A 136,223-nucleotide genomic window follows, 5' to 3' on the forward strand; every position below is an offset into this window, starting at 1 on the left:
TGTTGGCTCTCTCTGACATTCCTTATAATAGCTGGATTATAACAACGTGCTCCAAAACAAAACAAGCACCTACTTTCCCCAGTGGTTAGAGTTCTGATTTGTGATTCTAAATTTATTCTTTATTTCCTTAAAAAAAAAAGGGCGGGGGGCAGCAAAATAACAAACAGCAGCCTTGCTAAGAAGCTTTCTTCTGCCTCGTTCTCAGGCTGAAATGCTGGGAACTGTGAGAGTATTTGCTCCCGTTCTCTCTGGGTTTCATGGCCTTGTTCCCCCATTACTATTCCTTTCTATATCTGGTGGGTATATTTCATTGGCTCTTAGAGAGCACCAGAGAATGCCTTTGTAGAACAACCAACAAAGGTAGAAGGATGAAATCCTGGTAAAAACAACTGTGGGGGAATTTAGTGTCACAGACACGATGAACTAGGGATCATCATGTACTTACACCTTTCAGATTCAACAGAAGGGATGACCTCAGGGGACCCCCTTGCTTCCTTCTTCAAAGAGAAGCAGAACAACTGTTTCTCCTGAAGTCACTGATGCCATGAAGCAAATAGGTAACTGTATTTGGGAGGACATCTGATGTTCCACTCAGCAACCTGAGCTGCAGGTGCCTGCTGTGCATGCACAGGTGGTGAATTTGGGTTCTCACACACCAAAAGCATGACACTGGGAGGTAATGGGGGTAACTGCTATTGCAGCTGCACAGGTTGTATTCCAGAGGTACGCCACCAGCCCATACTCATTGCAAACACTGCATACATTTGTGCATTTTGCATTTGTCTAATCCCTGTGTGCTCAACCCTTGTAACTCCTGCTCAGTATTCACAATTCCATGGCTGCCAGGTTGTACTGAGAACCAAAGCTCCTGGGAAATCCTGCAGCTTTCCAAGCCATAAAGATCATTTTTGAATTGGAGGCGATGAAACTCATACTGCTTCAGCCACAGTTGGCATACGTTCCCAAGCCGAGAGAGGCAGTGTGGCTCGGCAGGGATCACCAGAGCACTCTGCAAACCAGCCACAGGAGGTCCTAGCGGGCTGAACGCCTGCAGAAATGTGCACTTTGGAAGAGGAATATGCATTGTTTCCACGCGAGTTTTATACCAGTACAGCTCAAAAGAAAAAGCACAAACCACCTGCACATGCCTCTGCGCATGGACATGTTTTGAAATTAGACTAGGAGTTTGTTGAACACATTTAGGAATGGGAAGCAGCTACTCCTCCCATACGGTTTATTGAGGATCTGTTTCAAAGCACGAGTAGCAGTGAGGCCCGTTATTCTTTCCAACATGCAAAAGGCACAAGAAAGTCATAAACGTGATTCTGTGCAAAGTGTCTCTAAGAAAACACACAGCGAGGAAATGACAGAAAAGAGCCCCCAGTGGAAGAGAAGGCCAAAGTGTCTTCAGAAAAGTCCTGAAAGTTCGGAAAACGGTTGTACTTTTTCAGAGTCCAGGTATGCTCAGGCGGTGAGAGATGCAAATCCATGAAAGAAAACTCAAGACCGAGCCAAAAGGCTAAAACAATAATTCCCTTTGTGTGCCAAAATTCAGGGTGGAAGTCAAAACAATTTATCTCAGGAGGAAAGCGTGACAGTTAAAGACAGACGTGAAATTCTTTTCTAAAAAAAAAGCCCACCAAAACCAGACGTAGAAAGTGGATAGATGCTAAGAGTAGCTTAATAAAAATATTCTTTTTAACGAAAATAATTTAAAAAATGGGAAATTGAAGAATGCAAATCCACCTTGACCGTGACCAGCTACTGCACCCTGCTCCCAGGAAAGCCTCCGAGCATGACAGAATGGCTTCTAGAAGAAGAAAGTCCCCACTAGTTACACTTGTGAGATGTGGCTGGTGAACACTTTGGAAACAGACGTCGAGGACCGATTGTCCGAGTCCTGTGGTGTTCCCATCTCTCCCAGTGGAGCTGGCCTGCACCAGTGGCACTTCCCAGTGGGCACGGGGAGCCAGTGACCCCCTGAGCCTCTCGCTGGCGTTGAATACTTAACCCTAAAAAAGGCATTTACAAGTTGATGCTTTTGTCGTTGTTGTTGTCTTATTTCCTTGCAGTATACTTTTCTACTTCTAGACTATGGAATGTTACATTAAACAATATAATTAGTCATACCTTGCTTCAAATTTCATTACAGTTACTGAGGCTTCATCATAATTTCACACAGCACAGAGACACCAAACTAAACACCAAGCAGCCAGCATTAGATGTATTTTTTCTTTAAGTACCAATAAGCAAAATATCCCATTCCCCCCAGCGATCCCATCAGGAAGGAGGCTCCAAAGAAGGAAGGAGGTTTCCGCTTGACCAGCCGGAAGGCGTTGGGTACGACCGCTGAGAGCAGCGTGGTGTGTATGTCTCCCAAGACTTTCCTGAAGGCAAAGCGTTTCTGTATCCTGTCGAAGAAGGACTGTAGGTTAGGTCTGCTGCCGTCTTCCCAGTATTTCTTAGAGAGTCCTAGAAACTTGAGGCGATGCAGGGTAGCTCCTAATAAGACATCGGCCAAAGTGAAGACGCAGCCGCAGAGCCAAAGCTCACACTTCTGCCCTGGAGAAAGAAGTGACAGAGGTAGGATGAGAATAGGTCTTTGGGTGGGCACTTAGAGGCTTGCTCAAAAGCTCCATGGAAGGAATAGGATTTGGATTAGACTCCCAGTGCTTTTTCTCAGCTCTCTGATGTCCCAAAAGACCAAACCCTATCTATCAGGCTGATCATTTTTATATATATATATATATATGATCATTTACATATTTTATATATATATTTATCATTTATAACCTGCATGAAGATACAAATCACTCTGTGAAATGGCTTTTTGTGGTGCAGCGAGCACTTCTGCTGTGTTAGTGCTCAGGGAGCGTTTGTCCTTGGCTGCCGCTGGGCGTTGGGAGCTGTTTGAGAGGTGGCATGGTAACACGTCCTATTTTAGGGATGTGAGAAATCCTCGGGAATCAAAACCGTTTGCTGGCCCAGCCTAGCTGCTCTCCCTGTGTGCTGTCTCAGAGGTCCTGCCTCTGTCCCCCTTCAGCTCTGGGCCCCTGCTCAGGGCCACCAAAATTTGTGCAGAGAGCTGGACTTTGTGGGGAGGCAGAGCTGGGTGTGAGGGAAGATGCCACAGTGCTGATGGCCCCCAATAACAGTGACCCTGATAACCTCACCTGGGATATGTCCAGGAATAAAACAGGCTGAAAGAAGCTGGCTGGGGTCAGGGTAGTGTTAAACGCACCCCTGGTGACCTTTTGGTACTAACGAGCAGGGCAGGGCTAAGGGAAATAATGGAGGTGCAGGTGAGGAAGAAAGCACAAGGGGTACAAAACCTGGGCTCCCCCTCTATCTCTGCTGGGGCAGTGTGCTGGATATTCCTGCTTGTTGCACCTTGCAGGCAACTGCTGGAGCCAGCAAATCTGGGAGGCCGAAGAAAAACGTGGTAGGCAGCAAGAAGCCTGGCCCCTGCCCTCCCCAAGCTGGAGAGGGACAATGTCCTCCCTTGCTGGATCAACATGCAAAGGGAACCCCAAAATTTTGGGGTGCACAGAGGAGGGGAGGCTGGGAGCTGCCTGTGCTGGCACTGGGGAGAGGCGTCTGTGCTCTGCTCCCGCATTAAAACTCCTGGTTTGCCCCAAATCCTTAGTTTTGTGGCTCTGCCTTACAGGTGGGGTGAAAAGCCTGCGTGATGCCCTTTTGAAATCGGGGGGAGGTGGGAGAGGCCCCCACTGCACCTTGTACAGGCCCTGCTGCAGCTGGGCTGCCAGAGGGGTCAGGTCAGGGGAATTACTGGTAATTAGCAGGCCTCGTTTGTACCCGCCTGGCAGCCGGCCTAGTCCTGCCAGAGGCACAGCCCGAGCGGACAGATTGCCTGTGCCTAATTAGTCAGTAAATATTTTCAGTGGCTAATAAAGTGTGGGGGTGCTGCAGCTGGAGACTGCTGGGCCCCAAGGATGCCGTGAGGGGAGGGGCGGGTGCTGGCCTGCCTTGTTCCTCGGCACCCCTGTGTTGTGCTGGGAGGTTTGGGGGCAAAAGCGGCTTTTCAAGAGCAGCCCCCGCGCTTCTGGCACCTCCGAGGGCAGGTAATGAGGTGAATTCAGCTGGCCTCTCCTCTGGGATCTGCTAACGAGGGGGTTTGTTGGATGCAATTAGGTCAACGCACAGTGCTGCTGTGGGCTTCCAGCAGGTCCTCAGCCCCAGGGCTTTTTGGGGTCTCGAGGGCCCCTTGGTGCCGCCCTGTGTGATGCATGGCTCCCAAGTGGAGGTAGCTGTGGGGTCACCCCCTTGTTAGCATGTCTGGGCTGTGCTCCATCCCTGGCACCTCTGGGTGTCCTGGGGATGGGGTCAGGAGCCCTGCTCAAGTGGGATGTGGAGGTGGCAGCAGGACAAGTGATGCCCAGCTGTCTGGGCTCTGGGGGGGCTCTCAGTGGCTCTCAGCAGTGCTATTTGATGATGGGGGCTGGCTAGAACAGCTCCGTCTCTCCTTCTGCTCTCTTATGTGGGCTCTGTGCCTCTCACACTTCTCAAGGGCCCCCAGGTTTCCCTGCCCTCATGCAGTGGGTCAGAAGTGGCAGTCCTGGGACCTGGCCACTTGGTCCCTGCATGTGCCATGGGTGCTCACCAGCACCCAGGGGCCGAGGACTACGTCCCTGCTCCTGGGCTTTCAGCAACCTGTGCTCCTCATGGCACAAGAGCTGGGACTGGTCTGGTCTTCCCAGAGCTGGGCAACCAGCGCTGGGTCACAGCAGGGCCTGCACTCCTGGGGATAGAGGGAGCCGGGAGGGCGAGAGGACTTGTTGGTGACACGTGTCTATGTGGTGACACACAGTGGCACAGGTGCCAAAATCGTCCTGTGCTGCCAGAGGTAATGGAGGGCAGAGCAGAGGGGCAGAGGACCAGTAGGATTAGTGGCTGGTTGGTGGGTCACTGGTGGCCCTTTGTTGGGGATGTGCCATCATGCTGCAGTGACCTTTGATCTCCTGCAAAGTGGGTGTGAGGACAGAGGAGCTGCCTGTCCCCTGCAGTAAGCAAGGTGTGCGGGCTCCCAGAGCAGCCTCTGCCTGATCCATACAACCTCCACGGAGCTCAATGTGGTCTTTCACTGGGCGTGAAGCCATCAGCCCTTCCCAAAATCATGCCTGGGCTGAAAACCGCCCCATGCAGGCAGCCCTACCTTGGTACTCCAGCTTCCTCTTCTCCAGCTCCGCCTCAATCTGGTCCAGCACCATTCCCAGCTCACTGAGGATTTTCTTCAAGTAGTTCACATTGTCGTGCTCCAGGATCTTGGCCTGGGTGGAGAGTGGAGGTGAGGGTGGGAGTTGGATGGCCGGGTGGCCATATGTCCCTAAAGCCATTCCCCACCACCTCTGAGTGGCTTACCATGAGCTTCTTCTGCTTGGAGAGGTACGGCTCCGTCAGTGGCGGCTCCTCCTCATGGTCCAGCTTCATCAGCTCCGTGCTGGCGTTAGCCAAATGTCCTGGAGGGAGACACGAAGAGGGGCTGCGGGGGTGTTTCCTCCCCGCTGAGAGGTGCTGGCTGTGTTTGGTGGGGTAGGGACAAGCTGGGGCAGACAGAAGCTGAGGCCTTTGGAGGTTTCCCTGGTGAGCTGCAGCCTCATAGATTTTTACAGCAAGAAAGTACTGTGTTTGGTGAGCTCAGCAGGCTGAAGGTGCAGTTTTGGAGATACGCTGTCCTGCAGGTGAGCCTGGGAGGCAGCTGAGCTCCCTTCAAAGAGCTTGATTAAGGGGGATTTGCAAGCACAGTTCAGCTGTTTTGTTTGAAGAAGAGACTTTTTGATGCATTAAATGGCTTTGAAGTGCTGTTCCTCTGCTAAAAAGGAAAAAGAAAGGACCAGCACGAAAGCTCCCTCTGGGGCTGCGTTCCCTGGCGCTGCTGGGAGCAGGGCGGCTCATCCCCTTTGCTGAGAGTGTTGCATGGGGCGAAACCAGGCAGAAAACAGGTGCCTGCCCCAAAGGGCTGGCAGAGAGGCATCCAAAAACTGGGGAGAGGGGTCAGGTTTAGGCAACACAGCTGATGTTTGGTTCAGCCTGGCTCAGTCTGCTAGCCCTTTCCTAACAGCAAAGCTCTGTGCCAGATGGAGCAAAATTCAGACCTCAGGTCCTAGGCTGCTGCTGGGATCTGGGCAGCAGGGATCAGGGCTGGTTTGTTGCAAGAGCTGGCGATTGCCTAACGCCAGCAGACGTGTTCACACCAGCCTGAAACCACGCAGACTTTGCCTGTTGCAAGATCTCCTTGCACAGAGCAGCCTCTTCTCCTCTGCAATGCACAGGCAGAGGGATTTGGTAGGAAAAGACACAGGGGAAGGGAGAAGGTAGTAAAACTGCACTAATGGGGGGTTCCCAGTTCTTCTGCTCTGCACCTTCTGCCATTGCCAGCCCAAGGTATGCCCCTGCCCAGAGCGGAGGCCCTGGGGAGCCAAGGTGGCTGTTTTACTGTTGTTGGTAGCCTTGGAGGTCAGACCTGTGCTGTCACTGCAGGTGTCCCTGCCCCAGCAGAGGGGTCCCTGGGCTCAGCTCTGTGCATCCCCCAGCCCAAATACAAAGCTGCTATCCTGAGCCATGCCTCACCCCACTGCCACAACGGAGCAGGAGAGGGACTGAAAGGAGGGCATGGAGCTGTGCCTGGGCTGGGAGCAGAACAGCGGCTGCGCTGCCTGATTTACAGCCCCCTGGCTTACATCAGGTGTGTCTGCCACCTTTGCAAGTCATCCCGGAGCTGCTGGGATGATTTCCCAAGGGAAGACTCTCAGCATTTCACCACCAGGGTGAATTTGCATCCTGGCAGCATTGCCTGCTCCTGCCCTGCGCCTCCGCTGCCCACCCAGCAAGGCCCAGCCCTGCTCTCCCCAGTGCACCTGCTCTGCTCGGGAGAGCCTGGCCCTCGGTTCTCCTCCTGGGGACACATTTCCAGGCCCTTCCCCAGCATGGTGGGGCTGCCAAGCCATCCCCTGGGGCCATCAAGGGCAGCACCACAGGGAAGCAGGGCACCCCCAGCACCAGGGCACCTGAACTGCCCAGCCATCGCACAGCCCCTCCTCTGCGATGGTTTGGGGAAAACGCCACCAGCCAGGAGCTGTGGAAGGCGAGAGATTTTGAAACATCTTGGCAGGCCCCGGGCAGCATGGTGAGTCAGGCGGGTGGTGTGAAGCAGTGCAGCAGCACGCTCTGGGGAGGGGACCGGGCTCTGCGTGATGCCTTTATCCAAGGCATGAGTGTGGGTCCCTCCTGTGGGAGGTAAAACGTGACTTTGTTGTGGGAACTGCCTGGGGCTGGAGCCTGCTGGAGGGGGGAGATGTGGGGCAGGTCGGTGCCATCCAGACAAAGTCACTTTCTGGAGAGGGACTCTCCAGGAGCGAGCCCAGCTGCTGAGTTATATTGAGCATCATCAATGTTTCATGAGTGCTTGGAGGCTGCGTGCTGGCTGGTGCCAATTCATCCACCCTCTGCAATTCAACCTCACTCTGCTCCCCCACCTGCACCCTTGGAGTCACTGGAGGGAAGAGGGGGAGCGGGAAGGGAGCACCCCAAAAAGAGCTGCATGAGGATGCACTGAGCGTGGTGACGGCACTGCTGGGGAGGGAGGCAGCCAGGCACCCAGTGCCTTGGGAGAACCCTTGGAGTAGGGGTGATGGGGGGCACCCCAGGGCCAGGAAGCCTCCCCAGGGCACCTGCAGCTCCCGGGCAGCTCTGCTTTGCCATTTTCCCTGCCTTGCCTGAAGGAAGGGCCGCGGTGCCGTCCCACCGGCCCCCTGCCCCAGAGGCGACTTACTGCGGATCTCAGCGGTCGCGTACTTTGGGATCATGGAGTCGGTGGTGAGCTCGGGGTGCAGGATGCAGCCGTGCGTGTAGGCGTCCATGGGCAGCGAGTCCAGCAGCTCCCAGTACTGCAGCACCCGCGAGTGCAGCGGGGTGCCGGGCTCAGGGATCAGCTGGGGGACGTTGTCTGAAAGGGGCAAAGGAAAGCTGTCAGCAGTGCGGGGCTCGAGGGGGTTAGCCCCTGCTGGAGCCCAGTTTGCAGTCCTCTGGTTTCACAGCCAAGCAGGGGAACGAAACATTTCCCTTCTGCAGAAAGGAGCCCAGACCTGCAGACTCTACACCAGTGCAATGAGATACCTCATTTTTTTGAGTCTCCTTGAAAATCCCATTCAATATAGGTAATGAGGGTGACAGAGCAAGGAGCCGAGCACCTCTCCCCTCAACTCTCATCCAGTGCTGAAACCACGGGAGCATCCTTCGTCCCAGCAGCATCCTCGGCCCGTTGTGCTTTCCTCACTCTCACTGCATGGTGGTTTGCGTCCTGCTCCTTTATTTCATTTACAGCTCAAAATGCGCAACAGATGACACCGGGAGGAGGGAACCATTCCTGTCGTCTCCTCCAAGAATATCAGGCCCGTTTCTTTATGGGATTGTAAAAGTTTATGGCTTTTGATGATAGTTAATAAGCCCCCAGATTTACTGCTGGGGCTCAGCAAGCCAGGCTGTCCGTGTGTTCCTTGCTGGCCTCTGGGGCTGAGCAAAGGGTGCAGCAGCAGATGGACTTTTGCAGATGTGGCTGATGCTGCTCCCTAATTAGGGACCCAAAATAATGATTCTGGCACTGCTGGTGGTGGGAGCAAGGCAGGGCAGAGGCCGGCCCAGCAGGGACAGACAGCAGAAGCTTGGGCAGCTCGGGTATTGCAAACCTTCTGGCACCTCTGACCGGGGGACTGGGTGGGGGGTTGGATGCAGACCCCACAACACACAGCAAGGGGAGGTGACAGCAAGAGCAGAGGCACCCGATGTCCCCCCAGCTCCCTTCGAAGCAATTACACACTGCTGCCTGTGCTCCAGGTCTCCAACTTTGGAGTTTCCACAGGAGGAAAGCTCCCGGCTGAATGGAATGGTGACGCCCAACCTGCAGCCTGCGTGCTCCCTCCTCGTGGTGCATGGTCAGCACCCAATGGGCTGGTACCAGGGCTGGAAACCAGTGTGCCCAGTGCCACAGCCCCGTCCAGCAGCTGGAGGGAGTGACCACGAGGAAACAGGAGCTGCTGGCTGCCAGCCCATGTCCTTCACCATCCTGCTGGGGGGACGGCATTTGTTCAGCCTCTGCACGCTGCAGCTGATCTGGGTGGTGCAGGTGCTGTGGTCAGCAGCTGATGGCCCATACAAGGGTGGCCCAAAGAAAGGAAAAATATTGCTTATCGTGCTGGCATATAATGGTAGCTCAGCATAACTAGCAGAAAAAGATTCCAGTCCTGGAAACAAGCTCTGTGACTGCTCCTTCTAATAGAGGCATTCCCAAGCCCTGCGTGTTGCTGCAGGGTGGGCGATGCCTCCTCGGACCACCGCAGTGCCACCCTGGTGGTGCTTTTTGTCATTAATTTTGGTGGGCCACGGCTCCAGAGCAGGTGGTGCAGAAGGGGGTGATGGCCCTGGGCCATCCTTCCTCTCCCCAGGTGCTCCCCTCATCACGTTTCTCAGTGGAAAGTTAAGAAAATGCACCTGGCTGGAAGAGCTCGAGGGCAGGAGTCTCCCCAGAGCAGCGGGGAGGGAACACCGCGTTCCTCCACAGCTCAAGTGACAGTGGAAAGATTTTGTTGCCAGCTCCTGAAGAAAAATACTTGCTGTGTTTTGGAGGACGAAGGAAGAGGCAGGAGCAGTCTCCCTGGTACCTGTGCTGGCTCCTGGCTGCTGCTGCAAGGGGATATTGCTGCCTGTCACCCCAAAAAAGAGCACAACATCCCCTGGCAGGACCACAAATCCCCACCGTGCTCAGAGCTGTTCCCTGCCTTGGTGTTAGCTGATGTCCCTCCCCTGCTGGGGCAGTGTGCTGCCAGCAGATGCCTCGTCACCTGCTCCTCGCAGCACCCGGGTGACGGCACCGAGTGGTGCGGGGACTGCGGCCCCACGGGGCGGTGAACCTCGGGGCCCCCAGGGTGTGGGGCTGCCCCCTCCTGGGAGCCGCTGCTGGCGAGGGCTCCCCCATGGGATTTGGGGTGTCCGTCCATCTGTCCCCATGGCGGGGAAGCGCCATTCCTCTGCTGAGCAGCACGGTGAGGCCGGGAGAGGACAGCAGCTGAGGCTGGCAAGGCGCCCTTGCTGGGGGAGCTATTTTGAGATGGTTTTGATGTCTCTGTCGCAAGGGTGATGGATGCTGGGGCGAGCGTCGTGATGCTGCAGCCAAAGCTCCCTGCTTGGCTTTGAAGTCCCCCGGCTGAGTGTCCCAGCTGGGCAGCTGCAGAGTTGGGAGAATGAAGGCAAAGAGGCTCGAGGTGCTGCTTGCCATACAGCACTGCTCAGCATCCTGGGGTCAGCCGGGCACTGCAGCCCTGCCCTGGGGGGACGCAAGGTTCCCCTTCCCAGTCCCCTCCTCTGGATCCGTGTCGCATCGCCCCACAGTCTCCAGCACCGCTCCCTTTGTTTGACCTCGCTAGGGCCATTTTCCCCACACCCTGCGAGGCCCCAAGGACATTTTTCATGGGAAAACGTGAAAGCGTTGGGAGGGCTGCTCGGTCACTGCTCCTTTTGGGGACAGCTGAAACTTTGCAGGGAGAGACGGCTGCATCCAGCCAACAGCATCTCACTCAGCCCTAAATCTCCACTGCGATGCAGCTCGGCCACGCGGCTCTGCCCCCCCCTTACCTCCCGTGAAGTTCTTCTCCATGTAGTCGATGATCTGGTTGTAGTCGCTGATGATGTTGTCCCTGTGGATGATGACGGGCACCTCCTCCCCCAGGTTGAGCCGCATGAACCAGGGCTCCTTGTGCTCCAGCAGGGGCATGCTGACGTCCCGCTCCTCGCAGGGCAGCCCCTTCTCCGCGATGACCAGCCGCACCTGCAGCGGGGGACGGGGGGGAACGGGCCCAAGCTGGCCCCAAAAGTGCTGCGAGGCCATGGGGCACGCATCGCCCCTGGCACAGCACCGTGCACAACTCGCTCCCCCTGCAAGGAGCCAAGGTGAGGGTTTTCCTTGCTGGCAATGGATGGAAATATCACGAGGGAGACCCGTGCCCACCCAGAATCATGCAGAATTTGTCACTTCTGTGTGGTTGGTGGCCTGTGTGACACAGAGATGAATTTAGGGATGGAGTCCTGGGGCCCTCAGCAGCAGGTGGAGGCAGGCAGAGGTGGCAGCTCCCCAGCTGGGGGGGATCTATGATGGGGCTGTGGGTCCCAGCTGGGCAGGGCACCCTCACACACCCAGAGAGGAAGAAGAGGAAGAGGAGGCGGCTGCAGCAATGCTACGCCTTGTGCCCAGGGGATGCTTCAGCCTGGCTGGAGGAAACCCGGGTGGAAATTCAGGTATGCCCTGCTCTTGGGGTCAGGCTCTGGCTTTGCTGGGCACGTTTTGGAAAAAGGCTGTGTTTTGGGGAGTCTTTCAGGCAGCTGGTGTACTCCAGAAAGCCCTGGGAGCAAGGAGAGCCCTGCCTGTGTTTTCTCCTCCTCCCTGCTGGAGCCCTGCCCTGCCTCTTGTGTGTTTCCTCGGGGCATAGCTCACCCCCTGCACCCCTTTGTGCCTCCTGTACCACGGCACTTGGTCTCCCTGGTGTCTGCTCCTCTCCTTTCCTGCCAGGCTGCCTCTGGGGCAGCCCTGGCCCCTTGTGCAGACAGGAGCCCAGTTGGGGGAGGGAGCTGGGGACGGGGCTGGGGGGCTGGGTGTAGGAATCGGGTCCCTGCTGGGCCCTGGGGTGCTGTGCACAGCTCAGCATCCTCCTCGGAGAGACTGGCTGCTCTTTCCTGTGCTTGGGGTGTTATTGAATGTGCACTCAGGATCCCATTTCAAGCTTCTGGATTATAAAAAACCTGACCATTGTGAACCAAGTATGTCAGGCAGGCCAAAACACCCCGCAGGGATGTCAGAGAGCCATGTTTCTCAGAACTGCTGAATGAAGGCAAATCACTTGTTTTCCTCCAAGCAGCAGCAGCAGCTAAAAATATGTCTTAACAAATAAAAGCATTTCTATGAGCACTTCAAAGTTCCTGGGGAATTAGCCATTAATTATTTATGGGGCTGACAAATTAATATTTTTTTTCCTTTTAAGTCAGGCAAGGAAAAGCCTGCTTCCCTCAATAGGAAATTGCTCCCAGCGTTTTCTTCCCACCCGAGGGACAAACCCTGGCTGGGGCCACCCCAGCTGCCCCCATGGGCTCCCGCTGTTGCCCCGTTCCCTTTTGCCATCGGGACCTGAGAGCGGGTCCAGCAGGGACCAGGAAGGGGCAGCCTGGGGTGCTGGGGTTCCTGAGGGTGCCTGTGACCCAAGGAGGGGTCCCAGCTGCTAGAGGCTGTGTCAGCAACAACCAAAAAATAAACAAAAGCCCCCCCGTTGCCTGCTGCAGCCCGGAGAGCGTCCCCTTCCTGGTGCAGATCCAGATCAGCACGGTGGGGCCGAGCGTGTGCGGCTGCCCTGCTGCATCGGGCGCCTACGGGCCCGTGGTGCACACGAGCAGATGGGGACATCCCTGCCGTGGGGCTCCCCAGGGCCCCATGGGTGCCCCCCAAGTAGCTCACTGCCCTTCTGGTGTCAATGGCAGGGGAATGACAGAGGGGCCGGCAGGAGGTCAGGTTTGATACGCCGCTGCTGCGCCGCAAAATGAGCGTTTACCACCACCCAGAAATGGGGTTTCTGGCTGTATTCCCCCCCCCCCCCCCCCGCGGTGCCTTGCACAGGACTGGGATTTCCAGGCTGCTGCAGCAGTGCCAGGGCAAAATGTTCCCGGCACGGGGCCGTGTCCCAGGGTCGCTCCCTGCTCCGGGAGGCGCGGGGGTCCCGCGGCCCCCAGCTGCAGGGTGGTCCCGGGCTCAGCCTTTGTCTGCACGCCCCGCCACACGAGAGAGGGTCGGGAGCGAACACAAAGCAGAGGCGTCTCCTGCTGCAAAGCCTGGTCTCAGAGCCACAGCAGGATTTGGCTGAGCCCCCCCCTCCCACATCCCTTCCCCAGGGAGATGCTGTTGAAACGCAGAAATGCGGGTACAAAAGAGCTGACCCGGCACACGCCGCTCCCCTTGCCAGCCTGGGGAAAGAGCTGCTGGCTCTTCCCCGAGCCCCCTCCTCCCGAGGCAAGGGTGAGCCCTGGATGCTGGAGGTGATTCTTCCCGAGAAGCCGGCCGAGCGCTTTACCTTTTGGGAGCTGAAGGACTGGGTCCAGTGGTACAAAACCAGCCTGTCCTGGGCTTTGAGAGCGGGATCTGTCGGATCCTGATTTTCCTCCCCATCCTTGCCTTTCCCCGCGTCGTTTTCCAGAGCCGAGATGGGCCACCAGCTGCAGTTGGTGGGAGTGACATTATTGGGAGTCGCCATGACAGCCTGCGAGCGGAGGGGGACGATGGAGGAGCCGCGCTAGCCCAGCATCACATGGGCTCCCGCCAGCAGCATCACTCCCAGGGCAGCTCCAGCTCCCTGCGCCCCGGCGGGCACGGCGTGGGCACGGCGTTGGCGCGGGTGGACGCGCAGCCCCACGGCTCCTGGCCGCGCTCCCTGGGGAGCGGGCACGCTCGCAGCATCGCCGCGATGGGCGAGGTGGCGCCGGGGGCTCCCGCTGCACGCCTGCTGGCTCAGCAATCCGGGGCAGCTCCGAGCCTCGATGTTTCCCAGCAGGGGTTAAAGGGTTTTCGCTGTCGTAGGTAGGGCTGATGGGTGATAAATGGCTTCAGCTGCGGATGCCGGCTTTAAAATGTCCAGCGGGCGTCTTGCCTGCTTTACAGCCTTGAATGGAAAGCAGCAGCAATGGTTCTTTATGGATATTCAGTGCTTTTTGGAGAGCACGAGTCTATTCCTGGCTAACGGGTGTTGTTAGGGGCTATTTCACAGTTAGCACGGTGGGACAAAGCTGTATGGCAGCGGGGTTTGTGCACTTGGGAAGCTGAGGGGTCCCTGTGGCTGTTGCCCTCTGTGCGCTGCAGGCGTCCCAGCAGGGATTTGCACAGAAGCATCCCAGCAGAGATTTGCACGCCCTTGTGTGGCCAGCTGGCACGTTCCTGCACACGCCAGCCTGGCAGCCTGGTGGTTTGGTGGCACTTGGCCTCGTCACGCTCCTTCTCCATCTGGCTGGAGGCAATTCCCCGCGGGTGGGACTGGCTGCCAGAGAGAGGAGCAGTTCTGGGGGATACCGGCTCTCCCCTTGGTGTCCGGACGTCCTGCTCCCAGGTGATGGGTGCCAGGGCTGCAAAACCTTGTTGGTGGCCTTTGCTGCTGCCAACCGAGCAACTTGGTGGCTGGAGAAGGAGCCGGCCCCAGCGCCGAGCTGCGTGGTGCTGCCTGTACTCGGCTGGCCCTGCTGCTGGCCCTCCGCGGGCAGGCAGCATCCTCTGGGGATCTTGTCACAGGGAAGGGGCATCTCTGGCTGTAGAAAAGGGAAGGAACAGCTTGGGGAACCAGAACAGTGTCCTCCTGCGGGTCGGTGTCTGGCAAGCTCCATCTAGTGGCACGTTTGGTGCCGAAGCTGCTGCGCAGCTGGGAATGGAGCAATGAGCACCCGCTGCATCCCTCGTGTCCTGCGGGTCTGCGGCCCCTCTGAGTGCGTTCATTTACCCAGCGCCTTGCTGGCCAGAGCAAAATCCCAAATCCTTGCTTGCCAAACCGAGCAAAAGGGCGGGATCGGTGCGGGCGCCTTTAGCGGGGCCTGACCTTGCCTGACCTTGCCATCGTCCTGGCCCCAGCTCCACGCGGAGCTGCAGAACTCAGCCACAATCTTTTTTTTTTTTTTTTTTTTTTTCTGGGTGTCCTGATTCAGCGTCTGCTGATGTAAAGCTCAGCCAGGGCTCGGTTTGGCTTCTGTAAGGTGAGAAATAAATGTCATCGATCCCAGGTGCCCTTCTGCATCACGCTTCAGCTGAACTGGCCCTGAAATTAGATAGGCAAGTCGCTTGTAAAATGCTGTGGGTGGAGGGGGGATGCTGAAAAAACACATCCTGGTGCTGCTGATGTAGGAGGGATGGCGTTAGGGCGAGAGGGACAATATTTGTGGGCTCCAGCTGGCATCAGGTTCCTCCAGACAAGCTCTCCTGGCCTTCGGGCAGCCCTCTGGGAGCAGGCAGACCGCAGTGAAGGATTGCCTTGATTGCCTCTGGTTTTATCGACGTTACGCTGCTGTGGGTAGAGGAATGGCAAGGAATGGGGTGTCAGAGGGGACTGAAAACCTGCAGGGGAGAAAAGGAAGGGGAAGAGAGCCCACAGGCTGCCCCCTGTCCAGTCCCATCAGCAGGTGGGTCTGAGGGCTGCAGCGCTGCTCAGGGAAGCGGTGCTGTGCAGACATTCCCAGACCAGGTGCTGTTTGCTAAAAAAAGCCTGAGTTTCCAGTGAGAGTTTGCAGGCTGCAGGCCTCACTGGATGTTTAAGCACTCTCACAAATAGCAGTTCGGGCAGGATATGCCACCACTGAGCTTTTGCCTCTTTCCCCCCCCCCCCCCCCAGCTACTAGTTATCCTGCCTTGTGAGGAACTCCATGGAAACATGCCCAGAGAACCTTTTCTCTCACCCAGTCTTGTGGCAATTTGAATTCACCTCTCGCCTCCCTAAACCCCTGGATGTATCTTGGACTTGCTGAACTTCCTATTTCCTTCCTTGCCCAGGCACATCAGGCCTTTGAAAGAGGGGACGGAAACAAAACATGAAAAGAAAATTAGCACTTTCAAAGTGGAAATATCCTTTGAAAAACAGCAGCAACAAATTAAGTACCTACACATCCCTGTTCCTCCTTCCTAACTCAGAGGTAGGTAAGGGAGATAAGGAAAACAAAACTTAGAAATCAGTTACCTTGAGAGTACCAGCCAATATTGCTTGCTAAGTAACTGTATGAAGTGGCAAAGCTTAAGAGCAAAGTAAGCTTTAATGGTATTCTCACATAAATTTACTTGGATTTCTTAAGAACTTTTCACCTGAATTTAACAGAAGCATAGCGCAGAATTTCGGGATGACCAGAATAAAATCAGAAAGCAATCACCTGGAACGTCTGTGACTTCTCTAGCACAGAATGCAAGGCCAACAATCTGTTACCTATTTGTATACAACTACTTGCAGTTCCTTGGCTTGCTGATCACTGATCTTGAAACATGTAAGTAAAACTTGCACTATTTTACTCGAATGCAGCTGTTTAGCACGTGCTTGCCTCTGACACTGAAAGCAGACTTTTGGTTATTTCTAAAAACAAAGCAAAACCAACCCATTATCCTGGGGGAAAATGAGTGTAAATCAAATTATTCAGGCTTTAATTTGTTGGGTTTTGACAAACATTTATTAATGCAAGTCTCAGCAACAATTTTCTTTTTATTTCAGTATTTTCAACCAGATGGAATGTTATAGCTCTACACCACAAAGCCTGTATGATACACAATCCTTGCTTATCCCAGCTCCAAACTGCTTTGTGTATCAAACATGCACAAACTGTGTATAGATGGCTCCACAATCTCCACATCTGAGACAGCATGGCCCAAGAAACTGTTAGCCTGCTTTGCTCTCCCTTAAATCATTCCATCTGTAAAGCACAAATAACAAAATATATCTTTGCTTCTAAGAGCTTCACTTATCTGCAGAAAAATAGAACTGCTTAAGAGTGAGCTAGTTAGATTACAAAAGGGTCCAAGCACACACCCACGCACTCCAGACCTCCCCCCAAATCTGAGAGGAGGAAGCACTCCCAATTGATCCAACTAAAAAGGAGCCAGGCAGTGTTCGAGGAAAGGTGATGCATCCTATCCAAAACACTGAATGCCTTCTCATTCTTCTTCCTAGAGCAGGATGAGGAGGACAGAGCTGTAGCCATGAAACATTTCGCTACGTATTGGGACACGTTAAGAATGAACTTTCCAAACACTGCAAAATTTGAGAACAAAACCTAAAAGGTTCTTTTCCAAAGACACAGTGAGAACAGAGTACAGAGCTTGAATATCCACAGCACAAACCAAAAAACAAATGGAGTTTGTTTGATCTACAGTGCTTTTGTTAAGGTATTTAGAGACCTTAGTGCATTCTTTTTAGAACTAAGCTCAGAAACTATATTCCATTTTTTATTTTATTAGAAAACTAAACTGTATGATGCAAAGAAACATTTGATCAAACACACAACAGCAAAAACATGGCACTGACAAGGCTATTAGCCCAACCATTGCTCCGAACTCTGAATCATGGTTCTCTATTGCTTTCAGTCAAGTGTACATCATTTCTGCCATGTGGGACATCTTCTTAGGAATATATAAGTAGTATTCCATGTAGCCTGAAAGATCTTCAATAGTCACATCATCCACAAAGGCTCGAGCTTGCTCAGAACACGACCTGGGAGAACCCGATGAGGCCGCTCCACACGGGGACCTGTTCTGACGCGAGCGGGCGCGTGCTCCCAGGACTGCCTTCTCGCACTCAGACAGGACGCTCCGTAACCCAGAGAAAGAGTACACCTCCATGGAGCGCCACTGCCTGCACTGGCACTTCTTGTCCGTACAAGGGCACTGCTTGCCATTGCTAAGCATGGATAAGGACTGGAAATCTGAGGTTTGGCTTGAGTGCAAGCTAGTCTCGAAGGACGAGGAGAGACCGAGGCAACTCTCCCTCGACTTCCCCAAAGGCTCTTGAGTGGTGGAAGCTTCCAGAGGTTCAGTTCTGGCTCTTCTGTCATCACTGGCCTCAAAGTGAGAATCATGCCTGTCCTTTGTACCGTGTTCTGCTGGAACAAAAACGTCTGGAGTGACGTTACTCTTTGACACGTCTGACTGGGTTTTGTGTTTCAGCTGGCCGCTGGCTTTCACGTTGCAGTATGTAAACTTGGGGGGATGCAGGACAGGGGACTTGGAACGTCTGCGACGTGGAACTCTCGCCGATCCTCTCGAAGGCTTTCTCACACACCTGTGGGGTTGTAACGGGTCAACAGGTATGTAACGACAGAATCTACACCACTGCTCAAAAATGTGGCTAACTGTATATATCTAAATAAATGCGTGTGTACATAATGGTGTGTGGTTTTTTGGTTTTTTTTTTGCTTTTTAGAAAAATCGGATGACTGGTGGCATACAATCTCTGACAGGAACACTGGAGAAGCCTGAGTGAACTGGAGCTCCCCCAAAGGAGAGATCCATAACAACCTCCCTGTTTTAAAGGTACCTCCCCCAAAATCTTTTGTTGAAGGTGCTTGTCATCCCAAACTGAACTGGAATGCAGAACCTGGTATCGGTTAGAGCTGCTGGCAGAATTACACTGAATATCCAGGTACTTCAAAACAGAAATAAAAGAACCCCAAAACGGGTGAGAGAAAGGTGCAAACATTAAAGACTTGAAGAGAAGGATCTCTGAGGAGATTAGTGGAAAAGAAAGGTTTAGGTACCTTCTCTCTAACAAGAGGCATTTTTTTTTTATTTTTTTTAAGTATTTGATAAAAGCCTCTAAAAAAATCATATCAAACAGTTATGGTAAATATTTGCAATAGAAAGGAAAGGAAAGATATGTTCAGCCACATAATTAACAACAACTTTCAGTAGAAACAGTACACAAGATTTAAATGTCTCGATAGACGTATGGTGCAGCTAACGGGATGTTTTACCCATGCCATGCTTCCTTGGAGCAAACAGACTGTTGTTTGGCTCCATCCACTGCTGTTCTTATCGGTGTCCTGAGAATCGTCCCGTCGCCCACAGACAGAGCTGCAATACATCTAAGTAAAGAGGAAAATGCCACATTACAATGGTGCCTCAACATATGGCTTCAAAGATCTGGATGCAGCCTCATAGGTTTAGATGCTTAGCGAGGACAATTCAGTTTGCAGCCCTGACTTCCTCTGTAGTCGGTGGTTAGAAGCAGGATCTTACGGAGATCTGCCCAACCACCCCTTTTCTGTTGACCACAGTTAAGTGCCTAAAAATAGGTGGGATGTGAGGAAACATGGCCAAAATGCCCAGAGGCTGATGTCATGCCCTATTAGCAACAAGATGACACATTAAAGGAATGTAAACTCATGTTCCAATTATTTTTGTCTGACAATAGTTGTTAAAGATAGACTCCTACTCATCTAAAATGCAAAGTCAGGAACCCACAGCAGCAAGCTGAGGAATAGTCAGAGAAGTGGATGAGGTACAGCAACAAACAAGGAGAGAGTACCAATTTGTTTCTCATTAAAACTTCCAGATAAACGTATAATGGGAAAAAAATAAATACTTCTGGCCCTGGAAGTCCAGGCAACAAACATACCTTACCTCGTGTGCCTTACCACAGTGCTCTGTGCCTAGTTCAGTATGGAAGTGCAAGCAATTACAGAGATGCTTAACAAAATATCAACATATGGATTTGACAGCCAGATATGTGATTTAGAACACAGGACAGAAAATCCTAAGTACGGTGTCTGAAATTCTATCAGGAGAGCCAAGCACCCTGCCCAAAGTTCATCTTAACAGACTAGTCAGTAGATATTAGCTGTTCAAAACAAGATCTATTTGGGACTGAAGAGAGGTCATCGGGCATCAACCAGAATTCCACACTGGCAACACATTAAGAGCAGTATGGTTAGTAAGCACTGCTCCTTGCTTCTCTCAGATCTATAGAACAGGTATTTTTTTTCCACATTTAACAGAAGACATCCTCAAATATAGAAAAGGAGTAGCAAATGAAAATGTATTTTTATTGAGCAGGGGAGGTCATGAGTTCAGAGTATTGATGGCTATGGAGATGAGCTCATAAGCCAACGTTAGTGATCAGTACAAAAGCTTTCCCTTATGCCGGCGAATTCCCAAAAGGCTTCAAGTGAACTATCTCACAATGTATTAGCCTACATCATTTTATTATCTCCTGCTGCAAAGGAACTTATACTACATATCTATGTATTTGGTGCATTATCAAATGTTTGGGGTATAAAAATGTCCACAGACATTTTACTCTGTTATCTTCTGAAATAAGAAATTATCAGTGCCCGCATTTAGCCCACATGCTAACTGCCAGTGAGGCCCGGCTCTAGAGCAGCACAAAGTTTGGGTACTCTTCTTCAGAGGCTCTCCAGGCAAATGCTTGTGTGCTGCAGTAAACGATGATGAGCCTGAAGGCCCCGGCATTTCGATAGAAGGATGAACAAGTCCCGTGTCTCACAGGGTGACTAAAGCTACCACAGCAGGTAGAGTGGGTCTGGGCGAGTCGCGTCACGGTTTCACGCTGTCACTGTGCAACTTCAGTGGGATACCGAGCCAAAACTAGCACCAGAGCGCTGCTCTGCTGAGCGGGCAGTGATAACGACCGCGTTGCGTTTCACGCAATGAAGTTCCCTCCCCCCGGAGCCTTCTCCCAGCCCAGGCAGCCTCCCACCGGCAGCCTGCCCCGTCGGGCCCCCTCCCGGTCCCGCTCACTCACCCCGCCGCGTCCACCCGCAGCTTTTTGAAGGCCAGCTGCAGGCTCTCCTCCTCCTCCTCCTTGGCTGCCATGGGGGGGCCGGGCCATGCGCCGGGAGCTGCAACACACAACGGGGGGGGGGGGGGGGGGGGGCTCTGTGAGGCGGCACCGAGCTCCAACGGGCTCCCCCCGGGGGCTGCGCCTCAGGAACCCCCCGGGGGGGGGTTAAAGCTCCCCCGGTGCCGCCGCCGCCCGCTCCCAGCCGCCCCCCGGGGCCTACCCCGTCCCGTGGGGCCCCGCCCCGCTCCGTGAGGCGGCCCCGGCCCCGGTCCCGGCCCCGGTCCGGCCGCTCCGCCCAGGCCGCGCTCCGTGAGGCGCCCCCCGCCCCCCCCCCTCCCGCCTCGCTGCCGGGGCGGTGCCGGGCCCGGAGCACAACAGGAACTGGCGTCAGCGGCGCGGGGCGCAGCGCGCATGCGCCCTTCGGGGCTTTTTTTTTTTTTTTTTTTTTTTTTTTTTTACTCCCTCCCCCCTCCCCTCCCCTCCCGTTCCCTTCCGGCCGCGGGTTCGCGTCCCGCCACCGCCGCCGCCGCCTCCCGGGCCGGGCCCCGCCGCAGCGCTGCCGGGTGGAGCTGGGACAGGCGGGCAGGTACGGGCCGGGGGGCACCGAGCTGGCCGCAGGAGCTGGGGAGGGGACGGGGGAGGGCTGGAGGATAAACAGGAGGGGTGGGGGGAATAGCAGGGCTGTGGGGGCAGCGGGAGGGCTGGGGGCAGCCTGGCGCTGTGTCCCGCGGATCCGCCAGCCGGGAGCTGCCGGCGGTGGCTCCTCGCTGGGTGAGGGCCCGCAGGGAGCTGGGGTCTGAGGGAGGAGGCTGGAGCTGGGCGCGCAGCTCCGGAGGGTTCCGTGGGGCGGGGGGAAGCCTCGCTGGGGTACGGCCCCCGTGCGGTGTGTGCCCGGCTCTGGGGGACGTCCGAAGCGCTGCCCTGCTGGGGGGAGCGCCTGTGCTGGCTGCTTCCCCTGGGGTTTGCTCCGCCGTGAGCCGCGGGCAGTGCGTGCCGCTCCGTGCCGGGACCCGTCCCCAAGGCACGGCCGAACGGGGCCGCGTCCGGCCGAGCAGCGCCACGAGAGCCGCCCCCCCCCCCCCGCTCACTGGGGCCGGGAGCAGGGGTCACCGCCCCACACCTCCACAAGCAGCTGAGCCTCTGAGGGGCGGGTGGCTCCTTTTCTTTACCCAGACTTCTTCTTTTCCATGCTACAGAAAGCGCAGAGCGTTTCCTGGTGTTCAGACAGAACTTCTCGTTTTCCAGTCTGTGCCCTTAGCGTCTGGCCCTGTCCCCAGGCACCACCGAAAAGAGCCTGGCTCTGACTTCCTTGTGCCCTCCCCCCGGGTATATTTAGACATTACGATCCCCCCGAGCCTTCTCCGGGCTGATCAGCCCTAGTTCCCCCCCTTTTATCACAGGAGAGGTGCCCCAGTCCCTTACCCATCTTTTTGGCCCTACCCTTCCCAGTAGCTCCACATCTCTTCAGTACCGGGGAGCCCAGAACTGGACCCAGCGATCCAGGCACAGCCTCACTGGTGCTGAGCAGAGGGGAAGAATCACTTCCCTTGACCTGCTGGCAATGTTTTGCCTGAAGGAGCCCAGCATACCATCAGCATTCTTTGCAAGCAGGGCACATTGCTGGTCTGTGTTCCCCATTCAGCCCATTCCTCCAGCCTGTCAAGGTCTGTCTGGGTGGCAGCACTATACCCTCAGTGCATCCACATCTCCTGCCCATGCTGTATCATCAGCAAACTTGCTGGGGCTACTCTTTGTGCTGTCATCCGGATCTTTGATGAAGGTGTTAGGCAAAAGTGGCCCCACTATTGACTGCTGGGGTACACCGCTCGTTACTGGCTTCCAGCTTGACTTTGTGCCACTGTTCCCCATCCTCTGTGCCCAACTGTGCAGCTCATCCGGCCTGTGCTTCATCAGCTTCTCTGTCAGGATCTTGTGGGGATCTTGTTGGAATCTTGTGTTTGAATACCTTACTGAAGTCAAAGTAAACATCCACTGTTCTCCCCTTGTCTGCCAAGCCAGTCGTGTCATCATAGAAGGTTATCAAGTTGGTCAAGCGTGACTTCCCCTTGTAAATTTTTGAAGAAAAAAAACCACACTGATGATCTGCTCACAACCCACGCAGCCAGGCTACCACCAAATGGCCCCCTTTTTCCAGAAGCACTCAAGTCAATCCATTGGACTTCTGTCCTGTTAAAAAGCAGTTTTGCAGAGACCTCAGTAGCAAAATACCTCTGTTTAAGGGCTTTGATGTGTGATGAGACTACACAGGTGAAAATTATGTTCTTTTCAAAACGTATAAAGTCAAGCAGGTTAACTGGCCAGGCAAACTTCAACAAATGCTGAGCTTGTGGTGTAGAAATGAGACTTTTTTTTTTCTGAAATTGGGATAGTCTTGATTGCCAAGATGTGTAGAAAATTTCTTTTGGGTGGGTGGTATAAGCAAAGTTGAGGATTCTGGTTGTTCAGATTCTTTCACAGTCTTGACCAGTTTTTGTTGTGAGTTTACTGCTTCTGGTTTATTTAATCCAAATTTGTATGTCTGTATATTGCCTTGCAAACTGAAAACAAAATCATGACAACCCTGGAAATGTTTTTATTGGTACTTTTTTTAAAACAAACAAACAAACAACAACAACAAAAAAAAACTTGTAAAACTGAGGAGTACAGCATGCAAAAATCATCACTTCTGAGTCCTGTTTTACTTTTTCTTTCCAACAGTCCAGTGTGTGTGAGCAAAAACAGATGCAGCTTAACTCACTTTGACTATTTTGGTATAATGTGAATGTAATTAACTTTTTTATTCAACCTGCTTAAATTTGGACAACTTATATTTAATTTTAATGTGTTTTAAAAGCAGTGTGTTCTTTGTCCTTTGGTCCTCCATGGTAGCAGTAACTAGTCGATCACAGAGCACATCAGGAGGCTGTGAGTCTGATGTGACTCACTGCAGTGTTTCATCCAATTGTAATGTAAGAGGAGAATTTCAACCAAACACCTGGGATCTAGAAATAAGAAAAAAATGTTTAGCTTAACACTTTATCTTGGCTTAAGAAAGGTCTGTTGTTTTTTTTTGTTGTTGTTTGTTTTTTTTTGTTTGTTTGTTTTTTGTTTTTTAATATATATGTAACATCAACTCCCGTAGTTGTATAAAGTTGGCTGTTTCTAATGTTTTTTCTTCTCACCTTTCACCTTTTCTGGAGTTATCCTGGTAGCAGCTCTCAGACAAATGGAAGAGTCTGTCTAAACTTCATGCAAGATGCTCTTGCCACCAGATTTTACTTTAAATTGCTAACTCATCAATGCATTTGTATGAGGGACTGTTGCATAGTTGGGTATCATAGAGTTTGTTCTGAATCAACTTTCAGAAACATTCTGTTAGAATGACCTCAGCTTTGTGCAGTTTGCTGTTTGGAGCTTACTTTCATGTATTGTGATGCTGCTGGGCAACTAATGTTTTTAATGAGGTATCAGTTCTTAGTTTGGTATGTCTCTTTTCTGCTTTTAGCAGTATATGGTGACTCTGTCAGCATCTGACCGTCCCAATAATGAAAACAGAAGCTAAGGATGGAGAAGAGGAAAGCCTGCAGACAGCGTTCAAAAAGCTAAGAGTTGACGCAGCTGGGTAAGTAACAACACAGGGAGGTACAGAGTTAACATATTACAAACGGACTGGAAGGGAACACCCTCTGTGCTCAATCTGAAGGAAGGAGGTAATTCCAAAAGGTTAGGCACTGAAAGCCTTCATTCAAGTTAAATGGAAATAAATTCACTAGCTGTAGACTGCACTTCGCAAGGAATTGTGATTCGTTCGATCACTATTAGGTCCCAACAGGATTGAAACAAACCTAATAATAAGGAGCAACTGACAGCACATATGAAATGAATTTTGGCATGAATCTGGCTGCCAGAGGTCATATCCATAGCACTGGAGCTGTACTCGAAGTTAGCTTACTGCCATGGCTTTAAAGGCCTGTCATGAGAATAAACTCCAGTCTTTTCCCAGGAGAGAAATATTCTTTCCATATCAGTAAAGGAGGGCACTAGCTGCAATGCATGATTCCCACTCAAACTATTTTCATTGATGTTACTTACAAATTTTCTGTTTATAACCAAAACGCTAAATGGGAAGGAATGCTTTTTGTGTAGTCTTGTTTCATGGGAGATCTCAGATGTGGCACTTAACCCTGACTGTCCCAGGAAGAAGAACACAAGCAGAATGTGTCTTCTCTGTTAGAGACAATCATTTTTTTATCTAAAATATACAGATGGCTTCTGTATAATGCTTTTTTTTTTCCTGCTGACAAATGGGTGTGATTACATATTTATTAATATATAATATTAATAGATATATATTAATACTGTATATTAATAGAGTACTGAATTTCAGTAAGCTATTGGCAGTGACGCAGTTATGCTGGTGACGGAAACAAAAGTGTAAGTAAGGCAGTATGCAAGTATCAAGTTGGTAATTGGAATTACTTTAGAAGCTAAATGGCAAGTAGAGGGACTTCTAAAATTATCTTTCATTTAAGTAATTAAGCTCATTAGGAATCTATCACCACCCAAGTGCCTCTCGATACTTCGGTATCCTCAGTCCCCCCCCCCAAGTCAGGCATACTTTAGTTATGGTAGTTTTTACTGTCGACCTTCAATTTACTACTGTGTTGATGTTTGTTAAATGGAAAATAGCAGGTGCTTGACTGATAGGATAGTCTCTTAAATGTCAGTTAATGCCATCCTACAACAGCGTGCAAAGACTTATTTTCACTTTTCAGGGGATCAGCCCTGCTTAAAAAAAACAATTGAAGAAAAAGAATTTGGAAAATAATTTCCTTGTCCATTCCAGCTTAATATGTAAAAGCACAACATGGCAAAATGATTCCTGGTATTCTTATAGCTCATTGAAAATGGTGGTTTGGAATGGTTTTATAGCACCAGGAAAACTAGTAAAATTTTTTTTAAATGATCCCTAGCTTGAATAGAAGTTGAAAATCTGTCACGATTCTGTTGCTGAAGTGATTGAACTTGCAGTAGTATGAAGAGCTTTAGTTTACATCGTCCTAGACAAAGACATGAGTGTTCTTCAGATAAACAAAGTCTATTTATGTCCAAAGAACATTTATTTTTAGGAAAGAATAGCTTATTTGTCTATGGAAAAAGAGGCACATTTCTTCAGTAGTGTTTTTCCCCCTCTCTGATATTTAGCTATTTTGTGTGCTTCATCACCGAGGTGAGGAGTTTGGATTTGCAATCTGTTTGGTTTGCTGTATGACGCCACCTTCAGCGAAAGCTTGTTATACAAACTTTTGGCATAGGAATGCGTCAGACTTGGGTCATCTTTGTGGGCAGGTTTTTTAAGACGTCATAAATAATTTGGAGTAGTCTCTTCTGGAAAAGAAGTTTCATAAGCTTTTTCATATTTATAATATGAACCAATCTAGGCTGTTATGTTTTCATTCTCTTTTTCACAGATCTACTGCTTCTCTTCCTGTTGGTGAGGGGACAAGTCCAAGAGCAGTAGTTAGAACAGCAGCAGATGAAAACAAGCCTAAGAATGTGTGTACTTCCAAGGAAACCTGGCATGGGTAAGAGAAGCTAAGGATTGTCACTTCAAATGTGATTGCATTGGAAGTGAAATTTAAATAGCCAGGTTTTCCAGTAACTGGGCCCCTAAAGAAGGGACCCACATTTATTTCATTAAAAACACTATTTAAAAATATTCTGCACTACTTTTTTTTGTCATATGTGACTACTGTTCTTATGCACAATTATATGAAGTGCAAGGAAACGCTGTTCAGCTTTGGGTACATAAACATTATAGATGTTTCTTAATATAAATGTGAAGTGCTGTTTTTCAGGCAATCTTTTGCAGTAACCATTCAACATTGCAGGTGTCGGTATGCCTTGGGAACTAGATTAAAGAATTTGTTTCTTGAATGCCTGTGCAGAACTTGACACATCTACTGAAACAAAACTATCCTCTTGAGTCATTGGTTTTGTGCTGTCATCTTGTGCTTTGTCCTTCTCTTGGAGGTTATTTGTCTCCCATGCTTTACTCATTATGTAATCCTTAAGACAAGCACTTCAGGTTTTATTCCCAGGTGTTTCTTTCATATTTTATAGTGGTGCTTGACTAGAACAATGTCAAACTCCAAGACAGTGGAATACCCTGAGCAAATACTCTGATGTTAAAGCTCTTGCATGCAACACTAGGCATCTTGCCTGACGTTACCTATAATCCAACTAGCCTTTTAGTGAAACTTCACCCACTTTTATCTTTCCATGGTAGGCCTGTGAAGAAGCCTTCAAGAGGAGTTGTGAGAACCCAGCGTCGCAGGCGTTCCAAATCCCCAATTCTTCATACTCCAAAGTTTGTCCATTGCAGCACAAAATCACATTCCACGTGCAGCCAAGTAGTGCACAAGAGCCAGATTGATGCCCCAGATGATGGCACAGGGTTTGGGATGCCAATCCCAAAGGAAGCTTGTGCACATGAACGATGCTGTATTGCTCCAGATGTTGGTCAGAAGGGAGATAATGTTGATTCTTCAGGAGCTTCTGTTTTGCGGTCTACATCAGAGAACAAACAGGAAAACTCTCCCACTGCCATGTCTCTAGAATCCAAAGCAGGCCCAGAGACTACGCAGCTCTCTGACTTTCAATCTGTGTCCAAGCTGAACAAGAGTAAGCCATGTGCCTGTGCAGATAAAGCCTGTCAGTGTAAACGATGGCAAGATATGGAAGTGTACAAATTCTCTGGCTTGCAGAACGCTTTCCCATTGACACCTGATAGAAAAACAGTTGCTGAGGATCACTCTCAACCTTTGCCATCAAGAACTCCATCAAGTTCTCCACGCTCTTGCTCTGAGCAAGCCAGGGCCTTTGTGGATGATGTGACTATTGAAGATCTTTCGGGATACATGGAGTATTACTTGTATATTCCAAAGAAAATGTCTCACATGGCAGAAATGATGTACACCTGACAATGAGGAGCACTAAAAACAAGCGTGTGGGTGGTTTTAATGTGACCTCAGTCACATTCCTGTGAGATGCGATCCAATCATTGCTCACTGTGCTTGCAATAAAAAACTTTTCTTTGCATCCTAGGTAAAGTTCATTATTGCAGCTGTACAAACACTTCAGCTTAAGCATTATAGTTTATACTTGGAATAGCTATTGAAGTAAACAGTGAGTGTGTTTAAAGAGTATCTGCCTATACTTGAGAGATCTACTGTGGGAAATTCTACCTCGTTTTCAAAATCCTCCTGTTTCAGTTTGTTGGAAGGGAAGTGTATCTAGGTCTCCTGGTAGTCAGAGCTCTTATGAGAGAAACTTGGTGTAATTCAGCTTCTTTGAATCGACTTTGGCCTCAGTTTGAAATGCTTAGGCTTGCATTTTTGGACAATTGTGCCTCTGATTTTATTTCATAAAGCATGATCATTTCCCATCTTCTGCTTGGTACAAATCCTACTCCAGGCAAATTCAGGAGAGAATCTGCTTTTCCTGGGTGGAGATACTGTTATTCCTTTGTGCCTGAAGAGAGGCTTTATTATGGTCACCTAAACAGTCACCCTCTTTCACCTGTCGTTGTTCAGTTAGTCAGGTGAAAGTAGGTTAACAGAGGAAAGATTTGCTTGCTAGCTTCAGAATAAAATACTTCTCAAATAAGTATTACTATTCCCAAATGTTTGCCAGTAGCAGCCACATCACCATTGCATGTAACGTGGTAGGTGCCATGGTGATGTGAAGACCTTTTTTCAATATATGTTATTTTAACATTTCTTTGATAATCACCACAGACCTGTACTTGCTGGGTTTAGGATTAAAATGCCAGGTGCTCGATACCACTTTATAGAAAGTGGATTGAAATCCAGGAGGTAGTGTGAAAAATACAGAAAGAGGTGAACTGGTGCAGACTGGGATGGGAAGCGAGTGCTGCAGGGCCACTAGAGGTCACCCCATCCCGAGTCGGGGCTGGCTGGGTGCGGCTGACTCCTTGCCTCGCCAGCCTTCAAAGCAGAGCGTTAATTTTTTTATGCCAAAAAGAAGAAATCAGAGGAGCTCTGTGTGGTGCCTGATTACACACCAGATTTTAGTGTTTCCTAAAGTTTGATTGCATGGCTGATTCAGTGCTCAGCGCAGGCTCTCTAAATGCCAGCATGTGCATAAATTATTAATATTTAAACAGCGGTCTATCAGTTCACAACTGTGCTACGTAATTAGGAAGAGTTCCTAAGTAAATAATTACGTGGTCCTGAACTTGGCATCCTCCTAGGACAGTTACAACATACTTGGGCTGGCAAATCCTGGAACACTGCAGAACAGCGGGCTGCGGGCAGCTGCGAGTGCTGTCTTAACACTTTCAGCCCTGTTACTACGTGCTGCTTGGCTCTGCCCAGGAGCCACAAACCAAAAAACCTCCGGCTTTGCTTGGAGAAAACATCAATTTCCAGCCCTGCGTGGTGCAGAGCAAACCTTGAAAGCATGACTAAGTAGTCTGAAAGTTTTTTTTTGTTTTTTTTTTTTTTTAATTTCTGACATGAAATTTTACATAAAATTGTCAGAAATTTTAAGATCTGATGTTAAAATGGAAAAGGGGTGTCTGGTTCTGTCAAGGGGTGCTTCTGAGTTGTGTCAGTCCCTTATCCAAGGAGCCCATTCCCTCGTTTGGGTGGCTGAGTAATTTTTGAGGCTTTTTGTAATCTCCTTCACGGCGGCGGCCCTCACCTGTGCCCGCACAGGAAGGTGCACAGCTATTCTGTCATGTAGGTGACATTTACACACATTTAGCTCGTCCTGCAGACACATAGGCTTTCTTTAGCACCTCTCCGGCTGCTCGGGAGGCTGTCCAAGGTGCACCGCTGTTACCTGAGCGTTGGAGCTTTGCCCCAAAGGGGGGCTCAGGGCTCCGCGTCTCGCCCCCCAGCTCCTGGGCCGGGGGAGGCTGGGGATGGAGCCAGCCCCGAGGGGCGCTCCCTGCCTCCGGGAGGGGGCCGGGCAGCAGCTCGCCCCTTCCCAGGCGCTATTTTCGGCTATTTCACTTTCCCAGCCTCTCCTCTGCTGGCTGCCCGCCCGGAGGTGGGGGGGGGGGGGGTGGAGGCCTCTCCCTCCTCCTCCTCCTTCATAAAAGGGCCCCGAGGAGGGGGCCGGCCCGCGGGGTTATTTTTGGGAGCAGCTCCCGGCCTCCGATGGCCTTGTTAGGGCAGCGCTGACCTCCCTCCGGGCGGGGAAAGGCTTGGGGCGGGGGCTTGGGACCCCCCTCCTTTTTTTTTTTTTTTTTTCTTTTCCTTTACCCCCCCCCCCCCATCTTTTTTTTCCTCGCCGGCCTCCCACGGCCAGGCGAGGCCCGGCAGCAGAGGCCGGAGCCTCCCAGCATGGGGCAGCCTCGCCCCCGGCTCCTGCCCCTGCCCGGCTGAGGGGGGGGCGCTGGGGGGCTCCCCCCTAGCCAGGAGCCGGTGCCATGAGCGGAGGCAGGTTCGATTTCGATGATGGAGGCGCCTACTGCGGAGGCTGGGAAGGGGGCAAAGCCCACGGGCACGGCATCTGCACCGGCCCCAAGGGTCAGGGCGAGTACTCGGGCTCCTGGAACTACGGCTTCGAGGTGGTGGGCATCTACACGTGGCCCAGCGGCAACACCTACGAGGGGTACTGGTCCCAAGGCAAGAGGCACGGCTTGGGGATTGAGACCAAAGGGCGGTGGGTTTACAGGGGCGAGTGGACCCACGGCTTTAAGGGACGGTACGGCACGAGGCAGAGCATGAGCAGTGGAGCCAAGTATGAAGGTACCTGGAATAACGGCTTGCAGGACGGCTACGGCACCGAGACGTACGCTGATGGAGGTAAGGGCGACGGCGGGTACCAGCGCGATGTCCGCCCCGCGGTGGCAGCGGTGACCTCCTCCTGCCCCATGAGCGAGGTCTGGGTGGGCACGGCACCCTCTTACCCGTCCCACGGGAGCTGGTTAATAGCATCGGACGGTGCAGGCTGCAGATCCTGGCTCTCCGGTGGTCAATTCTTCCAGCTGGTGGCTGAACCCGAGTTAAATGCCTCGCTGCTTCGTGCCCGCAGCCAGCCCGTCGCTTTCTGGTCAGGCAACACTTTGTCGGTGTTTTCATGCTGGATATGAGCCACCCCCAGCATCGTAGCGTGCTTTGCTTAGGTATTAAATGCTGCTCGCGTGCCTTCAACTGGATGCCTGAACATCTGCTTTGGTGAAATGTTTGTGCTCAAGTTATCAAAGCTGTTTAAAATACGTAGCCACGTGTCTTTCCCTAAAATAAACCCCTTTGGTTACTCTGAAGCTCGCAGTCCCCTCGGTAGTGCACAAATGGCACCGAGCAGCCGGATATTTGCTGTACTCTGTGACTGCTTAGTCTAATCGTGTTTTTGCCTTAGTGGCAACTTTGGGGTTAGAACCATTACAAGAATCTCTGTGCAAGTAATTCTGTAGCTCCTCAGCGCTGTAATGTTCCAGGCTTCCATATTTAGGATAGCTAAATAGAGAGGGTGATTTGAAAGAAACACGCTTCAAAATATGTATCAGAATTACATCTATATTTATCCAGGACGTGCAAAGGAGTCAGTTTGTAAGGAAAAATAACAGTAATGGTATAAATATTCAGACTGGAGAGCATCGGATTTATAGACATTAGAAAAACAGACTCATTCAAGGTAGCAGCCCTCAGGGTTGTGCTTTCATATATTTCTCAGCAAGTTGCCTAGGCTCATGGCTAACTTTTTTTGGGAATGCAGTCTTGAAGTTGACTCGCTTTGTTTGTGCCCTTAGGCTTTAGGTATAGACGCAGACCAGAAGTGGCTCATCCCTCCGGCTCCCTAGGTCTTGGCCTCTATCTGCTGTGGGCCTCGGAGCTGTTAATGAGCCGGGCCTTGGAGCTGTTAATGAGCCAGGCCCCGCCGCCTGCACTGCGATGCCGAGGCCTAAAGCATGCTCTCTTCGTCCTTGCAGAGCACTCTTCTAAAAGCCTAACGAGTTGCTGTGAGGTGTGTAGGTTACAAGTGAGGTGTGTCTGCGTGATTTGTAACGGGCAGAGATCAAATAACTGTGAGCAGCATGTGAAAGACCTTCGCTCGGCAGCTGTGTGACTTTAATTCTGGAGATCTCAAAGTACCACAGATTCAAAGCCCATTCCTCACTGCTTACTAAAATACAGCTTTTTTCTGAGGGTGTAGGGCTGGTGCCTTTCGGGATCATGCTTTGTGGAGGATATTGGTGAGGGAGCACGGGGAGGGCTGCGGCAAAGGTGGTGGTGCCAGCATTGGGCCTATGGCACGGGGACAGGTGAATCTTGCTGCTCCTGCGATATCTCCTCGCCTGCACGCAGCCACCGCCTGCACCATCCCGTTGTGGCCATGCCACTAATTGGGCTTGTTAATATTTGAGTTTGGGGTTGCCTAGGTAAAACTTCAGGGCACTCTGTGGGTGGATGGGGTGAGATTGGCGACCCCCTAGAAGGCAGTGGCGCCAGGAACAGGGCCCTGGGCACAGGTGGTGCCGGCCAGCTTGTTGGGAGCCGTGGGTCGTCACAGGGCTTGTGTGAACTTCAGGTAGATGGAGCCCCTTCTGGGCCTGTAAAATGCACTTACACTTGAAATATACATAAAAATACACGTATCAAGGTTGAACTTTAAGAGACACTTGCAGGGTTGTCTGTGCTTTGTGTCTCGTGGCTGGCTGAGGCTGGTTGCTAAATAAAGCCCAAACCTAGGAAGAAGCTTTTTGAAATCCCGTATGGATTTCTGGTGCCTGTTAAGGGGTGAGCTCCCGATATAACTGAGCTCAGGCACTGCCTGGGTTGCTCCCGGTCCTCTCCTCTACCAAAGGCCCGTTATGAAAGCTGTGGGAGGCTGAGAGCTTGCAGAGCTTCCTTCTGTAATGCTGACTGCAATTGGCCATGAGGCTCAGAGCTCCTGGTGTGGATGAGCAGAGTAATGCTCCGAAATGTTTCTGTGGGTGTCCGAGCTCAGTCGTGTGTGCTTCTGTCACCAAGAAGGAGCCTGGAGCCCTTTTACAGGGGCAAGATGTGACAGCTGAAGTGAATGGTGATTTGGGCTGTGCAAGGCACGGCGTGAAGGAACTCATTGTTTTGCCACGTAAATTCAGAGCAAAAACCTTGGTTTCTGCTTCTGAGTTTTGTCACCACTGTAAGAAGTCCTTGCTTTTTGGATACGTGTTTATGGTGGAGTGCTCGATCCTGTCAAATCTTGCTGTAGAGAAAAGTGCCACTGCTGTTGCAGGATCTTATTGCTAGCATATGGCCTGGGCTCAAAGCTGTGCTTTGCTCTACAAATCGCTGTTTATATATGCCTAGAGAGAGGAAAACCCTCGCTTGCAATCAAAGCAACCTAAACCCAACTGATTTTTGATGCCACGGTTTGCTCTCTAGGCAGCTAAGAGAAAACAGCAGTGCACATTAACCGTGCAGAGACAATTAGACCAGAGCTCACAAGACCGCAAGACCACAAGGGGAAGGAAGCAGAGAAGAGGGCTCCAGTGGGACCTACAAAGCGGGGTGGCCTGGGGCTGAGCACCCTGGGGTGGTAGCACCTCTCACAGACCCATGGGTCTGTGGGCACCTGCACAAAATGTTGAATTATCTCCATGTGACTGAGCCCGATAAAGCAGCTCATCAAAGGTCACGTAACGTCAGAGACGGAGCAGGGACTCAAATCCCTGTTTTCAGGTCCAGCACCCAGACTCCCTCCAGCCCAGGCTGCCTCCCTAGCAAAGCTGTTGCGTGGCTGACTGTGACCCGTGAATTAACGCTGTGTGTTTTGTGTTTATTTTCCCTCTCTGTTTCTTTCTCCCTTTCTCTTCCGAGAGAAGCCATTAGGTAATGCTGTAACAGCCTTCCCGTGGTGGCGTTGGCACCCAAGAGAAGCACTAGGTTTTCACTGGCGTGTCTCGCACGTGGCGCTGTGCGATGCTTTGATGTGCCTGGCCTTCTGCACCAAGTTCTTCTGACACATCTGTCATCGCAGTGTCTGGGTAGAAGCAGGTGCTCGGAAGGCAGTGAAGCTATTGGAGTTGTTGGCATTATTTACCTGGCTGTTTGTATAATTTACATTCATCACTCATTATCCTAGCACCTAGGTGCTGGGCAGGGGAGCTGTGATGCTGCTGGCAGCAGGCTCTCACACCCAGGGCCCCATCCTGCTGATGCACAGGGAACAGAAGTGTTCAGAGGTAAAGTCTGGGGACAACATTTCCATCAGCACCACGGTTTGATCCTTCCCATGCTATGAACACAGACAGGCCCCACCCTGCTTGCTCAGGGACAGACGGAGGTGAGGAATCTTCTACCTGGGCATCACAGAGAAACTGGCACGTTTTGCCATTCCAATAAGAAAAAAAGCAGGCAATAAGGTGTTGGGAGTCCTGTGCCTGTTCTGCTTTCTGCTTTCTTTCAGATACTTACAGGTATTGCATCCCCACCCCATGGGCTTCCTCTTGCAGCCCGGTGCCTGCCTTGCTCTCCAGAGCTAACACGTGCTGATGAATCAGACAGGTGGCCGTGTGTCCCCCATCCCGTGTCATGCTGTTGCCAGACTGCTTCAATAGCCCCAGTGTAATTCCGGCTCAGATGTGTGCAGCTCTGCTCTGAGACCAGCCCCATGGGGTTTGTACAGCCCCAGCCCTCTGTTGGACTCCCTGCATGGGTATGTGTAGGTTAACTGGGTCTGGCACTGCTCAGACCTTAAGATTTCGAAGCAGTCTGCTCTCAGGGTGCTTTATGGTGTAAGAAAAAAAAAAGTGGGGGGGATTTTTAATTTTTTTTGGTGCAGGAAGTGGAGCGTGGCACCGTGACAGCTCCTCCGGCAGCCTCATGGCTGTGCTGACAGATGCCCCACAGAGGTAGGAAAATAGGCTCTCTCTTCCCACTGAGGGGAAACTGAGTCATGAAAACGTGAAATCAGCTGGGCCAGGCTGCCTGTGACTCTGTGGTAGCTCTGATGGAGCACGGTGGTGCCTCCTGCCTGCCAGGCTCATCCTGCCCACGGTACCCATGCAGGGTGGACGAGGAGGTGACGGCGTGTCCCGGAGCATTGAGCTGCTCCCAGCATCTCCTGGCTGTGCTCCAGGCTGGTGGCTGGGCATGAAGCCTCTGTCGGGCTCCGTGCATCACAGCGTGACACGGCCGCACCAGTGAGCCCTCTGCTCGAGCTCCTTGAGCTCTAGCACCCGCTTGCCCACGTTTGCTTTGTAGGTTTGTCACAGTGTCGGTGCTCTCAGTTCTGCCAGGTGGCATTGGCAGGTTTGGTCACACCATGAGCTGCCAGGGCCTCGTTTCTTGTCCCACATGGGACACCCCCTGCGTGGGCATGTGGCCAGGGATTCACGCAGGTGCCTGTGAGAAGCAGGCTTCCAGCTCTCTGCTACCCAAAGACCTGCCGTGCCCTGTGGCTCTTCCCGTCCCACCTGGCCAGGAGGTGCCCGCGGCACTGCTGGAGGGAGGTCGGGGACTTGCTGGAGGACAGGGGCTGCCCTGAGCTGAGCCTCCAGGAGAGGCTGAGCCCCAACGAGACTTCTCCAGAATTCCTTTCCCAGGTGGTTAATTCGACGGCGCTATCAGATGCAGCCTGCAATGTGCAAGGTTGGCCTGTCCTGCGGGGAGGGCTCCGGTGTCACCCCTATCGAGTGTCAGCCCTGCGCCGGCGGTGGGGCACCCTGGTCCTGAGCTCTGCGTGGGGAAGGGGTGGGGAGGGAAACGGGGCAGCGAGCGGTGCTTTCGTGCTTGGAAGGCTTGTCAGCACTGCACGGAGCAAGGGTTGGGAGCGTGGCAGGGTGAGGAGCACGCCCGGATGCCTGCACTGGGGGGGGTGAAGCAGAACTCGGGTGATGATCCCAGCTCCCAGCTCGTGCCTCCCTGATTTTTCCTAACAGACTTAAACTCTGCTAGGAAACCAAGCAAAGGCACCCGGCTCTGGAAAACCGTCCCCGTGGCTGGCTGGTGCGGATGCTCTGCGCTGCCCGGCCCCTCCCTCCCGTTCCCAGGGTAGCTGCGGTGCCGAGATGCCGCGTGCCCGGGGCAGGGAGCGCTGGCGGGGGGTGGCTGCTCGGGGGCAGCAGCTGCTGCCCGCCCGGGCACTTCTTGCCTTTCCTGGCCCCGGCGCTGTAAGTTAACACCCCGCAGGCGGGTCTGGAGAGGATTTCAACGAAACCTGAAGCCTGGGAGTAGAGATTATGCTGCAGAAGTGGCCTGGGAGAGCGTAAAATATGCACTCCCACCATCGCCAAAGAAGGAGCTGCGTTTGCTCTCCGGGGACTAGGGTCATCCCTGGTCTCAGTAACAGCATCTGAATGTGGAAATGAATGTCTGGAAGCCGGGTGCCCCCCTCCTTGCTGGGCCAGCCGAGCCTGGGTCCCCGCTCAGCTGCACCCCATAGGGTCACCCCCCCCGGGGCAGCACGGGCTGGCTCCCCAAACCTCAGTGCCTTTTTTATCTGCTGAACAAAACCCAGGTGTTCTCAGACCCGTGCCCACCAAAATGCCCCCTGCACGGCTGGCTGCTCGCAGGGAGCCGTGCCCAGCAGCGTAAAGAGCAGGGCGCCTTTCCAGGGAGCTGTGTGCCCCCCCCAGCACAAGGCAGCCCCGTCCAGATGCCGCAGCAGGGCTGATCGATGGGAGCGGAGCTGAATGCTGCTTTTGTTTGGGGTGGTTTTGCCGGTTTCTGAGGCAACTGTAGCTCGAGGAGAGCGAGACGGGGAGGGCAGCGGGCCGGGAGGCGTCCCACGCTGTCCCGTCCCGTCCCGTCCCCGCCACCCCATGGGGCTCGCTGGGGACACGCTGGCTCTCGCAGCCCTCCTGGCAGGGGGGTAGCGCTGGCATCTCGGTGCCCCCAGCAGCCCTGCTCCTGCTGGGAGCCCTTCTTGGAAAGGGGGATTTGATGGGGCTAATTGAAGTCTCTTGGCGTCCTGGTGGGGAAAATCAGAGCTGTTGTCTCCAAGTTGCTGTTCCAGCACCTGCGGAGGTGCAGACCTGGAAAGGGCCAGGCTAGTGGAGGAACAATGTGCTTTTCCCAGTCCTTTGGGGTCCCATACTGGAGTGTAGCCCTGGTCCTGCTGAGCACTGTTCTCCCCGTGTCCCCCTGTCGTATGGCACAGTGTGTGCAATCCTGAGCTGGGGCTGGAGAAGGGGCAGAGCTGGAGGAGCCTCAGAGACCTGCTCCTCTCCTCCCTGTTTTACCCATTTCTTGCTTTGTGGCGTGAGCCTTGGTCCTGGGACCACAGGCAAGCTGTGTCAGGGCCAAGCAGACGCTGCTGCAGGTACCTGGCAGCCCGTGCTATGGGCACGTGCCCGTCTCGGGGGTCTAGAGCTGGTCCTGGCAGGCTGCGAGTGACAAACAGCAGAAGGGGCTGGAAGGGACTGTCACCGAGCCAAGAAGAGCCGTGCCACCACCGCTCACGTATACGTGGGGCTGCTGCCACCCCTCGGCACAGCCCAAACTCCAGCCCCGTGGGGCTGCCTCCTGCCCCCTGTGCTGATGCCAACCCAGACTCCACGTCCACCGGGCGGCTTTGGGTTTGCACCAGCACCTTTCTGGCCTGTGCCCTCTGTCCTTGCTCCCTCAGGGCAGCGGCTTTCACAGTGGATTTCGGGTGGATTTGGGGGTCCTGTCTCCGAGGGAGGGTGCGTGTGCCCTGCAGCCCTTTGCTGGCACACGCAGGCGGGACGGAGAATGCCGCCGCTTCACCGCCTCCCTCTTCTCTCCCACAGGAACCTACCAGGGCCAGTTCACCAACGGCATGCGGCACGGCTACGGCGTGCGGCAGAGCGTGCCCTACGGCATGGCGTCGGTGGTGCGCTCCCCGCTGCGCACCTCCCTGTCCTCCCTGCGCAGCGAGCACAGCAACGGCACCCTGCCACAGCAGGACTCCCCCGCCGCCCACCCCGAGAGCCTGCCTGTCTCACCCACCATCACCCGCGGGGGCTTCGCCCTCAGCCTCTACGCGGACGCCGAGGCCGGCAAGCCGAAGAAGGGGGGGCTCTTCCGCAGGGGCTCCCTGCTGGGGAAGCTGAAGAAGTCCGAGTCCAAGTCGTCGCTGGCCAGCCAGAAGAGCCGCGTCAGCTTCCTCAAGAGCGAGAGCGGGATCAGCTCGGCCGCCAGCGACGCCACCTCCACCGTCAGCCTGGGCGAGGGCGCCGAAGGCGAGGAGTACCCCCCCTTCGAGTCCGACATCGACGCCACCACCACGGAGACCTACATGGGCGAGTGGAAGAACGACAAGCGCTCGGGCTTTGGTGTCAGCGAGCGCTCCAGCGGGCTCAAGTACGAGGGCGAGTGGCTGGACAACCTGCGGCATGGCTACGGCTGCACCACGCTGCCCGACGGCAAGAAGGAGGAGGGCAAGTACCGCCACAACGTCCTCGTCAAGGGCATGAAGAAGCGTGTCATCCCCCTCAAGAGCGCCAAGATCCGGCAGAAGGTGGACAGGAGCGTGGAGGGGGCTCAGCGGGCGGCAGCCATCGCCCGGCAGAAGTCGGAGATCGCGGCATCCAGGTGGGTGCACAGGGCTCTGGCGTGGAGGTCCTTTGGGGTGGCGGTGGTCCCCGTCCCACCGGTCCCTCTGGACCCGACCGGGTGCCCCCTGGCTGTGTCCCGGCAGCGGGGTCAAACGTGGCTCTCTGCGATTTCTGCTTCATTCTTTTTGCCGGTGGAGCAAGGCCAAGGGCCCTTGCAGCAGCCAGCGGACATTTGGGACCTGCCACGGAGCGGGGAAAAGCTTCCAGCTTTTTGCTGTCTCCATCTCCTTTTTTAGCCAACCTCAGGCTTTCGGCCCCTGGAGAGTCCTTGTGGCAAACGCACGCACGGTGTCACCGAGCCGCAGCCTCTCTGCCTTGCTCTCACCCCATGGCCTGCTGCAGCCCCCGGCCCCTCCCGCAGCCCCGTCCCGGCCCCTCAAGTCCCTTGTGCAGGGCAGCTGCTGGCTGCTGTAGAGCAGGAGCTGCTGAGCCGGGCGGCACCCAGTGCCTTGCCAAGCTGCCAGTGGTGGCGTGAAGGGGGCAGGATGGAGAGCAGCGGGGTGTTGGCACTGGTGGCTCCAGCAGGCACACAAGCAGGGTGCGTCCCAAGCACATATTGCCTGCAGCAGAGACTCTGCCCCAGAGCCCCCGGTACAGCTCAGGGGGAGCTCCCAGGCCGTTTATCGGGTCGGGCTCTGTGAAGGCAGCGCTGTGCCGGGGCTCTGGGAGCCGGGAGCAGATCCCACGGGCGGGAGGAGCGTGCGTGGGGCGTGCGGCAGCACGTGGCCGCCCCGTGTGCCCCCGTAGCCCTTGCACCCATGAAGATGTGGGCACGGCCAGGTATCGCTGTGTCCCCTGCACCGCCTGGTGGGCTCTGCTCTGAACTAGTCGTGTTAGGAGCTGGCTGGCGAGGGAAGGGCTGATGGCTCCAGCATCCCTCCCAGGAGGAGATGGGAGAGCAGCTCTGGGGCTGGCAGGAGAAAATCTTCTCATGCTTATATCCCCCCCGCCTCTGCATGCATCTGAGGGGCAGCACCACATCACCCTGTGGCTGGGGATGTTGCTGCCCATGTGATGGGGACCCCATGGGACTCGGCTGGTTGGGCTTAGCAGGACAAACACGGTGCCCCCCTGCTGCCGTGATTTTGGGGCCACATTGTGGCATCGGTGCTGTCCTCAGGCTGCTGGGAGGTGACTGTGGCTCCAAAACTGTTTTTTTGTTTTTTGTTCTTAAATGTTTCTTAAATTTTCTTCTTAAGCCAGGCACAAACCATCTTGTTCAGGGTTTAATCACCCAAGTTGCTTCATTATTGTGCAGACATGGGGAACAGCTGCCCAGGGGAAGGCACTTTTATTTCCAAACCTCTGCCCTCCCGCACAGCCCAGACATGCCCAGCCTCTGCCTTCCTGCCTCCAAAGCTTTACAAGGAGCACAACTGGCCTTTACCAAAGCCTCGCTGCCTCAGCAACCGGCAGGGAGAGGACAGCCCGATGTCAGAGGAGTCACGCAGGGACAGCAGGGACACAAACCCCAGCCCGGGCTGCTCCTGGCTGGGAGGCTCGGCTCAGCCGACGCCGCAGGAGCAGCACGTGGCCGCAGCACTCGCAGCCGTACATAAGGAGGCTGGAGCTGCAAAAGCTGCTCCCTGAGAAGTCGGTCAGTTTACATAAGCCTCTTTTTATTATACACTATTTACACGTTGGATCAAAAGCGGCTCGGCTGTGTTTTCCATCAGGGGCTGGAACGCGCCACTGCCCTTGCTGGGGACCGCATCCCTCCCGGCGCAGCTGGGAGATAATTTCCTATTAAGGGAACCTCGGAGCTGGAGGAAATCAGAGGTTGCAGCACTCCGGGACGCCCTCCCCTCGCAGAGCTCCTGGCAGCACGGCTGCTGTGCGGGGCAGAGGGCGCAGCGCTCCCCTGGCAGCCCCGGGATCCCACGAGGAGCACGTCCCCAGACCTGCTGCGGAGCGGGGACTTGTCTCCTCCCTGCTGTAGGCTGCACCTCACCCTTTCCGTCTGCCTCAATGCCGGGGTTGTGCTGCTCTGTGCAGAGCTCCTCTTTCCTTCCCTGTTCAGCTCAGGTTTGGGATCAAGAGCAAACAGACCTCATTTTGCCCAGAAAGGGTCCTGAGGTGAAATCCCAGCTCCAGCACCAGCTTTCTCTTTGGCCTTGAACCTTGCCTCGGTTTCTACACCCGCAGCAGAGAAGAATTGCCTGCAGATTGTGAAAACAAACCACTGCAGTTTACACAAGGGCGGCACTATCGCTAGCATCTCCTTAGCTCGCAGCTACGAGGTGAAGTTTTCTAGACCTTGTATTGCTTCCTGCAGGGTGCTCTGTACCTTACACCTTTGAGACCGTACAAATCCCCTTTTGGGGAGGACATGACACGTGTCTGTGTGCGATGATCACTACAGAATAATTCCCAGGGGGTGCTCCGTGTGCCTCTGCTGCTGCGCACCGATGTTTGATTTCTGTTTGCTGCCGGCATGTGGGGGGGCCCTTGCAGGGCTCAGCTAAGGTGCTCTCCAGCCTTCCACTGCTGGGGAGTGCAGTGTCAGTAGGAGAGCAGAATTCGCTCTCTTGCACCATAAAAGGCTCTTTAAGACAGAAATCTGGAGGAAAACAAGCCTGAGCTCTGGGGCTGCCTCCACCGGTGGCGCCGTAGGAATCTCAGGCACGCGGCCGCGCTGGGGATGCGCGGGCAGGATCCTGAATGAAGCCAGGCACTGAGCTCTGCTGGGAACGCCTGAGAGCAGCAGGGACGGGGCTGGTTGGCACCTCCAGCCCCGCTGCCCGCTTGATTTGGGTTTTCTGCCTGGTTCTTCCCAGTCTGCTGCTGTCCTGCCCTGCCCAGGTCCCTCCCAAGCCGCCTGCTTGGAAATCTGGCTCATTCCAAAAAATATCAGAGAGGGTGGGACAAAGCCTCCGAAAACAGGGAGTGGGAGATGGGGGGTTGGATTGAATAGCAGGTTGAATAGAACAGCTGGCTGTGCTTTGGAGTTTGATTGCTGAAGCTGTATGCCCAGGAGCTGCCCAGCTCACAGGAGCAGCTTTACTTCTTGCTGGGGCTTTTGGGGGACAGCATCAGTGTCAATCCCACTTCTGTGCCCGTGCAGCAGTGCCTGCCGAGATCCCCCTGTGCAGGAGCTGTGCTTCCCGCTACCTTGGACCAAACCCAGTGCAGGCACTTGCCGTGCTTCCAGGAAGGCATGGATCTGGCCAGGCTCTAGCAGTTTGACGGGCGTACGTCCTGCTAACAGCACCTAAAATATATCTGCTGCGTGTCATAGCACCAGCGGGAAGGGAAGGGGTGAGGGACAAAGACTGCCGCTGTGCTTCACCTGTTCATATGCTGGCCCTGAGGCTGAATGTGTTATGACTGGAGAATACACCTAGAGAGGAATACGTCGTGGGTATTTTTCTAAATGCTCAGAGGTCCTGCAATCCTGCTGCTTGGGTACCGAAGCCTCAATGGCTGGGTTTCAGGGCACGGCTCCTGAATCGCTTCCCGAAGCCACCCTGCCCAGTCTCTCCTGCGCTCCCAGCGCTTCCAGCCCGGCCGGGCGGCTGCGGGGGGGACAGGGCAGGAGGGTGCAAGTGACGCGCGGGCATTGCTGCAGCCGGCGCAGCGCCCTGCCTAAATAAGGGAAGGCAGAGCAGGGGCTTATCAGCGCTGCCCCGCGCGACAGCTGGGAGCCGCCGGCAGCCCCCGCCGCCGCAGCTCGGCCGCACGCTCGCAGCCATCGGGTGCTTTGTTGGGCACAGTGCTGCCCTGCCTCCTGTGCTGCCTCGAGGTCTGTGCCTCCAGGGAGGCCGGCAGTCCCCGTGTCCTCCGTGCCGGCGGTGCAGCCCCGTGCCCATGGTGCAGCCCCGTGCCCGTGGGGTGCACGCTGTGTGCCCAGGGCTTCAGCTGTGCCGCCGCAGCTGCCCAGCTCGGCATCCCTGAGGCTGGCAGGCTCGGATCCAGGCATTGGGCATGTCAGGAGGCCGGGGGAGGCCTTCCCAGGCCTCCAGGGTTGAGGCTGGCAAGCAGGAGAGCAGCTGAACCTTCCCTGCTGAGCGTTGGTGCTCAGCCTGGCACCTTGGCAGGCGTTAAAGGAAAGGTGCTGGGAGCTGGGGCGGCAGCGAGGGGATGCTGCTGGTGCTCCTCCTCGTGCTCACTGCGTCTGTGTAGAGGGTGGCGTGTTTAGTTCATCCTCAGTTAACACAAACAGTTGTCTTAATTAACTCCTCTGTCCCGTGTGCCTGCTGGAGGTGATGCTGTCGGAGATGCTCCCGGTTCCCAAGCACGTGGTTTGACCACGCCGAGCACTGCCCCAGGCTGTCCCCACACCCCAAACCAGGACTTTGGGGACTCTCTGTCTTTTGCATGGTGGAGCTGGGGGACGTCCAGCTCCTGTAATGGGGAGGCAGCGGGGTGTCTGGGGCTCGCTTTTGCTGCTTTTCATTTTTTCTGCTTTTCATGTGGGCTGCCCCGAACAGTGGCACCAGGGCACTGTCCCCATGGAAGAAGACCTGTGCGCAGGGCGTTGGGTGCTGGGGAGCGAGCAGCCGTGCGATGCCTTCACCTTCGCTTCATCCCTTCCCCACAGAGGCCTCCTCTCCAGCCGCAGCTGGCTGCAGCCGGAGCACTGACACATTTTTGGCCAGGCCTGCTTATTGTGCTGAGATGCATCGGCTTCAGAGCGGGGTGCGCGCTGCTTTATCTATTTTCCACCCGCCTTGCACGAATTTCCCGAGGCTCGGTCATGCCCTAGTAGGGTAAGAGGGAACGTGCGCTTCCAGTAGCTCCCAGGAGAAAGCATCTGCTGGTGGCAGAGGGCTTTCTGCAGGGCTTCCAGTGGGATTTGGATTCGGGACCAGCACCGCCGGGACTTGCTGGGACCCTGAGCAAGAGCAGAGCTGGGGATGGCTACGGACCGGGGAGCAGGCCAGGCAGGGAAATGGGCTTAATTGGGATTAATGGGCTGCTTGGCCTGCCCTTGTGGGAAATCCTTATCTCAATGGCTTACAAACACAGAAGAGGGAGAAGTGAAGTGAGGCTTTAATCTGCAAAACGACTGGAAAATGGCAGCTTCATGCCCGATTGATGCGCTCCTGCGCGGAGCGGGAAGGACTCGAGTCCCCTCCACATGCTTGAAATCAGCCGGCAGGGTGCCAGGCTTTCAGATCATCGCTTTCAATCAGGCTTTGCTCAAGGGTTATCGTCATTTCTGTGGAATGTGAAACAGGCTTATCTCGAAAAATAAAAAATATTGAAGTAAACTGTCCCATTTAAATATGAAGCCAGACATAGAGAAACGCTCCCTCCTCCTGGTGCGTTTTTTCAGCTTATGCTGGTGCTGAGCCAGAGCCCTTTCGTCTTCTGCGTACGAGTTTTTGTAGTTTTGCTCCTGCAGAACCTGCTGCCACCCGGCGTCCCAGCCCCTCGTGGCCGCAGCAGACGTGCAGGAGCCGTCCCAGCTCATGGCTCGGTCCCGTGTTTCTTCTGGGCTCCAACCTGTGGACATCAGCTTGAGAGACCCATGTGCTCGTAGAAAAATGCTTCTGCCTTAGGTTAGATTTAACAAATAATTGGGCTTCTAACCAAAGACAATATTTTAAGAAATCTGCCTGCTTTCATTTCCTTACCAAAATAATAATAATAATAATCCTGCTTTTATTTTTTTGGCTGGGGAAAAGGACTTCCAGAACAGAAACCGTACATGTATTTCCTCGCTTTCTTGGTTTGGGTTGCTGAAATCCGGAAAAACATTCAAATTACAAGTTGTTAAAACTTCTCACTGAAAAAAACAACAGCCTGATAGAGAGAATGCCCACTTTCTGACCCAGTCCAGGGCTGGCAGCCAGGTAAAACCCGCTCAGACTGTGAATGCCACCTGTTTGGCAGAGCTCCGGGCTTGGGCTGGGCTTCCTCGAAGCAAGCGAGCCCTGCTGTTCCCTTGGGTCAGCCCACTCCTCTGGCTCAGCCAGCTCCACACCTGGCTCTGCCCAGGCAGGATGGAGAAGGACAGACCAAAAAACACCCCGGGTGTCCAGCTGGCAGCTGCAAATCTCCTGTTTTTCCCCAGAAATGCCCCTGCGATGCTCTTGCTGCAGGGCCGGGCTCTGTAGGCTGTCATTGTCTTGCAGACAGCTGCAGGTCTGTCTGCTGGGAGATTAATGTCACTTTAGCTGTTCTGAGGGGAAGTATCCTTTGGTGAAAGATGCAAGTGGCTTTGAGCTATTTAGGGCTGAGGATAACATTTCGGCATTTTAAAAATCCACCAAGTAATCAGAAAGGCTCATGCTCGCTGAGCTCGTTGGGTCGCAGCGAGCTCTGCCAGGCACCCCTAAAGCTGAGAGCAGGGGAGGATGCTCTTCTGCCCCAGGAGGCTGTCGGTGCTCCTAGTGCTGTAGGAAGGAGGAGAGGTGCCGTTTATCCACCCAGGTACCCGGTGCCACCACTGCTGTACGGCGAGTGGCAGTCCCAGGGCATCTCAGGAGCTGGCTGCCAGGAAGGAGACGGGCGGCAGGGTTGTTCCGCGAGGCCAGGATGCTTTCTCTTCTGGGATTTCCTTGAAAGCTGTGTGGGGGTGTTTCTTGTAGGAGGCAGCTTGTGTTGCTTTATGCACATTGTAGATCACACCCCGCAGTCCATAAAATAAACCAGCACAGACTCAGCCCCGGGGATGTCGGAGTTTAAACCGAGTGGGTTTGTGCACATGAGTGATGGAGCCAACAGAGCAATAGGGCAGGGGGCTATACAGCTGGCCTGAGAGCAGGACATGCAGTCAGGTAACTGTGGGCAGGGAAGGAGGGCTCAAGAGATGAACCAAAAAGGGGTTTTCAGTCCCGTGGGGTGGTTACAGGCAGATGAGGGTAGCAGAGGTTTGCTGGTGTCTGCGTGTGCGTGGAGGTGGAGAGAGAGGCACAAAGGGGACAGGCTGGGGCTATGCATGAAGAAAAGGATGGTGCAGACAGAGAGGTGGCACATGTGCAATGGTGGTGTGGAAAACAGAGCCAGCAAGCATCTGTCCTGCTCGGGTCTGTGTGTCCTGCCCCCTCACCACGTGAGCACAGAAGGGACCACGTTGTCATCAGCAAGATCATGTTTGCAGCTTTCCCCATATCCCTCCCGAGTGCCGCGAGCATCCCTGCCAAGACGGACCAGTATCTGAGATTCCTCCAGAAGGACCAAATGCCCCGAGTGTGACCGTGGAGCGTGCTGGATTTGCCCTACGTCAGCACTACAAGCCCTGCACAACAAATGGGACCTGGCTTGAGGGCCCTGACCCACCACCCAGCCTTTGCACGCCCCCAGCATGCTGCTGTGCCCCCCCTGCCGGGGCAGCAGTGCTCAGGGATCTCTCTGAGTGATCCCCGCTGGATGCTGAAGCAGGGTTTGGCTGGGGAGGGAAACACCAGCTTCCAGGAGAGTGGAGTGTAGCAAAAGCCTCCTTTCCTAGAACTGGTGAATTACATTTGGCCATGTTTTTGGGTTGGGGTTGGGTTTTTTTGGGGTGGATTATGATCTTGAGAGTGACAAGTAGAAGGTGTTCAGCTGGTCCTTCCCGTAAGGGTTTGCTGGATCAATGGGAAGAGGGAGACCCCGGGTAGGGAAGGATGGTGCCGGATGGGCTCGTCTTGTTGATACACGGACGTGCAGTAGCTGGGGCACAGGGCTGAGCTCTTGCCCTGTTGGTAGCCGCAAGGTCACCGCCGCACCTGTAGGTGCCCCAGCCCCATCTGCTATTTGCAGCACTCTGCACTAATTCCAATCTCGTTTCCAGGGTAATCCATTGTGGATGTGCAAAACCCCATAAACTGCCCGAAGAGATGAGCTTTGCCGCCTGGGCTTCGGGTCTCACCTGTTAGTGCTGCGCTCAGCTGTGGCTCGTGTGTCCGTGGGGGATTTCGGTAGCAGGCAGAGGAACGAACTGGGCAGTGCTCCTGGGCCGGGGCCAGGAGGGACGGCAGCGGTGCTCTGTCCACACGCTAACACAAAAACGATTAGAGCATTAGAGCTGTGCCAAGGGAGCAAGCGGAGCAGCTGCCGCGTTTAACCCTCCTGCATCCTTGTGCGGGCAGGCAGCGGCCCCACAGCAGTCACAGCGAGCCCTGAGATGGCTCCGGGTGGCACCAGGGAACGCTTGTCCCTGCTCCGTGCTGCCTCACCTCAGGTGGGGAGTACCAGCACTGGTTTCTGAAAGTCCCTCCTTGTGGTTCTTGTCCCCACTTGGGCACGTTTAATGCTCACGGTTCATTTTCCAGCATTGCTGTGGAAAGGGGCCTCTGAATCCTGCTGCTGGGGGCCATAAAATTCTCCCTGATCCCCTCCATCACCAACCTTCCTCCTCTGCTGGTGTTTGCGTGGGCTGTTTTCTGCAGAAGAGCTTTAGGGCTACAAGCTGGCAGCACAGCAGGGCAGTAAAACAGTGCTACCTAGAAAGTGTCAACTTTGTATGCATATAATAAAAATCCAGCAATTTGCTTTTTGAAAAAGCTGATTCTGTTTTTTGGGTTTGGTTTTGTTGTATTTTGTTTTGCTTTGTTTTTTACCATATTTTAACCTCAGAAGATACTTTTCCTCATATTTGTATCATGTGTAATGTTTAAAGATCACCCTTAGACCTGTCTCAGCTTTCTTTTACCGCTGCAGACCCCGGGCTGCGGGCCGGGAGAGGTTTTTGTTGCTGGTTGTGTGCCCTGGGCTCTTCCTGGCCGCCTGTTGTTTGTCTGCTGCTTTGCTGCTGGGACCAAGTTTTGCTCTGCATCGAGCTGGCGCTGCCAGCCACGTGAGTGAATACAAAATTCAGAAGTACTCTGTGAGAGCTAGATGTTATTGTTATGGCTGGGCCCTTCCCTTCAGGCTGTGCTTTGTCACGACATTACTGAACCCTCAGCAGGGATTTTCGGATGGCCCTGAGTGCTCTGCCTTCGTGCCCCAGGGATGTGTGCCTGGGGAGCTGAACTCAAATTGCTGAGCAGTGTCTCCATGTCCCAGGCGTTCACCACCCAGCTGCCGCTGTACTAAATGATCTCGGCAGCAGCAGGACCGAGCACAGGGTGTCAGCATCCCTGTCGGGGCCAGCTCTGGGCCCCGTGGCAGCAGCCCTCTTGCACCACTGCCTCTCCTGGGACACAACGTGCAGTGTGCTGGAGGTGCCAGACCTGAAGCTGCAGCTGCATTGGCCTCAGTCCCCACAAATCAAGCGCTCCTGGGCAGCTTTGCAAGCAGGGGACGAGAGCAGAGGTCAGGTATGTCTTGGAGAGTGAAGCTGCCGTGAAGCTTGCGTCCCCAGGGATGCCAAAGTTGGGTACCTGCCCCCACAGCCCAGGGCTGGCAGCGGCTCCTGGCTCTGCTGCAGGGTGTGCAGGAGGGCTCATTGCAGAGCCTGCCAGGCTTGGCCCCGTGCTGACTCCCAGCGTGGCTCGGCACCTGCAGCATCATCACAGCAGCTCCTGCAACGCGGGGTCTTCCCTGGCCTCACCGCCTCTTGGCCTGCGGAAGGGTTCCCTCTGCTTGCCAGGCACTGCTCCATTCCCTGCGGGGGCTGACAAGTGGCCAGGAAAGCCTCAGCCCGCTCAGCAGGCGGCTGAAAAGGAGGATTTTATCCCTGTATGGTGAATCCCATCCTCCCAGAGCAGCAGGACAAAGGCAAGGGTCGGGGCAGATCCTGCCGGGGTGACGAGCTGGGCTCCCTACTTGGCGAGCCTGTTCCTGGGGCTGGCGTCGTGCAGGCTTGTGCTTGGTGAGGCGTGCCGAGCCCCCTCTGATCCCCAGGCACGGAAAGCACAGAACCGTCCCCACAGCCCCTGCCAGACCACGGTGGAATTAATCATGCTGATTATATGCTACCAAAAAAGGAGGTGCTGTCTCTGTTCAGAGCTGCTTCAGACCTCCTGCATGCGAGCCGTGGCTTAAAATTGCTGTTTTCTGCCTCATCACGTAGCCTCTCTGGATGTTTCAGGAGCTGCAATAATTCTGGATTAAAAGACCAAGAATGACAGCAATCCCAGGCAGCTCAGCCCGCAGAGAAAGCGGGAGATAATGTGTGAGTGCAGCCCGGGGGTGAGCCACGTCTGTGGCACGGGGATGGCATCCCAGAGAGACGCGGTCCCAGGCGCAGCAGCTCTGCGCCCTCCGCTCTATCTCAGGCCCCTGAGCGGTGTTTTCAGCTCCCCGTCAAGTCACACCGCTGCCTCTATCAGTTGGGATTCGTGCCCTGTGTTTAATTCCTTCCCCACAGCCACCCGAAATGGCGTGTGCCTGTACGCATGTACGTGAGCGTGCACCTTGTGCCTTTCTGAGCTTCTCAGAGTGGCCTTCCCAGCACCTTTTCATTGCACCCATCGAGTGTTCAGAGTAACACAAGTCTTGTCCGCGTGCTGCATCTCCATAGTGCAAAAGGACTAACCCGGGCACCGTGACTCATCGCAGCAGTCCAAAAATTCCTCTCGAGCGTTTTCACTGCGGGGATGAGAACTTCCAATCCGCGTCTGAAAATGGTCGCTGGGTGCCATTAAATAGCTCGACAGCCATCGTATGACCTTATTAAATTCAGAAAGAGTTGGTGAGTTAGTGTTTGAGGGCTGCTAACAGTGTGTCTACACCAAAATACGCAGGTTTGCACTGATGCAGTCAGCGTGTGCTCTGTTACGTGCAGCAGGGGAGACCCAGGGAGCCTTGGGAAGCGTTACTGAGAGCACGGGGAAAGCAAAGTCTCCTCAAGCTGCGGGTGGAGCGGAGCAGCTGAGCACACGGTGCTTTGCCCTCCCGTATTTTGAAGGTGCTGTCTTGCTGTTTGAAGTCAGCTCCCTCCCAGACTGCGAGCAGCTGGGCTGCAAAGCTAGCCCTGCTTTTAGCGTAAAGATCACAGGGCCCTGAGCACGAGGCATGTGAGGAATACGACAGCCGGCCAGCGAAATAGCTCAGATAGCTTTAGGGAGCAAGGAGGAGACATGCCGGGAAGGAGCAGAGAGGACTCAGGGAGCCAGGCTGCAAGGAACGCAATGGCTCTGCCTTCCCTGGCGCTTGTGCCCCGGTGAGAGCAGCTCCTGGGCTGCTGCAAGCAAAGGAGCCCTTGGATGGGCTGGATTTGTTTGCTGGAGAGTTCAGATAGAGATTTGGTGTAAAACATGTGCAGTGTGCTGCTGCTGGAGAGGTGCAGTAGCTCGCTCCGGGCCAGTGGCAGTGCAGCGGTGCTCAGCCATCGCTTTGTTACTCCTGTGCACCCCAAAGACCCCTGGAAAGGTGCTTTAGGCATTCCTCTGAGCCAGGATTTCTGTGCAGTGCAGCACGGTGGCAGTCCTGTTGGCAACACCTGCTGCCTTGCTGCAACACCTAAACATGCTCCTGTCTGCAAATGCACCTGCCCTGTTTGCAAATATCCCTGCCTCCTTTGCTTGCACGGCTAAGTGCAACTGTCACACCTTAGCCTTAAACTTTTGTGCCCCTTACTTGTCGAGAATCATAGAGCAGTTTGGGTTGGAAGGGACCTTGTAAAGATCTAAAGATCACCTAATTCCAACTCAGACACCTCTAGACCAGGTTGTCCAAAGCCCCATCCAGCCTGGCTGTCTCTGGTCTTTGCTCCTTGAGTGCAGGAGCTGATTTGATTCTGCTGCTGGCTGGAGTCTGCTGCTTGAGCCAGGCTGTCGTCGGCTCAGACGATGCTCACTGCCATCTCCTCTTCCCTCTGCAGGACAGCTCATGCCAAGGCCAAGGCTGAAGGGTCTGAGCAGGCAGCTCAGGCAGCTAACAACGAGTCGGGCATAGCCAGGATGATGGCCAGGGAGCTCTCCCCAGACTTCTACCAGCCAGGTAAGACCAGAGGCATCTTCTAAGAGGGATTTTGCACTTTCTTTGGGGAATCTGTTCAAAAGTTTCAGCCGCTTTATAGCTCAGCACGCTGCTCTCCTGTCTATCCTAAATCCTCTGTCACACAGGTTCAGCCAGCCCCTTCATGGGGGTGATTTGCTCTTTTGCACTGCTGTTTTACCTGCTGTGAAACGTTACAATACGGAAAAACCCACAGCCCCTCAGCTTCCCTGTGTGTTCCTCCCCACCCTGAAGCCCTCCCAGCACCTGGTAGGGCAGGCAGCAAGCTCAGGTCTGCCTGCAGAGCTCCTGCAGATGCGTCCCTCGAGCCACTGTGGCTTTTTCTTGGAACAGCTTTGCACGTTGACTCATAGCCAGTATCCTGTGGGACCCCACACTGCACCAGCGTACCATCAGCCTTGGCTAATTAGCGGCTGTAATATCCTGTAAGAAAGTTGATAATGCAAAGTACTACTTCCCTTATTTCCTATTTATTTGATAGCATCACAGCTAATTATTTGGCTGAGAAAACACTCAGGAGGTTCCTTCTTTGCGACCAAGCACTGGGGACCAGTGGATAGAAGTGTAACGAAGCAGCACTGTGAATGCCATTACCTTTCCCTAGACCAAGCTAGGCAGAGCAGTGTTCTTCTTGGAAAGCTTCCCTTTCTGGAGAGGGAAGGTAATAACAGAGCAGAAAACAGGGATCCAAATGCCTACATTTTTATTTTATCTTTCTTATTATCTGGTTTTGTTACCTGGAACAAGCGTCCCACAGCCATCACAGTGGCAAAACTGGGGACAGGAGCCAAACGCTGTGACTCCTGCTCAGCAAACCGTGCTGCCCACTACTGCTTTGCCTTCAGTGCCTCCAGGTCACAGAACTACACCCCAGCCCAGGAGCAGGGAACAGCACACACCCGGCGTTTGGCTGGGGAAGCAACCACATTGACAGATCTGCCGAAATTCCCTGGATGCCCACCTCGCCCTGGGGAGATGCAGCTCTGCAAGGGCTGCCCCTTCCTCCCCGCCGCACCGCTGGGCTCTCAGAGCCGGCTTGGAGCTGGGAACCACCGCAGCTCCTGGGCACGGGCACGAGCCAGCGTGTGACACTTCACTTAACAATAGCTACACGTCACTTGATCCTGGCATAAGCCCCTCAGCTGCCAGTCACAGATCCGCATTCACCCTTTGCACACTGGCGTATTTATAGCCCGGAGGCAAAGGAAACTGGAATTCCTGTTGGGAGGTTTTTGACATCTGGCTAGATTACTTTTTCCACCCGTGGCAATTGAATGAGACAAATGAAACTGGCTCTGCAAAATGCCTGAAGCAGCCTGTCCTCTGCTCCTGGCTCCTCAGGTGCCTGAATGCTCTCACTGCCCATATGTGTGCCTTTACTTGGTCCTGGCCTCATTCTGTGGCCGTGTATGAGGCTGGTGCACATTTATCTTCTATGATCCTTTATAATCTTTACATTCACTTTGTAATCAGAGCACAACAAGGGGAGATGTCTCTTCTTGCAAGGCAGCACCATCCGGGAGCAAAAAGGCAGAAATCCACCCTGGGATTTTGCTAGAACTTGTGACATCTGACCTCCCAGCCAGGAGAGCCTAGCAGTGTTTGGCAGCTGCATTTCTCCCTGCTATTCCTGTGTTTGGGATGGGACAGTCCTGCTCAGCAACCCTCACGTCTTTACTAAGTATTTAGCCCTGGGTTTCATTTCGAATATCAGCCTAACAGCTTAGAGGGGAGGGATGAAAGCCAATGAATGTCCTTGCTGAAATGTGCTGGGAGGTGAAGGAGGTGAGGCAGAAGCAGAGGCTGGGGAGGGGAGGAGGACTGGGCTGTGCAGTGCCCTCCAGGCAGCCGGGGCTTTTGGTGTGAATTATTCAGGAGGAGAAGAAAGCACCAGGAGATAGCAAGGAGCCAGGGCTGCAGGCAGGCTATTCTGAGGAGTCTGAACAACTGTTGAAAAGGCTTCCAAATAATCCATTTGTGGCCAGAAATAAACGGCCCTGAATGGGTTGCCTGCTGATTGACGGGAGCGTGCAGGCAGGGCAGAGCAGCTAAAAGCAATGCCCTCTCTCCCCACTGCCCCCTCAGAGCAGAGTCATTGCCCTGAGTGGGCAGGAGTTAGCAGCATGCAAATCACACCACTGATTTATTAGAGGGGATGAAGTACCAAGCTCCAATTTCCAGACCAGGCTCAAGTCTGTGTTAGTCCTTGGGGTGGAGGAGACACAAGGAGGAACTGTGAGGCAGCTGGGGACAGTGCAGCTCCAGGGTCTGTGCTGTTCAGGAGCACGCACCAAGCCCTCTATGTCTGCACCCCTCAGCATTACTTGGATTCAGCAGAATGGGGACAATGCCATTTCCAAACCCAGGTGCTTTGCTCTCGGACATGCTGCTTTGTGACCCCACGATGCCCATAATGAGCAGGCTCATGTTATTCTCATTTGCTCTGGGCATTGCGGGGATGCACAGCGACCCCTGTCCCTGCACAGGTCCCACTGTGCAGGGCACTGTGCACGGCTGTTGTTCAGAAAAACTTTCCTGGTCAGTCCCTGCTGGATTTTGCTCTGCCAGCAGCCCAGTGTGATGGGCTGCCCTCAGTGTCAGGCTCTGGCTGATTTCCTCAGACCCTAGCTGAGCAGTGATTTGCTCTGCAGACATGACCCAGGGTTAACAAGAAGTAAAGATTTAATGATACACGAATAATTGAAGTGACGGCAACGTTGCTAAGAGCTGACAAGTCAGCATGGGAGATGAGGCCAGAATGAAACCCGAAGCCCTGAGTGACCTTGTGTGATAGTCCCGGGTGATTTTGCTGGTGCCCGGGTCAGTGCCTAGAGGACTGGCTCTCACAGCCAGCCCTGCTCCACGCATGAAAAATATGCTTTTCCCAAAGAGAGGGATAAAATATAGATCATCTGGGGGTACCTGCCTTTCCTGAGGAAGCAGAGCACCTCCGTGTATAACTTTCTAAGTGTTCACACTATTAGCCATACTGAAATTTCCCAGATGGGAAAAAACAAAACAAAACAAAACAAAAAACAAACAAACCAAAGCTTGGATGGGAGCTTGATCCCCTTAAGGCCCAGGATAATCCTTCTGCGTGGCTCCAAACCACAAAAAGCTGGGCTGCAGACTTTCACTGGTTCTTGACGCAGCTGGAGCTGCAGGCCTGCTCCTCCCTGCAGGACAGTGCAGGGCGGGCATCCACCACCACAGGGAATCCCTTCTGGAAACAGGCTCAGGCAGGCAGTGGAAAAATGCAGCCTCACTCCCCTCACTTGGGAGCTTGTCCTGCCCTGGAGAAAAGCACAGGATGAATTCGCAGCGATAAAAATATAGCTTGAGGCAGCCGGAGTTGTTTTGGGGGGGCAGGTGACAACAGGGTGCTGAGATCTCTGTGTTTGGGCTGGGGTGCTTTGCTCTCCATCCAGGTGGCAGAGGTGCATGGCGCCAGGGCCTCGCTGAGCCCCTGCCCCAGCCTCCGCGGCCCCCCCGGACCCTCTCCCACCAACCCCTCTCTCCGCAGGCCCCGAGTACCAGAAGCGGAGGCTGCTGCAGGAGATCATAGAGAACACGGAGCACACCATCAACATGGAGGAGGCGGCGCCGCCGCCACGGCCCGAGGGTGCCCCGCCGCCCCCCACGCCCCCCGAGAGCCCCCAGCTGCACGAGGAGGACGCGGCCCCCCGCCGCCGCCACAGCCCGGCCCCCAGCCCCGCCGCCACCCCGCCGGAGGCCAAGCGGGCCAAGGCGGCCGCCCGGCAGGACGGAGGCCTGCGGCCGGGCAGCTGGGGCGAGGCGGGCGGCGGGGCCGCCGATGGCGAGGCCAGGCCGGCCTCGCGGGGCGCGGGGAGGCCGGCAGAGCAGATGGAGATCGGGCCGCTGCAGCGCATGGCGCGCGAGCCCGACGTCGAGCTCTTCAAGGGCTACCACAGCTACGCCGTCAGGACCTCCTCGGTCTCCCCCACCACAGACTATGAGGAGGAGCCGTTCCCCGAGCACCACAGGCCACCCTCCCCGGAGAGCCGGGGGGAGCCCCAGCGTCACGGGGGCACCCCGGTCCCACCACGGGAGCCGGAGGAGAAGCCGGCGCCGCGAGCGGAGGCCAAGGCAGAGCAGCCACGGCTGAAGGAGGCCCAGCCACGGCCCAAGGAGGCGAAACAGCGCCCCAGCCCCGAGCGCAGGGTGGCGGGCAGGAACGAGCCCGCTGACAGAAAGACTGAGGGCCGGGCACCAGGGAGGACGGAGCACAAGGCGGGGGCCAAGCGGAGCCCGGCCCCGCTGCCGCCGGATGCAGAGGAGTGCGACGAGGTGATGTGTGGCACATTTTGGGGCAAGGCGAAACACTCCAGGGATAGCAGCAGCTCTGTTGCCTTTTCTGTCACAGGAATTGCGTTGTTGTTTTTTTTTTTCCCCCTGCTTATTCTCTCCCCAGGTTACCCGAAGGGCCCAGAGACTGTGGTCTCAGGGCTGCAGTGCTCCTCCTTGGGGCTTCTTTTGGGGTTCTGAAGCTTTTTGGAGGAAATTCTCCATTTTTACCTCTCCCACCACCTTTCCACCCCCCAGGGTTTTGCTCAAGATGGGCTTTAAATGTGTTTTGGGACATGCATTTTGTTTGGGAAGGTGCAGGAAAAGGCTGGTCTCCAGCCCCTGGCCTCACACAGCCCAGAGAGTTTGGGGTCAGCCCTGGGGCCGCCCAGCCTCCAGCCCAGCTGCCTGGGGCCTCAGGGACCTTACAAATACCTTAGGAAACTTTTCCCACACTGCTCAGTCTGGAGAGTCCCTTGGGATCTGGGAGGCTGCAGAAGGACATTTCCTCCTGTCCTTCCTCTGTCCCCAGCCATGAGGGTTTCCATGGTGGATGCAGTGAGATAAATCTGCAATTCCAAAATTTGAGGAAAACAGACATTTTTAATTACATTTTTCTCTTTTTCTCTCCCCTTTCCATGGGTCTGAAAAATGTGGGGGAACGTGTAGGACAGGAAAAAGAAGCTGAGCATTTTTTTCCCCATTAATTTTACTCTTACAGTAGGGGCACCTTATGAACTGATCCATGGTATTGAATCACCATTTGATTTCCCAGGTGTAAAAAATAGTCCCTCAAATTCATTTTGGTGTGAGCGAATACAGCTGTAAAACCACGTTTTATTAGCCTGCTTGTTCCCACAGTCCTGATGTGAACAATCCCAGTGTGACTTTAGAGAAGCACTGCTTGGAAGTATTTTGTTCTGAGATTAGAAGAATCTCATACAGATGGAATTGTTCATCTCAAATGCAGAAACTTTACAAACATAGATGATGTTTGGGGTGATGTATAGGGTGAAGAAAGGAATTGGGAGGAACAGGTTGAAATGGCAGTGTACATGCATGTGGCCAGAGTCTCTAGTTTGATTTAGCCTCAGCACAAGCTAGCAGTGAAGGAGTTTGCAGGGAGGAAATAGGAGCAGGGATTGATAGATTCAACTAGTTTGAAATTCAGGCCAGACACTTGTGCATTGGGAGTTGGTGTTACTGATATTTTTGAATAGGAGAATCAAGGCCACTCTGTCTGTCTCCTCACCATGAAGCTGTGGAATATAATACTCTGGTTTGGGTTTTTCTTTCAGGGACCTAACACAATCGTGATCTGCATGGTCATCTTACTGAACATTGGTCTGGCCATCCTATTTGTCCATTTTTTGACATGAGGTGCCCTTCGGACAAGGTAAGAAGAGCAATGAGATTTTATCCTCAATTTGTAGACCTCACTGTGGATAGTTGACTAGTTTTAAAGCCTACACAATTCATTCACCGATGGGTGCACTGCTGGTGAAAACACACAGGCATTTACTCAATAGATGCAATTAGCTTGCATTGAGATTCTCAGTTATCCCTTGTTTGTCCCAAGAGTGGCTTGTGGAATAATTTCAGTGGATAGTTCTTGATTTCTCAAAGTTAAAAGGTCAAACTGTTTTGATTGGCTACAATCCCACGGTTTTACCTTCCCGGTTGGAAGGACATGGTTCTCAGAGCAAGAACTCCAGTACAAGAATGTGTGATGTTAAATTTGAAATTTGTTTTCTGCAATTAATGCTGCAAGAAACACTTTCAATTTACTCTTCTATGGCCAGGTAACTTGTGCCTTGCAGTATTCCTTGGTATTCAGTGCAACAAGAGGCAGGAACACACAAAGAGAATGTGAACCTGTGAGATTTGCAGCTCTATTCACACCAGTGCTGGTTCTGCCACTGTTAGGTAGTTGAGTTTCTAAAGATCAGTGTGAGCTGAGGTGTGTCTTACTAAGGTTAAACTGGAGCTCAGGTCTTCCACCTGAATTAGGATGAGGGCTTGCATTTGGATTTGGTGGCAACAAAATCTTGTGAGGTTTCTTGTGCCTGAAGAGTTCCTAAACACAAGAATGTGTCACCTTGGGCTCAAGATTTCTGTCACCTTGCATTCAAATATTGGGGAAAAAGAAGCAAACATCAGGGCTGAATATGACCACTGGGCCTCACATGAACATAATGTGAGATGCGTCTCCCACGCTCCAGCGAGGGTATTGGGCTGCCTTCCTCGGGCATGAAATAGCTCTGCTGAGCACTGCTTTCTTTGCTGCATTATTCCTCTCTCAACCTGCAGAGATGAAAGCTGTGCAGACAGCAGTGTCTGTGTGTCAGTCGTGTGTTTTGCTCCTCTTTGACTCTCCCATTCATTTGTGTCTGGGACAGGCGTTGCTGCTCTTGGAGACCAGAGACCTTGGTGGGGATTAAATCTCAGTCACCCGGAAACACCTAAGAGGAGGACTTGAGATCCCAAGGTTGCACTGCAAACATGAACCTTAAACAAAAGTGCCTGAAGATCAGTTCAGTCTCCCTGCTCCCAGGCTGTGGCTGGCCTCTGCAATCTACCAAGAAAAAAACAGGATTTCTGCAATTCAACCTCCTTCTCTTCTTTGTGTAAAATAGCAATTGCCTTAAATTGTTCTCACCAAAGCCATCAACTGTCCTGTCAGGCCAGGGATGAGGGATTTATCTTTAGCTGTAGGAAAATGAGTGAGAAGGTCTTATCCATGCACTGTGATATGTTGTGTAACTCCCTTGGTTTGACTCAGTGTCAGAGATTTCCCAAAGAATGTCATCCATGGCCTGAAAATGAAGCAATAGACAACCAAAATGACTCATGAGAGCCGCGCCACGGCTAGGGCTGGACACCGTCGCCCTCCGCGCTCAGATGTCATCCAAAGGGACGAGCAAAAAGTCTTTCCTTTCCCCGTCGTCTGGAGCTGTATTCCGCCTATGGAGGACTGAGAGAGAGGGGAGCAAGTTGACGTTGGGCTTGTTGAAGTGTAACCAGAGGCCTGCCCGTGCCCGCCGACGTGCCGCGCTCAGGGGCTGCGGGGTGGGGTGCGAGGGGCTGGCTGATCCGAGGCTGTTGGTGCGCCCAGGGGTGCTGCGGGTGGAGATGGTGCCCGTTTAGGGCCCGAGCACCATCCCAGCGCTCTCCTGCCACCGGCAATGCTCCGTGCGGAAGCGTCTTGCAGTGGGTGACTTCCCACTGTAACGGGAAAGGAAACAGATGTGCTGAATTTGCCCCTTTGCTCCCCCCCCCCTTTTTTTCCTATGAAAATGGTGCAAGTTACAATTTAAAGGAGGTACTTACTGACAAATATCCCCGTACACCCGCAGATTCCTCCCCCTCGAAGCGCTGGACTGCGAGGGGGCTCGAGTGCTGCTCTTTCACTGAGACAGAGTGAACAGACTTTCCAGCCAGAGGATGCAGGGTGGCTGTCGTGGGAGAGGTGAGGTTATTCCTGAAAGAAAAAAGGTGCAGAAACCTGAGTGACTCCAGTGCGTTTGGGTGGCAGGCTCAGAAATACACAGCAGCCAGACTTTCAGCAGTGGTAGAGCACAGAGGGGCGATTCTTGCTGTTGTTCTTGTGTGTGAGGCTTAGAAGCCGAGGCAGTTTGTACCAATTCTTGCCAAAGCTGCAACGGAGAGTGACCTTTTGAAGGAGATGTTTCCACCGTGACCTGCTTTGATCCTTAGCAGTGCGAGCTTAGAAAGTCGGCACAGATGAAGTTACAGTTTAGTGTGAGGCTGAGTGCTTGGACATGTTTCTTCCTTCTTTTAAGAGCAATATGTATTTTCTATCTCTTTTTAAGTTAATCGGAAATGTTATTTATAGCTGGTTGTGCACCTCTGTGTATCCTGAAGTCCCACAGCACAGGACTGGGTGGGAAAACCTGAGGGACTGGAAAGAACGGGAAATGTTGGGTAAGGAAAAAAACAGATGGCCAGTCTGCTCCAAAGGTCAGTCTGAAAGGGTTTCAGAGCCAGGGCAGCAGACAGGCAGGAGTTTACACGGACTGGAGACACAGGGCAGAGCCTGCCTAATTTATCTACTCTAATTATGATATAAGAGAGTGAGAATAATTCAGTAGTTTTCTTTGTGAACCAAGTTTATTTTTTAACCTTATTCAGCTCAGGAACATTGCCACAGTAGCAAGTACATGGTGTTCACTGTGGGAGAAGCGAATGTGATCCCTTCCTAAAAGCAACGTGGCTGTACCAGTCCTGAGAAAGCTGTGCAGCATCATCTACACTTCCACAGAGCGTAGTTTAGTTGCAATTTGCTTCTTTCTTTTTTTTCTTTTTCTTAAATATAAATGTATTGCAAACCCCAGGCTCTGCTGCCTTTGGCATTTTATCCCCGTTTGCTGGCCCTCACCTGCCAGCTCTGCAGTTTCAACATGCCAACTGCTTTTATTAGCTACCAAGACAATTTCCGTTGAGAGACCTGAGGGGCTTTTATTTATCACTAAGCACAAAGAAGGATCTTTTTTTCAACAATGCTAAGGTAATTCTCCCCCCTCCTGCCCCAATTTTTTTATGCATGTGATGTGCACTCGGTAATGTGCTTTCCTCCTATTAACATTCTGAGAAACGTAGGTAGATTTGCTTTTATGTGACATATATCCATATCGCACTGAGACGTGGATATATAGACATATATATATAGCCCCTTAGGGATTTCGTTTTCTTAGATGCAAAATAACAGATTTACCTCAAACTGCATGCTTTCAAAACTGAATAGGATATTGTGTTATACTTTTCAGGTCTTACAAAGATGCAGATACATTTCACTCTTCACACAAAATTACTTTCATCACAGATTTTGCAAGCTGTGTACTACAATCTGTGTACTGCTGTCCGAAGTTTTCTGTCAGTTGTTCTGCTGGATTACGTGCAATAATAAACAGTTATCTGCTCACTGTATCAGTGTTTATCTTTGTGGGGGTTTCTTCTCGGTATGACACACTCATTCCAGTCTTCAAGGAGAGGTCACGATGATGAGGTCCAGAATTTCAGAGGTGACAGCTGGATGGGTTTAGCTTTCTGCTAAATAAATAAATAAATTTTGAATATCTATTTCAAAATCTGCATTTTTGGGTGATAGGGGGGTGATGTGCAAAGAGAATTGTTTTCATTTATTGTTTTTTGAAAGGTTGGTGCCAGATGCTTGAGGACGTCACCAGCTCTCCGAGTGACCTGCGTGTGCATGAAGCCAGCACGGGGCCCACTAGCCGCAGGGAGGAAACCCTTGCAATGAATAACAAGCACGCGCTGATCCGGACCTTGGCTCATAAATAACTCCTTGGCTGCATTTTCTCTAGAGGATGGCTCAGCTCAGAGGGGAACGCTGGGCTCAGAGGTGGCTGCGGCTGAGCTGGCAGAGCCCCAGACGCAGGACGAGGTGAGCAAGACTCAAGCCTGGGGTGCCTCGGGCTGGCCGTGGCCACAGGAGCCAGGCTTTTGGGGAAGGTGGGGCTGCCCTGGCCTCTGCATCAAGGGCTTGGCACTGGTATTGCTGAGGCCCTCCAGGACCACCACCAAGGGGAGAAAACTGAAAATCACCAGCCAGAGCCTGGCTAGTCTTTGATACATAGGTACAGTGCGTGTGCCAGAACCCTCTAGAACCCTGCAGGAAGGAAACCAGTTGCAGACCACGCTGCTCTGCTGCTGTTAAAACCTCGACCCAAATGCAGAGATGCCCTGGGACCTGTGTGTCAGCAGCGAGCGGAGCCCCATTGAGCTGGCCTTGATGGGAGGAGGCACGGGGCCGGAGGAAACGCACCTCGCTGGCCCAAAGCCTGGCGGGGCGATGTGGGCAGCCGGTGACAGGTCCCTTCGCTGCCTGCCTCTGCCCAGGGCGGCTGCCAAGTTCCTTCCCAGCCACATATCGCAGCCTGCTCCCCTGGCGCCACAGTTCTGTGTTTGGAGAGGAACAATTCTCACTTTCTTTCTAGCCCACTGGCTTCAGTTCTCTTGTGTTGATTTAAAGACCCACAGATGTGATCGGGATGCCCTGTTGGTGCAAAATCTCACGTGCTCTTAGGCAGCATTGAAGTCACAGCAGACCCATGAGCTCACAGCCACCTCCAGCCCCTGAATATTTTAGTGAGCAGCCGAAGTGATGGGAAAGCCAGGATGGGGAAATGGTAGTGGGGAGAAGAGCAGTTTAGGGGAAGGATGGGAGAACAGAGCCCAGCACCAGGCGGGGGCACAGGGGCCCAAGGAATGCAGGATAGCCAAAACCTTCTATCCCTTTTCTATTTCTGGAGCTTCTCACATGAGTGAAGCCAGGCTGTGCAGAGAGGCTGGCAAGACGCAGGCTCAGCCTCCACAGGCAGCAGGGGCTCCCCAAATCCTCTGCAGGGTGCAGGAGGCCTTGTGGTGGAAGATTTCTGTGCCCTGATAAGGAACTAAGGAGACAAATTTGGTGAGACGATGGCTTTGCTCTCCTCTGGGCTTGTTTTGCTGCTGGTGTTGGAGGAGCCAGCAGCATCTCATTCAGCCAGTCACGGGGGGGAGGCGAGGGGCAGCAGGGTAACCGGAGCCCTTCACACCTCATAAATCTCCGGCTGGTGAATGGAGCAGATCCTTGGCCCATGCGGAGGCAGCAGGCAGGGAGGCGGGTCTCTTGCTGAAGCCATGATGTAGTGCTTCAAAAATCTGAAAAATACCAAAAAGAGGAGCACACCCCTTCCCCGGGGTGGGGGCACCAGCGCTGAGACTCTACCTCAGGAGCCGCTGCTTTTGGGGTGATGTCCCCAGCACCGTCCCCGGCTGCAGGGAGAGGAGTCGGACATGTGAGAGCCAGGAGAGAGGCCCTGGCCTGATCCGGTGACAGAAGGGCACACGTTAGGTAGCTTGCACCAGTGGGAGGGAAGGTGCAACCCGAGCCCCAGTGTCCTTTGAGAGTGACGTGCCCAGCCCGGGGACGGGATGGTGGCACTGCCCTGCCTGCAGAGAGCAGGAGCATCCCCCACTCCTGGCCCTGGTCTCAGGGCTAAGGTGGTCCTGGCTGCGAGCTGGTCCTGGGGAGCACAGAGGGGTGACCCTGCTCCTCTGCACAGGGCAGGGGAACTAGTAGCTTTCCCAAAAGCAGCCTGGGACAAGTTGCTTTCATTGCTTATTTCCTCCAAGCAGCCACCCAGGTCGTGCTGGCTGGGGCAGCCAGGCTCGCTTTCACCTGTGGCCATGCTGCCCACAAGCCGACTGCCAAGCAGCCAGGAGGACACCAGCCCTTTGCTGACCCTCTGAAAATCCCATCAGCGCGGGGACCACCCTAGGACCTTCTCCCCAAGAGAAGGGAAAAGCTGCTGCCCCCAGTCCCAACCGCTGGCACCAGGTGTTCCCACTCAGAGCAGCACCGAGCAGCCCCCAGCGCACTCACAGCATCCTCGGTCTCTATAGAAACAGCACGCAGAGCACCAGTCACCGGGCTGAAACTAAAGAATTCAGCAACTAGAAAACATCCTTAATACTTCTGCCCCATCACCATACTTTGCAGTTCTGTTTCCACCCCCATGTAGCAGCTGGGAAAGTGCCCCTGGTTTGGGGTCTGCAGATAAGCCAGGGCAGGGCTGCCCGCAGGGGTAAGAGCCCCCGCTGCGGGGGGTGCTTGCACCACGTAGTACTCATCCTATAGGGCTGGTGCTTGCAAAAATTGGCAAACTGGGGATATTTGAGTAAATAGAATCAACTAGAATCACTCCTGGGGGACTGGCAGGCTTTGATCAGCAGTGAATCACAGCACGCTCCACGAAATGGGTGCTTTGCTTTAAGGAGCGCGGAACAGCATCCTGTGAGCGAGCGGAGAGGAGACAGCTCCGAGAGCCAAAGAGCCCTCCAGAGGCCTTGTGAAATACACATTGCAAAACAAGCAAATAACTTCGAAGTGATTACACCAATATTGCTGTAGGACTATCCCCCCAAGCCTTATTAGCAGCTCCTTAATTGGAGCTTGCTTGAACTAATTAGTTCAAAGAAGCAGCCAGGGGCCAGAACACATTGAAAAGGGGCCGCCTTTAATTCATTCCCTGATGTGTGGTCCACCCTCACTTGTGCCTCTAAAAAATGTAAGCAGTTGCTCAGCATGTTCTGTGGTGAGCTGTCACTAGTTTAAAGGTACTGCTATTTTGGTTTTACTCATGTGCTCTTTACTCCTTCCTTGCAGGCTTGTACCAAAAAGCAGAGCCGGTCTCTTGTAACCAGCTCTGGTTGCAGCGTGGTGCTGGGTCCTCTTCTGCTCCTTTTTTCCTCCCTTTTTGTAGGGAGCCACTGGTACTCTGTGGGCTGCTCCCCAGCATGGCCTGGGGCTGGCTCCCGAGGTGCTGGCAGAAACCAGGAGGCAGAGGCTGTCCCAAAGAGCCCCCAGCAAGGCCACTTCTGATACCAGCTGCTGTGGATGCCCAATTACCTTCCTGAAAGCACCCCTCCCACCAGGCAAACCTAGAGATGATGTAAGAAGGCAACCTGGCTGGTGCTTATTTCAGCAACTCATTTAAATTCTGGTGTTTTGCAGCAAAGAGTCCTTGCTGCAGACCCTGCTGCTAACCCTCTGGAGGTGACTGCTCTGCCCACAAGCACTGCGCTGGGGTCAACCAGAGCCAGGTAAGCATGCTGGATGTGGTGTCTCTGATGAAAGCCTTGAGCTTCAGCCACCATGGGGTTTTCTAGCCCATAAACCTCCCACGAGTGCTTCCCCTGAGCCACTTCACTCCTGTGCCCCCCTTGGCACACACACACCCACGCTCCCACCCAGTGGCTCTGCAGCACCTGTGAGCGTGGCAGAGCCGAGCACCCCTCTCCTGCCACCAGACCCCTCTGCTGCATAACCAAAGCAAGCTGCTGGCATTTTACCAGGTCAGTAAGCACTGCAAGGGCAGGATTTAGAAACAGCAAGCTTTAATTAAGAAGCTAACAGGTTAGATCAAATTGAGGAGCAGCTTCAATGTGGTAAATTATTTAGGAGTGATTTTTAGGATCTGTTTGGGGACATTTGTAGACTTGCAGCCTGCTCTCATGCTAGTGGCAGTGACTAAGTGCTGAGGGCAGCATGCAGCTTTGGGCTTTGCGAGCAGGCTTGAGGGATTCAGGGTGCAAGGTATGCTCAAGTTTGAAAGGGGCTGGTGGATTTCTTATAAGGAATTGAAGCTTTGCTCAGACCACGGATACCCAGAGGAGGAAAGTCAGAGTGACTGGGAGCCTGTGGAGAATATTGGGCCCCTGAAGTGTCAGTGCATCCTTCTCTCTGCTGCCCCAGAGCTTGCTGTGCTGTGCTCCCAGCTGCTCCTCGTGCAGTTCCAGCCAAGCTCTGTGCAGCTGCACAGACCCAGCACCACCAAACGTGGCACCATGGCCACAGTTCCTGGAGACAACTGGCTTGTCTGCTGAGACCTTGCCCTGAGAAATGGCACGCACTGAGGAACGGAGAGCTCTTCAGGGAACCGCGAGCTGCTGCTGGAATGCGAGCTCCCAAAGGTCCCTGCAGGGCTGGCACTGATGAAGAAATAACATCTATTTCTCTCTTCTCACCACCGTGCCCAGGAGGAGCTCCCTGCCCTGTTGCACACCAGGGGTTGCTTTCCACGGGCACTCCCAGCAGCTTTGACCCCTGGTCTGGCCCAGGGGGTCGCTGTGGTCTCCGTGGGGTGAGTCTGCTCAGCCCCACTCTGCCAGAGGGGACAGAACACCATGGGGATGCCCAGGCTGGGGCTCTAGCAGTGATTGTGGAAAGGCTGAGCTTCAGAACCTTTGTGATCTCTTTGTTTCACCTAAACTAGGATTTTTTTTAGAGAGAAAGCATTGAAGTCTGTCCTCCTCCAACCAGATAAAGGCCAGGCCAGATTTCCACCCTCCTGTTTTCACTTTGCTTATTAGATACTACTTGCACAAAGGAAAAAATGCTTGTGAGTCCTCACCCTGCAGTGACTGGGATTTGGCTCCTGTCTCACTTCAGAGCTGGCTGCAGGGCTGTTCTGGGTGAGCAGCAGGCAGGTGGCAGAGGGAGCAGAAGGAGCAAGTAGGCAGAGGCATAAAGGTGACTGAGTGCCTTTTGGAGAAAGGAGAAGGACAGGGAGGTTGGCTCTTTCCAAATCAGAGCCCATCTCTAGGGTTTCCAAGTTCAGGGTACTATGCAATGATAGCCAGAGGAGCAGGCTGTCCCGGTGACTTTGGCTGCCTGTGGGAACAACCCATGCCAACCATCAACAGAACCTCGGTCCCAGCAGGAGCTGCCCCAGCTCCCTCAGCTCTGAACCACCTCTGCAGGTCTGTGGCTTTGCTGCTGGTGGTACAAAACTGCTTCAGCTGCCTGCTCCAGGCTCCCTCCAGCCTAATCCCTCTGGGAGCCATCAGCTGAAGCCTCTAGCAGCAGTTACTCCTTGTAATTCCTTTCTGCTGGCAACTCCTAACAGCATGCATCTGCCTGTCTTCTCAAGCAGCATCTCCTTAGCAAGCTGAGTGCTGACCTTCTTCCTTCACCTAAAGCCCTCCCAACGTTTCAGCATAAGTGCAGGGAAAAGGAGCAGGAGCTCATTCCTCCTCTACTGAGTTTAATGCTCCAGTGCCTTTACTGGAGATCTCGTGGTGCTGAGAGAATTTATCTGCCAATTACTCCTCAAGAAATAACAAAGGATCATGCACTACTTGGCAGATAAGGGCAGAAAGGGGAGAAGAGGACAGGTCTTTTTTTTTTAATTGAATCTCAAGTATGTTGAACAAAAACTTCAGAACCATCAATTAGCTGTTGGCCTGGGGCTAAAATTTAATTAGGAGAATAGTGCTTTCAAACTGTCACTGTCTGGGAAGGAAGAAAAAAAAAGCATTAAAGGGAACAGCAAAAAAATGGAAATGTGATGGGGAAGACAGAAAAGAGTTTGTTGGGATGCTTTAGTATTGAGCTGTTCCCTGTACTGGCAGAGATCCAGGCTGCCAAAGTGCATGTCCATCACCTCAGAAGTGCCCTAATCCTAATTTTAATCCTAAATCTCCATCCTGTGTGGCTGGGGAGCAGGAATCAGGCAGAGGGGGCTGCTCTCTGAAACCAAAGGTGCTGGTGTGCTCAGGGCCCCGTGCCCCTGCTGCTGCAAGCTATGTTTGGCTGCAAAGATGAAGAAAATTAATTCCTGTGCAGGCTAGGTAGGGCACAGGTTTAAGCAGAAGAAGCTATTAGGTTTTGAGGAGGTAATTCTGGAGCAAGGACTCACTAGAGCAAGAGACCAGCGTAGCTCTGGTCTGTGCGATGCGTGGTTCCCACCTTGGGGCTGGGTAAGAGCTGACACATCCAGAGCTCACTCCTGGGTTTCACCATGCCCAGGGGGCCAGGAGTTGTTACCTGGGTGTTGCATCAAGGTGCTCTTGTGCTTACTGATCTGTTTCTTTTTCTGCAGATTTTTTTTTTTTTTTTTTTTTTTTTTTTTTTTTTTTTCCTCTGAGCTGCTATGGAACTTTTTCTAATGGGGAAAAAAATCCATCTACCAGAGAAAAGATTTTACAGCAAATTCTTTCACTTCTTAGTTTCTTTTGCTAAATAGAATGCTTCTCTTGTGCTGTAGGAAAAGTATGTCTTTTTTTGAAGAAGCAGCTCCCAGATTTCTTTGCAGAATTTTCTTAGGAATAACAAAGAGGAACTTTGCTCTTGAATTCCCAATATATGCAAAAGAGCACAAAACAATGACATGAATCCACAAATTCCAAACATTTCATAATATTTCATAAATATCTGCCAAATCAGTGTTCCCTCTCCTTATCCTTTAGGTATTCTGGAGCAAAGCAGGCAGTTTAATAATCCACAACGTAACAACCATACATGCAAAGCCACCCTACACCAAAATGAAATAGATCCTGAATGCTTCCGTGCACATTGGTGGGAAGTGAGGTCTTGTTCTGGCTCGCCCAGGGAAGTTATTTTCCATAGACACAGAACAGCTACTTGAAGTCTTGTGCTCTTAAAAATATCTCACGGATCTTTTCCCAAGTAAGATGTAAGCCTCTGATTTAACGCTCTGGGTTGCTGTAAAGCAGTGTTGGGTGCTGAGGCTGAATTGGCTGCTCAGAGAAGAACTGTTTACAGTCACTTCAGGGTTACTGGTGGCTGACTCTTATTTTATTTGGCAAGAGCCTTGGCATTTGGCTCATCTGTAATCTCTTATGTTTTACTCCCAGTCCAGATAGTCTCTTGTGAGTCTGGGGCAAACGTTCTTAGACTGGTTTCTTGAATGTGTCAGGTTATGAATATCCACTTCGCTTACTAGATGACAGCAGCAGTGAGCATTGTTAATGCCTTATAGGCAGTACCACTTATCACAAAACACTTTACGGACTTTTATGAATTATTCTTAGGAAATAAGAGAACTGTTTCACCTGCCATTGAAACGCAGCTGTAGCTGGGACAACGTGCTGCTTGATGGTATGCAGCTGCACCATGCCAGGGCTTACAGGACAGGGCTACCAAAGGCTATCCAGCCAAAGCAGCTGCAGGAATGTAGACCAAAAAAAAGGCAAGATTATTCAAAAGAAATTCAGGCCACAGTGTTGGAAGTATTATTATTACCTTAAGGAACACAGATTATTAATTTGATCATTTTTTTTCTGTAACAAATCCAAGTGGTCTGGACCTTGGGTTTGCACGCTACCAGCACAGCAATATCTCCGGGAGCACAGGGTATGGTTCCTGATGCCCAGCTTCAGCCATGCATAATGCACTAATCTCCATCTGAGAGAGTCAGACTGGTCTCTTCAGGGTCATGGAGAGAAAGGGTCACACCTAGGGAGACATTCGTCTCCTCTCCTTCCTCAGACTGCTACTCTGAGATGAGAGGAGCTGCTTCTTGTGCCCAGCTGTCCCCATTACCTCTGACAGTGCTCCAGAGGAGCAGCTCACATGGGTGTCTACATTATAGGCACCTGCCTTTGGGAAGGGGATCCTCACCCCCTAAGAAACCTGGTCCAGTGTGTTTTTGTTTGTTTGTTTGTTTGTTTTTGTGTTTTTTTTTTTTTTTTCCCTCCCTTGACTGCCCTTCTCTTCCTGGATTTCCTTCCAGTTCTCTGGCCCAACTCAACAAACAGCAGCACTTGCACGTAACACAGAATGGCATTGCGCTGCTATATTTAACTACAGATTCTTTAAAGATGCTAAGCATTGACCTGCGCCTAACACGTCAACAAACAAGAATAAATTAGCATTAAGGAAAAGCAAATTAATTCGCCTCTAAGAATCTGTTTTGTTAAATGCCCTGGAGAGGTATTAACTCAAGCTTGCCGCAATGCCAAAGCAATTTCTGTTGGCATTTTCCCAGCACGGTGCATGCAGCCACATAGCTCCTGCATTGTTTCAGGGTCCTGGTATTTATTTGGCAGGTCTGCTTTTCCTTGCAGGTGCCGGGAGGCTGTTCAGCTCTTCTTGTTCGGTGAGGAGATCCGAGCTGCCGTGAGAGCAGTCCTTTGTGATGCTGTAGTACACCGGGGCGCTGTGCAGCGTGGGGTTCTCGGTGCTCTTCTGCTCGCACTCCCAGAGCTTCCTGAAGGCAGCCCTGAATTTCTGGGACATGAGGTTGTAGATGATGGGGTTGATGGCGCTGTTCAGGTAGATGCACATCCGGCAGAAGAGCAGGAACCAGATGTTCAGGTACGGTGGGTCCATGAAGGAGTTTACCACCACCAGCGTGCGGTAAGGCATCCACAGGAGGGCGAAGAGCACCACCACCACTGCCAGCATTTTGGTCACCTTGTTAGAGGGGATAGGCAAAAAGAGAAATAGGCAGATGGTGCTGAAGCTCCAGCAGAGCCTTCCCACCTCTAACTGTGCAGGTAATTTATAGCATCGTACATATCTCTCTTTAAGGATTTAAAATAGGGTCACAAACCATGGGACTGTCTATTCCTCACTGAATCCATTTTTGTTCATGAAATAATATTGCATAAATACAACCTTTAAATGACAGATTTTCACCTACCACTCGATAGACTTTGAAATGTCAGCACAAGCATCCATCAGCCTGGAAATGAGTTGGAAATAACCATGGGAATTCCTGTACCAGAAAACAGGTATGAAAATTGCTCATAATGTTAAATCAGTGAGGAAATTAACTTGTGTCAAAGTGGGATCCTAAGTTTTTTAGGTGCCAGGGGTGAATCTCAACTCCCTGTCTGGGATCTCCTGTTTTGCTATGCCTGCTGTGCTCCCAGGGACAGGCTCCTGGTACAGAGCAGCACTGGGAGCAGACGAGACTGCCTGGAGTCCTACACAAATTCCTGACTTGCCCTGATAGGGGAGCTGCTCAGCTAATCAGTATGGGTTATTTTAATTTGCAGCACACTAGGGAAGAACTACATTAATGTATTAGGAACAAGAAGATATTGAGAATGCAGGAGCGAGCAGTAATTGCCCTCAGCTGAACTCAGGCTTGCTTAAGAAAATGTGTTTTTGTACTGAAACTCCAATGATCCTAATAATTTTGACTGCTACATGTATTTTGGGTAGGTGACAATCATCCTTCTGCAAGTGCTTACAGAATACATGCGTCCCCAAGGAGGAAAGTATGAGTAAACACCGATGCTGCCCACATATTAAGGTGGCCGTGTTTCAAATGTCAAAAAGGGGGTTGTGCACTGACTCCTCTTCTCTATAAGGAAGCAAGCACTTGGATCACACTTGGTCTTTCAGCTTTTCTTGGATTTTTTTTTTCTTTTTTAACTTAGTTACAAGCAGTGATTCCTTCCTGTAATGCTTTGTGTAGAAAGAAGGGGTGGTTGGCTGTGGCAACAAAACTTTTCCTACAAGAAAGGATCCATTGTCAAGCTGAGGCCAAAATAGAAGTGTTTTGCTGTGTGTGGTTTAACGGGAATGTGAGGACACTTCCCAGAATCAGATCTCGCCATGATGCCGTGAGTGCCTGGGCTGTTGCTAAGACTGCAGCATGTTTGCTGTTGCCTTGGGGGAAGACAGAAGGGATTCTGAAGAGAAAAGCTTCAGAGCTTTCTAGTGCCTTTCACAAGGGTGGCTGGATCCATCCCACAGGCTTTTGGTTTCATGCTGCTAGGATGAGGCTGCTGGGTGACGATGTGCTTGGTAGCAATGGTCCTGAACACAGAGTCACTGTCTGCCCTGAGCCTGGCAGGGCAATAAAGGCTTGACCTTTCGTCACCAGGGGAAGGAGCATCCTCCTATGGGCTGTGAGACTGCATTGCTGTGGGACAGAGCTCCAGGTACCACGGGAGCCCAGGAAGGAAGGATTTCTGCCTGAGGAGCCATGCATGTGAATGGGACCCGTGCTCGGTACCTCTCTTTCCAAATATCTTTACAGCAAATAGACACAGCCACAATGGAGCGATCAGCTGCTCTGCTGCCTCCCTTGCACCACTTCTCAGGTTTGCAGAGAGAAAGGCTTTGGGTATATTTTTGATTCATCTGAGGTTAATATCCTGAGAACATGAATGAACTTGATTTGAACAAAAATGTGATAAAAGCTGAACCCTACAGCAAAATGCAAACAGCTCAACTCAAGTGATCCTAAGTACAGTTTCATTCAGGATTTAATTCTCCCCTACTGAGCAGTTTATTCAGGCTGCTCCTCCTGGGAGATGTGCTTCACCATCCCATCCCAAATGTGTCCAGGTCCTGCCTGGAAGGGGCCTTGCTAAAGGGGTGTCCCTGGGACAAGGCTGGAGGGAGCCTTTCCATCAGCTTCAGTAGTCCTACTGCAGTGGGATTTCTGCAAAATGCGTCCTGGAAAACTTAAATAGCACACCAGTGTAGGAGGAGGGCACTGAAGCGCACACACTCCTCACTCAGCACAGGGATTGTCTCCATTTCCGAGGTACCAAAGTGTCTGCTGTAGAGAATAAACCTCCAAACTTGTGTCCGCTTAGCTCTGTTCTCTGCCAGGTGCCACTTCTGGCCGAGAGCTTTCTGCACAGTGAAACATCTCCCTTTAAAGCTAATGGATTAGTCCTGGTCACATGCTTGTTTGTGAGGCTGAAGCATCTCTGACCTCTTCACTGATGTAACTGTTTGCTCAGGACACCACGATGTTTGTAAAGAGTGAGCTGGACTCTGCCTCACCGTGACAAAGCCAGAGGGATTGCATCCTAGGCTGACAAGTAAGTTGGCTGCAGTCCTTTCCAAGACCAAACAAAGTTTGTTATGGGAAAGAATTAGTGATTCATCTGCTTTTAGCTGGAGCTGCCCCTGCTTTTCGGCTGGCTGTTACGGAAGCGTTGCAGTGCCTGACAACACCTCTACCCAGACAGCAAGAGGCAACACAAGTGCTGTCACAAAAAGACCTGTGCTTCCTGCTCCACGTCCTGCAGCCCTGCAGAAAAGTTGTCATCCTGAGAGGGGATACCTGCTGAGGAACTAGCACCACAGGGATTTATTGCCTACTCTTGCTAAATGCCCTCGGTGCTCACCAAGGATGCTGCATCCAGGCTGCAAGGGGAGAGGGCAGCCCTGCCCCGAGCTTGCTGCGAGATGAAATTGGCCTCATAAGCCAACTGTTCTCCTGGGGCTGAAGTTGTATATGGTGCAGGATGGCTCTTCTGCTTAAATCCCCATGGTCTATCCCAAAGTCACGTCTCTGTCACAGGGAAAGCAATCTCTGACATCATCTCCACGCACAGCTGAAACCCCTCTCCCTGCCTTTCCTCACTCTGCCTTTCCTGGGAGAGTAACAGCAGCATGCGTTAGGTGCTCTGAACTTTCTTCTGGTGCCTGATGGAGAGTTTGGGAGAACGTGAGTTCACTTATCCCTATCTGGAGCAGTCTTCAGGCATGGCCCAATAAAGCAGCTGCACCCCCTAAAAAAGACAGATCCTTATTGTTGCTTCAAAGCATTCTTCAGGGAAGCACCAGCCAGGGAGAAAACTTCTCCATGAAGTCTCACAACCCCTGTGCATGCTGTGTGCACGCAGAAGCCACAAAGGGGCTGTGGCTGGAAGGAGGATGAAGCTTTCAGCCCGTGTTCCCCAGGCCACTCCCAGCCAGTGCCAGGTCTCCCTCTCCCAGCACCGCTGTCCTGAGCTGCTGCATCCTTTTTTGGGAATCCCGCTCCCTCTAGTGGTCCCTAGCGGGTGAAATCCGTGCTCGGAGGTGCACCCTCACTTTAATCTTCCCTGCTGGCAGCTCACGTACTGCTTTCACAGCCTCCTCATCGCCCTTCCAGCTTGGAGACCCGCCAGCATCTCTTGCTGGAGCACTTTCTGGTGCTGTGTCCTCACGGCTGATGCTCAGGATGAGACCCATCACCAAGGCACCCCCCTGGAAATTCCTGGTGACATTTTCAAGGGCTGTCAGCACTTCTCTGGAGAGTGTGAGAGCTGGGTGTCGTAACCCAGGCCTTTCCACCCTGGCCACGGGTAGTTCATGAGCAAAGAAACCCACTTGTGGGCTGCTCACCAGCCACAGCTATTGCAAAACAGGGTCTGGTGGGATGATTTGAGATGCTGCTGAATTTCTTCCTCCCAGAATTTCTCTCTAATTTTGAGGCAGTGTTGCAATTGCTTTCGGAAAGCCAGAGAGGACATCTTTCTTCCCGTGAAGATGACCCAGGGCACCAGTGTCCAAGTTGTACCAGCCCGTTGCATCAGGGGTTTTTTTGCCTCTGACTTCCTCAGGAGCAGGTTGTGGAGGTGAACCTTGCCCAGAGAAGGCCATTCTGGTCCCTTCTGTGCCTCTCAGCAGAAGACATTTCCCATCTTTCCTACAGTCACAAGGGCTGGCACCCACCTCTGCTAAAGCTGACCTGGGGGGCTCCCCTGGTTCCAGGCTGGGGGTGTTGTGGGGCCATAGCACCCCCAGGAATGCCCTCTTCTCTGCTCACTGCTTCTCCCATCCCGTATCTCCATCTGCCAGCTCTGCTCCAAATGCATCCAGCTGCCTCCAGCCTCACACTAGTCCCCTCTCGGTGATGTGCCGGCTCTCGCCCCGCACACTGCAGCAGCTCCTGCAAATGTCACTCGTGTGGTCCCTGCTGTCCCCACGCAGGACAGCTCCAAGGCAGAGTTCTGTGCTGACCCTGCGGGGCTCCCAGGAGACCTCCTTCCTCCCTGCCCGGTTGCTCAGTTGCTTTTTTCCTTGTAACTAGATGCAGAGCCGTGACTCACTGCAGCCATTGCATCAGGATGCAGTACTCCAGCTGGGCTTCAGGCAGCACTGGGGGAGATGCTCTGGGAGGAAGCAGGTTTGTTACGCTCAGAGAACTCTTCATGCTGCCCAAAGCTCTTATAAAAATGTTGGTGTGGTTTCACTTGCTTATGGTGCACAGTCATACTGGACAGTAGTATAAATTTCCTATGCATGTATATAACATGAAGTGACCGTGTATCACAGCCACCTCTGGGGTGCAGCATGGCATCCATCCATGTGGCCAACTGTCCGACAGGCAAGCGGTGGCCCAGCTGGGGTTTCTTTCTCCTTTGCTGTCTCAGCACAGGCTGCCTCGAAGTGCTGCTGGTGTGAAGTCAGAAGGAAGCTGGGAATGTGGCTGGAAGCCTCATGAAACAAATCTGCTCGGAAACAGAAGTTTGAAGTCACCTTGCCTGCCGGTATTTTAGCTGCTATTTGTGCTTCACGAATAGCTTATGAGCAGCTTGGATCCAGGATTCTTCCTTATTTCATGCTGCCATGAATGTTAGAAATATGCTCTGAACTGGGAGCATGGTCAATACCTCCCTGAAACCTCCAAAGTCCAGTGAGGGGGAAGTAAATTCCCCCAAATATGATGATAGTTACAGTCAAACGCACTGATATCCCTTATTTCTCTGCAAGGCAGGAGGTGAGGATCGAACAGATTTACAAAGTGGCTTTTGCTGTTTTCCACTACAAATAGCAGCGCTACTGCTTTCTCTCCTGGGTGAGCAGGAGATTCACAGCAGGTTCTCAGAGGCTTCAGCTGAGCTTCTGTTAAAGAGAAAAGCTGGGTGATTGCTTTCTAATTCCACAAATCATCACAGAGCTCCCTATAGAGTGAGAATATTGCCGATGATGGTCACAGCACTAAACACACACCTGTATAGGGAGGTAGGTGTTGGTTGTGAATAGCGATAGAGAGACTCCCCCTTTCAAAACAAGTTCTGACAATTTAAAACCTTGGTGACATCTTCATTCCTGATGAGCCCAGCTCTGAGATGTAAAGCTAGCCAGGGGCAGTTTTTGCTAAGATATTTCAGGAGCTAATGAAGAGCTCAAGAAAACTACCGGTGTAACAGAGGAAAGAGCACAGGATGTTTCCAGGGGCTGGAGTTCCTTCATCCAGCCCCTTGGGACTGACAGCCTTGGGCACTCATCCTAATGAGGCTGGAGCACGCTGTGTGCAGTGCCCACCCCACGGCACAGCCTGTGCAGATGTGGCAGGAGAGGTTTCTGCTCCTTGCCCATGCAGCTGTAGGTGCTGCCCTGTAGTGACTGGGGAACTTGCTGCGGAAAAACCCTGCACCAGTAATTGGGAGAGCAGTCTGGTGCTGTTACAGATGTTGGTGCTTGCTTTAAACCTTTCTGGGATGGAGCAAAAGGGAGAAAAAGCTGAACTAGAAAGACTTAAAAGCTTATAAAGAAATAATACTCATTCTCTGAGCTGCTTGCTTCCCTCTGTGACTGTGAATCGTCTCTCCCGGGCAGTGGAAGTTCCTGTGCAAGTCAGGCAGCGAGTTGGATAAATGATGAAACTAATTTCAGCCTGGCTGGAAATCAGGTCCTGCTTGCTCAAACTCAGCAGGAGAGGCTTAAGCCAGACCCCAAGCTTCAGCCCTTATCTTGAAGCAGACCACGTGTTGAAGTTTGAGGCTTGAGCAGGATACTCTCCTGCAGGAGTCCCATGCTCAGATACTGCCCCATCCCAGGAGGTGGGTGAGAGACAGTAACTGCTTGTGGACAGAGAGAGGAGGAACAAGGCGAGGAGATGGAGACAAAGCAAGCAGCTGGATGACAGAGGAGTCACCAAGAGGAACACCGTACCGCGGGGACACTGAGGTGCCTTCCCCAGCCACAGGGAGCTGGGGGCTGCAGCCAGGGCTGGCTCAGAGGATGGGTCCTGTGTTCTGCTGGCTTTCCCTTCCCTTTGCTTTCCAGATCTGAAGTCACCTGCCTGGGACCCGAGTCCATAATGTGTCCTGGCACCCCCCTCCCTGGGGAGGCAATCAGGAATTAATTATCTAGCCAAACCCCTGCACTCTTGCCTCTCCCAAGTGATGTTGGAGGCCAGCCAAAGCAGGGGGGAATCCATCTGTGCTGCCAGACCCCAGCTTGCCTTTGGGATACCCCCTATGCAGCAAGCCGACCCTCCCAGCTCCCCACACAAAAGGAAGCAAAATATTGGGGCACCCCTTTCCCTGCCAGAATCCGCCCCCCCCCAAAACCCCTCAAAGCACTGAGCCCCAGCAGCCCACCCAGCAGGGGGACCCTACCTGCCTGCGGGAGCTCAGGGCCCCCCTGTTGCCCCGGCAGGAGAGCTTGAGGGAGCCTCCCTGGTGCGTGGAGCCCAGGCAGGGGTGCTGTGGGGTGGCGGGCAGGGGGCTCATGAAGAGGATGCGGGCGATGAGGCCGTAGAGGACAGTCGCCAGTCCCAAGGGGATGACGTAGAAGACAGCGAAATCCAAGAAGTAAATGGGCATGTAAAGGCTTCTGGAGACCCGGTAGCCACAGGTGACCTGCGCCCCATCCAAGAAGGTGACCTGGGTGGTGTCCACCAGGAAGAACCACATGAGGCAATAGAGGGAGGTGAAGAGCCAGAGCGAGGAGACAATGCGCTTGGCGCGGCTCACGGTGCAGAGGAGCTGCGCTTTGATGGCGTGGCAGATGGCAATGTAGCGCTCCACCGTGAAGGCGGTGATGGACCAGGCGGAGATGTTGATGCCCAGGTACTGCAGGTAGGTGATGCAGAGGCAGCCGGCGTAGCCGTACACCCAGGAAGCCACCACGTCCGAGATGTTGGGCAGCCCGGCCGCCAGCAGCACGATGAGGTCGGCCACCGCCAGGCTCACCAGGTAGCAGTTGGTGGGGGTCACCATGTGCTTGGTGCGCAGCACCACTAGCACCACCATCACGTTGCCGGCGATGCCCACGCCGCAGATGAGCAGCACCAGCAGGATGGTGACCACCTGCAGCTCCAGGGGCTGCCGGGGCATCCTGCCCAGGGTTTGGTTGCCGCTGCCGGCCGGGCTGGCTCCCGGGCTGGCCGAGCCGTTCTCCATGGGCGCTGCGCGGCTCCTGCGCGGCTCCTGCGCGCCCCGAGCGCCTTCCCCGGCGCAGCCCTGCCGCGAGTAGGGGATGGTGAGCGCCCCCCGGCCCCCCTGTCCTCCACCCCTCCTCCCCGCCCACCTCTTCTTTCCTCCCCTTTTTCTCCAGAATTCACCCCAAATCTTGCTGTCTCCCGCTCACCCACACCCCCCTCCCCGGGTCTCTGCTGGGGAGCAGCCAGGAAGCCCCCAGCTCTCGGGAACCCCCCAGCTCCCGAGACACCCCAACCCCCGGGACCTCCCAACCCCCGGGAACCCCCAATACCCGGGATCCCCCCGAGCCCCCGGGATCCCCCCCTGCTCCCGGGGTGCCCCAGGACCCCTCAGAGCCCCCCCCTGCACCTGATCCTGCCGGGTCCTAGCTCACCGCTGAGCCGAGGAGGAGGAGGAGGAGGAAGGAGCCCAGGTGGGGGGGGCGGTGGCAGGCTGGAGACCCCTGGGGCAGAGGCCCGGCACCTCCTGGCAGGAGGCTGCAGGACCCAGGAGTGTGGGTGCCTGGACTCGGAGCCCAGCCACAGGCACTGCCACCTCTGAGGAAGGAGAGGGGAGGATGAGGAGTCCTTCCTTCCTCCCTCATCCTCAGGAGGATGGGACCAGGGCGATGCCTTGCCTGTTTCCCTTGGGCTGGGGCAGAGGATGCCTTCCCCCTTCCCTGGGGGTCATTCAACCCAGGTAGCAACCTCCTCGAATTATTTCTCCCGCAGCCACCCCATCCCAAAGAAGCACATCGGTTTCACTTCAGGAAAGGCTTACCCACCCCTGGGCTGGGGGATCCGGGCTCTTCCTGGCAGTCGGACTGGGATATCTGCTTTCTAGCTGGTCAGCCGGGTGGATGCAGCATTTCCCCGACAGGCAGCTAACACAGCAGCAGCCACTACTTGCTGTCAGCTCCCTGCTTGCTTCTGATGTCTCCACAGTCCCTCAGAAATACATTTTCACACTGAAAGACGAACTGTGATTAGAAAGATAAAGTGCTAACAATACCCTAACCCGTGGAGTGCAGGGAAGGGCAAGGGGAAAAGCTCGCTTTTCAATTAGATTGCATTTCGGGTAGCAGCACAGCCACCCCGTTAATTCAGACACCGAAGCACATCACCAAAACGTGAGGGATCTTTCTGATGCTGGGTGATTCAGGTCTGGGACTTCACGGGCACATTTCTAAGTCTGTGTGCTGCAGTCCTGGTGTGGATAAAACGCCACATAATGGCTTGGCCCCACACTCCTCTCCCTGCCAGCAGCAGTCTGTCCCCAAGCTCTGCCTTGCTGGGACAAGCAGTATTTTCCCCTTTCCTCTAGGAAACCTTATGCCTCCAGTTGGCTCCACGAAGTGCTATCCCTGTAGTTTTTTTTTTCTCTTTCTCACACACACACCGACATTTCATTCAAGTTCGTCTCAGCTAGTAAGGACAAATTCTCTCTCCTTCCCTTTCCATTTCTTCCTTAGGGGTCCTGCTCCAGGACCTCACCTCTGCGCATCAGCCACAGGCTGGGGAGGCAGCAGCAGGTCCCTGCCCTCAGAGATCTTCTCAGGATGCATTTGCTTCTACTTTTCCCCACTTGTTTGTTAACAGATGCACTGCAATTACAGCTGTTTCATGGTATTTTCTGCAGCCAGCAGTGTGTAATGCTGCGATGCCTCACTGGGAGGCAGCTCCAGCACCCCTGGGTGCTACTGACCCACTGGAGCCAGGCCGACGGCACCCAGCACCCACCACTTGGCAAGGCTGTCAGGCACAAGGCACCACCACAATTATAAATCCTAATCAAAATTACCAGCAGCAGCACTGTTCTCTGGCAGGAGCGCAGCTTGGTTATTCTGGTTGCAGCATCCTGGTTGCTTTACCCCGGGTTATTTGCAGAGCCACAATACATTATCCCTTGCTCAAGTTGCCCCCTTTAGTCCCACTGTTGCTCCCATCTGCCCTGACCCTTCTCCAGTGTGAATAAATCCTCCTACCTGTGGAGCAGCATGTGTCAGGAGGTAAACGAGGAAAGGTGAGATTTAATCCTATCGCATGTGTTTTTGGGAAGGAGGAGGAGTGAGGGCATGTGTGTGTGCTCACACAATCAGGGGTTTGCACACCTCAGTACTCAGGACCAGCTCTAGCACAGATGTGACAGCCTCATACAAAGTCCCTGGTGCCTGCTTTTCCTGAAGCTGCTGTTGGGCTCTGAGCTGTTATGGTGATTTTCCTGTTCCTGAAAATGATAGCTATTGCACACGGAGGGGAGGGGAAGGGTGCTGAACAGGGTGCTCCTCTTCCAAGTGTAATTTCACCACGATGAAAGCTTCTGCAGCGTTTTGGAAAGAGACACTGAAAGCGGCACAGAGAAATCCTCCCAGCATCTGTAGTCTACTCTGCATTTCCCTGCAAAACTTAAATTCACCTCTGAGGGGATGGGGACTTGCATGGTAGCCACGTCTTTGACTCTCTCTGCTTTTCTTTGGGATTTGAGTCCTTTCAAACAAGTCAGACTTCTCAGCTGACCAGCAGCAGCACTGAAAATGAAACCCAGCCTGCAACCCAGCCCTTTGTTGAAGCCCCTGGACCCTTCTCTCCCTTCCTTCCCCTTTGTCTGCAGTGTAGGGCAGAGGATGTGGTGTTCAGCAGCAGCACACAGCCTGCAGCCAGCCCAGCCCAGCCTGGCCCTTCCCCTAACCCACACAACCTTTTTTCCTGGTGCTTTATTGTCCAAACACTCGTGACAGATTTCTGACTGATGCAAGAGGAAGCATTCAGCCTTTGAACTTGGTCATTTCAGTTTCTCAGCCTGCTTCAAAGGACAAATTGCCATCAAAGCCCTGGATCTCCCCCTGTCCAAGACAATTTCTGGCTGGGCCGTGGTGGGCACACAGGGGAAGGAGGGGGCAGCGCAGCCCCTTCCTGCCCACTGCTTACTGCTTAAAGCCCTTCTCTGGCCCAGGATCTCTCACCACATTTCAAGTGTGACTTTTTGCTGCTTTAGGTGACTTTTTATTCATAATCTCTGTGGAAAATGAATTTGCAGAATTGTTTTTTCTCCCTTCTCAGACATAAAAGTGTATTTCACCAGCTATTTCAAGTGGGGTGAGGAATTGCAGGCTGGGACAGCGTATAAATAAGAAACAGTCAGTTGAAAACATTTCTGCCAGTGATTTCATTTCCTCTGTTGCTCATCTGCAAAGAAACCCAAAAGCACTTCCCTGGAAGCACTGCGAGGTACTGGGGTGCCCAAGCACAGAGGATTGCCCCAACTTAATTTCACCCCCATTTAGTCCATGAGCCACAGCACTTCGTGTTCCCTCTGAACTGAGGGGTTGTGGTACAAGAGGAGCTGCTGGAATCAGCTTCTCTGAGTGCCTGAGAAGGGAGCTGGTTGTCAAACCTCCCAGCATCTTTGGAAATTGGTGATGTGTGGGGTTTGGGAAATCCAGGGGCTTTGGAAGGTGCCTGGATGATGAGCTTCTGTCCAGACACAGTGGCAGTCAGCCACCTGGGAAAACCAGCACTGCTGCTGCTTCTTCTCCTTCGGTTCTTGTGGGCTGAGGGCTTGTTACGAACCACTGATGTGGCAATGTGCAGTTGCAAAATATGAAGCATCGAGTTCAGAATGAAACTGTGACCCGATCTGCATTCAAGAGAACAATGGTGAGGAAAATGTTTCCTGTGCATTGCAAATCACTCCTGGTCTCTCTGCAGCTGTCTCACATCTCCAACTCGCCTCAACACAGTTTGGTTCCTCCTTGGAAAAAACAATTAGCCTCTAAAATAATTTGCTCAAAAGAACGAGGTTCTAAAAGCCCACATTTGCTTCACATTTGCATTCACTCCCAGATAATTACCTGGTATCTTTTTAGGGGTGATGGGATGCTCTGCCTCGTGTTCAGCTATGGGTGCAGACGGTCATGCACCACATCTGCCACCCTGCACAGATGCCAGGCACCCCAGAGCATCCAGATGGCACTGGGTGTCTCTGCTGAGGCAGGTTAGTCCATGTCCATGCCCCCTGCCAGGCTAGCATATGCAGTAGGGAAGCAGCAGGGAGCACCTGCAGTTCTTCTGGGGGGGGGGGTTATGAATTTAAGCTTTCAGCCCCAAGGCAGGAAACAGTCACTTTTTAACAGTACTGAGCATCGGTTCAGGACAGCACAGTGCTGACATCTCTTCTGCTTCAAATCAGCCTCTGGCAACCTTTGCACTTAGATAGCGGTTTGTTTATCACCTCTTACCTCTAAAGATAACACCTCATCGCTTTTCCATCCCTCTTGTTTTGGCAGCAGAACCTTGCAGCCCAGCCAAGGCCCCAGGGCAGGCTGTTCCTTGCAGGAATGGCACAAAAACCCTGTCTAAAAGGGGCTCTCCCCATCCCCAGCTGTCTGTAGGGTTTGGAGGAATATCCTCAACACCAGCAGTGTTACTGGGATGAGTGGTACTGGTGGCACTGGGAGCAGTTCTGTCCTCCCATCACAGTGTGGCATGGTGAGCTGGGCAGAGTACGCACCATGCTGTGAAATAGCTTTTATTAGCTTTTGTGTTTATTTATATTGCCTTCTCTAAGAGCTGGTGTACATAACCATTGCTTCTTCATTGAAGTTATGGCTATAAATAGGATAAACACACTACAAATGGACTTTGATCAAAACTCAGGACATATTTCTGGAGAGAGGTGGTTGGTTGGTTTGTTTGCTACTCTGGTGGTTGTAGGCTTGTGGCTCTGAATGAAATCTTTCCCAGAGCATTACCTTAGCTGGACAGTTCACATTTGCTGCTATATATTAAGGCCATTCATTTCCCCAGCCAGCCAGACAGAAGCAGGAACTTAGTGTATATGTTATCTACACTTGCACTTGTTTAAGGTGAAAACCCACAAAAATACACCACAAAACCCCAAGGATAACAGGGGCTTCAGGGCAGATCCTGTCCCATACCTGAGGATCTTTCCATCCCCTGGGCTGACCACACTGGTGGAGGAAAGAGCAATCCGTGGGCCTTTCTCTCATGTAATTAACGCCTTTAATTAGTTTGGTAAGAAACTGCAAACCCCTACAAGTGTAAAGGAGAAAACAGGCGAACATGCCCACATCTGGAATCAGCAAAGATCTGGGCTGGTGTTGGCATTAGTGAGCAACAGGGGTGTTAAAAAGGGGATTTGGCCCCATCACCAGCTGCCCACTGGCCCCTGCAGAGCCCCGCAGCCCTGCCTCTGTCCTCAGCACCCACCAGTGCCTGGCCCTGAACTTTCAACTTCTCAGCTCCCCAGCTGCCAGAAGTGGTGAAATCTGGCCCTGCAGAGCCTGCGGGGGCAGTGAGGAAGCTGCAGAGTGGGTGCAGTGTTTTTTTTCTGTATTCCCTTTCCCAAAGCAGTGGCAAATCCATTTTCAATGAGGAGTAAAGCAAGCCTCAGATATGGCTCAAGCCTCAAATATAGCTGATCCTCTCCAAAAAAAAAAAAGCCTGACTGAGCTTCCTAAATATTTCCTAAACATTTGCTTCTTAAATTCGAGCCCAAAGGTTCCCTATAGGACATGGCCAGCACAGGATCCAGCCCCCACCAGCTCCTGGGATGTCCCCATGGTGCTGGCACCACTCTGGGGTGATGCTGGGCAATGGGTAAGGCACAGGGAAGTCACAGCTTCTGATTTAGTTTCTCATCAGCAAAGCAAGTGGGGTAAGTGGCACAGTGATGCAGAGACAGCTTTCAACATCCCCTTTCTCCTCCAAACAGCTCCATCGGTCAGCTCCGTGTAATGTGGTTGGGTGGTGCCACCAACCCCAACAATGACAGCCTCGGGTGCATTTGTTTTGCTATGGTGTTCAATTCCACCAGCCTTCAGCGCACACATATTTAACACCAATATGATTTCTTCTCTAAAATAACCATAAGTTATTAAAGTGACTTTTCTTCCTACATCAGAAAAAAAAAAAAAAAAAAACACACTTCTGACACCAACGCGATGACAATTCACGACACTGATGGTGTAACACATCGCATTTATTGCCCTCCTTTTCAGTGAACAAACTCCAGCATTGCCATGAGAAAAGCCCATTGATTGCCTCCGATGCTCCTTCCAAGCCCAAATTCTCCCCTTGCTGGTTTCTACATCTGCTGAAGCTGAAACCTATGGGCGAAGCCACAGCTGCCTCCTGTGGCAAAGGCACAAAACAGGGCAGGAGAACTGGCCTGTGGGTGCTGCCAGGCAAGGTGGGCTCTGCTATACACAGTTCCCATCACTGAAACCAGCAAAAATGGTGTGATGTGCACCAAAAAATAAAATAAAATAAAATAAAATAAAATAAAATAAAATAAAATAAAACAAAACAAAACAAAACAAAACAAAACAAAACAAAACAAAACAAATTCTCCTTAGTCCCTGCAGACACACCTGCAGAACAGAGAAGACAGCACGTCTCTGCCTCTGGATGGTGTATGACGGCTGTGACTCCAGGAGCACAGGCAGAGCAGCAGTGCCTCGCTGATTATTATCCTTTCAAGCTGATGTAATTACCCTAATCAAGGCTTCTCTGATGCTGAACTTTACTGTCTGGAAGCATAAAGTTTCCAGAATTAGCCTTTAGTGGTTAAAATTTAGGGGGAAGCTGAAGGAAGCTCTGCACAGGAGAAGGGAGAACTGAGCCGAACCAGGGTCAGTTTTTCCTAGCGAAGAGGAATTTTCAGGCTGAAAATGGATGTTTCAGGAGCCCCTTCACACTAGTGCAAGGCAGCACCAGTGCGAAGGATGCAGTGAGACACTCTGAGTGGCTCGTAGTCCTCAGAGTCCAGCTCTGGGGTCTTCTCTGCTCCAAACCCCCACCTGAACCTGGAGACCCATCTCTGGACCTGGACATTGCTCAGGGAGGTTTTCCAAATGCTACTGGCTGAAAAATAACGATTTCTTAAAAGGTAATGTATGTCTCTGTATGTATACATGTATGTATGTATGTATGTATACTGTATGTCTCTTGCCAAAAATATGAGTCTTCTCAAGGAAAACTGCTTTAAAAGATGTGCTCGTTGGAAGGCCACATGCTGCTGGCTTGCCAAATGAAGGGTTCCCCCAGTCTCCTTGCAGCTCTTTAACCCTTGGCTCCAGGTAATTTTGGCTACTCAATGGGCACGTGGAAATCTTTCTCCTTCCCTAAACAGAACATCACAGAGTGTTTGCTAGAGAAACCTCATGACAAAGCACTCTGGCAGCTGCAGAGGCAGAAAGGTGCTTAGATTAATCATTATAACAGCAGGGAATTAAGAAACCTGGGGAGATAAATACACCAGGGTTTTGTTAGATAGATGCTTAAAAAATAATCCAGACCTACTTTGTTTCAAGCATCTCAGAAGCTGAGAGAATTTTTTGTATCTGCAGCTGCCACTTCACTTCTGTAATTTAATCTCATTGAAGTGCATTATGTCAAATAATTACCCTAATGAAAACTCTAATGGGAGACGAGAGGAAAATAATAGAGATGCTTTGAAGAAATGAAGCCGCGAAGTTACTTTGTTTTTAACCCAGCACCGGTTTAGCTTCCTCTCCTGGCTGTTGCCCTTACACAGCTTCTGATCTGCCTCTCTTTCCGAAGTGATGTCTCAGATGTGGCTCCAGTGATGAATTTTGGCATATTAGATACAGCATCATCATTCCAGAGTTTGAAGCAACCCAACATATAAAACTAGCTACTGCTTTAGGCAAGTCCAGCCTTCCACGTCCTGCCCCTTTCTGTTCCCTGCTGAGCATGGGCTCGGCTGTCAGGTTTCAGCCTCACACTTGTAAAGTTCCCCTGTACATCGGCCTGAACTGACCTTTTGTTGGCTGGTCTTGTCCTCTTCTGCTATTCTGCTTCTTCAACTATTTTATCTGTGTTATTTTGGAGAGGCCTGGTGAAGTGATTTCAGCAAGTCCTCACATGCTGATTTCCACCCCCACCCATGCCCAGGAGGTGGGTCCATGCCCATCTTGTGGTCGTGTGGGTCTTCAATGCATGTCAGCAGGCTAAAAAACATTTTGTGTGACTGTGTGTGTGCGAATAAACCATCTTCTAAAGGCTAATAATTATCCCACCTACACAGATCTCTATGCATGAAACTGAAAGAAAAACTCCTCAACAATTAAATTAATCATCTCAAATGGGTTTTCCTTCTTGCTGCCTGTGGGATAATGTCAGAGAAAAAGGAAGTGTGCACTTCCTCCAGCAGGGCCGGGGGGAGGTAAAGGAGCTCTTCCCCCACCCTGACTCCCACATATTTCCCAGTTAGCCTTGCCTAATACTGCCAACATCTTCCCAGTCATCCCAGTCATATGAGCTATATCAGGTCTTTTTTCCACTGGTCCTGGAAGAGCTGACTCCAGAAAAAAAAAGAAAAAAAAAAAAAGAAAAAAGAAAAAGACTAGTAAGTTTAGCCATTTTTTTTCTTAAATTAATATTAAATATTAACATTTGGCTTTTCTCTCTCTCTCTCTCTCTCTCTCTTTTTTTTTTTTCCCCCAAATATTTTTCCTGGATTCCAACCACTTCTCTGACTCTAAAAAAAATGAATTTGGTGATCCCTTTGCAGAAGCCTGCACCCATCCACTGCCACAAGGTGTTTCCTCGTGTTTCCCAAAAAGGCCTCAGTTTTTCGGGCAGCTTTGCTCCTCCGCATACTTCCTGGACAGCTTGCTGTAGAGGTAAAGTGCTCGCTCTTCCTCCCGGCTCTCGAAGAAGGAGGCCGCGATTTTCCTGCACAGGCGGCGAGCGTAGGTTTCCAGAAACACGGTGGCATAGATGATGCAGAAGAGCAGCACCATGACAAACAGCACAGAGGGGTTGGGGGGCAGCGGGGGGCTGATGCTGCAGCGGGCAGAGCTGAAGGTCAGGTAGTGATGGTAACTCTTCTCAAAGTCCCGCAGGGTCGATCCTTTGTCAGGGAGCTGAAACAGACTCCGCAAAAAGGGCAGGGGCTGTATTTTAGCCTGGAATAAAAAGAGTAAGAGGTTAAATGGGGTATGAATGGAACAAACCCAACTGGTTACCACAGAAATATCAACCTGGAGGTGTGCAGTCACCCTTACAGCTTGTTTGGGTGCAGTGAGACAGGGGATTGAAATGTGCCTCAGGCTGAGCAGGAATAACTGCAACTGGAGTGGGCACCGAGTACATGGCATGGTGAGATCCAGTCCCGTCATCTTCACCTGCTGCCACAGTGACCGTGATGGGGTGCTCCATGTGAGATTCACAGTGAAATATAGTCTAGAGGGTACCAGGAGCTGCATATTTGAATATTAGGGTGTGTTTCTCAGCCCTGATTGTTTTACTATAAGCAGGAATCTGAGCTAAAAAGCTGGGACTGGGAGCTGCTGTTTAGGTATGTGCTGCACTGGAAGGAGAAATTGAGGCTGTGCCTGGTTTTGCACCTCCCCACATACCCAAGCCTTGTGTTGCTTGTCCAGCTGGCTGCTGGGGAGGGAAGAAGACAGCATGTAAAGCCCCACAGGTAGCTGTCTCCACCGGCACCTCCCGTGATGTGGTACAACACAGCAGGTACCCCACAGAGGGAAGCCAAGAGATGTGCCTTCCCCCGACGCACAGACATGGTGCAGGAGACATTTTGCCCACTGTGGCTGACACTGTGGCTGTGACTTTTCCTTTTCAGTAGCAGCTGTCTCGAGCCCCCTCCTCCCTCCATCCCTCCTGAACACTGAGCAGAAAAGCAGCCCCAAGCAGAGCTTGGTTAGAGGGACAGAGAAGCCGATACAGAAGTATGTCCTGAGCAGGAGGGGACCTGGCACTCACGCTGTATTTGATGCTGAGCGTGATGGGCACCACGGAGAGATGAGCAACCTTCCTCACGGCTGTGTCCGCCATGCTGAAGGTGACGTGGTCCATTGCCACCACCACCAGCATCAGCGTCAGGGCCACAGCGAGGCGCAGGGCCTGCACCAGGCACAGCAGCACTTCTTCCCGGGACAACTTCAGGCCCGTAGGCCGAATGAGGTTTTTGGACCAGCCCCCCAGCAGGTGAGGAGTTTTTCTGTCCACAGCTAAATGCTCCAGCTTCTTGGTGATGTAAAAATTGTCAAAGCGGAGGTTGGTGAGGTAATTTTTCAGATACCACGCAGACTCAAAGCAGAGGTAGAGCATGGAAAAGCCAGTGACCAGTTTGTTGCCCACTCGTATGGAGTCTTTGACCAGTTCTTCAACAGCCAAAAAGTCCCTCCTGACCTTCTCACCAGCCAGGTGCATCTGCTGGTTAATCAGGGAGCTGTTGTGAAGCAGTGAAAACCTAAAATGCCCGTTCATAGGCCTCCAAATATTAATGGAGTTACTGGCTGCTTGGATCTCCTCCCCAAACTCCCAGGAAGCCGTCCCCAGCAGAGCAGTTGAGTTCAGCAAGCTCTCGGAGGAATTCTTGCAGATGCACTTGATGACCTGCAGAATGGTTTTAATGTTGCTCACGATGTTTGGGGTCACATTAACCGCCACGATCATAATGCAGGTTGACAAGAGGAGCTTCCGACCTTGCTTGGTGCCCAACGTGGGCATGATCATGCTGAAGACACAGCGGGCAGGGTGCACCAGGAACAGGGTCAGGAGGAGGAGCAGGCTGAAGGAGACAGCCATGGCCACAGCAAGGTGCCAGGAGTACTCCAGGGAGGCAAAGAGCCAGTTGTAGAAGAGGCCTCCAACCACAGCGGCGAGGCAGGAGCACTGCAGAAACAAGGCCCGCAGCTCTCTGCCATCTGCAGGGACCGGCTTGGAGTAAATGCACCATAGATCTGCCGCCATCCTGCTCACCCTTGGGAACAGAAAGTCTTCACAGTAGGCACAGACACTCAACCTGTGCAAAGAACAAGTGGCGGGGTGTTAGCAGAGGAAATAGAGAGGCACTAATTAGGGGGCTTTGTGACCTCCCTCTCTGAGTGCCTCTGGTCTCGCTCTGCCTCTCTGCCAAGTCGAGCTGTTGACACCGAGGTCTTTCCTGCAGCCACATGGGCCAGGAGAGTTCAAGGCATTTCTTGAATTGAAGTGCCAATTACAACGCTACAGCTCCTCCTTTAACATCAGCAGAGGAAAGCATTATATTCTATAAAAACCATAATAAAGCCACTTGGAGGGCTGAGCTCTAGCCATGGCTAGGAGCAGCTCTGGTGGTTAGGTAGAGGATGCTGGGGGAAGAAAAGCAAAGAGGAGGTGCCTGGCTGCTGTGGAAATCATTAGTTAGCCTTGTAATTAAAAGGAGTTCAATGGATTGGAGGAGGTGGAGTAGTCTCTGTTCTCCCTGCTTCTTAATAGGAAAGCAGACAAAAGGCAGCAAGTTTAAGGGTGACAAATACTGAGCCGATCAGAGAAAACAGTTTCACACTAATGTTCAGTGCCAGAGGAAATCTCCAAGGATAAGAATTTGGCCTTTGCAGACAGGATGAAATGTCCCATAGAGCTATTTAAATGTCTAATGAAAACAAAAGTTTGGGAAGAAATACCATTTCTCAGGCCTCAGAGGAGGAATGACTCTCCAGAGACCAGAAAACCTGGTGGGGAGAAGGATTCTCCCACCACAATTTGCAACCCCCTCCCCAGGATCAGACCCCACCAGGCTGATCCCATCTCCCCTGTCCTGGCAGGACAGATGGAGGAAGAATTTTGCCTGGCAAGCCCAGCTAATCCTTTTACTGAAGGTTTTTCAGCAGAAGAAGGGAAGCAGAGGGAGCGAGGCAAACACTACGTACCAAGCAGCAGAGATGTGCCCCAGCCCTGCCCGTAAGCTCTCCATGCTCCGGTGCCTCGTCACTCTCAGAAAGGATGTTGGAGGCAGCCGCTGGGTGACCCACGGTAGGAAACCAAGGCACCTTGCACCAGGGAACAAGGACTCAAAGCCAAAACGAAGGTCAGCAAATGCTGGCAATTCCTGATGTGAGAGGGCAAAGCTGGTACAGACAGTCCAAGAGTAACCCCACTCCAGTGCTGCCCAGGCTTTGCACCTCCTTGGCTCTTACTGTTAGTGGAGAAATCCTGGTGTATTGTGCAGAAATCTTGGTGTAATGACACATGGCCAAGAAAAATGAGTCAGTACGGAGTGACCAGGATGGAAGAAGCATCACATGGGGACTGGGGTGTCACTGTCCTCTAGTGGGAAACAACTTGCCTCATCCTAGCCAGCAGTAGGGTGAGGATTGCACTGAGAGAAGATTCCACTCATACAGCAAAGGGGAGTTGAAGGCTGCAGGGAGGCTATGTTTGTCCAGCGGCTCTGGGCAGCAAAAAGTGTTTGTATCCCTCAGCAAACCCGGCCAAAAAGCTTCCACTTGGCTCCAAATCGTTCCCTGTGGGCTGGGGTCTGAGGGAGGGCTAAGATGTTATATACACCAAACCAGTAGCCAGCAAATGAGCTGGAACAATAATTGCCTAACTTTTCCCAGGGCACAATGAACAAGCTTGCTCTGCTTTATAAATAAATAAATACATACATAAACAAAATTTAAGTATAAAAAATATATATTTTTTTAAAAAGGTGTGTGGGGGGTAATAAAGGAAAAAAAGGGGGAAAAAAAGAAAAAACAAACAAACAAACAAACAAACAAAAAACCGAATGCTGTGAGCGTGCTGTGAGCACGTGTGTAGACCTCCATACAGATGTGCATGGGCTGGGGTGCAGGACATGGCCAGGACTGTGCCAGCTCCATGAAGCAACTGTGACATCTTGTGGCCAGGCTCTGATAGAGTACTTCAAGGTCTGTGTTCATCTGAGCTCATAAACTACAGCTGTCAGTGACTGGAGACTTCTAAGGAAAACTGAGGAAGTGAAGGAGAAAATTGGGGCTGACGAGCCGGTGAGCGGGATGTGTGCGCTCTGTGTCCCTGGGGTGCTTCAAGGGGCCTCCCCTGGCCAGTCACCAGGAGTTCATGGCCCAGCACACCATGGGATGGCTGGGCTTGGCAGGCTCCAGTCTCCACAGAGCTCAGGATCTATAATTTTCTTGCTCTGATATCCCTAGTGTAGACTTCCTAGCACTTTAGCAGATGCAGAGCATCTTGCTAGGACACCTGTGAGTCCGACCTGTGGTGACAGGGCAGCCACCACGTGGTGACGGTGCTGCACGGGACTGCAAAGGACAGCAGCAGCAGTCTGAGGTGCCCCCTGCTACGAATTTTAAGACAATGTCTGGGTGATAACAGAGTTGCAGAACTGCTATGATTTAAGGCTGAAGGTACTTTACAAATCAAGAAATTGAGGGTGTGGGAGGGATCAGCCCAACAGCAGTGACACTTTCTTTGTTAAAAACCGCGTGCAAATGAAAAACTTACAGTGATACAGTCAGCTCATGTCGGTGGTTTCTACTATAGAAATATAGAAAAATCCCAGCAAAACTTTGTGACTGATCTGGGATGAATATGACAAGGGAGCCAATGTTACCAGACATGCAACAGCTTAATTTTGCCCATTATGCCCTGATTTCTGTGTCAGGACTCTCACTTTCTGTCCTGAACTCCACGCATCGCTGCTGGGTACAGCCAGGCTATGCACAGCCCTGGAGCTGCTCAGTGCTGCAAAGCCCCACAGTGCTGGTTGTCTGTGCAAACAGTTTGTAAAGACACCCAAACGCTTCTGGAATAAAAGAACCTACAAAATGCTTTCCTACTGTAAATAAACCAGAACGATTTTCCTCCAAGCGTCTCAGGAGAACATGTGGACGTTCATCCCAGATTGGATGGGAAACATCAAAGGAGTAAAGCAGAGATATTCTGGATGTTGAATTTCAATGCATGAGTGGCATTTCCTGTTTAATTAAAATTCACAAGCAGGCTGCTAATGTGAGTGGCTTTTGTGGCAGTTGTTGGATTCCTGCATTCCTAGAGAACTGGTACATAGGCAGGCAAAGTTCCTCTGAAATAACAGGGTTTAAGTAATGGAAGGTTAATACAACATTCAAAATGCCCTTTCCAGGGATTTTTCATATCTCTAGCCACATCACAATACCTTCAAGAATAATAGGGTTGACTTACCGTAAAAAGCTTCTTTCAGTGATTTTTAGCACTAGCAGCAGCAAGCAGAACTGTAGCTTATTTATGTAGGTTCAACCTTGAGTCTCAGAAATACTAAATCTTTAAATCTGCTTAAATAAAATAAAATAAAATAAAATAAAATAAAATAAAATAAAATAAAATAAAATAAAATAAAATAAAATAAAATAAAATAATAAAAGCCAGAACAGTCCTGCTCTCATAGATGCCTAGATACAGAAAAGCAGAATTAGTTGATGGTGCCATCCATACGCCTTAACCAGATCCTCTGGAGGCCCTGGGAAATGCACACAGCCTCCTGCTTATGAAGAGGTTAAAGCAGGCAGAAGCCAGGTCTTTGACTAAAGCAGGGGCTTAGCATCCTGGTGCTCCTTGCACCTTTCCCAGGTCTGCCAAGGCCACACTGTGGGACCACGGGGAGGTCCCCAACCCCCTCCCTGCCTCAGTTTCCCACCCCTGGTGCAGGGATGGGGACACAGCAGATGCTCCAGCAGCCAGCGGTGGCTCCCTGCAGGAGCAGCAGCCCTAGCTGGGGAACAGGATCAGGGACAGCGGGGTTCCTTCCTGCCCCCTGGCCCTGGGACAGCAGCACCACGCTGTTCGCATCCAGACAGCTGGGAAAGGGACCTGCAGGGAGCAACTTGCCCTACTTGCCCTTCCCAGTCCAGCCTGGGCTCACCACAGCATGACAAAGCCCATCGATGCAGAGAGCCCGAGCCCTGGGAGGCTGGCAGGAAGATCTCCTGTTCCTCCCAGGGAACAATGCCAAAATCACAGGGGGAAAGCTAGGGGAGGGGGTGGCTCAGGCTTTGCTTTTCTTCCCTCTGTCTACAGAGCAAACAGGACAAAGCGACGTGCTAACAAATGTGCTTTATTGTACATTTTCCATGATCATTACGGATTTTGTTAAGCTGAAGGATTTTGTTGAACATTAAGGATTGTTTTTTTCTGAACTTGATTGATCAAAGTTCCATGTTCGGCTAGTTTTGGAGGTTTCGGTTCAACCTCAAGTCCCTGCCTAAGTGTGACCTTAAGGTAATACCCAGCAGCAGCAGCAGCAAGCACTGGCCCCAAGGGCTGCATCACCCTGCCAGCTCCAGCCTGGCCCTGGGCTTTGTCAGCAGCATGGGGGCAGGAGGGATGGGCTGGATCCTCACCCCATGTCACCAGCTGTGCCACCAGCCCACACCATCAGAGAAAAGACCCAGTGGAGCCCAATCCAGAGTCCAGTCACCAACCCTCCTTAAACCAAGAATCAGATTCTTTACCTTCCCTTCTATCTATTTCAATGACTGATCCTTAAAATTAAATATTTTAGATTCTTACAGAAATTTAAAAAAAAAATAACGATAAAACGGTGATTAAAATCACAGTCAATTTGCAATGCTTTCATTGAAAGTACCCAAGCAATCAGAAATAAAAAGATGTTAAGAATCAAAGCCTACTTTTCAGAAATGTCAATAATATTCCAGCGCAGCTTGCCCACTGACCTGTGACTCAGCAGGTCGCTCACAAGTATCAGTCTCACAAACCTAAGACTGGCCACGTTCCCAAAGCTGAAACACCACCGATGTCCACACAATTATGTCAGAAAAAAATTTGGCCCCAAACCTCCATCTGCATTCAGTGCAAAGAGCCAGGCAGCGACTGAAATCCAGGTTTTCAAAACATTGCACAGGTTTGGAAACAAACTGGTCCTTTCCTGTTCCCAAAGCATGGGGCAATGCATTGAGTCCTACCGACACATCTCCTGAATCATCCTTTCATGCACAAGCCTGAAGAAATAGTCTGTGTCCTTACATGAGAGAATTACTCATGAGATCATACCGAGCCCCCGTCTCCACGGTCCTGCCAGGAGCACCCAGCCCATGCTGCCTCCTACCCAGCCAGGTTCTGATACACTCACTCACGTTGGGTTGCATGGAAATAATCCACTTGCCTCCACCCAGGGCTGCTCTCCAAAACGAGGAAGGGTATCAGAAGCTGGAGCAGCACGGCTCAGTAGCTTTCACGGGGGGAGAGACATCTACCCACAGATGCTCGACACTTACAGGGCTGTGCAGGTAACAACCACCTGTGAGGGACAGCTGAAATTCTCTGGGAGAATCTGTGTAAGGGGGGGGGGAAGGATCTTCAGAGAAAATCAAAATCGGATGTTGTGGCACCGACTGGTATTGCTAAAAATAAAATTTAATCCAAGGGTCCCATGCAGTGTGGGCAGCCATGGGGTCTTCTTCCTGCGCACGCGCTGACGATTCCAGTGCCCAAGTCCTAAGTGAGTGAGTCCTTCCCCTGGGGTGGCTTTGTTCATATTTTATTCAGTGCACTAAAAGTGACATTTTCTACAGCTGGCAAGAGCGATGTGGCATTTTCTGCATGGATGTTAGCCCATGCAGGGAAGGTCCCCAGCTGGAAGATGCTCTTGGCCCACGTGTTCATAGCCAAGCTAAGAAGCAGAACTCCCATAAGATTCATGAGCAACCCCGTTCTTGCCTACAAAAGAAACACAAAAGCTACTGGTGAGTTTAGCCTGGACATTTACAGCATGTGAAGAATGAAGTTATTTGAATATAAACGTTATAAAAATGTAAGGTTTAATTGCCATTACTATTAACAACATTTTAAGTGGGCTTTCTTAAACCACTCTGCAGATGCTTATCAAGCTTTGATCCATCAAAAATATTAGCATCCATTTAGCCACAGGAATATGAGGTGGAACTAGGACTGAGCTTATAAGCTTTATTTCACTGAGTTGCGAAACTTCTGCACCCAGAAACCTCTGAAGTTGAGCTGCTGACAGTGGCAGGAGCAGGAGCATGGGCTGAGAGGTGCTGAGGACAATTAAAATCAGTTTTGCCATCACTTGGAGCCATGGCTCCAAATCTCACAGGCTCCTTTTATATCCCTGTGCCTTCCAACACTGCAGTATGAGATTTCTGTCTTTTCACATGTTGTACTGGTAACATGCCTGAAAGTTACTTTCTTCAACATTTCACTCTGATTGATTGTTTTCAGCATCTTGTATATCTAAAGCAACTTACCATATCCTTGACCATCAAGTGTCCAGAAGAAAATGCAATTGAGTTAGGAGGTGTTGAGACTGGCAGCATGAATGCGTAGGAGCATCCTATAGTCCCTGGTATCATTAAATAGAGGGGATTTACTTTCAGACGAATGGCCTTGAAAAACAGAAAGGAACAGAAATTGTATCTCGGGGATTAGGAGCGTAAGGCGGATATAATTAAAGGATGCAAGTAGTTAGTGCACTGTACAGAGCCATATCCCCCACTCTGTGACAGATAATAATGTATCTCACCAACAACATCTGAAGGATTATTATCCAGCAGTGTTCCCATTATGCCACAGGCCCTTGCTTTGTTGCTGCAAGAATTTCGAAGTGCCTAAAGCCCCCTCCAGGAGCAGGAGACCCGTACGGTGCCTGTCCCAGCCCAGCCACCATAAACCTGCCCTCTGAGCACTGGGCTGTCTTACCAGTTCAGCCAAGACAGGCAGGAAGATGATAATAGTGGCCGTGTTACTGGCAAACTCTGTGAATAAGGCGATGACAATCGTGATGAGGATGACTGCCACGGGTGGGGGTACGCCCTCCAAGGGGTGCAGGCGGCCTCCTATCCACACAGACAGGCCGGACTCCTGCAGAAGGGAGAGCACACAAGCTGCAGCGCGGGGCTCCTTTCCTCAGATCCTTTCATAGATCTGAAAATTGTGTACGACCTTCACCACCCACGCAACTGCAGTGTCTTCAGGGGATCTAACAGCAAACAGTCTGAAAGGAGTTGCAAGATTTGTTAACTGTTCCTTACTTATCTGCTGCGCGTTGTTGTAAGGGGGAGCTGAGAAACATGCCTTCAGCTGAGAAACACCTTTTTGGCATTGTGACACTGCAGGAGCAAAATTTCCCAGAGCCAAATGAGAGCCCCAAATGGCACCGTGACAAAATGCAGCTCTGCTGCCTCACCTCACAACCCTTCGCCATGGCAAAGCCTCCTCCGAGCAGCAGGATAATGTTCCAGGGCACGGTCTCCTGGGCCTTCCTCCACGTCAGCAAGGGCTGCATCTCCGTGTTCGGTGCTAGACGAAGAGAAAACCCCACATCAAGCACCCACCCAAAGAGGAGCACGTCCGTCACCATCTGACATCGACATCATCAGCCTGGCATCAGCACCAAAGCTCACTAACCATGAGTTGTTGTTGATTAAAACATGCATAAAAACATTCTCTTAAGCTAGACACTTAAAAGATCATTTAACTTAATATCAGAAAACAAGATCTTAACAAAAAGGAAGAGAAAGGAAATTCTAGCATTTGAGGTTTTATTTGAGGCTTCCTTGGAGAACTTCTAACATCGGGTTAATTTCCTTTCTGTAACAGGCACAAACATTGTCCTCAACAGACGGGAGTCCATGGAAGGAGGAAATTTTCTACCATTTGAATCATGAAGATGTTCCTAATTTTCCATTCGCCATTCAACTACCCTGGAGTTTTACAGCAAAGAACTCCCATCTCCCCTGCAGCCCATCTCTTAGTACATGATGAAGTGAGCTCTGCCATGTGGAAGGATGCACTAATGGGGCTGTAATTTTCTGTTGAACAAGGGCACAGCTATTTTACCCAGAGGAGGCCTGATTAAACATCTTCCTGCAGTCTGGACAACACAACAAATATCAGTGAGTGCCACAAGCCCGTCTGCTAGGGCAGGTCAACACTGATTTTTAACACACACAAACACACAGAGTATCATCTCTGACAGCAGCACGAGCAAGCGAGTCATTCCTGCAACAGGCAGCAGGGCAGTGACTGCTGAACCTCTGCTGGCACGTCAGACAACAGCCTCCATGTGTCCTAGCTGTGTCCCCAAGCCAGCGTGGCCCTGCAGGTGGCACAGTCCCAGGGTGGGACGTTACTGACCCCAGGCAAGGGCAGGGATCCTGCCCTGGGGGTCTCCTACTCACCTTTAAAGTCAAACCACCACCTGAAGGAAGGCTTTTGGGAAGGGAAGAAGAAGAGAATGATCACGATGGTGATTCCTGTAACTGCATCTGAGATAAACCTGTCCAAAAGCAGCAGAAACACTGGTAAGAAGCACAAGCCTGCAGAATTGCAAAGTTTAAGGGAACGGAGATTTACGAAGGAAGTTTACAAGTTTCCATCAGGTTTGAACAACACTTGTTCACAGTTCTTTTCTTTTTAATTCCCTGTAGAGCTATATTTCTAAGATGGGCTGTGAAGAACCCCATGCAAAAACTGCCCCAAAGCCCTGCAAATATATATAAAAAAAATAAAAAGACTAAATTCCCCCCCCCCCCAACAGCAATGCTCCAGCAGTTCTGCCCACGGAGCCGTGATCAGTCCATGAGGGGTTGCGAGGACAAATATCCCAGCTCCTCACAGGGAGCAGGAGGTGCAGAGCCTGGACCACCTAATTTATAAGAGCTCTTTGCAAAATGCTCAGACTGTAAGCTGAAAGCCAGGCTCCACCCAACAAAGAGCTTAAGCATGTGTTTGATTGTAAGGAGCTATTAACTGATGAGGAAAAGTCCATAACTACTTCATTCTATTAAGGAATCATTTGTTAAGCTGGGGCATTATATACAGAAACGAACAAACAAACAAAAAACTATGAAGGTCTCTTCTGCTTAGAAATAACAACACCCTCCCTGAGATTTAGCAATCCCCAAATTCTCTATCCCTTTGTCTTCCCAAGGTATGGATGTCACAGGGGAGATGAATGTGTAAAACAGATACGATAGCACATACAGTCAGCTCCTCACTCTCCAGACCTCCAGTGAAATCAGTGGATTGCATAAAGAATTCCACATAAATATGCAAATATATGTATAGACAGCATGTATTCCCCACACTCAAACCCCAGGGATGGCCTCAAACACACATATGGAAGAATTTGCAGTGCCAGCTTCCCAGTGGGCTTCGTATACCTCCTCCACAAGACAGAAACAATTAAGCTCACTCTGGAACTTGGGGCTCAATTTAATTTATTCCAGGAAACCTGAGTAACAGTGTTCAGCAATGCAACCAGAAACCCAAGAATCTCAGACTTGGAAATGCTGTTGAAAAATGTGGCAGTGGAATGAAAATAAGATCTTACCCTGGTGCAAACAAGCTCGCCCAGCCTGGAATGAATTTGGGGTCCCTTGAGAAAAGCATGATTGCAAACATGCAGAAGAAGAAGAAAATTGCCTGTTCTGCAAACCTAAAACAAAAGGAAATGTAGTTAAAATGTTGTGCTAATGGGGTGAGGCCAAGATAGGGCAAGTATCGAGTTCAGGCTGCAGCGGTTGGGTGACAAACTAGGCGGCTTCTCTAAAAATAACTACAGGGGAATACTGGAATAGGTTACAAATCTATTTACAGATGTTGGTATTTGCCAGCAGTGATCTCTTACTGGAAGATATCAAGGACAGGAAATATGGGCATCAGGAATGCCCAGAGCAGATGTCACAACATGCCTGCAAAATTGACCCTGTGGATGGGGCAGAGGGGAAGGGCCAAGCAGCTTCCCAAGGTCATTCCTCTCATCACTGCCCTCTGGGATGCTCCCAAGGCACGGATTGGGCTGATACTGACCAGCTAGGGGTGGTTTTACTCCAGTTCAAGCCATGTAAAAGGACAGCTAAGATTCAAATCATATATGAGACAGCAGGAACAACATTCCCCAAGGTCAAAACCTAAACAGTATCCCTTAGACACGTTGACTAATAGCAGGGGGATCTTTAAATGGCAGTATCATACTCTAAGCTAAGGTTTGATTCTAGTGTGGTCAAGATTTATCCAAGACAATGCCTTAAAACTCTGTATAAAACCTCTCAGAGCACAAGGAAGGGCATGTAAACTTGGGAAGAAGCCACTTGCACTGATTTGAAGTTACGGGGTTGCTAATCAAATTGGTCGAGCATGGCTTAATGGGCTTTCTCGCTCCTAGACCTCAAAGTGGGACTTTGATTCTTCAGAGACATTTTGCAGGCTGCTCGATAATGTACTGAATGGAACAACTAAACCAATTTCTTTCATTTACAGCACAGGCCCAACCAATTGTCTTTGAAGAACCACTCCATTTTCCACACAGCAGCAACAATTACAATGTCGATAGCACGACACAAACATCTCTGAATTCTCCCAGCATCACCGTGAGCATAAGAATATTATTTTACAGACGGAGAACCACAGACCTTTTGAGGTTAAGACCTACAGTTTCAAAAACCTTCACCAGCCCTGGTTGCCCAGAATATCAGTGGCTGGTTGGATATACCTATGCTTTGATTCTTGGAGATACCTAGCCTTTCCTTTTTCCCCCTTTTTGGGCATTTCTCCTAAGTCTAAAACTCTTATGCTTCTTTCTGGTGGCTTCCATCTATGACCCTAATCATTGCAACTTCAATGTTTCTTCCAGAAGACAAGACTTCTGATAAACTACAAGAAGAAGCTAAGTGTCATATTCTTTCTTCACATGACTCATAACGTTGAATGAGTTATTCAGAAAAAATGACCTACTGCATAAAATGGATTTAAATTGTTTCCATAGGCTTTCTTTGAGCATCTCTTAAGATTTCTTAAAGTATATCCACAATCTATATGATTTATATTTATTATATGATTCATCAGCCTCCTCAGCAAATACTTCCTGCCTTGCAGAACAGCTACAAACAGGAATGCACAAATCTCCAAAATTCAGCTTGTATTGGTTAGTTACATAAAGCAAACAGGATTGCTTTGGTTCCTGGAGCAGAAAAACTACAAACAGTAATTAAACAGCCCAGCATGAATCCACTCAATAATATGAACTTTGTTCTTGATAAGATTTGAGTACAAGCTGCTATTTGCTGTTATTCCTGTTAGTGAAAATGAAGAGGAGGGAGCATGCACAAAAGTAAAGTTCACTGCATCATGAATTGAGTAGAAATGTGTATTTCATTTTCTGCTTAAAAAAAAAAAAAAAAAAAAAAAAAACTTTCCCTCAGTTCACTCCCCTTCAGACAGGACATTTCCAACCCAGTTGATTTCTTTTTCATTTTGGTCCCAGCTTGATGACTCACTTTGTTGGGCCCAGTTTCTGATAGTCCTCCTTTATCACTTCTCTGGCACGGGCTTCTGCGTCCACTCTTATATTTGACTTTTTTGTTCTCCAGCCCCTGCCAAGAGACACAGTTACATCGTCAAATGTGCCCAACATCACTGGCACCATCGTGAAGGCTGCGTTTACTACTGCAGCATGTGCACGCTCAGTGAACCCCTTCAGTGCCTGCTCTGCAAGCTTCAAAAAGAAACTTCTTCCCAGAGGAACTCCCCGCGGCTGCACGTCTCTCCAGCTCTGTTTGGATTATCTTCAGCTCACCGAGAGTGGGAACAGCCTGGCAAACAGAGCCCCACGCCTCACAGGGTGCAGCTGGATGTGGATATTTCCTCCCAGTCATGACAAGACACAAGCATGCTGGTGGCCATGTCCATGTGCACAGATAGGGGAATTTGTACAGCCAGCAGCCCCAATGACACTGATAGTGAGCTTGGCTCATATTTTGAGGGCATGCTTTCTGATATATTAGGAGCCCAGCTCTGAATAGCAGTGGAAAAGCCCTGGTGTCACCTACGGAGCCTGTCCCCTGGCACCAGGAGCACACAGCTCAGCAGCACGCAGAAAAGTCTGCAGCAAGCTGGGCAGACAGCGGCTGGATGGGACACGGGGATGAAAATGCAGCAAAGCAAAGCACCTTAAGTACACTGACTGTTCAGCAGGACTGAGGAAGAAAGTCTGCTTTCATACAAAAGAAACCCCACAGAGGGTAGGAAGTTTTGTCTCATTTATATTCTACACTGTTTCCCCCAGCACAGGCTGTAATTGCCAAAAGAAAATCCCGGCAGTGCAGGATTTCATCATCTCTAGCAGATAACTACCCGGGCAGAACACTAGGCAGCGGGTGACACAGAAAATGAACCTGTCCCTTCACTCCTCATGCCACTTGCAATTTCCTGGGCAATCTCACGATGCTGCAGAGGCTCAACAAAAATGTGGGGAATTTCTCCATGGCCGGGAATGTTAATGTGCTCCTGGCTAAGCCTCTTAGCCTGGTATGCTGACCGCACACGCCGTTTGATCCTTTGGAGCATGTGCATACAAATGATATATTCATGTCTCACACTTCACCTCCCATCGTGTCCCATGCCTGAACTAGCCCTGCCTGTGACCTTGGTGAAACTACAAAACCCAATGTCCACACCAGCTGCATCCAACAGGCCCTGCAGTGCCTGAGCATGCTTCATTCCATCACCATTTCAATGGGAAATCATGGCCAGGTCTTCTGTACAAAAGAATTGTTGATCATCAGGAATTTCTGAACCTCAAATAGATGTACCTGTTTTTTTGAGTCTAGGAGGGTGCTACGAACAGCAGCTTCATCTTCACTCAATCAACCAACACCTCAGCCTTTTAATGTCTTTTGGATTTAAGCAAAGCCAGCCTGCTAGTGTAGCGGCGTCCCTCTGTCTGTACTTTTCTGCTCATACAGAAAGGCCAGCCACTCTTCCCAAGCTGTTGCAATCCCAGCAGCTGAGCGCCAGCAGACAGGCAGCTGTACTTGTGCGGCCTCACAGTGTCCCTCCCGAGGCACTTTGCCACTGGGGAATTCTGCTCCGCGCTGGCCACAGCTATCCCAATAAAGCCGGGCTCCATGCGGACAGAGAGGAGCCAAACAAAACAAAAAGCATCACGTTCTCCGAGCAGAAGAGACATTTCACATTTTGCCAGGGGGTTCGGCCAGCAGAATTACCTTCTCTCCCCTCACCTGCTCAGTTGTGCCATGGCTGTGCCCCAGCCCTTAGCACAGGATGCATGAATCCAGGCTCATGCAAGCCCTGGGCACATAGACGCAGAGCGGCTGGGAGCCAGCGGAGCATCCCCCGGCTGTGCATGAAGCCCCCCCAGCAATTTAAGGAGCGGCGTTTGTCATTTTCTAGCTTGCAACTTTCCCATTGATTTTTTTTCCTGCCTCTGAGACAATGTAAATATTTGGACACCTGTTCTCTTTTTTTTTTTTTTTTTTTTCCCTTGCTATTTGTGTTTGTAACTCAGAATAACAATTAAAGACTTTTCTATCTATTAGAAGTTCTGTATGGTCCCTGGAGGAAGCAGGACTAGGAGTTTGTTACTATCCCGTATGAGAGTGTACAGAGGGAAAAAGGGCTCCAAAATAATCTGTGCAGCACCACTGCAAGTGTTTTAAGCTCTGTACACTCAGGGTTGCATGCGTGCAGCAAAGGTTTACCAGTAAAACACGTTACTCTCAGTTATAGATTAACGCGTTGTTGTAAAACGAAGCCCTGTTATGAAGTAATCTGTTCCAAACCCAAGTTCCAGCCCTAGGAACAAATCCTAGCTCTTACGTTCCAGGAGATTTCTGTTACTAATTCCAGGGCAACCGAGATTTCACGCTGGTCTTCAAAGTCCGATCCTGCTTTCCCTCCTGCCAAAGCAGTTCTGCCACTGACTTACCCCAGCCCAGGTAAGGCAGTGAAACAACCTCAAATAATTGTGTTTCACTGAATGCACGTGTAACACACATTCTCTACATGTATTTCAGCCAGGTATGAGATTTCTGTAACCCTGTTCCATCTCAGCAAATGTCTACTGCATGCATTGAAATGCTTGAAACTGCCTGCAACCTGAGATGGTAGAGTGGGGACTTTTTAAGAAGCATTCAGCCCTAACCCTGATGCTTCCACGGGAGCCTATTTTAACAGCTAGCATCTACCTGAATGCCAGATCTCTAGGGGCTGATCCTGAGCAGGGTGACTTTGTATCACACAGCTATTTCAGTGTTATGTGGCAATGCCCATCTGCAGGGAATCTGCCTGGTCTGACTCTGGTGGGTTTATTCCAGTCTTCACCCATGTCTGCAGCCCAAAACTTTGCATGCAGTCACATTTGCAAACGGGTTTTGGTGAGAGCCATGAAAACACTACTGTTTCATTTGGTGTTCAGAGATTTTTGCTTCTTCAGTGTTTGCTGAGCAGCTGCACAGCCGTTTCCTCCTTTAACCCCTTCCCAAATCACCCCAGCCCCTTTCTGGACAGACCACAGCCACCATCGGGGCTGCATTCAACCCTTCCCCTAGCAGTCAGCTAGCGGCAATAAGTAGGCTGGGAGCAGAAAGCAGATGCTCTGAGTAGGAAAGATAAAAGACTCTCTTGTGACAGCAGTGCTCAGAAAATGCTTACAGAACTGGGAGCATTTTGCTGAAGACAACACACACACAGCTTCTTAAAAACAGAGGATTTGTTACACCACAAGCACCCTGAAGTTAGCGATGAAACCCTCCACTGTCAAGCAGATGATTGTGGGTGATATTGTTAGACTTAGTATGAGAATCATGACGAACATGTATTTCACAATGCTGGTGTAACCAGAGCAGTGTGTATGCGCAGGGAATATAAACATACCTCAGGTTGATTCCTCCATACAGGATGGAGATCCATAGCCATCCCACGAGAAGAAAAATCAGCATTAAAGGAAATGCAAACATAAACCAAGAACCAAAGTTCACCACATCACATTCTGGAAAATAACTAAGCAAATGGGGAAAAAATCAAGTTAATGCAAGAAGGGAAAACCACCCTTCAATTTAAGGGCAAACATCTGAAACCAACAGCAAAATACCCCACAAATTCACCAGTTTAAGAACATTCCCTTGTGTGCACAGCACCCATCTGGGCTCTAGCTGATTTGGGGAGCACAGGGGCAACCCCTGGGCTACCCAGCCAGGCACAGCTCACCTAGCCCAGCTGTGCAGGGAGAGACTTGAAAACCTCTCTCTGGATGGCTGATACTCTTCTACAACAATATTCTTCAACAGTCAGGATTAAGTAGTGCAATAGCTGCTGGAGGGTCTGAACATGAACTTCACCGGGATGTTGCACAAGCCTGGGAGAGCCTTAACATACTGCTTGTGGAGACCAGAATTAAGAAGCATCTGGAGGCTCTTAGGATGGCCCAACTCTATGCTCCTAGGAACACAGGAGGCATTTTTTATGCCTAGGAAAATAGGCCAGAAGCAGTGGGTTCCTTATTTTTCCTTTCTACCACACAGCAGCAGATATAATTGCTCACAGAACACTACTCAGCCCTTTTTATGACAACCCTTACGAGCCTAATTTTAAGCAGGTGGTCAAGTCCCATTAAACGCGGTGGGGTTAAGAGCAGCAGTGAGGTGATCCACACAGGCACTGAGAACCTGTTCAGCACTGCTCAGGCTGGTGCAACCACTCTCTGCCTTCATCCACTCACAAAGTTTCCTAAAACATTCTGGAAGGGCATGAATTTTCCAAGCTAGCTCTCGGCACAGAAGGGAATTTCCCACAGGGACAGAGATTACATCTCATCTGTGCAGGATTTACACTGGCAGACAGGCACGTCTCTCCAGGACAGCCTCCCATACCTCTTCAGCTGTCCCAAAAGGATGAGGTTTGGTGCGGTTCCTGTCAGCGTCGCCGTTCCCCCAATGCTGGCTGCGTAGGGGATTGAGATGAGGAAGCCCTTCCATATATTTGTTTTGTACTCTTCCTCCTTCTTTAAGTCTGAGAGCGCATCGCTGGCGACCTCCTTCTCCTCCGTCAGATCTTTGCTTTAAAACAGTCCAAAAGAGAATCTGGTGAAAGCCCTGGTTTAAACACAGCACGGCCGATACAGAGCCTGACAAGAAGGCAAACTCCCAGTTTTTAGAAAGCCAAGCTCACGCTGCCCTCTGGGACACCTGGGCAGCTCCGCATGGCAGGAGGGGGCTCGGAGAAGCACCAGGCGGGACCTGCAGGCGTGCAGAGCACCCTCAGTGCCTGAACGCTGCGTGTGCCTTGGCAAACCCCTAAGCCACTTGAAAAACTTGGCATAAAGTGCTCAAAGGAACACAAAAGGAAAATTTTGATAGCACCGAGAGGAAAGAAACTCCTATTCCTGAAGAGCTGTTTCTTTCCCATCGTTGTTATCAAAGCAGGACTGTCAGCACTGTATAAATCCTAGTGGTTTTACACCACTGGCTTTACACTTTTGATGCTCCTGGGAAAGCCAAGGAACTGTTTTCCAGCAGAAGACACCTCTGGTACTGCTCCAGGATAACTGGAAAATCCCTGCAGTGATGCGGATGTGTGGAAGGATGCTGGACACAGAGAGGAGGGGTTCTGTGGCCAGTCTATAGCGACTGGGAGCTGTGGTGCAATCAAAACATTTCAGTGATTGAATTTCAAATTCCTACATCTGGGTCTAGCTCAGGGGATAATGCTCTGTCTCAACTCTCTAATACAAACTTAATAGTTAACTTACTCCTCAGTACTTGCCAGAAACTGCATCTCAGTTGGTACAGTGTAAAGTTTATTCTGCTGTAAAGATGCTGAAAAAGAAAGATTAGGACTTTAAAACAGTTCAAAGCATCTAGAAAATCCTCCTCGACCCAAACAGCGGAAGGCAGCAAACTGCCCTTTACCGAGGAGGGAGCACACAAACGAAGGGGGAGCTCATGCCATGGTGACGGGGTCAGGAGCACCCGGAGGGGACAAACCAGCCTGGCTGCTGCTGCCACCGCTCCAGGCCTGCTGCAGCACCCCGCTTCTCCTCCAGCACCCAGAGGTGCTCCCTCCTGATGCTACTTCTGCTGCTGCTCAGACCCTGGGGTATTCCAGTGTGGGCAGGGGCGCCAGGGTGCCACATATCCACGTATGGGCTTGGGTTAGTTTTTTGGGGGGGGGAGTTAACCATAGCTTGTTAGTAGGAAGAAGAGCTGGGCCTGGTGTATCCCCAGGGCACATTTCCCGAGGCTGTGCAGGAGCGTTCAGTGCCTCGGAGTTCCTCCTTCCCCCTGGGAAGCTTGCGAAGTCACCATGCAGCTGTTTTTCCCTCTTTAATGGACAGTGTGGGACATATTTGGGAATTAGGCTTTGTACCGGGTCCCCCGACACCCACCTCGAGAGCAGAGAACCCTTCCCAAGCCCACGACCCCCTCCACAACTGGCCAGGCAGCTCCTCCCAAACCCCAACCTCAACACAAGTTTGGAGCTGCCACGGGGGGACTTGATGGTGCACACAGTCCTCAGGGACCCTCCTGCATATCTCATGGGCTTTGCCCCAGTATCCTTGTCACCAGCCACAGGGAAGGCAGCCAGGACTCAGCATCACTTGGGGAAAGGGTAAATCTTGACCAGAAGGACCCACATGCTCTTCAGCAGTAAATTGGGAGGTGTACATCACACTGCCACGCACATATGGGTGTGTGCTCCAGAGAGAACTCAGAAAGAGAAACCATAAGATAAACCAGAAATGCAATACAATCACTTTTTTCTTTTTTTTTTTTTTTTTTTTAACCTTATCTCATCTTAAACCTCGTAGCAGTTGTAGCTCTGGCTCATGGCATGACCACCTGAGGTTGGGAGCAGGGATATGCTACTAAACCCTATTTTCCATATCCTCTGTAGAACAGGAATGTTCAGGAGTTTCATCCACTGTTAGTCCAGGTCACTATGGGCTCTGTACCTGTCCTCAGGCTTTGCCTGTTTTTGGTGCATCCCTGCACCTCCCTGGGCCAGCCAACCACTGTCACCCACCACAGCCACCCTATCAGTTCCCAAACTTCCCTGCGCCCCTCCTCAGGCCAAAACCCAACCATCTGTGCCTGTCTGTGCCCCTGACACGGAAAGCAGTGCGCGGAGAGCAGCCACTGGTCAAAGTCTCCAGACTCGCACACGTGAGTGCCGAGGACAGCCCCCTCATTGTGGCTCAGTGAGCCAGGCCATTTTGCACTGTCATGTTTTACACATGGCTAATTTACCGAATCAGAGTTAATTGGCTTGGACGCACACATGCTGAGCTTTCATTCCAAGGGTGCTGCGTTAGAGGGTTGTAATTAGAAGAACATTAACCTGTGGCTGACTGTTGATCCCCCATCAGATTTAGCCCAAGGCCTCTCATCGCTGATGTCCCATTTAAGCCATAGACACATACATGTATTTCATTCCACTTTTTAACATTTTTCCAGTTTTCCCCTGTTAAGCCCAAACTCCTATCCCATCTGGCCAGGATCACCTGTGAGTTACCTCTCAAGGAAGGTCTACGAAAGGCAACCATGAGAAGGAAAGGCAGACTTTCTGCAGAACAATCATTTCCTATGAAACTCGTAAAAAGGGGCTGAAAATTTGTACAGGTCCGTAAGTCAGAAGAGGAAAAAACAAACAAACAAAAAAAGAACACTGAGCTGGGACCTGGCCTTGCATGGAGCAGCATGAGACAGATTCAGTGGCCATTTCACTCAAATACTTTGTATATCTTAGAGGCAGAAAGATTTATCCTAGAGCAGTTTGGCTTTAATTATATTTCTATTGCTCCTAAAAAAAATAAAAGACCCCCTCAAAATATTTCCACCCACTGGAGAAAAAAAAAAAAAAAAAAAGCCTGCTTGCTGGTGATCAGTTCGTAATCCCACCTTCACCTTGAATAACCAGAACCAGCCGAAATTTCAAATGCCAAAGCTCATCTGAATTCTTGTATCAGTAGCTAGTAATGTAAAAACGAGGAACAGATCTACTCCAAAGCTTAGCTGTCATGAACTCAAGCATGCAGATCTACTCATCTACAAAAATTTGTCCACATGGTTGAACGTGAGCATGGCTGATTGCAACCTGGAGGATCTCACCAGCAGAGAAATACTTGATCAGAGACATCACTGTATGTGTGCATGTGTATGGTTCCCCTGTATTTATTACAAGTCTCTACCTCAAAAGAAAAATACATCATCACACAATCACATCATAGTTGCAAAGCCTCATTTTATTCATTCTTCTACTTGCATCCCTCTCCCTTTGCTGGCTTCTCTCAGCACCCTAAGCATTTTGAGCTAGGGACATTAACTCTGTGCTTGCCAGTGTCTAGGAAAATGGGGGTCTTGTTTTTATATGTTCCTAGACTGCCCTCACAACTACACACTCAAATCAGGTCAGAGAATGGGGTCAAGAAGGTTAAAAGCAGGCTCACAGAACACAGTGCTTCCTCACAATAAGAAAACATAGCAAGAAGGTCAGTGGGGTTGATTTTACTACACGTGCATGGTCAAAAATTCATAAAGCAAATGTGATAAAGCAGCCTACAATGCAAACACCTCATGATTGCTAGACATTAATGATGAATTATTAGATCTTTAGTATTAGAGTATGCATATTTCAGTCCTCTTCTGAAGACTCATTTTCCTGCGTTAGGTCTCAGTGGAAACCCAAAAGCCATTGTTTTTAAATTGCAGAGACAGAAGAACATCTAATTAGTGTGGAAAAGAGAAGCCATGACTACTGATCGTACTATCAGCAATAACTGCAAAGGGGACTTCACTGCTTCATTTCCTTTTTTCTGTTTTTCGTCCCTGTCTGCCAGAATCCCAAACTCCTGAGAGGTGGTTGGAGGAAGGCTTGCTCTGACCGCATAGCCCTGACCAAGCCTGTCCAGCACCTGCTCACTCTCAACACCAAGTGACACCGAGCTGGATCAGGGGACATCATGCAGCACTTTATAAATATGTGTTCAGCCTGCTAGCCCTGCCTTTCATCCTCCCCTTCTCTCCCAGCTCAAGCTCCAGTTTCACAAGGGAGGAAATAGGAAAAAAGAAGAAATGACCTGTGCAGAAGCACGGGAAAGCCATGTGTGCTGCCACGGAGGGGCTGCAACCTTTGCCCATCCCTGCAGCACGGCAGCATTACACAGTACACAGCTGTAGGGGTAACTACAGCACCCCTCAGCCCTGGCCATCCTACAGCAAGGCACCTTACAAACCCCATCATCACCACATCCCAGTGGGCACGCAGAGCTGAACTTCAACTTGTGCCAGTCACAGGTCTGGGGACCACCATTTCTCATTTTTCCAGACATTTCCAACTCATAAGCATTGCCTCTGGCATGGCATACGGAAGGAGCAGGATAAGAGCGAGCTTTATGTCAATACCCTTCCACCACAGTAATTAAATAAATATTAAAATGGGACCAGCACTGGGGCATATTTGATGGCAGCAGGGCAGACCTCAGCTGGCTTATACTACTGCCCTGTCTCAATTACCTTGGATTTCTTCATGTTCCCTGTTCATATTCTTAGAGGTGTCCTTCTCCCCAAAGAGGCTTTTCAAAATTGCATTTGCAATCGGAAGCATCATAGCTGTGGAGGCAGTGTTACTTAACCACATGGACAGGAAGGACGTTGTCAACATCATCCCTAAAATTAACCTGGAAGAGAGAATAAAGAAAAAGCTGAATGTCTTGAGTTTGGCAAGTGTTAACACATTCTAGCTACAGGAAGAAAAGCTCATGTGTGGGGATATCATAAAATTAATAGGAAAAAGCAGTGTGTGATCAGGGCTGTGTCCCCCCATGGACACCCCCCAGTCCCCACAGTCACCTGGCTGGCTGCACTCCCACCAGCATCAGGACCCGGAGGGCGATCCTACGGTGCAAATTCCACTCCTCAATGGCTGAAGCCATGATTAAACCACTGAGAAAGAGGAAATTGGTGTCTAAAAAATACTGCGGGCAGACTTTGTTAGATGGGAGGATGCCCAGGAAGGGGAAGAGGACAATGGGCAGCAGGGCTGTCACAGCCAGGGGCAGCGCCTCTGTGCACCAGTACAGGGCCATCAGTAGGATCACGTAGAGGCATCGTCCTTCCTGCAAGAGAAACAGAGAGGAAAAGCAAGATGTGGTGTTAGAGAAATCTTCTCAGTTGGAGACACTGAGACAAGCAATACGCACCAGTCATTCCTTCAGGGATACTGTATTTCCCCCACATTGTTCCTATTAGGGGAACATGTTCCTCCCTAGATTGTGTAAGGGGTTACACATTCTCTGAAAGCACAGCAAAACCCAAATCCTCCTCAATTTCCTGAGCTTCCTATGTGCTGCAGTGTGGATGCAAGGAAGCTCTGGAGAGAAGGAGCTGCTCCTTCACATTGACTTGGGGTGCTAAAGCTCAGCATGCACTGCTGCTAGGGCAAGAGCTGCTAATATCCTTAGGTGTCCCCATACCTGACAGCTGCTATTCTCAATGTTTGTGCTTTCCCTCCAACTTCCACAGATCAGGCTTTGCATGCCTATGAGAAAACAGCTTTCAGAGACAGATGCATTGAGTCCCCCTGTTTGTAATAGGAGGCACACAGAAAAGCTTCTTTGACTGGATCAGGGTCTCCAGAGAGATCCGTTAGAAACCCTTCCAAGGCAACCCATCCCAATCCCTCAGGAAATCAATAAATCAAGCTCTCTGGTGCCATGCCACATCCTGAGCGTGGAGAGCTTGCCCCAGCCTGGTACCTCCCATGCCAAGGTTGGCGGACACCCAGCGCTCCCGATTCATTCATCCCCCCAGAGGCACAACCGGAGCAGAGCCACTTCTCCTGACATCCACAGCTTAAACCAGGAGCTATGGAAAGGAGTCAAGACAAGGAAAGGAGTCAGGACAACGGCCCCAACCTGAGGAGCAGAGCCCGGGGCAGCACCTGGGGGGTGGATGGAGCCTGACGCAAGGCGAGAAGCCGGAGCCATTGGCCGCAGTGGGGCTGAAGGGGCTTATTGTCAGTTGTGAGGCAGGGTGCCCACAGCGCTATAAATAACTGCCCAGAGCCGTTTGGAAGCCACAGAGCTATTTATTTCCCCGCTCTCTTCCAGCTTGTCGAACAGGTTGAATTGTTTCTCAAAGGCACCTCTGTGCCTCCTCCGCCCGGACCTTCCTCCCCTGCCCAAAGGGCTGAGGCTCTGCCGGGGGAGTCCAGCGCTGCTCCCAGGCTCTGTGTGAAGACTTTTGGGGAGAGCAGGGCCCAGATGAAGCTGCTGAGAGCACAGCAAGGTGTGAGCAGGTAGGGCTGAGCCAAAAGGCATCAGGCCACCTGCAAAATGCTCCCTTCGGCCCACTGGCACATACTGAGACACAACTGGGATTTGTCATCAAACACGTCTGAAAACTGGCAAGTGACAGAAGTTGTCGTTTGCCTCTAGCCTTCCAACTTCGTGTCTGACAAGTAATTTAGCTTGTAAAATTCAGGTGCCTCCATGCGTGTGGAAAAGACAATACCAAAGAGCCAAGAACAATTTGCTTCAATTACTGAATAGCTATCAAATACGTTAATCACAGGAGAGCTACCGCATCACATCAGGTTCCTAAGCCCTGTATTCAAAGACCACTTATAGTCCCAATTTTAGATCATGGTGCGCTGAAGTACTACACATAGTGAAGTAAAACCTCTCTGTTCCCAGAGCTCGGATCTGGCAGCCGGTGGCTCCCGTGAGCTCCTGACAGCTTTAGTTCCCCAAAACTTTGCTGTGCAGCCCAAAAAAAGCCAATACCACTAATTTCTGCAGAAGCAAAAATTCACACTTCAAATGTTTGCACACTAGATGAGTGATTTCATTCCCATGGCAACTAATAATTCCTCTTTGCTCTGGCTCTTTCTGTATACCAAAGAAATAGTTTTGCTCTCATTGAGTCATTTTCCATTCAGTCTCTAAAGGCCATAAAAATTATTTTTTTTCTCCCAATGGCAAAATGTTCTTCAGTTTTCTGCAAGGAAAATTGCACCAGCAAACTTCAGAACAAACAGTTTGCCTCTTACAGTGGTAGAGCGACTGCAAGTATTTAACAACACCTTGGTATAAGAGCAGATCAGTGAAGATTTCAATTGACTTCATTAAGCAGATGAAGTATGAATTAGAAAGGTAATTATGAACTAAGGGATATTTATTTTCTAGTGTATGGAAAATGTTCTGGGAAACATTGCAATGAAATACAGCATGAATCTAAAAACTAATCTTCATTGTAAGATGAAAAGCCAAGGGGTAAAACCGAAACTGGGCAGAGAACTGCTGTATGGAGAGCTTTACTGAAATTATGAAACCCATCAACATGACTAACCTATCATCAGCAAACCTCTTTAAACATAAAGCTGCAGTAATGTTTGTCAATCCTATTCTACCCCAAAAGAAGACAAACCGCACCTACGTTAAATAACTTTTCATTTAAAATAGGGCAATCATTGAAAAAGAAAGGAACAAGACCACTTCAGAATAACTCAGCTTTGGAGTAAGTGTTCCAAAGATTGAAAACGTAAAGTCATTCTTAAAATTGAACCAAACCCTGTTTGTTTGTTTGTTTTTCCCCAAAATATCTTACAAATGTTAATTACTGCCCCAGTACCCTGCAAGTTGCATTAGTATACCGCCAGCAAATGCTAACTGATGTCGGAAGAATGGTCTTTCATGGGGATGGTCACAGCTGCCCCCAGGAGCAATCCCACCATCATCTCCTATCCCTCATCCTTCGACCACTCTGCTGTGTCACTCCTTTCTACTCCTCTCACCTCCAGGCAACTTTGTTTTGTGCTTTGTTTGTTTGTTTGTTTGTTTGTTTGCTTCAAAATAAATCTATCAAAGGTCAGGGGGAAAAATGGTAGCAAATACAAACTTTTAAATGGGTCTTGTGATCGGGTTAATTTTATAACCATTTAATGATTTCCAAGAAAGTGCTCCGTGGCTCTGGACTAGAGCAGCTCTCCTTGCTGTTGCACAAGACCCTCAGGAGTGACCTCTGCCCCTCCAGACACAGATGCTGTCTTCGCTGCACTGAAGGCACCGGGGATTTTCCACGCTGGGAACCTGCTGAGCTCCAGCAGGGGCAATCTCCCACGGGCAGGCAGGCTCCTGGAGGGGAGACGGGGAGGTGAGGTGCCCTGGGGAAGAGAGGTTCTGGCAGGGTATGTGGGTCAGATGAGGAGAACCAGCTTGCCCAGGCATGGCACCAAGGCATAGGCATGCATGAGCCATCAGTCCCCACTACCAAGCTGAAGGGGACACGAGGAGCTTCTGCCAGACCTCGCTCTCTAGCAGGCCCAGTAAGATCCCAGACAGTCCAGTGCTCACAGAACCCTGCCAGATGGGCCCGGTGCTTGAAGAAGCCCTACCCTAAGGGTCAGACAAGCTTTGGGTTTGCTCCACCAACCTCTGCATGTGCATCCTCACAGTCTTATTGCCTCTTGTGGGCTCTCCCCAGCACCCGTCCTATGACCAGACAAATGAGGGGCCTACAGGTCCCTCCAGAACCCAATACCAACAGATATTTTGGCCAAAATCAGAGCTTTTCAAGCCCTATTGTCCCACTATCCTCACAAAGAAATATCCTATCAACGATACTCAGAAGTACACAGTGCAAAAAAGTACTGGTGGCTTTTAGCATCTTGCTGACAAACTGCCCTCAGTTTGCAACCCTGACAGCGTTACTGGCCATCTTGGCCACAGACTGTTCTCCAAGGGGATGGGTATTTGAATCTGATTTCTCCTAATACAGCTCCTGCAAACATTATGTAATCTGGACATAAAACAAGCCCTGTTTACCAGCATTCCTGCCAGTGGAGCTGTTTGGCTCTGGGTATTTGCAGAGTGGCTAGAAAGGGGCCATTAGCACAGGGGCATAAGGTCTTACAGCTAAAGTGAATGCTTGTGAAGATATTTTGCTCTGGAGTTACACCAAAAAGACAAAGCTTATAAAGCACTTAAACTTTTTGAAGTGTTTTGTAATTCTCATCTTTTTCTCTGCTTCACAAACAAGACAGCTGGAGCTCAAAGTGGGCAAATTGACCATGACCATGGGAATTCATGGCACAGGCATCTTCCAGAGAATCTTCCTTGCCTTAGAGGTCTGAGCCTCACACTTCCTCTTGGAGGCAGCAATAGGTCCTACAACTTCAAACACTGATGGACGTCAAAGCTAAAACAGCACCATATGAAGTAATCTCCATTTCAGCCTAATTTTAAAGATAGATCCAACATGTTTTCATAGAAAAAAAAAAAAAAAAGAAGAAGAAACATTTTCTGTGATGGTGAAACCACCGCAAGTTTAGTGAGCTGTTCCTACAGTTAATTAACCTCACTGTTAAAATTCTGTTGTGGTAACCTGAACATCATTCTCTGCATCTGGTTTTATGCTTTACCTTTATCCCTCAGCCTAGACCTCCCTTCCCCAAACTCTGCTCACCGTGGATGTGCTCTCATACCTGTGGGTTGTTTTTGTTTTGTTTGGTTTGGTTTGTTTGTTTTTTTTTTTTTTGAAAGAACTTGGCCAAGCTGCTGAGGTCTTTCACCATGTGGTGTGTTCTCCTGTCCTTTGCTCATGCTGATGCTTCTCCAGTTTGTCAAAGTTGCTTTGGAACTGTGGAAGCAGACTGGGAGGGCATTCTGGCAAAAGCCACGAGCTCAGAAAATAGCAGCCTGGTAGATTCTCACTGCACTTGCTTAACTTTCATGTCTCTGTGTACAAACACCACATTAATCCTCTCCTCCAAGCTGTGGGTACCCAGTCGTGTTCAACTAATTACGTGGTGTCATCTCAAGCAAATATTTTCATTTCCCTTTAGTCACTGTCATGATAGAAATATTTAATATGCTACGGTATTGTATTACAAGTCCAGAACAGAAATACTGTACTGAATACAGCTTTTTTCTGCATTATCCATCTAGCAACAGAGTATCCTGATTCAGATTTCTTTTGTGTCACACACTTGAAATACTGCTCATCATCTGCAACACCCTGCCCAGGGATTTCTTCGTCAATTCTTTCACATCCCTTTTCATGTCCTCTATGGTTCTTAGCTTCCAGTTAATATTAATTCTTGTCATCTGTCCTTTTCCCACCACGAGCATTGCTGCTTTCAGTTCCTCTGTGCCAGCTTGCTCTGAGCCAGGCTCGCCTTATCTCCATGCTGGTAAACGGTAGTGACCCAGCTGCCAGTTATCCCTCTTCTTCCCTCATTGAAGGTCTTCCTCTTACCTCTTTTAACTGATCATTACATTCATGAAATTGGCCTTTCTAAATCACCAAGTGTATATATAAAACAAAGACTGACTTTGTGCATGAAACATAAGCAGGCTGCAGTCACTATTTCACCTACCAGGCTGATCTCCTCAGCGCTGCCCCTGCCCACCTGTGCTCCTGCAGCACGGCACGCAGTGGGCATCGCTCCAGCCCGGAGTCCAGCTCCCTCTACCTCCCCACACACCATGCCCCACCACATCGCCTCCTTTAGCATCATCCATTCCTCCCCAGTGCCTTCCTTTGGAGATGGCTTTGTTCCTTGCTTTTGAGCGCAAGCAAAGCCATTTTTCTTCTGGAAGTTCCTGAAGTCTCCTTGTTCTCATCAGGAAGACTCATTACATCCAAGTCAATGTTAAATGGCTCTATGTCCACTGAGGAAGTCAAGCCTGTTTTCTGAAGGCACTGGGACCCATTCGCCTGCTCAGAGCTCCTTTTAGCAGATTTGGCTGCCTCAGCTGTTACCAAGCCAAGAGGCTGTAGACATTGAGTTCATTAGGAGCTGTTGGAACAAGCTCTTTGCACAGCTCATTAAAAGTGCCCCCCATGCCCCTTCCAGCAGAACAGTTCCTCCAGCCCCTCCTGCCCTGCCGAGCTTTTTGCAATCATTCACAGCTCCGCGAGCCGGGGGGTCGCCGGCACTTCCGCTCACAGGACAAAAATTTCAGCCATTTCAGCAGCCACCAGAGCGGGAGGTGACACGGACCCTTGTGCGGAGAGCCGGGTGCTGGGAAGCCACCCAGAGCCTTTCCCTGTGCTGTGCTATGTGACGGGCACAACCCATTTCCCACTGCTCCAGCCACGCTTTGGGGAGCACACCCAGAGGGCTAGGCAAACCTACTGGCAAAGCAGAAATTTCATTTCTCTATTCAGAAGAAAGGAGACTGCTTACAAAAGCACTGAGACAAGTTTCCTTCTACAAGACTGCAGCCTACAAAGGGCATCAAATACCAACAAGGGGTATTAATATCATGTCAGCACCAGCCCTGACGTTCTACCTCCAAAAGGACACGCGGGGCAATTTGGAGATCAACTGCTGTAGGGTGACAGCTGTTGAGGGCTTTAGGAGTAGCATGCAGGTGTGGATGCTGGAGTTCAGCAGCCATAAGTAAGGCCAGACCTGATGTATGATTTTTCCTCTAAGGATTTTGCTTCCAGGGAGAGGTCACCAAGGAGCAGGCTTCACTGGAAAGCCCACTGCACACAGGCCATGGGGTTTCGCCAGAAACACATCTGAGAAACCACATCCTACTTGTGGTTCTCCGTTATGCAAACTGTAGGTTGTGATTTCTTGGTCTCCAGAGACAAGTGAGATGCTGCCCTTGAAGCCAAACCTCAGGTGGCTTTTTAAGGCTCTGATCCCTCAAGTTCCCATAATTGCTGAGCATCTCAGTGGGGAGAAGGCAAATTCTGGCTTGATGTGAGATTTTAGCACCCACAGAGCAGGAAAGTACTGCAGAGATGCCCCTAAGACACCTTCTCTCATGAGGGAAGCCTCCTCCTGAGACTTGCAGGGGCTGAGCCTCACTGCTTCTCATCTCTGGGGTTTCTCTGACACCCTGCTGCACAGTGACTGTCCCAGCAGGACATGGGGCTCTCCAGCCCATCCAACCCTCCCATGATCCAGCTGTGCCAGGACTCAGCCTAAAGCTTGGTACAACAGCTCTGCCTCCCCCAGGTGCTCCTCCTGCCCCAGCCTCCTCTCTGTGGGTGCCCTGTCTTGGACAGTCTCCCAGTACCACCAGCAGCAGACCTTAACTTGAATGCCTTCTGGGATGGAGCTTGCTGAGTGCCCAAGGCAGCTCCGGTGACGTGGCTGCCCAGGACAGCTGAGGCTGGACTCCAGTCCCATGTCGGGACAAACCATGACCTGTGCGGTGCAGCTGGGGGCACACATCTCCCATCACACAGCAGGATAGCTTCCAAACCCCAGCAACACCCAACTCCCCACTTGCTGAGCCCTCACCTGCTCCTGCTCCCTGCCCCCCGTGTTGCCACGCTGCTGTTAGAAGTGTAAACCCTTCCCTTTGCTTCCCACTGCCCCTGCAGCTTGGCTGGAGCACAGCTCTGGATGGCTGAGCCTAATCCCATGTTGGTGCAACAGCAAACTTCCGCTCTTGCTGAACAAACGAGGGGCAATTTTGTGTTGAAACAGCAGGTGAGTCACTGCCCCCTGAATGCGACCCAGTGCAGCGGTCTGGTTACTCACAGCTGCAGGCTGAACGCAGGGACAACTTGGGGAGGGCGCAGCGGGGCTGGCCCTAAGCATCCCACTGCTTGAGCAGCCACGCTAGCAGCAGTGTCAGCGCTTTGACAGCAGTGATGCAGGGACTGGACAGACTCACGGCTAACTGTGGCACACGTGGCGCTCACGGGCACCCGAGCACAGATCGCTATCATCAGTGGGCATTCAGTAAGGCCATGCCCTCTCCTTCCCTGCCCTGCTGCTCCTTCAGCTTTGTAGCTGGAAGCAGCTGCACTTTTCCATCTCCAGTCTGCCCTTAATGCAGCCGATCAGCCTGGGCTGTGCGAGCACTTCTTTCTCCGCAGGGCACAGGGAGGAGCGCGCCCCCAGCGCTGCACGGCTGGAGTTGGGGCAGGCAGTCCTGTTACACCAGCAGAGGGTTTTTTTTCCTTTCTTTCCCAAACATCCTAATCCCTACAGTCGCTCCATCAGTATACTTTTCCACAACTGAAATGGGCATCGGAGGCAGGGCTTTCCCTCAGCACAGTGCCAGGTTCATCTGTGATGAATTACTCCCGTGATTAACCACTGCCTGGCTCAGACGTGAACCTGTGCAGGGTGCACAGCACATCTCCTCGCCCTATAACCACAGCTCCAGAGTTTACAAGTGCCAGAGTCAAACAGGGAAACATTAAATATCATTGAAGTCACTTGTTCAGCTGCAGTAAATGAATGTACAAACAAGTATGAGCTACTTATGACTCTGAAAGGGGATGAAGTACCTGTTATGCAATGTGCTTTTTGCTCTGAGGCAAACATTCAATATATTCCTATTAACAACTCATCCAAATAATGCAAATTAGAAAGAAAAAAAAATGAGATTACATCCAAAGAAGGGTTTTCTCTTTTAATATATTGTGTTATTAATAAAGCAATGGTCATAGTATTATTATTTTTTTTTTAATTCAGGTGACTTATTTTGCTATCTTGAGTATGAAGGTTTCACTGACAAGCACTAAGCCAGCAGAAGTAAATGTCACCTCCGTGTCCTTACAGCATCTGAATCACTCTGTAATCACTACGTGCTGAACATCGCTTATTTTCTGATATAAACAATGTCACTCTCAAATGGATCTGAGTCAGAATACATGGGTGAAATCCTGAGCCTACTGAAGTCAGCGGCACAAAATTTCCCAGTGACTTCAGAGCCCCATGGACGTCCACCCAAGGATGCTCCTGGTGCAGGACAGCTATGTTGTACGGGACAGCTGCAAAACCTTCCCTCTCCAGCTTTGCCATAGACGCTACTTGACGTGCAGCCCATCTCACACACCAAAGCCCAAACTGATTTACTCCACATCTATGGAACAGCACAATCACCACACTCGCAAAGCTTTTTCAGACACATCCTCTCCCCAGGAGCCTCCCGGAGCAGTGTGAAGCACCTGCAGCCCCACTGCCTTCCCAGCGCCCCAGCACAACCCCGCTGCCCACCGCTCTCACCCGGTCCCTCTGGCAGTGCAGGGGATGGGGTGGCAGGGCCAAGTGGCACCACTGTCCCTGCACACAGGGGCTCGCCCCCAGCCCAGCTCTGCATGCAGCTCGCTGCAGGACACTGGCTGCAACCCAGCTTCGTGCCTCAGTTTCCCCAGCGCTTCTTTCAGAGCCACTGATAGAAACCAGAACAAGGCAGCCGGGCATTGGCAAGAAGTTGCAGTTAGCGCCACTCGGTTTGAGAACCATGGGCTGCTTGCACCTTCCCAGCGCCTACACAAGCAACAAAAACACAGTTCACTTGATCTACCCCCTCTTTCCACTAAAAGATTACCACAACCCCAAGATGCCTCCTCCGCTTTCACCCTAAGGAGCTGTGGTGGTTTTTAGGCTTCGGGGTCCCTTTCCTCCATGGGCAAACCCTACAGGGGTCCCTGGCGAGGGTCAGGGGCTGCGGCAGGAGGGCAGCGAGCTGCGAGCTGGGCCCCTGCGTGTCCCCAGCCCCAAGCTTCGCACTTTGTGTCCCCAGTGCTGAGCTCCACACTGCGTGTCCCCAGCCCCTATCTCCATACACCACTCTGCACCCGATGTCAGCGCACCCCATTTGTGCTCCCGGCCCGCGGTTTTGGTGGCCCCCAAACTGCAGCCCCCTCCTCGCAGCCCCCCACGGCACGTTCCTCTGCTCGGTGCCCCCGAGGGGCCATGCCCTGCTCGGTGCCCTCACCCCACATCCCCAAACGCGCACCCCCGAGGCGATGGCACCCCCCGGCAGGCGAGCTCCATCCCCACCCCGTGCCCACCCCCTGCGCCCCAAAACCGGTGCCCCCACCCCCTGCCCTCCCCCGGGCGGTCCTTCGGGCACCCCCCGGCTGTGCCGGGTACCTTGGGGGGCAGGCTGAGCAGCACGGGCACCAGGGCCAGGGGGGCGCACAGCAGCACCAGCACCCTCCGCACGCTCCACACCTTCTTCACCAGCGCCCCCAGCGCCGCCATCCCGCGCCCCGCGCCCCGCGCCCCGCTCCGCCGCTTTATCCCGGCCCGGAGGGGAGGGAGGAGGAGGAGGAGGAGAGGGGGGGGATGAAGGCGGCCGCCCCGCCCGCCGGGAGGGGCACCCAGCGCCCTGCCCGCCCCGCTACAGCACCCTGCTGCAGCGCCCCGCTATGCTATAGCGCCCTGCCCGCCCCACTGCGCTGCCCCCTATAACACCCAGCCCACCTGTAACACTACAGCACCCTGCCCACCGCACCATACTGCCCTGCTATAGTGCCCACCCTGCCACAGCACCCCACTATAGTGCCCTGACCACCCCACTGCAGCACCCCGCTGTAGTGCCCACCCTGCCGCAGTGCCCCAATATAGAGCCCCACAACACTACGGCACCCTGACCACCCCACCATACTGCCCTGCTATAGTGCCCTGCCTGTCCTGCAACACTCTAGCACCCTGGCCACCCTACCTCACTGCCCCACTATAGTGTCCACCCTGCCACAGTACCCCACCCTGCCATATAGTGCCCTGCTCAACCCTGCAACACCACAGCGCCCTGACCACCCCATTGCACAGCCCCATTATAGCACCCTGACCACCCCACTATAGCACCCTATAGCACCTGCCCTGCAAAACTCCAGCACCCTGACCACACCACCACAGTGCCCCTTTATAGCGCCCACCCCCTCCCAGACACCTATGGCCACATCACGCCCTCCCAGTCCCCCTTCCCAGCCAAAGCCTCCTGCACCTTTTGCACAGCCCCGTTCCCATGTGCAGCAGCTCCGGATGGGGCACGGCAGTGGACGTGTCACATATGGGACCAGAGCCCCTGACACCTACAAAAAGGCACCCAGACCTGGAGGTTTGGCTACCTGTTTTCTGACATTTCTCCCCCCCCCCCCCCCCCATGGTCAGAAATTATACACAAATTCACGTCACTAAAAAAGTCAAAAGCATCAGAAAAACAGGGAGCTGGGACTGCTTTTGACAATTCAGTTTGAATAGGGACTCAGATGTTGGATGTGTTGTTTGCAAGGCCATGTGAAACACTTTTTTTTTTTTGTTAAAAATGAGTGAACAGAAGCCAACAAAAGGCCAGTGGTGCAGAACAGGACAGGACCATAGGAAATACTGGAAAAGCAGGAGGCAAAGTCTTGACGCACGCCAAGTGTGAGCCTCAGAAATCAAGTGAGAGGCATATGACTAAGCCCTTAAAGTAATTGGGCCAAAGTCACACAGCAAGGATGCTTCAATTGTCAGCCAAAGAGAAAATATGGGAGCTGCCCAGGTATAACCAAGCACAGGTTTTCCTCCCAGATCTGCCTTCGATGTGGGACATCATAAAGAAAAAGGGGGCGTGCGTGGGGCAGGATCCCCCCATGGCCAAGGGAAGGCTCAGTGAGCAGTGCGGTGGCTGCCGGTCTCTGTGTGCCTGCAGGGAGCCTGAGCGAGGGGCACAGACGGCAGCAGGCAGATCTGAGGCACTATCAGATTGAGCAGATCAAAGCCAAGGGAGCTGGGTTTTCTCTCTGCTTTTTGCATTGCGATTGGAGGCTAAATGAAGCTGAGCAGCGAGGAGAAAAAAAGGGAAAGCAAAGTAACCTGATTTAGTACTTCACCAGCTTCCCAGTCCTTTAAACATATTCAAAACCTGGGTGAGTTGGGCCCATGACATGAAAGATGCCTAAAAATCCTGCTCAGCAGAGAAACCTTTCCCTTGTCATAACTAATCAGCTCTCTGGAGAGCTACTACCTCCCGGCCGGTCACTCCTAGAGCATCAAAGAAGTTAGAAACAAATGAATTGGACAAAAAAAAAGCAGAGAGCCCACTGAGAAAAGCTCTCTCAAGCTTCTAAAAACCATGAATCACTGGCACAGAGGGAACAAGAAGTTAGAGAGGAAGAGTGTGGGGACACAGGCAGCACGGAGCCAGGACTCTTCCCCCAGCTGAACGGACTCTGCTCCGGCTCCGGCCTCCACCTCCTCCATGGCACATCAATAATTTTGCACAAACAGTAACAAATCAGTTAATCCCCACACCCAGCCCGGGCAGGGGGCTGAAGGGGATGTCACAGCGTCACCGCGGCTCCTTTCAAGCAGCCAAAGGGACACAAAAGCTTTTACCGGGCGCTGCCGGGGGCCTCTGGCACAGCGAGGATCCGGCATCCGCCTGGCTGCCGGCCCCGCGGCTGCCCCAGCCCCCTGGCAAATGCTCCTGTTTCTTCTCGGGTGCCCGAAAGAAAGCACAGAGCTGACCAAGAGAGAGCAATGGGGTTTTTGTGGTGGTGGCAGTGGTGGTTTTTTGGCGATTTTTTTTTTTTTTAAGTCTTGCCTTTTTAAACTGCTGGACATGATGAGTAAAAAAGTTATGTGGATAGAGAAATGAGTGGGAGGTTCCTGTGCCACCTCAATGCCATCACATCAGGCAATGGCAGCATACGTCGTCACTTGAGCAGTGGTGAAATGCTGAAGAAAGTGGCTGAGGACCTGAAAGCAAGATTCAGGCCACCAAAGCAGTGCCATGGCTTAAAACACACACAGCTCACCCCATAGAGCCAGCAGCCAGACTGGGAGCACATGTATGAGCCTGTGCCATGTGGGGGACCAAAAGAGCTCCTTAAGTCTTTTTCTCTCAAAATCAACCTTGTGAATGAAAAAAAAAAAAAAAGCTTCAAAAGAACAATAAGCCATCAGTGCCACGGTCTGTTCTTTCTCTTACGAAGACGCAGCTTTCTGCCAGTGCAGAGGGACAGGGGAAGGGGAGCACATCTCTGTCTTCCCCTTCCAGACATGGGTCACATCCCTACCTGGCAGCCCCTGCCACCATCCCACCCAGCCCCTTGGGGCACAGGCTTCAGCCTCCAGCCTGTCCCAGTTATGAGCTCTATGCAGGGACCTTCAAGGATTTCAGGTTAAATTCATTTTTTTCCTTGTAAACTGTGTCTCCATCAACCACATTTCCAGCACCAGCACCAGCTGCCCTTGCTGTACCCCTCCCTGGGCTCGCTATTCACCGCTGGGATCAGACCTCACTTGTTCCTGGGCCATCACTCTCCGCTACTGACAGAGGACATTGAGCTTAGCGCAGAAGAAAGAGGTTCTGTGTGGCACCCAAAGGGACAGCAGTGGGACACAGGCTCTGCTTAGGCCAGAGAGAGGCTTTATCTCTCTGTAGTGACCCTCACACACTGAACTCTGGGTTACAAATGAGCTTTTATGCTTTTATTGCACTAGCTTGGTTTCCTATCAGTGCTGATGGGAGAGGAGGGTTGCAAAAGGTTATCAATGTTTTGCATCTTGCAAAACTGGAAAATATCAATTTCCTGCAGACATCAAGGCCTAGACTAAAAAACCTACACTGTATAACTTGTATGCACAGTTTTTACATATACACACAGTGACTGCCTGCACAGAAGAGGCACTGTTCAAAAGTCATGGTAACAGCACACCCCGATTATGCAACTGCATCTTCAGTCCTATTTCTTGCCATAATAGTTGTGGTTTCTTCCCCATTTGTTTTTCTTCAAAGTGGTCCTATAGGTCCACAGCTCAAATCTGTCTCCAAAAAATCACATTCTATTTGTTGCATATTTATTGGATCACTGGGCAAAACAGAATTTATCATTATTACTTTAAAGTATTGCCAGGCTGGTAAAACCACTTCCACAAAAGAAATCACTGACAATGGTCAGACACTAAAATAAGGAAAAAAAAAAAAAAAAAAAAAAAAAAAAAAAAAAAAACAGCACAGTTCCATCAATAACCGGCAATTCCCTTCAAAAATCCTAACACTGCAAATTCTTCCAATGAAACCCCTCCACTTGCCGTTCATTTGTCATTCCCTCTTTCCATTTATTCTTCTTTCCACAGCTCGTTTGCACACCTCTCATGTTCATTGTGCTTTGGGAGAAGCCCAGGTGTGAGGCAAGCAGGGGCACGTGCTGGGAAGCCACTGGAAATTAACAGTTTGTGGCAGGCCTGACATTGGTCTCTTGAGACAGAACTTCATTTTTAAAAGCAGGAATGTTTATGCAGCAGAAAGCAGCAGCGTGACCAGCTGCCTGTCCAGCATCAGCTACAAATATTTTGTGTTGAAAGACCATTTTTCCCAAATGCAGACTTATTTTCAGTGCTGGTGATGATGGCAGGGAGACACCCAGTGGCTGCGTGCAATACAAGCCGTCAACTTTCACATGGCAAGCCCTTCCAGTGCCCTCCGGGAGCAGGCAGGACTTTTTGGGGCTGTGTTAAGGCCAGCACACCCCTAGGGCTGCTGCAAACAGCCTGCCTGGGGCAGAGCAAGCCTCTCTGCCTCTCCCAGCATCACATGGATTCGTGATCCAAGCTGCAGCTCCCAAGGGCACAACCAGGGACAGAGCTGAGGCTGCAGGAGGTGCGGGGTGGATACGCCTCATGTCCAGTCTCCTCTTTGTGGCTATGCGCTGGCTGTGATTTTCCTACTGACTTTCCCTACAGCAATGTAGTGATGTGCATAAACCAACCCTTAAATAATGAGGAGTTTTATCGTGCGATGACAAAGCAAAATATTTTGCTTTTCGTTACCTGCAATGCTCTGCCTTGTTGTGATGTACCACCACGCAGCAGATTGCAGGAGGCCAGATCAGGGTCCCTGCCAGAAGCCCGGCGCTTCGTGCAAGCAGCTGACCCCAGCTCTGCCGCAGGGCTCCTTCCCGGCCATAAAAACTTGCAGTCCATCAGCTTTGTTTCCACTCCACGGTCCTGCAGAGAGAGCTGCATTTTAATAAACATCACGATAGTTAGGAACGGGCCACTTCAAAGGGCTCTGCAAACATAACTCAATCCTGGCACCACCAGGAGACAGTCCCAGCATGTTTGTACAGATGGGGGCGGTGGGCAGGGAGGCCAGGCGTGCTGGGGGGCCGCATGTCGGGGCTCACATCAGGCCTCGTTAGGGGACTTGTTAGCTCGCATCCACCTGCTCCCACCACGCCACGAGGCCCTGCTCCACCCCAGGGTGCCTGGGGAGTGCAAAGCGACTGAGCGCTGCTGGCACTGCTGCAGTCACTCGGCAGGCAGCAGCCGTGCTGGGTGCGAGCTCTCCAAGGAGGTTCTCTGCACAAAAACCCAGCTCCTTCTCCTTGCCCCCAGCCCAGGCATGTTCTGCACTGGGTGAGCACAGTGGGTACACCAAGCAGTTAAAACAAAACCCCGGGGTGCTGGTTTCCATCACCAGCTGTGGGAATAGCCCGGTGAAGGCTGCGGGGTTCCTTTTGCATACCAAAGGTAAAAAGCTGTAAGGTGAGGCGTTAACGGGGACTTCGGGCAAAGCTGTGGCTGGGTCGGTGGAACCCGGGCCCCACCTGGGGCCGAGCACTCGCCCAGGCGGCTCCTCTGGCAAGGAAGTGAATGCGCGCCGGGCACGGGCAGCCCGCAGCGCTAGGACACTTGCGGGACGCGAACCCCCAACCTTTGGGGTGGAAAGCGGCGGCGGCGGCGTTACCGCAGCGCCACCGCGCAAAGCGCAACGCGGCTCGGCGAGCGCCTTCTAGTGCCTGGTGCCACGGGCCGGGGTTGTCTGCAAGGGACGAGGCTGAGGTCTGCAAATGGAGGTGATGCACAGTGCCTGCAGCTTCACCGCCTCCTCTCAGCCTGGCCTGCACTCGGAGCCGTGCCCAAGTGCTTTCCAGCAGCCGCAGTGTAAGGGAACAGCATGCCCTCCCCTTGGGGGGCAGAGATCTTCCTCGACGTGCAGCGTAGAGGCACCCTGCACAACACATCGCGCAGGGAGAGCTGCGTTCTGCCTTTTAAATCATTATATGAAAGAAACAGGAAAGCTCACGCACACAGCATGCAGTTAACATCCCATTCTGCTAATAGCGCAGAAGACTGGTTATTGTGGGGTTTGTAAACTTTTCCTCTGGGCCATCCTACATTGGCACTATCAGACGGATTAACCCAGAAAACTAATTAGAATAGGGAAAGTTACCAAAAAAAACAGCCATACCCCTGCCTGCATAGGCAGGCAATCACAATTTGAGTAGCCAACTTAGAAAGCTGCAAACCCAAAAGTTTACAGCAGACTTCTTGCTTAAATGAGAAGTTTCCCAGCACAAACTCATTCTTCACATTCTTTTGTCTTTACTTAAGGAAAAAATATCAACTGAAAAGAGCCAAAATTACAATTGAAAACATAAATTAAACTTTCTTATGTGTAGCGCTCTATTTCAGCCATTGCCCATGCCCTGAAATTCATAGTCCTAAAAATTTCAGGATGTGTACTGGACTTTGTAATGTATTTAAGCCCTTTGTAGAAAGTCTTCTGAGAAAAATATTTGTCTTAATTACCTTTGGTAGGTGTTCTGGTACCCTCAGGCCCCTCCTGCCTCCCAGAAATCTACAGTCCATGGGCTGAGGAAGATCACTTGGTGTGATTCTAATTACACAAAGAAGGCCCGTGGAATGACACTGAAAGCTCAATTTTAAAAGAAATATTCAACATTTAGGAAAGAAATAACCTTTAGTTGTCTTTCATGTGTGCTCGCGTCTCACAATTACTTTACGACACTGTTACAAATTCATTCAGATTTATTTAATATAAGACACAGATATCAAAATAGTAACCTGTGAAATAAAACCAAATGGAAGTATAAATAACCATACTCGCTGAACCTAGGTAGCACTATTTCTCCATCCCTACACTTGCTTTCACCCCACCATGGATCTCTTCCTTCCCCTCAGCCGCACTTCATCCAGCCTTTTCATCACAGGGCCAGACTTTTTAGATGTCGCTCCATAGGTCTTCAATAGGGCTTTGAACAGAGTTTCTGTATTGGGATGAGTACTAAGGAAGGCTTTTTCCAGAACATACAAATCAACCCCTTTATCCTCTGGAAGACCTGAAATAAAACTGAGTCCAAAATCTATCAACACCAAGTCCAGCTTCTCCGCGGGCGGTCGCAGAAGTACGTTGGAAGTCGTCAGATCCCCATGTATAAGGTCTTCATCATGCATCCTCGCTAACAGCTCGCCCATCTTCTCCGCTAAATTAAGGAGGCTACTGGTGTCATTTCCACTGTCTTGTACGGAATTAATGTGGTCTTGAACGGTGATCGAGCCTACGATATCTTCAAGATATATGCAGTTGGTCACGTAATCCACAAAGTAGACCACTGGGGCCGGAATCCCTATTTAAAAAAAAAAAAAATGGCAGAGGGTGGCTGTTAATTGGCGTTACCTTACTAAGAAACCGGTGGAGGGCCTTGGCAGACACTCGGACCGCCCTAGCCCCGGGAAACGAGGGCTGCCCCGTCACAGACCCCGTCCCGTGCCGTGCCCACCTGCCCGGCGGCAGCGCAGCAAGGACCGCGCCTCCTGCGCCGTGCGCCGCCGGCTGAGCCGCTCCTCGAGCGCCGGGTGCCGGTAGCGCTTCGGGAAGCGGAGCTTCACCACGGCCGCCCGCCCCAGGAAGCGCCCCCGGTACACCCGCGCCTCGGCGCCCTGCTGCACCAGCTGCAGCCCCGGTAGCGGCGGAGCCTCGGACACCGCCGGGCCCGGCGCGGCCGCCCCGGCCTCAGCCGAGTTCCCCACGGCCGCCGCGACCCCGTCCGTAGCCTCGGCGCTGCCGGCCGCCGCCATCTTAGGCGCCGAGACCTCACCGCGCATGCGCGCCGCGCCGCTGTGCTCCGCCATCTTGGGCGGCCGCCGTGCGGGGGCCCGGCCCGGCCCTGCCCCGCCGGGTGCTCCCCGCTCAGCGCTCCCGGCACGGCCCCGGAGCCGCCGCCCGGCCCCCCCTGTCCGCGGAGCGGCTGCCCGGGGCCTGGGGGCACCCTGAAATCCCCGCGCTCCCGGGCGCTGTGCAGCCCCGGCCCCCGCAGGCTGTGTTCCGAGGGTCCCCGGCGCGGTCCCTGTAAATAAAATGTCTCGGTTGTGGCCTTCGGAGGTGCCGCGGGGCACTCTCGTCCTTGCTTTCTCCTCTCGGGGAGCAGAAAAGCGGCGTGTTTTTTTTTTTTTTTTTTTTTTTTTTTTTTCCCAGGGTATTTATATTTTATTAATGCATTCCGTACTGCTTACTCCTCACTCGCGTGGTGGGAGCACGCCTGGCAAATATTTGTCTTGCTTCGGGAGCGCTTTCAGGCAGCGCTCACAAGCTGCCCCCGCACGGCCCCGCGGGGCTGCGGGATCCTGGCAGCTGGGCCGGGGGAACAGGCTCGGTCCTGGGCCCCGCGCTCACAGCTTGCACGTGCCATGAGCAGTCAAATACAGGGCTTTCTCCGTGTTGGGGGCAGAGTTTTATTTAAGCATCCATGCACTGTCCCTGCAGATGTACAGCCTACAAACAAGTGCACGCAGATGGTCTCCATTCGTAATTCTGGTAAACACAACGGCCCTCTCATGCTGGCCATAAACATCCTCCGGCACTTTCAAAATACAAAAGAAAATGTTTTTGCTTTATTTTTCCCATTATTTTATTTATTTAAATTTCATCTTGCCTGCGATTTCGTTTATTCGTTGTTTTTTTTTGAATGCAATCAACAGTTGACATAGCCCTCGGAAACCGCCTAGAGCCATTTACAATATTTATGGTATCACCCAGTATTTTTACTGGAGTACTGACTGACTCCAGGGAGTTTCACTGAAGCCACAGACTCGCTGGTAAATTGTTTAATTATGTAACTTTGTTCTCCTGGTGACAAGCCTTTATAAACTCCCCTTTCACAAACAATGTAACTGAGTTAAAAATCGCAGTGCAGCAACCCGAGCTAATGGCAACCAAGCGGGGTCCCACGGCGCTGCCCACAGCCCTGCTGCTACTGACCCCCTGAGTGCTGGGCAGGCAGCAGTGCTGCGGGCAGCTCTCCCCTCGCTCCCCAAATTATTTAAGGAGGGAGGCTGCGACTCTCAGAGCCGGACAGTCTGGGAAAAGGCTGGATGCAGGTTTGGGGGGATTCCTCCACCCACGTAAGGCACTGTGGACTCAGAGGTCTGTTCTACCTGCCAAGTGCAGGCTCAGGGGTAACAGTTCATGTGTGTGAATTTTCAACGCTGCTTCCCACGCAGCTGGTTGTGCTTCCTGCCATCCCTGCAATTCCAAACTGCAATCGCAATGGGGAAAAGAGGGGAAAGGAGAGGCACAGCGTTACACACCTGGCCAAATCCGAGGGCTGTGGGCATCAGGCACCCCACAGAGGCAGCTCCACACTTACCACAAGTGCAGTGTGAAAGCATCCCTGAAGTGTGCAGGGAAGTGCAGGCAGCCGCCAAGACCAGTGGCAGCTCACTCTGGTCCCAGCAGCTCTTGCCCTGTCCAGGCTGCAAAAACTTCCATGATGTGCTGGGTGACCCACTGCAAGAAAAAAGATATTGCCCCAGGAGAATGTATTGCTTTGATGCAAACATCTGTGAAATGGATGGGCTTGCAGCAATAAAAATTGCACCAGACTGCAATATACTCTTAGGTATTCCTTATAAGTATCTACATGTAAAAGTCTCTGCTGTCCCTATGCTGAGCTGCATGAGCTGCTGAGCCCAAGCCTGCCCCATGCCTGTGCTGCAGGCTGCCCTGATAATGTGCCAGTGGTTAAAGCACTGCCACGTCCTCTGCAAGGCAAAGCGGGGCAGAGAGAGTCTGTGCCCTGTTAGCAACGGCTGCAGAGAACAGGAGGCAGCAGCAGTGGAAGCATCCTTCTGTTTGTTGACTTTAGGATGCAGATTGGATAACGTTAAAAGAAAAAATATGTGCAACCTAGTCTAATAATGAGAAAGCTCTCTGGGCTGCAAACAGGCACACAATAATTCAAGTGCCTGGCAAGCTAGCTCCATCCCAGCCAACTCTAAGCCTATTCATGGACATTATCTTTTTCAATAATTGTACTGAACTTCTTCAACATGTTCTCTTTAATCCCTTCTTAAGGGTCAATTATAGAGAAAATGTGCTTGAGTATGTGACAAGTGTTGCTGAACACCTCATCCTCCTCTTTCAGGATGGGCTTCTCTCTCCTCTGGTACTGGTATTTTCCCTTGTGACTGTACAGGCTGTCTCAGCTGCTCCAGCCCTGCGGCACCAGCTACCATCACAGCCACGCAGAGCTGCCTGCATGGCTGTGTCACCCAGGGCGGGCTGCTATTGCCAACGCCGAGCACGCCAGGCAGCGCATACTTGCGGCTCAGGCCGGGCGTGTTTCTATTCACTGCGAAGCAGGAATGCGCCCTCGCTGCTCTGACATCCAGCAGCCAAGAGTGCGATAAGGATCAGATGGAGAAATGGCACTGCCAAAACACGCAACCTCGAGACAAGGAGAGCATCTCAGGAGACAGCAAGGCTAGAAACACACCGGCAGACACGAGGTGTGAGCTGCTGCATGGCCATGGGCACAGCTGGTCCCTGCGGACCCAGCCCTTCCCAGCCCCTCTCATGTGCAGCTAAAGGACTCAAGGACCACAACTACAGACTTCAGCAGGCCCCCAGTGCCCATTTACTAGGAATGGTACGATAAGAAAGATGTATGGCACTTTAAAACCCACAAAGGAAGATTATTTTTTTTCCCAACATTATCCCCACTGCACATCACAGCATATTTTTGTGGTGTGGTTTCAGAGGACTGTAACCCACAGCCACGCACAGTGCCGATGCTGCAGCTGTATTTCTGCAGATATTGATGTAATCTTTTTGGCCGCCTTTTGCAAACATACCATAAAGCTCTGCTGTACTCCCCAGGACCTCGCCTCCCTGCTGTCTTTGCTAATAATGTTTATTACCCTGCCAGAGAACAGGAAGCCTCCAGAAAATGTCAGGGGTGGCTTTATGCTGGCAGATAAATAAATGCTGAGTGACCATGGAGAAAATATAATTTCTTCCTTCTCACACTGAATTCATTTGAAAAGGAGCGTAGTAAAATGTGCAGGAATTGTTTGCGCAAGTTGTAGATCATGGAGCCAGGACGCGTTTACTCTGCTGAGGTCTGCTGCTCCCCTGGCTCTCTGCCTGGTGCAGTGGGGTGACATCTCCACTTCCTAGCACAGCGCACCCCAAATGTCTGGGCTTCTGCTCCAGGGAGGAGCTCTGGGGGCCAGAGATTGTGGGCAAGATCATGCTGCATTCCCAAAGTTCCCAAAATCTGGAAGGTGAGCCAAGACACAGAGCTGTAATGTCTGCTCACCATAAGCTGGCCTCATATGCAGGTTCTTGGGGAAGAGAGAAAATTGCAAGTCTCCCTCTGAGTGTCGTGACAGCTAGTCATGGCTTCAGAGCTATTTAATCTACCTTATTATGAATTACAAATCCTATTGAAAAGCTCCTTCTTTGAACACCATTGGGCTCTGTTGGCTGGCTGTGTTTGAAGCCAATCTCCGCCGTGCGTATGATCCCTGTGCAGCTGTCAGTTTGTATGAGACACACGGTTTCAGAAGAGGTATTTTTCCATTGAAATAACATGTTTCTATTTCTATGTTTCTATTGAAATAACAATATATGAATGGGAAGCATTTACTTAATCTATAAATCAGACGTTTTGAAACACTTTTAATATTCACTATGACTTTGAGAAGAAGCAAGAACAAAGCCTTTGATCAGCTGCTGCCCATACTGTATGCCTGACATCCAACAGACAGGCTGAAAGGACATACATGATCCAGCATTGCCTGCCCAAGGCATCCCAAAACTATGAACTGGAGAAAAAAATAATAATAAATAAATAAAAGACAATAAAGAATTAGAACAACTGGTCCCAGAATGGCGACATGGCATGCATCCCCCTACATAGAAGAACAAGGATTCCTTAAATATTTTTCTAAATTCCTCATTAACACGTGGAATGATCACTGAAAAGCTCTTTTAAAAGACATCACGTGTTTTTCCTTCCTTACCCAACCTGTTTACTTTTGTCTGTGTCAGAGGTCTGTGCCTGCTCTGCAGCCACAGGTGCAATGGCCGCTGATGCAGACCGTCCCCAGCCCGACCCAGGACTGAGTCCCAATCCCAGTCCAAAAAGCTTTACCAGCACAGGCTCCATGGTGCGTTACATGCAGTCACATACCAGTCCACAATGCAGGCTTATGGTCATTTATGGTCATTTCCACTTATCCTTCGGCTGCAGACCGTGTGGCATGACCCTGGGAAAAGCTGTGCAAGCCCACCCCAAAGCCTTGTCCCTGCTCTGGTCCCTGTGCTAGCTGGGTGACAGCAAATTTCTGAGCACTGCACATGCTTCTCGGCACACACGTACTTCACCACATTGCAGCACGTCCAGCAACAGCAGTTTGCACAAACAGCACCGAGGGACAACGTTTGCACCGTGTTAAAGCGTTCTGAAAACACTTCTAACCGTAGCAACTTTTGTGAAGTGCTTTTACAAACTCGAATTTGGGATACATGAATTTCGCCTCAGATTCAGGAAAAAAGAAAAAAAAAAAATCTTGAATCCAAGTTGAAGTCCCAGTGGCTTTGATGCAGTAGGCAGCAGGAAGGTTTCTGTCCCACTGCGCGGAGCAGGAATGTTAATTGCACGGCAAGCTGGCCGCGGAGGCACGGTGCCTCATGGAGCACTGTGCTGCTGCAGGGAGACGAGCCCGAGAGCCCGACCCCGTGTCTCCAAGCCGAGAGCAAGGTGAGAGTCCCCGCTCAGCCCTGCTGCCCCGTCCCGGCTCTGAACCGCTCCCTCCTCTCCCAGCAGCCTTTCCTCGCCTTTCCAGCGGAGCCTCCGAAAAGCTTTTCCAGCCCACCTCCTGCGGGCTGTCCGGAGCCTTTCCACTCCGCAGCAGCAAAGCCGAGCATCGCCGCGAGCCTGCGGAGGCCGGGCACGGTCGGGTCCTGCTCCGGACCCCACCGAGCCCCCCCGGGACGGAGCCGGCACCCCCCGAAGCGCCCCCGGCCGCTCCTTTCCCCTCCCGGGGACGCGGGCCGAGCGAGTACCGCCGCCCCATCCCCTCCCCATCCCTCCCACCCCCTTCTCCCGGTCGGGGACCCCCCCCGGGGGCGGGCAGGGTGACTACAAGCCCCAGGCTGCCCGGCCCGGGAGGCAGGACGAGGAGCGACGTGGCGCTGCACGGCCCCGCTCCGGCCCCGCTGCGGAGCGCCCCGGGGCTGCCATGGGTGAGTGGCTCGGGGGGGGGGGGGTCGGGAGGGGCCGGGGGGGGCGGCAGGCGGGCAGGCGGCCCCCTGCGAGCGGCGGAGAGAAGTTGGCAACTTGGCCACTTTTCCTGAAGGCTGCGGCTGCATCTCTCTGCCTCCTTCCCTCCCTCTTTGCTTCCCCCGCCCAGCTTTTCTTTTTTTCTTTTTTCTTTTTTCTTTTTCCTTTTTTTTTTTTTAGCGCTTCCAGCAGCAAAACAGCAGTAATTTCCTGCGGCTCGGCCCCTAAGGCCGGCCCAGAAGCATGAGCGGGGCGAGGGAAGGCGAACCAGGCTGGGGGCAGCCGCCAGCACCGCCCTGGACCACAGCCCTCCCCCCAGGTTTTGCCACGGGCAGGGGATGTGCTGGCGCAGCTCCCCCTGAGACCCACCGGCTTCGCCGTCCTGATGAGCTCTGAAAGGTCCCCGGTACCCCGGCAGCTCCAGAACAGCCTCTGTACCGAGCCAGATCCCACGCAGAGTTCGTGAACTGTTGCTGCCCACTAAGTTAACAAGGAAAGCTGCAAAGTCTGATCGGATCAGCTGTGGCATTCGCAGCAGGGCTGCCTGTACTGAACCCACTTGGTGGCTTGAAGCTAATGGCTTGCCCGCTTTGTGTGAAGACTTTTGTTCTCAGTGAGCAAATATTTTTTCTAATTATCTGCGTAACATGTGTACAAGGAATGATAAAAACGGTGCAGGTGGTCACACAGCGTGGTGGCAGGGATCAGCTTCTAGCTGGAATGGCACAAGTAGCACGAGGGAAAGAGGGATACAGAATAAATACAATTATAAACATAGCTATCGCCCAGATATAACCTTTAGTGCTAGCTGTGATTATAGGCTGAATAGGGACGTTTCCTATTAAACACAGCTTGTGAGGGGAAAAAACCCGTAGGCAGGGTGAGAAAAGTTTTCCACGGGCTGGTGGCTGTGGCCTCATTCTTTCCACATACGGTCTACTGAGGCTGGGAGTATGAAGCTGTGAGTACTTCTAATTAAACAAAGGCAATGTGAGAAGACAGATAGCATTATGTACTGGAATCCAGGGTGTTACAGCAGAAACCTGCAAACTCATGCACTTTACCTGTGCCTTTCGATTTGGGACTGGGGGAGGCAGGTCACTGCCACTGCTGTTCCCCCAAGATCCCTTCGCAGTGGGGGCTGTCACGCTGCGTGCGCTCCCCTCTGCCACGCTCAGTGACATGACTCACGGCTCGCACATCTTCACCCTTTCATCCTCTCCCCAGGGCGAGAAGCGTGTGCAGCAAGCACCTTGTTTTTGTAGGGTTGGTTGGGGCGGGTTGGTTAGTTTGGGTTCAGTTTGCTTTGCTTATGCTGTTGTTTTTTCTTATTTTAAGTAAGCTTAAATACTTACTAAACTTGCATGCTCAGCTGTATGAGAAAGGCAAGGTCAAAAAATCACTTCTTGTATTTGGGGCAGGCAACAGGGAGCTTTTCAGCTCAGGAAGTTCGTGCTGCAGAGCTAGATCAGCCCAAGAAGGTTTGCCTGGCTTGGTGATCCTGGGTACCAAGAGCTAGAGAAGGAGAGGTGAAGAAATCAGAGTCACCCCCACAAAGTAATGCCAAGAGTTCAGGATTAGCTAGGAGGAGTAAACTCTTGTGAGCAGCATTTTTAACTACATTGTGCATTCATCCTTATTTCCTGTAAGTCAGATTTTTCTGCTTACTGTTTCTGGTTTCTCTCTTGTCTCTGTCAAAGCAGTCCAAATTCTTTCGCTCAGACTCAAGGTAAACGCAGCTGTTAGAGGCTAGGCGGGGCCCCCCAGGAACTGAGGGCTGTGGTCCTGTCAGCAGAAGACTTCCTCTCTGCTGTCTCTTTGACAATAGAAAATTTAATTTAAATCCCCATCCCCAGCTTTGCAAACTTTGACAGAAAGTAACTGTCCTGCTGCTTCATCCCAATGTTTGTTCCTGCCTGCAGCTGCAAAGAACAGCCATCAACCTCCCACTAACGAACTCAGCAGTGAAATAGTTAATGCTGCTTTTTTACTATTATTATTATTATTTTTTTTTAAGAAAGTTTCCTTAGATTTTCAGCTTAGGTTGAAGTGCATGTGGCATTCATCAGCTCTCACTGCAGGCTTTGAATTCCCACTCCTTTCCTTGCAATCCTGAGGTCTGAAGCTTTTATTTTTAGTGAGATTGTAGAGCCTGGAGTTGTTACTGGGCTGTAGTTCAGAGGGAATGCACATACTGGGGGAGTTTTCTGGCCACATAATCACATAATAAATAAGGCCATACCTATAGGACACCACTTTACTGATGAGGAGATGTTAATGGGAAAACTGCTGCCTTGGTTATTGCCATTCACAAATGATCTGTAAAACTAAGTTAGAGGAAAGAAAGGAGGCAACATCTTTAACAACTTACTGACTTGGCCAACCATTTCTCCCTTTACCTGGGCTCAGAAGGGGACTGGAAAAAAAAGAAGTTGATAGTTCAGTAAGCTTTAAGTAGAGTGCCACCCCCCATGGATCCTGGGGTTGTTTAGTAACTTGGTATTTCTGTGATAAATACTTCACAACAACAAAAATGAAGTTCAGAAACATAAGCTTCTGTGGGTGAACATAGGATGTCCGCTGACGTGGAAAGAGGGCTGCCTGGAAAACAGCAGGGCCTTCTTGAAAACTGGTTAAGGGGAAAAGGTGCTGCATGCAGAGCGCTGGGCAGCAACACTTGTTTCATCCTGGAATTGTGCGGAGCTTGAAGAAGGAATCAGGTGAGATATTGGAGGGAAGGGGAGCCGTAATGAAGAGGACTGGGCCAGGGCAAGTCCGTCCCAGTGAGTGACTTATGAAATTCACAGGTGACAAGGGATGGCTCTTTTCCTACAGGTGCTTCTAAGCTGCAAACCATGGACTGAAACTTTATAATGGTAACACAGAGGGAGTCCAAACCCAAAAAGGGGAAGCTGCATTTCCTGCCCAGAACAGTTTTTGCCATTATAACAATGAAGAGGGACCACGGTGGGTCCCTGCACAACTCCAGGAAAGCAGATCACTGTCCTCCACTTAAATACAAGTCTTTGCTTTGCTAACACAGCCCTGTTTTCATGGTTCCGCACTCCAGTGAGTGCCCCTGCAGTCCATGGCAGTGGGTGCCAGCCTGGGAGGTTGTGTATGTGCAAGTGCCTGTATACATGGCTGAGGGAGTTTAGCTTTGTAAATAGAAAACTTTGTGTGTCCTGGAAAAGCTTTTTCCAGATTGTGCCTGCTGATAGCTTTCCTGCTAGAGCCAGAAGACTGAACCTCGCATTGCTTGCTTGTTTTCCAGGTCGTGCCCTGCTGGTCCTCCTGCTGTCCGCTACAGTCTCCCTCCTGGGCGGGCTGATATTTGGATACGAGCTGGGCATTATCTCTGGTGCACTGCTGCAGCTGCAGACAGACTTTCACCTCGGCTGCTTCAGGCAGGAAGTTCTGGTGAGCTCCCTCCTCATCGGAGCGCTTCTTGCCTCTCTGGTGGGGGGCATCCTCATTGACCGCCATGGCCGGAGGAGAGCAATCCTGGTCAGCAACTTGGTCCTGCTGTTCGGCAGCCTTATTCTGACGTTGGCAAGGTCGTTCATCGGGCTGGTCATTGGGCGCATGACCGTGGGCTTTGCCATCTCTGTCTCGTCCATGGCCTGCTGCATCTATGTCTCGGAGATGGTGGCGGCCCATCAGCGAGGGCTGCTGGTGTCTCTCTACGAAGCAGGCATCACTGTGGGCATCCTGCTGTCGTATGCACTGAATTACGTCTTTGCGGACGTGGATGAGGGATGGAGGTACATGTTTGGACTGGCCATTGCCCCGACAGCCATGCAGTTCCTCAGCATCCTCTTTCTCCCAGTGAACCCCGTTAAATTAAACTCGTGGGACTCAGACTGCCAGAAGGGTCTCATTCAACTGCAGACTGCTGAGGACAGAGAGGCAGCAAAGCAGGAGTCCTATAAGGAGAAGCACTACTCATTTCTGGACCTTTTCAGGACCAGAGACAACATGAGAAGACGCACTCTGGTGGGCCTGGGCCTGGTGCTCTTCCAGCAGTTTACTGGGCAGCCCAACGTGCTGGGCTATGCCTCCAAAATCTTCCACTCGGTGGGATTCCAGAGCAACTCCTCTGCCATCCTGGCCTCTGTTGGGCTGGGGGCGATAAAGGTGGTGGCCACGCTCGTCGCGATGGCGTTTGCGGACAAGGCTGGCAGGAGAGTGCTGCTCATCGCCGGCTGCGTGGTGATGGCCATCTCTGTCACCACCATTGGCCTCACCAGCTGCATCGCTCCACTGGCCATGGCCAGGGACTGCACGGCAGCCGCAGACCCCAACGCATCCCACAGCCTCAGCCAGCACCCCCTGACCCCCCTGTCCTCCCAGCCCACTGGGTCACACATCCCACCAGTGTTAGGTGAAGGCAGCAGGCAGGGGGGAGCTGATTCTGCTGCTGCAAAGAGCCTTACAAAAGCCTTTGCCAGTGCTCGGAGCAGGGCGGCTGTTACTGACTCTCCCCACACCCAGAAGATGGGCTTGGCAAGTCAGTCCAAAACAGAGACAGGAGAAGAGAGCTCAGGCCCTCCTTTTGGTGGTGCTCCCCCGACGGAACATATGGTTTTAAATTGGATTACGCTGCTGAGCATGATGGCTTTCGTGAGCGCATTCTCAATTGGATTTGGACCAAGTAAGTGTGGTGTTTATATATCCTTGTGCTAACCCAGAGGATAAAGCTGGGGCTGATCTTCATAGTCCACTTGAAACATTCATTATGCATCTGCTTTACCAAGCCGCTGAGTGTCTGGAAATTGGAAATACATCCCCTTCAGCCTCCTGAATCATTTCCTCGTCTTGCAGCTCTGTTGGCTGTGGGGCTGGTGCAGCATCATAATAACCTTCTTGTCCATGCTATCACTACTCATGTAATTTTTTCCCCCTTGTCGTGTTCATTGCAAAATCAGAGCATCCCACAAGCACTACCTAATCTTCACAGCACCCCGACAAGGAAGAAAAGAGAGGGCTGGGTAGGTACTGAGGAGCTTCTCCAGAAAGTCAGCAACAGAGCTGGAAAATGGAACCTCCCTGAAAGTTTCTCAGTGTCGGCTTCCAAAATCGTTATTTATCAGATGAGAACAGAGACTAGTTCTTGCTTCCATGTGAGTTCTAGCATTTTCTGGCACTTGCTGTTTTAAGGACTTTGATGGGAGAAAACAGCATCTAGCTGAAGGAAAAACATAAGTGCACAGCAAGCCTCGGGAGTTTGGCAGTGACCCTCTAAATCATTTCAATCAAAATAACCCTAGGATAGGAGAGAGTGCTTCAAGATGCATTCTGCTCCCAGCTCTGACTTTAGCCCAAATACAACATTTTCTCTTTAATCTACCCCTTCTCCTTTCTCTACAAGAGCAAGTCCTGATGGCAGATATGCCGATATTTTCCCATCTGCTGAATGGCCAAGTCCCCTGCTTTGTTTTTTGCTGACTGGGTCTGTTTGTTGGCATCTCATCCCTCCACAGTGCCGAGCATGGGAGTTTCAAAGTGCTCTGCTGTGACCTGACCCTGAGACCAATGATCATTGCTCACCACCAACAGCAGCGGGTGTTGGGTGAAGCCAGAGTTTGGCTCTCTATAAAACCCTTGCCAAATATTCCACACTCGTTTCCCAAATGTGTTTCTTAAACCACACAACCATCTTTCTCGTCTCTGATCTGTGCAGTGACCTGGCTGGTCCTCAGTGAGATCTACCCAGCTGGAATAAGAGGAAGAGCCTTTGCTTTCTGCAACAGCTTTAACTGGGCCGCCAATTTACTGATCAGCCTCTCCTTCCTTGACCTTATTGGTAAGTGTCTGTCCCTGTCCCCCCATTTCCCACAGGTGGGTTAGTGAAGATGGCCACCACAGCCATTTGGAGAGCAAGTGGTGTTTGGAACCATGGGGACTGGGCACTGGAACAGCTGTGACCCCAATGCCTGTGAGAGCAGAAAAATGCAGGCACCAGTGACACTGGTCTGAGCTCCTCCATCACCCATTTCATAAAAATCATCCTTCACCCACTGGGCTGGGCTGTAATGCTGCACTGTCAGGGAACCGTGGGGTTTGCAGCTCTCATGCCAGTAGCTTTACAAAGTTTCTCGGTAGCAGAGCTCCTGGTTGAGGCATTCACATGGCACTGTTGGGCCCTGGAGCTCAGTTTTCTCCCTCCTTCGGTGGTACTGCTGGCAAAGCCTGCTGTGAACCATCCTTTTCCCTCACTGCTTCCTAGCCCAGGCCTTGCAGATAAGGAGCTTTCCCTGTCCGGTACCAGTGAGCGTTTTGTAGTAAGCAGCCAGCTTCCTTTGCATCCCACGATGCGACTTACCTCTGATGGACCCTTCCTGTGCTTGAATCTCTCTGC

The 136,223-nt window shown here is 51.6% G+C and overlaps 9 protein-coding genes and 5 long non-coding RNA genes across 21 annotated transcripts in view; 6 read left to right on the forward strand and 8 right to left on the reverse strand.

Annotated features, from left to right (window-relative positions):
- Nucleotides 1-1,185: 1,185 nt before the first annotated feature.
- Nucleotides 1,186-13,441, reverse strand: GDAP1L1 (ganglioside induced differentiation associated protein 1 like 1). 2 transcript variants are annotated; one of them, XM_084537741.1, is made up of 6 exons: nucleotides 13,122-13,441; nucleotides 10,645-10,870; nucleotides 7,790-7,963; nucleotides 5,380-5,477; nucleotides 5,174-5,288; nucleotides 1,186-2,562 (listed from the first exon to the last, which is right to left on the reverse strand). In XM_084537741.1, exons 1-6 carry the CDS (start codon nucleotides 13,299-13,301, stop codon nucleotides 2,219-2,221), a joined length of 1,137 nt encoding a protein of 378 aa, XP_084393867.1. In that variant the 5' UTR covers nucleotides 13,302-13,441; the 3' UTR covers nucleotides 1,186-2,218. The 2 variants fall into 2 exon arrangements, with proteins under 2 accessions (XP_084393867.1, XP_084393868.1); XM_084537742.1 differs by having other exon boundaries at nucleotides 10,645-10,837; nucleotides 13,122-13,438.
- LOC311445525 lies at nucleotides 11,290-18,522 on the forward strand. Its single transcript, XR_014698469.1, has 4 exons — nucleotides 11,290-11,304; nucleotides 15,572-15,711; nucleotides 15,891-17,862; nucleotides 17,979-18,522. It is a non-coding gene; the product is annotated as an uncharacterized lncRNA (long non-coding RNA).
- On the reverse strand, nucleotides 16,211-20,785 carry LOC311445522 (oxidative stress-responsive serine-rich protein 1-like). 2 transcript variants are annotated; one of them, XM_084537743.1, is made up of 4 exons: nucleotides 20,695-20,785; nucleotides 20,319-20,415; nucleotides 18,529-18,639; nucleotides 16,211-17,837 (listed from the first exon to the last, which is right to left on the reverse strand). In XM_084537743.1, the coding sequence occupies exons 1-4, from the start codon at nucleotides 20,768-20,770 to the stop codon at nucleotides 17,144-17,146; spliced, it is 978 nt and encodes a 325-aa protein (XP_084393869.1). In that variant the 5' UTR covers nucleotides 20,771-20,785; the 3' UTR covers nucleotides 16,211-17,143. The 2 variants fall into 2 exon arrangements, with proteins under 2 accessions (XP_084393869.1, XP_084393870.1); XM_084537744.1 differs by having other exon boundaries at nucleotides 20,578-20,719.
- A 37-nt stretch (nucleotides 20,786-20,822) lies between these two features.
- LOC311445523 (oxidative stress-responsive serine-rich protein 1-like) lies at nucleotides 20,823-27,463 on the forward strand. Its single transcript, XM_084537745.1, has 4 exons — nucleotides 20,823-20,943; nucleotides 23,863-23,979; nucleotides 25,829-25,942; nucleotides 26,647-27,463. Exons 2-4 carry the CDS (start codon nucleotides 23,903-23,905, stop codon nucleotides 27,338-27,340), a joined length of 885 nt encoding a protein of 294 aa, XP_084393871.1. The 5' UTR covers nucleotides 20,823-20,943; nucleotides 23,863-23,902; the 3' UTR covers nucleotides 27,341-27,463.
- A 2,154-nt stretch (nucleotides 27,464-29,617) lies between these two features.
- On the forward strand, nucleotides 29,618-58,923 carry JPH2 (junctophilin 2). Its single transcript, XM_084537740.1, has 6 exons — nucleotides 29,618-30,196; nucleotides 37,093-37,876; nucleotides 49,535-49,653; nucleotides 53,195-53,979; nucleotides 55,275-55,372; nucleotides 56,376-58,923. The coding sequence occupies exons 1-5, from the start codon at nucleotides 29,818-29,820 to the stop codon at nucleotides 55,353-55,355; spliced, it is 2,148 nt and encodes a 715-aa protein (XP_084393866.1). The 5' UTR covers nucleotides 29,618-29,817; the 3' UTR covers nucleotides 55,356-55,372; nucleotides 56,376-58,923.
- On the reverse strand, nucleotides 58,326-60,827 carry LOC311445526. The gene is made up of 3 exons (XR_014698470.1): nucleotides 60,728-60,827; nucleotides 60,555-60,660; nucleotides 58,326-60,410 (listed from the first exon to the last, which is right to left on the reverse strand). It is a non-coding gene; the product is annotated as an uncharacterized lncRNA (long non-coding RNA).
- A 1,465-nt stretch (nucleotides 60,828-62,292) lies between these two features.
- Nucleotides 62,293-70,312, forward strand: LOC311445468. 3 transcript variants are annotated; one of them, XR_014698428.1, is made up of 4 exons: nucleotides 62,293-62,604; nucleotides 67,372-68,040; nucleotides 68,695-68,880; nucleotides 69,144-70,312. It is a non-coding gene; the product is annotated as an uncharacterized lncRNA (long non-coding RNA). The 3 variants fall into 3 exon arrangements; XR_014698429.1 differs by having other exon boundaries at nucleotides 62,295-62,604; nucleotides 68,695-70,312; XR_014698430.1 differs by having other exon boundaries at nucleotides 62,295-62,604; nucleotides 68,733-70,312.
- Nucleotides 67,343-75,180, reverse strand: LOC311445467 (thyrotropin-releasing hormone receptor-like; the record flags this gene model as incomplete). The annotated part of the gene is made up of 2 exons (XM_084537636.1): nucleotides 67,343-67,720; nucleotides 74,395-75,180. The coding sequence occupies 2 exons, from the start codon at nucleotides 75,178-75,180 to the stop codon at nucleotides 67,343-67,345; spliced, it is 1,164 nt and encodes a 387-aa protein (XP_084393762.1).
- Nucleotides 72,078-72,983, forward strand: LOC311445469. The gene is made up of 2 exons (XR_014698431.1): nucleotides 72,078-72,173; nucleotides 72,426-72,983. It is a non-coding gene; the product is annotated as an uncharacterized lncRNA (long non-coding RNA).
- An 8,510-nt stretch (nucleotides 75,181-83,690) lies between the features above and the next one.
- On the reverse strand, nucleotides 83,691-86,918 carry OCSTAMP (osteoclast stimulatory transmembrane protein). Its single transcript, XM_084538520.1, has 3 exons — nucleotides 86,906-86,918; nucleotides 84,972-86,016; nucleotides 83,691-84,151 (listed from the first exon to the last, which is right to left on the reverse strand). Exons 2-3 carry the CDS (start codon nucleotides 85,962-85,964, stop codon nucleotides 83,810-83,812), a joined length of 1,335 nt encoding a protein of 444 aa, XP_084394646.1. The 5' UTR covers nucleotides 85,965-86,016; nucleotides 86,906-86,918; the 3' UTR covers nucleotides 83,691-83,809.
- A 3,135-nt stretch (nucleotides 86,919-90,053) lies between these two features.
- On the reverse strand, nucleotides 90,054-116,787 carry SLC13A3 (solute carrier family 13 member 3). Its single transcript, XM_084537543.1, has 13 exons — nucleotides 116,649-116,787; nucleotides 106,640-106,905; nucleotides 106,304-106,467; nucleotides 102,541-102,607; nucleotides 101,663-101,848; nucleotides 100,668-100,793; nucleotides 97,271-97,366; nucleotides 95,326-95,430; nucleotides 94,172-94,269; nucleotides 93,178-93,290; nucleotides 92,691-92,852; nucleotides 92,240-92,377; nucleotides 90,054-91,691 (listed from the first exon to the last, which is right to left on the reverse strand). The coding sequence occupies exons 1-13, from the start codon at nucleotides 116,757-116,759 to the stop codon at nucleotides 91,506-91,508; spliced, it is 1,818 nt and encodes a 605-aa protein (XP_084393669.1). The 5' UTR covers nucleotides 116,760-116,787; the 3' UTR covers nucleotides 90,054-91,505.
- A 6,518-nt stretch (nucleotides 116,788-123,305) lies between these two features.
- Nucleotides 123,306-124,598, reverse strand: TP53RK (TP53 regulating kinase). Its single transcript, XM_084537670.1, has 2 exons — nucleotides 124,076-124,598; nucleotides 123,306-123,922 (listed from the first exon to the last, which is right to left on the reverse strand). Exons 1-2 carry the CDS (start codon nucleotides 124,425-124,427, stop codon nucleotides 123,444-123,446), a joined length of 831 nt encoding a protein of 276 aa, XP_084393796.1. The 5' UTR covers nucleotides 124,428-124,598; the 3' UTR covers nucleotides 123,306-123,443.
- Nucleotides 124,599-124,799: 201 nt separating this feature from the next.
- Nucleotides 124,800-130,365, reverse strand: LOC311445486. Its single transcript, XR_014698436.1, has 3 exons — nucleotides 130,232-130,365; nucleotides 125,942-126,081; nucleotides 124,800-125,830 (listed from the first exon to the last, which is right to left on the reverse strand). It is a non-coding gene; the product is annotated as an uncharacterized lncRNA (long non-coding RNA).
- Nucleotides 127,440-136,223, forward strand: part of SLC2A10 (solute carrier family 2 member 10) — a 9,923-nt gene continuing 1,139 nt past the window's right edge. The window contains exons 1-4 of one of the 4 annotated variants that reach the window (XM_084537668.1): nucleotides 129,310-129,340; nucleotides 129,426-129,825; nucleotides 133,137-134,516; nucleotides 135,546-135,668. In XM_084537668.1, coding sequence (XP_084393794.1) covers nucleotides 129,822-129,825; nucleotides 133,137-134,516; nucleotides 135,546-135,668 — 1,507 coding nt within the window. In that variant the 5' untranslated portion in view covers nucleotides 129,310-129,340; nucleotides 129,426-129,821. Of the gene's footprint in view, nucleotides 129,341-129,425; nucleotides 129,826-130,063; nucleotides 130,476-133,136; nucleotides 134,517-135,545; nucleotides 135,669-136,223 lie in introns of those variants that run through there. The other 3 variants (XM_084537669.1, XM_084537666.1, XM_084537667.1) reach the window with 3 other exon arrangements.

The sequence above is a fragment of the Aythya ferina genome (assembly GCF_964211825.1).
Source record: "Aythya ferina genome assembly, chromosome: 16".
Taxonomy (NCBI): Eukaryota; Metazoa; Chordata; class Aves; order Anseriformes; family Anatidae; genus Aythya; species Aythya ferina.

Coding starts and splice junctions, on each gene's coding strand:
- GDAP1L1 (XM_084537741.1), bottom strand. CDS start 13,301: ATGGCGACTCCCAATAATGTCACTCCCACCAACTGCAGCTGGTGGCCC. Junction 10,871..13,121: donor AGTCCTTCAGCTCCCAAAAG/GTAAAGCGCTCG, acceptor TTTTGGGGCCAG/CTTGGGCCCGTTCCCCCCCG. Junction 5,289..5,379: donor CCAAGCAGAAGAAGCTCATG/GTAAGCCACTCA, acceptor CTCTCCACCCAG/GCCAAGATCCTGGAGCACGA.
- LOC311445522 (XM_084537743.1), bottom strand. CDS start 20,770: ATGCGCGCTGCGCCCCGCGCCGCTGACGCCAGTTCCTGTTGTGCTCCG. Junction 20,416..20,694: donor ACCGCCCCGGCAGCGAGGCG/GGAGGGGGGGGG, acceptor TGTGTGTTGCAG/CTCCCGGCGCATGGCCCGGC. Junction 17,838..18,528: donor TCCAAGGAAGCATGGCATGG/GTAAAACATCCC, acceptor ACAACCCCACAG/GTGTGTGAGAAAGCCTTCGA.
- LOC311445523 (XM_084537745.1), top strand. CDS start 23,903: ATGAAAACAGAAGCTAAGGATGGAGAAGAGGAAAGCCTGCAGACAGCG. Junction 23,980..25,828: donor CTAAGAGTTGACGCAGCTGG/GTAAGTAACAAC, acceptor TCTTTTTCACAG/ATCTACTGCTTCTCTTCCTG. Junction 25,943..26,646: donor TCCAAGGAAACCTGGCATGG/GTAAGAGAAGCT, acceptor TTTCCATGGTAG/GCCTGTGAAGAAGCCTTCAA.
- JPH2 (XM_084537740.1), top strand. CDS start 29,818: ATGAGCGGAGGCAGGTTCGATTTCGATGATGGAGGCGCCTACTGCGGA. Junction 30,197..37,092: donor CGAGACGTACGCTGATGGAG/GTAAGGGCGACG, acceptor TCTCTCCCACAG/GAACCTACCAGGGCCAGTTC. Junction 49,654..53,194: donor CCCAGACTTCTACCAGCCAG/GTAAGACCAGAG, acceptor CTCTCTCCGCAG/GCCCCGAGTACCAGAAGCGG.
- OCSTAMP (XM_084538520.1), bottom strand. CDS start 85,964: ATGGCGGCAGATCTATGGTGCATTTACTCCAAGCCGGTCCCTGCAGAT. Junction 84,152..84,971: donor CGCTCAGCATCAAATACAGC/GTGAGTGCCAGG, acceptor TTTTTATTCCAG/GCTAAAATACAGCCCCTGCC.
- SLC13A3 (XM_084537543.1), bottom strand. CDS start 116,759: ATGGCGGCGCTGGGGGCGCTGGTGAAGAAGGTGTGGAGCGTGCGGAGG. Junction 102,608..106,303: donor GGAACATGAAGAAATCCAAG/GTAATTGAGACA, acceptor TTTCTTTTTCAG/CATCTTTACAGCAGAATAAA. Junction 91,692..92,239: donor ACTTGATGGTCAAGGATATG/GTAAGTTGCTTT, acceptor TTTCTTTTGTAG/GCAAGAACGGGGTTGCTCAT.
- TP53RK (XM_084537670.1), bottom strand. CDS start 124,427: ATGGCGGAGCACAGCGGCGCGGCGCGCATGCGCGGTGAGGTCTCGGCG. Junction 123,923..124,075: donor GCTGCGCTGCCGCCGGGCAG/GTGGGCACGGCA, acceptor TTTTTTAAATAG/GGATTCCGGCCCCAGTGGTC.